Raw genomic sequence first — 109,578 nt, 5'->3', positions numbered from 1 at the left:
GAGGGAGGGAGGAAGATGAGAGAGAGAGAGAAACCTGTTAATAGCTGGTGCCAATTTAAAGAGAGAAGGAAAGGGCTTATTATATACGTATATGCTAATATGATTCTTAAAGCCAATTCTGATCAATCCTTCGGGAAAGAAAGAGATGCAGCCATCTGTTAATGTGGCTTCAGCTTCTTTGTTTTCAAATGTTACAGCTGTCACCAGACCAGCCATTCCACTTGGGGCGAGGCCAGAGGGTTAGAGGGGGAACATCTGTCCACTAAGGACACCACTAAACAGCAACAAAATCTTGGGGCGACCCCTCTCTCTTTCCTCGAGTGCTTTCGCTAGCCGGTCCTACTTCCCCACTCCTTTGGGAGTTTCCTGTTCCATTACGTAAGCAAGAGGGCGAGAGGTCCCAGCTTTCCTAATTGTGAGTGGTTTGGCTGGGTGTGTACGTGCGAGTAACTGTGTGTGTGTGTGGGGGGGAAGTGGAGCTCGGCTACAAGGGGCTTAGAAAAACTAGTCGCCAATTTAAAATATTTTCGGAGTGTTTGAATGATATCTTAAGAGCTAATCCCACTCTGAAATTCAGCGAAATGAACAATACAGATAAGGAAGATGAAGAGGGTGGAAAACCCACACAGCGGAATGGAGCCGTCCATGCCGCGGGAGTGACAGGGGAGCGCTCAGAGGAAAGACGCTCTGCAGGGAAAGTCACTCTGGCTCTTCTCTCTCGGTCCACCAGCCGGCGACGCTTCTTCTGTAAAAGCATTCCTAGAAAATAACCCTACAACCGGGAAGGGTAGCGATCGTTGAGCGCAGTTTCCAGGAGCCGGTGTCCGCAGCCGGGAGAGGCCCCTCTCCCCCCGCGGCTGGCGCGGAATGTGGCGATCCGGCCAGGGGCGGGGGATGACTTCCGGCGGCCGGAGCTCAGCGCCGGGAGCAGGTGCTGCAGCTGGCAGGTGGGGTGGGGGCCGGCCGAGCTGACCACACACAGACCCGGCGCGGCGGCACTGCGGCCCCGGGGCAGCCGGCGCCGGGGACATGCGCTGATTCGATCCCTCCGGAGAAGGTAAGCAGCCCGGCTATTATTAGCCTCGGCCACACTGTGCGGTGCTTTCTGCTTGGTTAGTAATGGGGTTTGTAATACAGAGGGAAGAAGGGGAATATCCCTGCCGCCTTCTGCAATGGGAAAAGGAGCAACAACTGAAATTGAAATGTTAATCAGCCAAGTGCTTGAGATTATTGGAGGAGCGGTGTTACTGGGCAAACAAAGAAGGCGGTCAGCCTCTGTAATCTTAAGATAATCAACCATTGCTGTGCTACACTCGCTTAGATATTGAAGAGGATTCCGAATGTAAAATAATTTGAGTTGCACTTTTACGTTGCTACCTTCAACCTTCGCTTGGTTAATTTGTGGTTTGCGAGCAGCAGGTTCTTGTCAGCAGCCTGGAGAAGTAATCGGAAATGTTCCTTCTCCTTTTGCGTTCCTCAGCCTCCTCCCTTTCCAGTTATCAGAATGGGTCTGCACATTTCAACGTCAAACATCCACTTCAATACTGAACCTTTAGAAAGAATCTCAAATTAGAGGAGAAATTTACCTCCTGGAGTTCAGCTTGGGTTGAGCAGCACTTGTCCCCACTTCTCCCTTCATTTACCATCTTCTCTTGTCAATCATTTCATTGATTCCCCCCCCCCCCGCCGGGGATGCTGTGCTCATTAACAAACCAGCTCTTGTCAGCTCCTGTCCACCACCTGTGTTCCGTGACTGATTTTTTCAAGGACCCAGAAAGGGCATTGCTTTATACCACGTTTGGACTGTTATCTGTGTCCTTCCCCAAAATGCATGGCATGAAAAATCCTTTAAGCCCAGTACCAATATGGTTTCCGATAACTCCCTTCATTGTAGTCACTGCAGCTACCAGATGGGTTTCAAGGACAGCAGAATCTATTGGGGTGTGAGAAAGAGGGCTCTACCTACATATTTTGTGCATAAGAATAGGTGGAAGTAGAAATGCAAATGTCAGTCTATCCCGTTTTTCTTGAAGGTTTTTTAGTCCAGCTAGGTTGTGAGACAGCTAGCTGGGTAGGGTATGGGGCAAGTCCTCCTGCAAAAGCAAGCAGTGTGTTTGTCCTAGGATTCCCCCAATAACCTCAAAAGAGTTTCCAGAGAGACTTTTCCCCCAGGCAGTCAGAAAGCCAGGGGAGGTGGCCAAGGTAAACCTCAGGTTATTTGGGCATCCTCAAGTTAGTCTCCCCTTTTAGGGGTTCTGACCTAGGATTTCCCCACAAACGCTTTGCTCCTGAGCTCAAGTGCCCATTCTTGTTGCTCACCTAGGGATGTACAATTGAATGATATTCTGTGAAATGGTGAAGATTGCTATGGTGGGGATTGCAAATGTGCCACTTCACCAACAGAGAACAGTTGTAATAAGCCAGACTGTGTGGTGTCTGTGTGCCAATATTCCATTTAAAAAGAGGCTTGTTATCTTTAAATCTGAAATTAAAGAGACGGTTTGACTCAAAAGGCCATGGATTTTATTTTAACAAATTAAAATAGGAGATCAATAAAAAAGAGGGCCAGGGTTTATAGCTAACCTTCTTAGGTTTTTTTTTTTTGTTTTTTTTTTTTTTCGGTATGCGGGCCTCTCCCTGTTGTGGCCTCTCCCGTTGCGGAGCACAGGCTCCGGACGCGCAGGCTCAGCGGCCATGGCTCACGGGCCCAGTCGCTCCGCGGCATGTGGGATTTCCCCGGACTGGGGCCCGAACCCGTGTCCCCTGCATCGGCAGACGGACTCTCAACCACTGCGCCACCAGGGAAGCCCCTTACCTTCTTTTTTAAATATTGCTTTAGAACAAGATACTGGTTCTGAAGAATCATGTTACTTCTATTATATATCGTTATTGTTTTTCTGATTACAAATTCTCTATTTATAAATACACTTTGGAAAGACTTGAGTTGGTTTCTTTGTCTCTATCTTCAGTATATGAGGCAGAAGGAGTGGAGGCGGGTGGGCAAATCCCACTCCAAATGGCCCACTCAGAGAACTGTTCCCCGGACCATGCAAAGCTCTGGATCGAAATTGTTTTGGCTGGTTGTTATTATTACCTTTAAATTTGGTTTGGGTTTGAAAGATTAAATTTTCAATATTCTAAAATTTTGACTCAGGCACACCAAGTAGAAGAGAGAACAAAGAACAAGAATAGCAAAACTATTTTCCACCTTTCTTACCTAATTGTAAAATATTTAATTATATGAATAATTATTCTGAATAATAAGTGAAAAACATATTAAAATAATAATTCATTTTTAAGAAAGTAGCCCAAGGTTTATGAAATACAGGTTAGTGCAATTGATCTTAAGTACAGTAAAAATTTCTGTAATTTTAAAAGGTGTTTTTATGTTGAGTATTAGTACATGAAAATACGCTAATGATGGTTAGAAATTGAAATGTCTGTTACTTGGTTTCTGAAGAAACTGAATTCTTTGGCAAGAAATGGGTCAGGATTAGGGGACTGGAGCCGCCAAAGCCGGCATCATACCTGCCAGTGATTTTATAGGTGAGATGAATGCATTAAGTTATGGATTAGGGTTGGAGAAGCCTTCTGGGGAAGAAAGAAAACAAGACAGAAAATAGAATTTGTTATTTGAGTGCAACTAAGATAATTAAATTTAAGTTATTTCTGAGTTTGGACTTTGTTATATTTCAACAATTTCTGAGGAAAGTTTCTAAATTCAAAGCCCTAGGTAGAAATAGTTGTATGATTTCCTATCCGAAACTGATTTATGACTCTATTTCCTTTGTTAAAAACGTTTCCCAGAGAAAGGCAAAATTAATTGCCCGGTGTTAAGGAGGAGGAGTAATACCAAATAGAAGGATGTACGCTATTAGTTGCTAAATGAACTGTGGGAACTTTTTTGTAGATTTGACAAGATAGAATTGAAATCAATCTGTTGCTTTCCAATCACGTAAAAAAAAACCATTTAGTCTGGTGGGTGGTCAGTGTTATCAGTAATTTAAGACTTGAGTACCGATTTAGGATTCAAAGTTGCTTCTCCTTACAAAAGGCATTTTCTGGTGCTGCATTACTGCCATTAGCTACAATTGAAATAGACTTATCCTGAGATTTTGAAAAACAGAAAAAGAGATAGTAGGATTAATAAGGCTTTGCCTCCACTGAGAATGGGTAGAAAAAGTGCTATTTTGAAAGTTATCAATGGCCTCTTAATTGCCAGATTTCTGCGCTGTTTCAACCTGCTCTTTATGTCTTTATTTTTAAGTTCTCTTCTAAGTTCTTTTTTAAAAATTTTACTGCTTAGTGTTTTATTCACTAAAATAGCATTTTTAATGGAAGTAGAGTTGATGTGTAATATTATATAAGTTACAGGTGTAAAATATAGTGACTCACAATGTTTAAAGGTTATACTCCATTTATAGTTATTCTAAAATATTGGCTATATTTTCTGTGCTATGCAATATATCCTTATAGCTCATTTTATAATAATAGTTTGTACCTCCTAATCTCCTATCCCTATATTGTTCTTTTTTTAAAATTAAATACTTGTGTTCAAAAGTATTGTTAATAAGTAATATATAAAGAGATATCTCTTTATCTAGTTTCTCAGTAATCCCCTTAAATTACCTCATGACCAGCCTAAAACAAGTGCTGTTTATTTCTAGTTTGTGCCTCATGATATCACGACTATATGTCTTCATTTGTTCCTTTCACTCACCCTGCTACACGTTGCAACCTTGCTCACAGCATACACTGCCTCTTCCATGAACCCTTCCGCATACCCACCTTCCTTCTCATTTCAGATGTGTTTCTCCCTTGTCTAAATTCCTATGGCACTTCCTATTTTGGTCTATCCTTTAGTTTGAACATGATTTGCTGTTGTAAAATAACCCTAGAGAGCAGAGTCTTTGACTAACGACTTTTTATTACCTGCAACTCATAATACAGTGCCTAGCTATGTATATGCAAAGTAGATGTTCAGCAGTTTGATGTTAGTGAAGAAATTAGCTATTATTTTCCAGGGGTGTATATCCACCTACTCTGATATCCAAGTTAGGCTCTAAGTAATGTGTGCAAGTACATTTTAGTTTAAAATCCCTATATAATAATATAGTGAAAGTACATTCAAACAGTTATATTCAACAAAAGTTATTGTGAGCTTACATGCCCTTAAGTGGATATTGGCTCATCCGTATCAAAAAGCATAGTAAGCATTACAAAAGAAAACTTCAAAGAAGACATTGTACCAGCTTTCAGTATGCTTTCATTCTACTGAAAACCAGTAAGCAGGGGAAGATGTCTTGCATAAGTAAGTACTAGTCTTAAAGCGCTCTGCTAGGTACTTTCATCTATGGTGTATAATTTCATCCTGCTACTATATGCTAATTTTACGCTGAGACTCAGAGATCTTACCTAAATGGCAGAGATTCTTTCCACATTCACGTGCTGTTCTTTGAAGTGTTAACGAGTGAAGGAAAACTATAAAACATAATCAGAGTAGTTTAAAATGGTTTTGTGATCAGGCTTTCCAGTGCTTTTTAAACTTTTGGGTCTTAACATCCCCTTTAATAATTCAATAAAGGCTATGCCTCCACTCCCCAAGTACATACACAACACACACACACAGAATTTTGCCTGTAATTGCAGGTGTTTGCGGACCTAATAAAGCCCTCCTTTGCAAATGCTTTAAGGACATCTACGCTGGGCTCAGTTTTTCTTTTTGCTTGTTCTATGCTTAACATTTATTTTTGTACCTATTAAAATTAAACAAATTATTATCTGTTATAGTTGAGGTATAAACCTAAGCAGCTTCGTACTTTACAACTTTTCTTTTTGCATTTTTGTATTCTGTCCTCTCTCACACAAACACACACGTTTATATAAATGAGATCAAATAATACTTTTCTGTGAAGAGAATGCTTAGAATTTATTCTTAACGATTTTTCTATATATCACACGTCAGTGTTAGCTATAGTCATCATGTTGTACATTATGTCCATAGTATGTATTTATCTTACAATTGGAAGCTTGTACCTTTGACCGTCTTCCTCCAACTTCCCCTCCCCTGACCCTCTGTCTCCTGTAACCACAGGTCTGATCTCTTTTTCTATGATTGTTTTCTTTTTTTTTAGGTTCCACACATAAGTGAGATCATATAGTGTTTGCCTTTCTTTCTCTGACTTATTTAACTTAGCATAAAGCCTTCAAGGTCCATTTCTGTTGTCTCAAATGGTAGCATTTCTTTGGTTTCTTACAGATGAATAATATTTCAGTGTGTGTGTGTGTGTGTGTATACCTATAATATGTATATACCTATAAATATATAAAACAACCTCTTTACCCATTTGTCCATCAATGGGCACTTAGATTGTTTCCATGTCTTGGCTATTATAAATAATGCTGCTATGAACATGGGGGTGCAGATATCTTTTTTGAGTTAGTGTTTTCATTTTCTTTGGATATATTCCTAGAAGTGGAGTTGCTAGATATATGTAGTTCTAGTGTTAATTTTTGAGGCTCCTCCATACTGTTTTCCATACTGGCTTTACCAATCTACAATCCCACCAACAGCACAAGGCTTCCCTTTTCTCCACATCCTCACGAGCATTTGTTATCTCTTGACATTTTTGAGGATGACCGTTCTAACAGGTGTGAAGTAATATCTCAATGTGGTTTTAATGTGCATTTCCCTAATGACTAGTGGTATTGAGCATCTTTTCATGTACCTGTTGGCTTTTCGTGTGTCTTCTTTGGAGGAATGTCTATTCGGGTCCTTTGCTCATTTTTTTAATTGGGTAATTTTTTTTTTTTTTTGCTATTGATTTGTATGAATTTTTAATTTATTTTGGATATTAACCATTATCAGATATATGGTTTACAAATACGTTTTTCCCATTCTATAGGTTGTCTTTTCAATCAGTTTGTTGATTTGTTTTTGTTTTTGCTTGCTGTGCAGAAGCTTTTTAGTTTGATGTAGTTCCATTTGTTTATTTTTTATTTTGTCGTTTGTGTTTTCAGTGTCATATCCAAAAAGTCATTACCAAACCCATGTAATGAGCTTTATTCCTATGTTTTCTTCTGGCAGTTGCATAGTTTCAGGTCTTACATTTGAGTCTTTAATCCAATTCAAGTTAGTTTTGTGAGTGGTATAAGATATTGGTCCAATTTCATTCTTTTACATGTGAATATCCAATTATCCCAGGGTTCCCTCGTATGTAACTTCTCTCTTTTCTCTTGCTGGTCTTAAAATTCTTTCTTTGTTTTTGACTTTTGGTGATTTAATTGCAATGTGTCTCAGAGTAGCCCTATTTGAGTTCAACCTGTTTGGGCTTGTTTGGGCTTCATGGATATGGATGTCCATTTCTCATCCTAGGTTTGGGAAGGTTTCATCCATTATTGCTTTAAATATACTTTTTTTCCCTTTCTCTCTCTCTTTTCTTTTTCTGGAATTCCCATAACATGAACATTGTTTACTTTGTTGTGTCCCATAATTTCCATAGGCTTTCTTCACTCTTTTTATTCTTTTCCTTTTTGTTCCTTTCACTGGGTAATTTCTAAAGTTCTATCCTCCAGTTTGCTGATTCTTTCTTCTGCATGGTCGAATCTACCTTTGAAACTTTTTATTGAATTCTTCAGTTCAGTTATTGTATTTTTAAAATCTAGTGCTCCTGTTTTTTTGATGTTGCTATTTCCTTGTCAAACTTCTTGTCTTGTTCATGCATTGTTTTCCTAATTTCACTTAGCTGTCTGTGCTTTCTTGTAGTTCACTAAACTTCCTTAGGAGGATTATTCTGAATTCTTTGCCAGTTCATAGATATTCTTTTTTTTTTTTTTTTTTTTTTTTTGCGGTGTGTGGGCCTCTCACTGTTGTGGCCTCTCCCGTTGCGGAGCACAGGCTCCGGACGTGCAGGCTCAGCGGCCATGGCTCACGGGTCCAGCCCGCTCTGTGGCATGTGGGATCCTCCCGGACCGGGGCACGAACCCGCGTCCCCTGCATCGGCAAGCAGACTCTCAACCACTGCGCCACCAGGGAAGCCCAGATCTTTATTTTTTTAAGGTCAGTTATTGGAGTTTTATTAGTTTCCTTTGGTGGTGTCATATTTGCCTAATTTTTGTGATCCTTGATTCCTTACTTTGGTATCTGCATATCTGAGTAATTGGGCTCTTCCTCCAGACTTTACTGGGTATTATATTCAGTAGTAGTAGTAGATGGGGCTATGAATTAGTTTCCTGGCAGAGAATCAGAGCTTGTATAGGACCTGGCTCTGGACAGGACCCAGAGCCTGTATAGTTCATTGTTTGGGAACCCAAATCAGGCCAGAGTGTGCACTTAATTCCCTGGTCAGGTGAGGGCACTGGTTTTGCCCTGCAGATGGGGGAGGCCACAGGCTGTGCTGTCTGTTCAAGTGCCACTGTATCTAGGGCTGTTTAATGGGCTGTACAGCTTCCCATGTTCTCTGGCTAGGTTCCCCAGTTGGACATGCTGAAGGCTGTATTCAGTGATGTGTAGGGCTATGAATTAGATTTCCTGCCTGGGTGCAGCAGGAGAAGCAGCTCTAAAGCCAGTAAAGCTCTTTGTTGTCTTAACTCAAGCTGATCCACACTCCACGTTCTGTGGCTGAACAAGGCCACTGGCTTTGCTTTGCAGACTATCAGCTCTGCCTACTCTTCTCTAGGCTTGAGCACTGCTGGGCCGCACAGTTTCTAGGAGTTGTCACCAATCCTTCTAGTCAGATGGGCCAGGAAGACACTCTCCACAGCAGATGGGATGGGGCTAGTCCCAGTTCCTTTGCCTGGGTGGGATGAGGAGGGGCCGCTCCAGGCTACTCTTAATTTCTCAAACAGGCTCCCCAGTTGGGAGGAGCTGGGAGCTCCTCTCAGCCTTGGATAAGAATTAATCTCCGTGCCTGTGCATGGTACCGGATCCCTCCACACCTGATACTGGCTCTGCTTTGTACCAGAGCCAGTGATGAGCTCTGGCTGCCTGCCTCTTGGCTGGAGCACGACTGGGCCAAATAGCTTCCAGGATTTATTGCCAGCCCTTTTGGTCAGATGGCCAGAAGACACTGTCCACAGTGGGTGGGCTGTGACTCTGCTCTTTCCCTGGCTATGGGCAAACCAGGTTCAAGGGCCAGATGCGTATCAGGTGGATCTGTAGCCTGAGTTCCCTGGTTGTAGTGCCCCGCCAACCTGGCTCTGTAGATAAGCAAAGATGCCCGTTGTGATCCCCACTTGGGCACTGCAGGTATGAATTCCATCGGTCACAATCCACGTGCTGGCTGCTGCATGCCCCTTCCCCCTTCATCACAGCCCGACTTGTAGTGGTCAAGCCCTGCAGACTCCCCTGCAGTCCCAGTGGAGCAGGTTAGAGCAGCGGCTCCCACAAAGCAGCCCCGATGCTAGTGGTGGAGCTTGCCGTCCCCCAGTTCTCTTCTCCTACTGGAGGAGCCAGAGGTTCACGGGAGGCCTCACCCATGGTGCTCCACTGGCCTGGGGGAGGGGCAGCGTGGTCAACGTGTAGCTCCTTCTCTCACCCTTCGAATGCAGTCTGTCTTGGTCTCTGTGGTGCACGGGGGTGCTTCAGCCTCACCTCCACGTTCTAGGATTCTCTCAACTAGTATCCTGTTTCCAAATAATTGTTAGTTGTTCCTCCTGGGGGGGGGACGCGGAGCCAGGAATGACCTTGGTGATGTCACCCCACTCTGGGCTTACCTTGACAATATGTGTGTTCTTTATAGCCCAGACATTTCTGGTACTTGAAATGAGGTTCTCCTTTTATTGTTCTCCCTGCTTTAGGACCTAAAATGGGAGCTCTTCCTTAGCACTGGCACAAAGGCTGCTGAGATGACTAGGAAGCAAGTGCCAAGGAGGATAGTGAATCAAAGAACCTTGATTCATGGAAAAGGAATCCCAGAAGGAGCTCTAAACGTTACACATTCCAAAGGATTTATTCAGGGTTTTCCAATCAAAATCATTTTTACAAAAAAGAAACAGTTCTCAGACTTAGAGTAGTATACTGCCAAGTATGTGGAAGAACATTGCCAGCAGTTGAGTGGTGTGGTCTGCTTTGAAATATATTCAGTTTTCTTAGGATGGACATATGTCTACTTCAAAGTTACTATTTCTTTCTAGTAATGCTGTCTACAGTAATATATTTGCTTTTGCCAAGTTAAGAAAACAATGACATCCCTCCCAGGTTCTAAAACAATTACCAGCATAAAAATACATTAAAATTTTTAGCTGATACTTAAGGAAACCAGTACTAGCTAGCATTCCTACTGATGCTGGTATTCAAAGAGAGGTGTGACAAAACCATTAATCTGGAAAACACCGGGTTGGAAAGATGGAGAGAAAGAACTCAAGAGGACTACTTAAGCTGTTGCTTTCTTTACATGTCCCCAAATATGATAATAACCGTATAAGCTCCTAAAATAAGTGCAATTTTATGCAAACTTCATAGTATGCCTAGTAGGAGGTAAATTTTGACTTTACTTTATAGTATATTTTTATTTTGGTAAAATGTCCCATAATGTAAAATTTACCATTTTAACCATTTTTAAGTGTATCATTTATTGGTATTAAGTACATTCACAATGTTGAGCAACCATGACCATTATCCATTATAAGACCTTTCTTATTATCCCCAACAGAAACTGTACTCACTAAACAATAACCCCTTATTTCTCCCCTCCCCTTAGCCTCTGGTTAACTCTATTCTGTTTTCTGGGTTTATAATTTGCCTATTCTAACTACCTCATATAAGTGGAATCATACAATAGTTGTCCTTTTGTGTCTGGCTTCTTTCACTTAACATAGTGTTTTCAAAGTGTATCCATGTTATAGCATGTAGCAGCATTTCATTCCTTTTTAAAGCCATACAATGTATAGTGATTTTTAGTTGCAAAACACTTTTAGTACATTGTGTTTCTATTATATTAATGATATCTAGCATATATCACTACCATATTACCTTTAGTAGATGCCCAGTAATGTGTACTATGAGTGAGCCATAATTTCATTCAGTCAAAACCCATTGATAAACATTTATTAAGTTCCAAACAGTTTTATGATTTCAAGAAATGTGGTAATGGACATAGAGGTTCATGTCTTTATGTGCTGGAGCTTTTACTTTTGACGGAAGAATCCTTGGAGTGGCATGGAATGGTATTGTTAGGTCAGAGATTATGCAGAAACATTTATCATTTGAATACATACATTTACTATAAAAAACATCAACTTCTTCAACAGATAATATTCCTGTAATTTATGTAACCATTTATGACCATCTTAAAAATGAATGCAAGTAATATAAGGGAATCCACTTCATGTGATTTGAGCAAGGAAACATTCTCACTTTTTTCATTTCTAGTTCATGGAAGAAAATTCCTATACCCAAGTATTGAAATATTTCAAGTCTCTGGATCACACATTTCATCATTTCAAAAATATTACGGAGTACATCACGGATGTCAGTCAAGTCTTGTAACAACAGTGTAGAAAACTAGTAACATTTATAGCTAGTTTTTTTTTAAGCTTCAGCAATGGATCATTTCTATCCAGCCTAATCTGAAATTTTAATTAGATTAATTTTTAAAATAAAAAAGATTAATTTTTAATCTAAAACTATTTTAGTTCATATTTATGTACCTGCATTATGGTAAATCTTTTATCTTGTTGTGTTTTTTTCTTAGTTTCTCTTTAGAGTATCTTTTAAAATTTATTTTTAAACAGAATAATTAAAGCCCAAAGATGAGAATGTCTCATTTAAGCTAAACTAAAGAATGTTGGAATAGCTGAAGTAGGAACACAATTGGCACAACTTTTCACTACCCTCCATAGAAGAAGACTGTTTTGATTTGCATGGTCCAAGAAAGGAGAAACAGATAACTTGCTGGGGATTGCATCCTGCTTTACTTAAATTAGACATTAACAGGCTAAAAGGGCAAGGATGAAGCAACATGTTTATAACATAGTTTTGCAAAGCTACTTAAAGGTGAAGGGTTGCAAGAACACAGACAGACACACCCTCGACATTTCACAACAATATTTTAAGGTAGGCCTTTTCTTTGGTTGATAGGGATGGAGGGACCTATTAATAAACATTTCTCCTATTTACTTTTGTCTTTATTGCTGTCTCATCAAACCCTCATTAAAAAACAGACATATGGGCCTCCCTGGTGGCGCAGTGGTTGAGAGTCCGCCTGCCGATGCAGGGGATACGGGTTCGTGCCCCGGTCTGGGAGGATCCCATATGCCGCGGAGCGGCTGGGCCCGTGAGCCATGGCCGCTGGGCCTGCGCATCCGGAGCCTGTGCTCCGCAACGGGGGAGGCCACAACAGTGAGAGGCCCGCATACCGCAAAAAAAAAAAAAAAAAAAAAAACAGACATAAAACAAATAAGCATTCTGACTTTTGCCGAATAAGCACCAACAAGCTCACATCTTAAACAATGGACTGCAATGGCGATGAGACTGAGGATGCTTGGTCATTGCAACAGTGGCAGCAACACGACCTGCTTTGTTCCCTCTGTTGTGCACTGCGGAGTCTGAGTATAGAGAGAAGCCAGTGATACCATTAGGCCATTCCTTACACTCCTCTCCATGCTCTTTCACACTCAGGTTCTCTGGTCATCTCAGGGTAGTGAAAGACCACCAGGATGCTAATACCCTCTATCCACTCACACAACTTAATGCTTCTGACACTTGCAGAAATAACGTCGAATCTGAATTGGTGGTACCCAATAGAGTCACTAAGAATAATCCGTCAGACTCACCAAATCCAAATTCAGATTTAAAGGCCATCAAATTTTAAAGATAATGAAGATTTTAAGATTTCAATATTTATTATATATGGTCATATGTAAAAATTTAGAAATGTAAAATTACATGTTTAGCTTTTTAATTATAAGCTATATTCACTGGAGAATTAATGCATTTTTAAAAGAATTCATTCTGAAAAGATTACATTAGCACTTTTTTTAAACCACTACCCTCAAAAATAAATTGTCATTGTTCACCCAAGTTTATCTATCTCTCATCTCAAGGAAGTGAGTTGTTCTTGGGGAAATTGCTTTCATCTAATTTGTGCTTTTCTGCAGTGGATCAAGCTGAAATGAAATGGGGCTGACATTCTTAACTATTATTACGCGCCCACATTTACCAGAATTACCTAATGATCAGTACCGAAGAGTTTTATAATAAATAAATATGTAGGTACTGAGAGTCTCCACTGATAAAAGTTAGTTGAGACATGGCTGGTGATCCCGTAGAAGAGATATCTAGCTTATATTTCTTACATCATCTCCCTAGGAGAAAGCAATCCAGGATTGCAAAGCAAGGCATGAGACAGTAGCATTTGGTGTATTCTATAAACGTTTAGATTTCTCAGGAGCTCATTGGTATTATATACTGTGGTGAGCACTCAAATGTAAACTGTGACTTTAAAATAGTAAACTATCAAGACCGTAAAAATTCCTGCAACTTAAATGGTCAGTTTGGTATTTGGCTTTATTATAGGCATTTGCAAGATATTTATTAAACAACCAAATGAACCAATACCAGTTAATTTTGAAAACTGCCTTCCTAATACAAAAGAATTGCTATTCTGCACAAGTTCCTTGTGACTATTTTTGTAAGTGTGGTGGGAATGAATTATGGATGGCACTACCCTTTCTCCTGTTTCTTGTCTGAGGTTTTGGTAAGGTGCAAGTTAGAGGTGATGGACCTTAAAGTTTGAGCAGTTCAAGACACTCAACCAGTAAGTCAGAAAGAGAAAGACAAATACCGTACGCTAACACATATATATGTAATCTAAGAAAAAAAAATGTCATGAAGAACTTAGGGGTAAGACGGGAATAAAGACACAGACCTACTAGAGAATGGCCTTGAGGATATGGAGAGGGAGAAGGGTAAGCTGTGACAAAGTGAGAGAGTGGCATGGACATATATACCAAACGTAAAATAGAAGCTAGTGGGAAGCAGCCGCATAGCACAGGGAGATCAGCTCAGTGCTTTGTGACCACCTAGAGGCGTCGGAAAAGGAGGGTGGGAGGGAGGGAGATGCAAGAGGGAAGAGATATGGGAACATATGTATAACTGATTCATTTTGTTATAAACCAGAAACTAACACACCATTGTAAAGCAATTGTATTCCAACAAAGATGAAAGAAAAAAAAAAACAGTGAGTAGAATTCAAATAAGTACTAGTAGATATAAAAATAATAAAAAATAAATTTTGGCAATAAAATAAATAAATAAATAAACACACTCAACCAAGCACAGTCCATTTTCCCAGGACAAGAAAACATATGACATTACTCTTCTTTTTTCAACCACAATGGATTTGAACTTTTAGAAAATTGAAAATGCAAGATACAGATTTTATTGTTTTTAAGTAATTTATTTATTTATTTATTCCTGGTGGTGTTGGTTCTTCGTTGCTGTGCATGGGCTTTGTCTAGTTGTGGGGAGCTGGGGCTACTCTTCATTGCGGCGCGGGCTTCACATTGCGGTGGCTTCTCTTGTTGCAGAGCACGGGCTCTAGGGCACACCGGCTGCAGTAGTTGCGACGCACGGTCTCAGTAGTTGTGGCTTGCGGGCTCTAGAGCACAGGGTCAGTAGTTGTGGCGCATGGGCTTAGTTGCTTTGCGGCATGTGGGATCTTCCCAGACCAGGGTTCGAACCCATGTCTCCTGCATTGGCAGGTAGATTCTTAACCACTGCGCCACCAGGGAAGCCCAAGATACAGATTTTCATAAGAAAATATTAGTCAACAGTTCTCTTATCTCTATGTCTTTTTCTATCTCATTGATTGTGAAGAATACACTCATAGAGAAAGCAAAATCTACATCAGTTGAAAATTTTTTCCACCTGCATGCATGTTATAGTGGATGTGTAACATCTTCACAGGGTTTGTGAAATCACTATTTCACCACAAAAATTAAATATGACCCTAAAATGATCTGACACTAATTAGTCCATTGAATAAGGGGAGGAGGATTGGCATCTTGGTCATTGTTTAGAAGAAAAAAAAAATCATTAACCTGTTAGGCAAAATACTTGTCTTTAAAATATCCCTTAATAAATATAATAGAAAATGAAATAAAATGGCAGTACAGTGTTATGCAAGGAAAGCAATTGGGTTGATCTCAAAGTGAGTATAAAAATCAATGTTTTTTGTTTAGTTTGTTAATAATTTTATTCTTAGAGCTCTCAGGCAGCTAGCTTTTGGTCATTTTTAAGATCAATCGAAAAGTCTAAACATTATTTTTAAGGTATGCAGCTCACAAGGCCCTCCTCCCCTCCTTTCTCTCTTTCTTTTAATCTTTTAGTTTATTTTGGGGAGTTTTGGCTACCATTTATGTTCTAATCATGTTTTTCAGGAAGTGAATTTGAACTTTGAACCTCACCTAGTTTGAATCCTACCTCTATTGTTTTCTATCTCTATGACTTAGGGTAAGTTACTTAACCACTGTGAATTGTTTCTGGATATTTAAAACAGGAAAATCACAGGGTTGTTGCGAAGATTAAAGAAGATAACATAAAAGGGAACTTATTGCAGTGTTTGAGACATAGTAAGGGTTAGTAAACATTTCCAGTTTTTACCTTTCTAATTCTCGTGAGCAGTTTACAATGAGATCTCATTACCACAGATTTTCCCTAAAATTATGAACCTTTTCCCACCCCTCTCCATTTTAAAGCAAACCTTGAAATGACTGAACCTCATAGGAAGATGTCTCAATGCAGGTAATCCCAGTAGCAGGAGAGGTTGAAGCTACCACAATGCAAAGTTGTCAGGCTCTGATCTGGCAGTAGCTGTGGGAATTAGTCTTAGCTTCTATTTTTAACTCTGCCAGGAGTTGATTGGATGACCTGGGAGAACTCACGTGGCATCTTATTTTCTTTCTGAATTTCTTTCTGCATCTTATTTTCTTTCTGAATTGTACCATTTGTCTAATCACTCTTTTCACTGACTCATTATCAGAAATGATATCAAGGTTGTTGAATAAGGGTGTTGATTTCAGAAGTAATGTTATAGAAAATGGGAATTGTTCCCTTTCTTAAAAGCAATAGTTGACAATTTTATTTTATTTTTTTCTGATACAGTATTGAAGTTCCTGGGAGAGGGCAACTTTAATTTATAAAGAGTTGTTAACATTCACTTCCTCTAACAAAAGCCTTTAAAGGTAATACTACTAATTATCTGCCTTGTACCCCAGTCTTTTTTTTTTAAATATGTAACTGTTGAAGTTTTTTAATGTTAATCAGTATCATTAAGTTGTCCAGAAAGGAAAATTAATCTGTTACTCCATTGTACGTCATATACAAAGGAATCTTCTTGGTATATGATATCTTTCTATTTGACTGAATCTCAATGAATTTAGAGAGTACATGTAAGAATTTTAATATTCAGAGTCTTATTCATAACCGTGCGCTACTGAGTAGATTCAATCACTAGCAACACCTTTAAACTGAAATCAAAAATAGAGCCTCAGTTAACGTGAAAACTTTAGTACCAGGAACACCTGCCTATGAAAACTGCACTGTTAGCACACAGATGAGCTTTAGTATGAGAACAGTTTTGGGGCCTCCCTGGTGGCGCAGTGGTTGAGAGTCCGCCTGCCGATGCAGGGGACGCGGGTTCGTGCCCCTGTCCGGGAGGATCCCACATGCCGCGGAGCGGCTGGGCCCGTGAGCCATGGCCGCTGGGCCTGCGCGTCCGGAGCCTGTGCTCCGCAACGGGAGAGGCCACAACAGTGAGAGGCCCACGTAACGCAAAAAAAAAAAACAAAAAACAATTTTGTTGGGCTTGAAAAGCACATAATTTTACATTTTTTTCTTATTTGGCTTTTTATCATTATGTGGACCATTTAGGTCTAAGGAAACAAGTACAAAAACTGCCTAAAGCCTTCCATTTAATATGTAAGCCATAGTTGTCCACAAGAGAGAATTTTGTGGTGATCAACAACTCTAGCCAAATCGGCAATAATTTATTTCAGTTGGTAGAGTCTAATCATGTGTACCTAACTATGTTCTTTTAAGTAAAAAGTGTAAAACCTTTTTAGTAGTAAGTTTGTCCTGAATTTCCAAGTCAATATTTTTAATCCCTGTTTGAATACTGAATTCATTAGGTATTCACCAAAGGCTTGAGGCATAGATTTCGGGCATAGTCTGCTTCTAAGAAGAGATGTAGCAAACAGTCTAAATTCCTGTTTGAAATATACATGTGCATACACATATATTATACAAAAATTTATAGACAGACATTTCCCGAATTACAATGGTTCGACTTACCGATTTTTCAACTTTACCATGGTGTGAAAGTGATACTCGTTGAGTAGAAACTATAGTTTGAATTTTTTCATTTTTTCAAAGTCTACTTTGAATTTAGAGTAGAAACTATACTTTTCCCAGACTACTGATATGCAGCATGATGTTCTCTTGTGATGCTGGGCAGCAGCAGCAAGCCACTCCTCCCACTCAGCGACTCGATCACAACTGACACACTTACAACCGTTCTGGTTTTCACCTTCAGTACAGTATTCAATAAAACAAATGAGATATTCAACAGATTATTATAAAATAGGCTTTGTGTTAGATGATTTTGCCCAACTTTAGGCTAATGTGAGTGTTCTGAGCACATTTAAGGTAGACTAGGCTAAACTATGACGGTTGGTAGATTGGGTGTACTATAAGCATTTACAATTTATGATATTTTCAATTGATGATGGGTTTATCAGGATACAATGCCATAGTAAGTTAAGGAAGATGTGTGTTTTATGTGTATTATATATATTAATTATATTATCTAATTATGTGTATAAATATATATATGCATATATGTGCATGTATATATGTCTGCTTTCATGAACATTTGCCTTCTATTTCACATATTTGATTATATTTTTTATTTTTTTATTTGGTTATATTTAAAATAAAGAGACAAGTTCTTGGAGAAGCATTTGAAGAATCTTTGTTTCCAGAGTCAAGTTTTGCAAAGAAAACTTATTTTTTCACTAGCTGTTTATTTTTCAATAGTTAAAAAAATATTTTTAAATTTCAAAGTGATTCTTTAATATATGAATACGAATATGTATTTACTTCAGGTGCTATATATGTTATTTATACATATGTGTATTTATATATATTTAAATGTTTTTAAACCTGATCTTACTGGGTTATGTCTACTATCCAATTATGTGAGAATAGTGATATTGTTGCCTTTCAGCTTGGAACACGCTTCTGTTTCATTTGATTATATTTTATCCATTAAGTGCTCTGGCCTTCCATTAGCTCTTTTGCTTTGAGGAATACATTTTATAGTGCATTAGAAATATTCTTCTATTTTTCATGCCATAATTTTCCAGTGTCTCGCAAAATCGTAATTTGGAATGTTCTGACTTGAATAGTGTTTCAGAATAGAGACTTGTCCCTTTTGGAATCATCAGATCTGTTGGTTAGGTACAGTATTTCTTATTTTTTCTGTTGGGGAAAGGGAGGAAGGAAACTGCACTATGGAATGTTCCAGTTTTGTTTTTTTTTTTTTCTTACGCTTATACCAAAAAAATGCACTCTTCTAGTAAAACTAGAAACATGAGAGTGGCAGTTACATAGTTCCAAATTAGGACAACCTAATATACTGTAATTTTTTCAAGTAAGAGAATAACCCAGGTAGTATACTATTAACTAGATTTTTAAAAATAGCCATTTGTTGATGAAGAATTCTCTTCTTTTTCCATTCTTAGTTTCATAACATTTTTACACAAAGGTTTATATTAACAAATGCCATCAGTTGTATTGTTGGTTTCCTCCTGCTTTCTGATTAGTTCTATAATTTAAAAATGCTTAAAGTCCAGACTTCTCAACTAGAAAACATAAGCACAGTAAAAGCAGTGTTTTTAAAATTAATTCTGGAATATATTTCTCTTGATGGTAAAGACATATGAGATTACAGATGTATATGTTTGGATGCTTTATAAATAAAAGTAATATGATTAATAATAATAATCATGTATTAATTTATACTACCAGAAATTCCCTCTAAATACTTTCTAGGACACAAACATTTATGACATTTCTATATTGTTCTCATTTTATTATTTTAATGAAATATTATACAGGTAGTATTTCATAAAAACATTGCATCAATTGTAATACAAGTTTAGGAATTTTAATTTGTATGTAAATATACTAACTTCCGTTGAAATTGCTATAGCTTAGGGTCAAAATTAATTTGAAGGTTATTACTGTTATTATTCTGGTTTTTATTAGCTGCTGTCTCAAATTAATTATAAAGACAAAAATATCCCTGGCTTCGAGTTTCTGCACTATTAATGACATACCGAGATGTCTCTTGGGTATCAGTAAATGATATATTTTAGAGCATAACTTACTAAATGACTTGCCAGTTGGCAGACCACCTTTGACAATAAAATATATTTGATAGTCTACCTTTGCAAATTCATTGTACCACACAGATGTGATCTTGGTAATTGACATATGACTATTAAGCTTCAATCATTCTCCATAATATTCCTATTACCAATTATTAACAGAATAAAGGGGAGATAACAATTCTATAGTATTTATTCAGATTTTTATTTAAAGTCAAGTATAATCTATATTTCTATAGTGCTTTTTTAATCTAACACCTCACTTAAGTAGAAGGAAGTGTTCTAGAGGTTTGTTATTAGCTTTTAAATGAAGTAATCTTTAACTGTCTTTTATTTAAAAATACTAAAAAAAAGTTTCATGGTCTTTAATTAAATATAAATATTGGAATTGTCTATGAAACTTTTGAAATGGTCAATCACATTAAAAACATAGGGATATCCTTTAAAGCAGGGGTCCCCAACCCCCTGGCTGTGTTAGGAACTGGGCCGCACAGCAGGAGGTGGGCGGCGGGCGAGCGAGCGAAGTTTCATCTGCTGCTCCCCATGGCTCGCCATCGCTCCCATTACAGCCTGAACCAACTATCCTCCCCCGCCCACCCTGTTGGTGGAAAAATTGTCTTCCACGAAACCAGTCCCTAGCTCCAAAACAGTTGGGGATCACTGCTTTAAAGCATATGAATTTCTAATATATTTATTTAGGTTATATATGCTGAACTTTTTTTTACATAATAGCTCATAGGTAACCTTCACTATTAAGTATTTTATGATGCTTAGAATCGGAAACAATACAGAAACTAACAAATTAAAATTGTTTTTTGTAAAATGTCAAGTGAGAAGAGAAGAATGTTAAATAATAAATATAGCATATTCACAACTTGGTTTTGAATATCACACACATAGAGCAAAAAGACCCAAAGAAAATTTAAAAATTATTTATCAATGGTTAACTCAAGAAATAAGAGAGTCAGGGTGACCTTTACTTCCTCCCGTTCTCATTCTGTATTTCCAAATTCATTGCAATATATATGTATTACTTTTAGAACCGTTTAAGAAGAAATGTCCCAGTTTGGATAATTTTTTTTAACATCTAAACATTGCCGAGTATTGTTAAAATGTTCAGTTTTTATGTAGCTTTCTGGAAGATCTAGCTGGCCATAAAAAACTGAATATATTAGAGGAGGGGGAGTTTTCCCTCATCTTGAAATAATAATGATAAATAATATTTTTAAAGCATTAAATAATTTTCAAAGCACTTTTATGTACATTTTCTCCTCAGACCATCCTAACTCTCTAGAGTTGGTAGCAAAAGGATTAGACTCATTTTGCCCAGGGTGGGGGTTGGAGGGTGGGAATTGAAATTCATGAAGTTTAGCAAATTGCCCATTTAAGCCGTACACAGTTATTAAGTGGCAGGGCCAGAATTCTAACCTGTTTCATGCCATGGCCAATCTAGTGCTTTCCTCTATGCTCTAGGAACTGGACATATTTAAGACGTAAGCACAAAAATGGAAATAGGTCTGAATCTTGCTCTAGTTGCAAATTTGCCTATAGACCTCACTGGAGCCTGAACCAGGAAAATCTATATGAATTTCTTTCTTCAACCCAAACAAATGGCCATGTTAAATAATTCCTAGGTTTAATTTAAAAAAATCTATACTGTGTGTTTTTTCACCATATTCCAGTTTGTGTATCTTGTGTCTATCAACTTCTCCAAAGAACCATGCTTCCTACCTAAAGGATTGCATTGCTTAATAAACAAACATTGACAATTCTGATGCTAACCTGAATTAAATAATATACCAATCATTTATGAGATCCGCCTTAGTATTTTTTTTTTTTTTTTTTTTTTCTTTTTGCGGTATGCGGGCCTCTCACTGTTGTGGCCTCTCCCGTTGCGGAGCACAGGCTCCGGACGCGCAGGCCCAGCGGCCATGGCTCACGGGCCCAGCCGCTCCGCGGCATATGGGATCCTCCCAGACCGGGGCACGAACCCGTATCCCCTGCATCGGCAGGCGGACTCTCAACCACTGCGCCACCAGGGAGGCCCCCGCCTTAGTATTTTTACACTCCTGAAATATCATCTCTATAACCTGCTTTTTAAAATAGTCTGACACCTACCAAGTACTCTTTCACTTCCTACAAGAAATCAAGAAAAAGAAAGCATTTGTGTTTTTAATTTTAGTGAAGGGTTCTTGATTTAAGACTTAGTCATTTAGTGTCATTTGAATTTCAAGTGTGCCTCAAGTACTTGAGGTTCTCTCTGTATGACTTCTCCAGAGTTTCCACATATATATCATCATTAATTTCATCTTTCACTTGGGATTAACACAAGAAAAGTTTTATTTACTACTATTTCTTAGTTTTCTTCATTTCAAATATTCAGTGCCTTGTCAAAAATAATATTATAGTCTTATACTGTTCATTGATAACAGATAATAACAAGAAATTGTGATTCTGGTTTTCAGTTAAAAAAACAAAACGAGAAACTAAAGAAATAATTACTATAACAATGTTTTTCTCCATTTAGCTAATCAGATATTCACATCAGTGAGTGTTAGATTTTTTTTTTTTTTTTTTTTTTTTTTTTTCCGTACGCGGGCCTCTCACTGTTGTGGCCTCTCCCGTTGCGGAGCACAGGCTCCGGATGCTCAGGCCCAGCGGCCATGGCTCACGGGCCCAGCCGCTCCGCGGCATATGGGATCCTCCCAGACCGGGGCACGAACCCGCATCCCCTGCATCGGCAGGCGGACTCTCAACCACTGCGCCACCAGGGAGGCCCGAGTGTTAGATTTTGAGACTATGAATCCCAATACTAAATGTTATATATTCAGAGAAGTGAAAAATAATAATTATTATGCTTCCTCTGTGCTAAATACTATTTTAAAACCAGTTGGAATCCCCCCTCACAACAATCCTAAGAGGTAGGTACTGTTTGCACCTATTTTACAGCCAGACAAACTGAGGCACAGAATGATTAAATTATTCATGGTCACACAGCTAGTAAGGCACAGATACAGTATTTAAAATCAAGTCTGGGGCTTCCCTGGTGGCACAGTGGTTGAGAATCTGCCTGCCAATGCAGGGGACATGGGTTCGAGCCCTGGTCTGGGAAGATCCCACATGCCACGGAGCAACTAGGCCCGTGAGCCACAACTACTGAGCCTGCGCATCTGGAGCCTGTGCTCCGCAACGAGAGGCCGCGACAGTGAGAGGCCCGCGCACTGCGATGAAGAGTAGCCCCTGCTCCCCGCAACTAGAGAAAGCCCTCGCACAGAAACGAAGATCCAACACACCCAAAAATAAATAAATAAATACATTTATTAAAAAAAAAAAAAATCAAGTCTGTTTTTGTGAGAGTCCACATTCCCAAGCCCTGTGATGAAAGCGTGTGATCCCTACTATTTGCTATATACCCATTTCCTTGCTTTGTGGAAAGAAAGGGAGTGAGGGAAGAGGAGGGAGAGGGAGGGAGGGAAAGAGGAAAAGCAGGCGGAATGGAGGGAGGCAGGAGAATTGTCAAAATTCTGCCAGCGTGTTGATACTGTGTGTTATTTCTTATAATAAGGTTGAAATTAAGGACTTGTAGAGATTTACATAGAATAAATAATTTTAAATTTCCTTAAGGGAAGTCTCTGGTAATATTATCAGATGGTGACAGCAAGTGAATTTCTGTTTAATTCTATTCCTAATTAAAATGCTACAGCAGGCTCATATTTGGAACAAACACAGTTCTGGTAATTCTCATAGTAATAATTCTACATTTTCTTAAATTTGTTATCATTTTTTTCACCCTCAACACTCTCAGCTTATTTAATTTTAGTACCTACTCTTTTTCAAAAGTCCATACATTTTAGTTAGGCTTAAATGATAGGAAAATTGAAGAAAGTTTAGAGCTTGTAACAGAAGGAAACCACCCCCTTCCCACCCCGAGCCCAGCTCTGTCCATTTCTATCAGAGCTACTCCACCAAGAATGGAGGAATTATTCTAATTGGTCAGATTTAGGACACATTCTATTACATAGGGTGACTGTATTTGTTTAGAGGTACACAGCAACAGTTGCACATTTCTTCTTGTCCGTTGCCTGGTCCTGTGAAAGCAGGTAAGTGGAGTGAAGATCCTCAAAGCCTAGACCTCAGTCTCTTGTTTCTGTTCCATTCCGTTCCACCAGGGTGAGCTTAATCCAGCAGAAGAGTGAGCTCTTCTGTGTTTCGCCGGATGGTTCCATGCAGATGAGTCAAGTTCCATTTTGAGCCTGGAAAATCTTGCATGCTCTCTCATCAACTTCTTCCTTTTCTGAGTGTGTACTCAGAAAATGGTAACATGCCCCCAGTAAGCCTTTACCACAGCTCTGACTCAGGGTTATTAGGAAGTAATTCCAAATCTCAGACATGTTCTGTATTTTAATCAACAGATAATTTGTACTTATAGTTAACATTTTCTCTGGATTATTCACGTGTTCTTATGCAGTTGGAACCTATTTCTGTCTTCATGTGCTTAAAGCTAGGATGAGTATGGATTTTAATCAAGATAATTTAGAAATTTTATTAAGTGTTTCTTATGTGGCAGGCACTGTTCTAGGTACTGGTGATAGAGTGTTAAACAGAGCGGTTACAATCCACACTCTAAGCAAGGGTACTTAACATGAAAATTCCAATAGGAAAGATGTACAGAAATCATACGCAAAAAACAAGAGTCAGTTTAATATGCATGGTTGGCATCTTGGGGATAGAAGAAATCTAACACAAGGAGTTTTACAAGACTGATGATATTATAGTCACTTCAGTTGAACTTTGTTTTATTTAAAACAAGCAACCTTTTTTCAAACCAAGTAAAAAAATGGACAGTAATTGTGCAACTTTATAGCTCCTTATTTAGTAAAGAGAGGGTGCTTTGACTTGTGATATGAGGCAATTTCAGTATTTTGATAAACTAACCTTCAGCATTTTAGAAATTAAGCTTTTTCATTGATGGAAATTCTAATATTTGCCCATCAGTTTTTATTTCATGCCTCCGAAACTAGATTAAATTTTCCAATTTTAAGTGGAAAACTGGCATATTATCTGTTGACACTACAGTTCCAAGTTTTATCCTAAGAAAAGGTGGGTGAGAGGAATCCCCAGCTCAAAATCCTATCCAATTTTGAATTCTGAAAGTCTTTTTTTTGATTGATTAGTAGATGTTGGTATCACATTATTTGCAATGACAGAGGACATTGTCAAGTTGTTATTAGCATTCACTGCAGCACCGGCTTCTGAGAATGTAGTCGTTTTTTTGGTTTTTGTGGGTTTTTTTGCGGTACGCGAGCCTCTCACTGTTGTGGCCCCTCCCGTTGCGGAGCACAGGCTCCGGACGCGCAGGCCCAGCGGCCATGGCTCACGGGCCCAGCCACTCGGCGGCACGTGGGATCCTCCCGTACCGGGGCACGAACCCGCGTCCCCTTCATCGACAGGCGGACTCTCAACCACTGTGCCACCAGGGAAGCCCTGTAGTAGTTTCTTTTAAACCACGTTTTCTCCTCTTGATCCATGACTCCAACTCTAAAAATATCTTGACTCATTCCTACATCATACATTCAAGAAATAATTACTGATCGCATATACTATTCCACATACCAGGCTGGTCACTAGGGAGTCAAAATGACTAAGGCACAGGCTTGGCTGTCAAGGAGACCCCAATGTAGTGAACCTTTGCTTCTTTCTCTTCAAGTGGCATTGATCCTGTGTAATCAGAAGTAATAGGGAATTAAGTAGCATTCATATTGTAATTCAATGTAGATTGAGCCAGATGATTTTCCCAAATCAGGGTTAATCAGAGATAGGGCAAGAGTGTTCTTAGTGATTTTTCCTTGATGAGCATTGTTAACTATCCTTGAGATGCAATAATAGAAGTCAGTGAGTAATTTATCAATTTGGTTTCCTGTGGGAACCAAGATGAAGGACGTTTTCTCCTTTAGTGATTGACTTCCTACAGAGATAGCAAAGGCGCTTCAACTTTCCCAGACAAGCAATCACCAGTAAACAGCAGTGATGGTAGATGTGGGTTATTTACTACCATGGGGTTGAGAATATTAGTGAGCTGCATTTTGACCACTTGTCAAACATTTTGACATCTTGGAACAGAAAGTGTTATTTAAATATAAAAAGCATTTTCTGATGAATTGCTGTTAGTCATCCCTATGAGGAAATGACCTAGTAAGTAATAGATCGGGAATAAGATTGATTTCTGCTAAAGAGTCCTTAAAGTAGCTACATGTTTCAATTTGTGGGGTTTTTTCAACCATTTGTGAGTTACCACAGTAAAAACCCCCTATAAAAAGCTCTCTGAATTTACTTTCCAGCATTCTTTCCTGGGCTTTCTCTCTCTTTCCCCCTCTCCCTCTCTCTCAGATCAGAAGGAGAGCAAGGGGTCTCAAGCTTTAGTGAGAATCAGAAGGCTTGTCAAAACAATGATTTCCGGAGCCTCAGCTGGGAATTTGCATTTCTAACAAGTTTCTAGGAGAAACTTCTGCTGCTGTTACATATTTGATGAACCACTGCTCAAGTAAACGGAATGGGAATTTAGGAAGTAGAAAGATGGAGAGCTATGAAAAGCTGAAGTCAGCTTCTGATCTTCTTCACCAAGCTGCCCACGCTATTGGGAAGATAATCACTACTGCCCCAGGGAAGCGTATTGAAAGTCACACCAATTAGAATGGGCATCATCAGAAAATCTACAAGCAACAAATGCTGGAGAGGGTGTGGAGAAAAGGGAATCCTCTTGCACTGTTGGTGGGAATGTAAATTGATACAACCACTATGGAGAACAGTATGGAGGTTCCTTAAAAAACTAGAAATAGAACTACCATATGACCCAGCAATCCCACTACTGCTGGCACATACCCAGAGAAAACCATAATTCAAAAAGACACATGCACCCCAATGTTCACTGCAGCACTATTTACAATAGCCAGGTCATGGAAGCAACCTAAATGCCCATTGACAGACGAATGGATAAAAAAGACGTAGTACATATATAAAATGGAATGAACTTGGGTCATTTGTAGAGATGTGGATGGACCTAGAGACTGTCATACAGAGTGAAGTAAGTCAGAAAGAGAAAAACAAATATCGTAAATTAACACATATATGTAGAATCTAGAAAAATGGTACAGATGAACCGGTTTGCAAGGCAGAAATAGAGACATAGATGTAGAGAAAAAACGTATGGACACCACGGGGGGAAAGCGGGGCAAGGGTGGTGGTGGTGGGATGAATTGGGAGATTGGGATTGACATGTATACACTAATATGTATAAAATAGATAACTAATAAGAACTTGCTGTATAAATAAATTAATTTAATTTAATTAAAAAAATAATAATTGGCCTTCCTCTGAGTAAGTGATTGGCCGAGGGCATCATGTAGAATACTCTTGACTGTCCTACTCTTAAGCCCAGGTTTGCCGTGAATGAGCCATTTAATCTCTCTTTACCCCAGTCTTTGTCAGATTCAAAATAGTAATGGTAATTTCCCTTCCCTCTTGTTAAAAAACAAGACAAAACAAAAACTATGCAAATCCTGATGGTGCTTTTCCTTTGTGGAAAATTCTTTGGATTTATCCATCTATTACTCTGATGTAGTAAAGAAGAAATTTAGCAAAATTTCTCTCTGTCCATAAAGATTTTAGGCTTTTAAGCTTAACTCTTTAGCAAAAACTACCAAATGCCTATTCTCCACTGCCTGGGGCTAGACATTTCCTTGATTCTGTCTAAGAGGTGGGGAGCCACACGGGAACAAGTACTTAAAGAGACTGTAAAAAGCCCTATCTTTTCTGCACCCCCTTCACCACCACCGGCTCTCCAGTTTATCCACTGCTCTTCTCACTCTTGCCACACCAGGAACACCAGCCTCTTAGTTTGTACTTTCAACACTCAACGTTCTCCCATCCAAAGGCCCTTGCATTTACGATTTCATCTTCTGGAAATGTTCTAGAAAAGTAATCCATACACATATAAATAGAATATGATACTAGAGGTTATGATAATAGATAGGATATGACTACCTTCAAGTCTCTGGTCAGATGTCACCACATCAGGGAGACCTTGATCATCCTATAAAAAACAGCTGTTGTGCATCCCCATGCAGGTGCACACATTAACCTACACATGCTCCATTCCATCTCTGATATTGTTTTCTCCATATGTTTGTTCCCGTCTGCCAAACAATATATCAATATTTGGGTATTGGTTTATTTTCGGTCTCTTCCCTAGGTAGAATGCAAATTCTGTGCAGGTAGAGTCATGATTTTTTTCACTGCAGAACCTACAACAATCATTGGCACATAAGAGTCACTCAGTAAATATTTCTAGAGTGAAAAAAAGAAAGGTGATATATCCTGACCTTAGATTATCCACTGCAAATTTTGGTATCTTTTGCATTACTTGCTCAAATGATCTTATACTCCAGTCATACGTACCTATTGGCAGTTCTTTAGGACCACCATTGCTCTGTATGCCCTCGTGTCTTTTTTAAAATTTTATTTTATTTTTTAACATCTTTATTGGAGTATAATTGCTTTACAATGGTGTGTTAGTTTCTGCTTTATAACAAAGTGAATCAGCTATACATATACATATATCCCCATATCTCTTCCCTCTTGCGTCTCCCTCCCACCCTCCTTATCCCACCCCTCTAGGTGGTCACAGGACATATATGCGCTCACTACCAAATGTGAAATAGATAGCTAGTGGGAAGCAGCCGCATAGCACAGGGAGATCAGCTCTGTGGTTTGTGCCCTCTTGCTTTTTAAATCTTGCTGTAGCCTCTGCCTAGGATGTTCATTTCTGAAACTTTTTTGTTGTCTTTCACACTTCTACATTTCCTTCAAAACACAAATCAGGTGTCCTGTTCTTCAAAAATATTTCATGATAAACTTGTTCTTTCTCTGTGTCTTCCTTCCCACCCTGGCACCCTGTCCTGGCACTTATCTACTCATTATGTTATACTATTCTGTCCAGTTGAAACTCCTCCCAGCTTTACCAGAGACCACTTGAAAGCAGGGACTGCTTCTGACATCAAAAGCACAATGCGCCAATGCCTGGCATATGACAGCTACTCATAAATGATCAATAAATGAACAACAATCCACCTTATTCTTTTTCTTATCATAAGAAGCTACTCTTCCTTGCTTTAAACTTCTAAAATTGCCCTGAGGGATATAATAGTAATGAGTGTTCCTGAAAATCAAGAGAATGGACACTTGTGATAAGTAGCTTGAAGGTCAGCCAAGTGAAAAGTGGAATAGCTCTCAAACAAGGAAGAGGAGTGAGGCATTCAAGCTCCTTTAGGAGTAGCAAGTAGCAGTGATGCTGGTGTTCACACTGCCATGGAGAAAACCACTGCCATGTGAAGCTCCTAACACGAGTAAATATGTAGTATCTCTGAGGTATGTGATAGTATGTGAGAGTAGATCGTGACAGAACTCTTCAGCAACCTTGTTTCTGGATTTTACCTCATCCAGCATCACTTGGTGTATGCTGAGGTAATGCTCAAATTTTACTAGGTAATTAGTCTAGGAATTACTCCTCTAGGGTAGAAAGATGCGACCTTACTCCAGTCGTGTTGCTATAACAAAATACCACCAACTGGGTAGATTATAACAACAGCAATTATTGCTCACAGTCCTGGAGGCTGGGAAGTCCAAGACTAGCGTGTTTGCCTCCTGGTGAGGACCTTCCTCCTGGTTCATAAGCTGACACCACCTCCCTGTGTCCTCACATGGTAGGAAGGGCAGGGGATCTCTCTGGAGCCTCTTATAAGGCATTAATTTCATTCATGATGGCTCCACTGTTACGACTCAAGCACTTCCCAAAGGTCCACCTACTAATACTATCACATTGGGCATTAGGGTTTCAACATAGGAATTTCAACATAGGAATTCAATGTATAAAACATTCAGACCATAGCAGATACTTGGGAGTCGAAGCTTGTTCTAAACTTTATAGCTGGGAAGACTCTGTGAAGCTAGTATGTGTGGCTGAGTCATGAATGTTTGAAGATGATAAAAGACCCATCCCAGCAGAAAAATCCTACACACAACTGAGAAACCACTGGGCATTGTGAATGAGTGTATGCCTTGGCAGAAAGATGTTACAGCTGTTCCTCCTCACATCTGTGAGTGAATTGTGCATGATATTGCAAGAGGACTTTTTAAATATGAGCAATTTGGAGCAAAAATGACAGAAAAGAGAAGTGCAAAGAAACAAGGTGAGTGAGTATTGAAAGGCAGAAGTGGTATATCGGTAGGCCTGGAAATCAACTGTCAGTAATTTAAATTGATTAAATGTAGCATAGAAAATGTACAAGAAAAGGTTGAGGGGATCAAATTAACAGGCAAAAGAAACAATTTTCTCAACAGTAACATTTTTGCTGTATCAAAGTGAAAGCAATCCTTAAGAGATTGAGAAAATGAGTATATTTTCTCATTCCTTTGTCATGTGACAAAGGAATAAAATAATTCCTTTGTCACATGACTAGATCTAAAGTGAAAATTAGAACTTTATCTCAATATAAGGAGGCAGTCATTCTTAGGAAATAACATTTAAATTGAGCAAGAAAAAGGAGATCAGAGGCATGAACCAAGAGATAAGACCTTGTCTCACTTATTCGTAGACTATGGGGCCCAACTGTCGAACAATAATCAGTATCGAGGCTGCAGAGAACAAAGTTTTATTTGGGGTCTTGATAATTGCAATCCTGGAGACACAGATTCAGGTAAAACCCAGAGATGCTCTGTGGAAGAGAAAGAGTCAGGGACTTATAAAGATAAAAGGTACAAGGTTGTTAAAGCTGTCTGTCAGGGATTATGATTGACTGTGACGCAGGAAAGGAAATATTTGTCCTTAAGGGATTCTCTGTCACAAGTTATTTTAGGGTAAGAGTCCGGTAAGTATCTTGAGTTTCTGGAACGTGGACAGATGCTCTGGATGCCTGTATCAAAGCAATAGGTAGTCAAAGTTCAGATTCCATCTCGGCTGAGATGTGCCTAAGTCACACTTCCTCAGTGGCTTCCTCAGAGGCTCCATGTGAGAGAGCTCTCCCTACCAGTAATGACTCCATTTCTATTTTCCTTTCACACAACTTACCTTCACTCCTCAGATGTGTTGGGAACTGATAAGCATATTCTCACCGTAGTACTTGTTGTCGCTCACTTGCATTAAAGTGGACCATAGCCAACATGAATAACTGATTATTGAGTTTTGTTGTATTTTTCTCAAATTCAGAGTTATTTATTTTAAAGCATCAGTAAGCAAACTATGGCCTAAAGGTGAAATCTCTTCTTGAGCTAAGAATGGTTATTACATTTTGAAAAGGTTGTAAGAAAAGAACAAGAAAAAAGGAAAAAAAGAAAGAATATGTGTTACAGACCTATGTAGCTCATAAAGACAAAAATATTTATTACCTGGAGGGCTTAAATTTAAGGGGATAAAGTTGATATTCACATTCATTATATATATATATGAATATAATAAATATATTATGAATAACAACTGAATATAATAAATGTATATAATGAATGCGAAGGTTTATATATACACAGTTAAGTATAAGAGAACAATTTTGTCTTACACATTGTAGGATTTCACGCCCTAAAGGGTGGATTTCTCGATAAGAGAAAGAGAAGATATATATTTACCAGTTCATAGTTTATTGAGGACAAGAAGGAAGAGGACTGAGGCAAGTTCACTTCATTTTTGCAATGACAACATTACAGAGGAAAATGAAGTAAAAAATGTGAAACAGAAGCCTGATTGTGGAAGATGCATGAAGGGAATGAATAAGGCAATGAAAGGGGATAAACTACTTTGAGAGCTCTGATGCCAGGAGGAAAGTGGAAAGTAGTCATGTATGTCCATGCAGGTATTTGTAGGTTGTCTTCCACTCTGAAATTCCTCTGCTGCTGCCCCTCCCCTAAACAAGTGTCAGAGAGGATTGGAGCTCTGTCTTCACAGCGCTTGCTGACTTTTCAAGAGAAACATTGTACAGATAGACCCACAGACATACTGAAGTAGATATCCACAGCTCTGCTGGATGTGTAGTATTTAGCTTCTTCAGTCTGTGTGTGAAACACTTCTAACCTGTTTCCCCTACTCCAGTGCCCACAGGGCCACCAGCTTTCAACCTGTTTTCTCTGTCCTGTTAAACACACCTCTTTTTCTAGCAGCTGAATAGGAAGGAGGACCCCCGTTTCAGTTGTTATCTTCCTCGAAACTGTTCATTCTAAACGAATTCTCACATTTCCCTTCAGAATCTATCTACCATCTCCCTCTATGTCCAAACTCCTCCTGATAGACAAATTTATTGAACGCTTAAATGTATACCAATTACCGTTTGTCAGTGGCATTTAACCCTCACAAATATTATCCACATTACACAGTTAAATACTGAGACTTAGAGAAAGTTAGAAACTTGCCAAAAGTTGCAAACTTAACAAGTGACATGTCTAGGATTCAGGCACAAAAGATTTGAGCCCAGAGGCCATGCTCTTAACCATGAAGTTAAACCCTCTAGGAAGAAGTTAACACCTGTTCAAGGGAAATGGAGGGTCCATACTAGCTCCCTTATTTATACCAGCCTCCAGAGGGGAAAGTTTAACAGAAAAGTGCTCCCATTTAATTTTTCTATTTCTTTAACCACTGAATTAAACAATAACACATCCTCCTTAAATGTAATCTCTCTTTGATTCAAGCTTTCTGATTATTTCAGAAACTTCAGTGAATAGTTGATATCTTCATAATTTTTTTCTTTAATTTCAGAACTTTGTGAGAAGGATAATGCTATTTTCTTTTAAGTGATTAGATAATTTTGTAATTTTCTATGCTAAAAAGTATACTTACAGTATATATAAAATTCGATGTATTTAACGTGTACTTTTGTTAAAGCATTGTAAAATAACAACTGAATTGTACTCAAATAAATACATCGTTTTCCTCAACATTGACTTAATGTGCACTATAGTTCATATTTTTTTCTGATTAGTTCAGAATTATCAAATTAGAGAATTATCATTTTGAGACTGGTTTTTACTAACTCTAACTTCCATGTTCCTAATGAATAAACTAAGCTTTATTTATCCTTAATATTTTCTGACCTCTTCACTTCAATTGAAATCTGGATTGTTTCAAATGATTCCCCTACCATCTCCACCACAAATTTACCTTTCTCTTTCTCTAGTATAAGAAGAGCCAGACTGCTTCTTACATTTATGCCACTTTCTGATTATTATTCTATGATCTCTGCATTCCCCTAATTTTAACTTACTGTTAGGAAGTAAAGTTGGCCCCCTCTCTATGCAAACCACTCCTGTATCCTCCAGAACCAGTGCCCACTTCTACTTTCCTGAACGAGGTCAACTACAGTTCACCAAGCTTACCATTTTTTAATTTTAATTAATTAATTAAAATAAATTAATTTTATTGAAGTAGAGTTGATTTACAGTGTGTTAGTTTTAGGTGTACAGCAAAGTGATTCAGTTATACATATACATATATCTATTCTTTTTCAGATTCTTTGCTCATATAGGTTCTCATAGACCAAGCTTACCAATTTTATAGTTTCATTGCCTGTCTGCATCTATGCCATGACCTCATTTCTCATTCACGTCTCAAAATTAAACTTTCAGAACTCTACTGCAACAACGATCAGTGGTCTAATGAACTTGTATAAGATGACCAGAAGTTGAAGTATTGTAAGCATTAGTAATATAAAAGTCCAACTACTGTCTGTTCTGCAAATGAATATATGTTTAATACTAAAAGTTTCACCATGGTAGTGTGAGTCTTTCCAAAATTTATTACATTCCTATTATATGCCAAGCACTGACTTACTCTTTGATTTCATTTTTCCCCCAATTTTGTTTTCCAAACACAGAATGACAACTTGGTGAAAAAAACCCTGCGGCATATACCAAATACCAAGATGTGCATCCTCTGCCCATCCTCATTTCTGTATTCCCACTCATCCCATCGTAATTAGATTCTGCCACTTTTCTCCTGAGCCCTATAATAGTCTCATGTCTACTCACTTCCCATCTCTTCCCCGTCTTTTAATCTCAAATGCCGTTCATACATACAGAACGTCACCTGAATGATGTTCATAACTGATGGCTGCTTGCTTTCTTAAGAATGCTTAAAAGATGCAGTGTTGGAAGAGAAAGCTGTCACCACCTGCTGACTTGTGCCCAAAGTCTCCGAGGCTGAAACTTCTGCTTTCATAAATGGGGAGGCCCAGCACAGAAGTGAAATGAAGAAGTGCCATAAAAGAGCTTATGAGCCTTTTAAAGACTTCCCAGGAGATATACACACACACATACATGTACACAAGATGTTCACTGTGACTTCAGAGAAATTCTCAGAGACCTCATATGTCTCGAACACTGGGTAAGACCTCTGCTTCCAGACGTTCTAAAATTTACTTTTGAATAATGCAACCCAGACAGCGGTGTACTTGGACCAAATTACTTACATCCCTTATAGTATTATTTCTGGCAAATTACCCCATCTGCTTTTGGCTTGCATAACAGACAATTGCAAGAATTTCTTTTCTATCTATTGGTAGAGGTCCTCTTCCATGACATCCTTTATACAAAGACTATATAAATGCACATAATGTCTTACATATTATTTCATAGGTTTAAGAGATACTTGGTGTCCAATGTAGAATAACATGGACTATGGGCTAACAATGTTCTCTAAAGAATAAAGTAGTTCTTTGTAAACTAGACTGTTTATATATTTCATACACCCTCTGTTTCCCAGTTATTCTCTCTTATCACTTAATAAATTCTTTTGATGTCTTTTCTATATCATTTGTACTAAAGTGAAACAAAGCGAGATGTTTTTGATTGCTCCATACCTGGACAAAAGTGTTAGAATGGAAGCCTAGAGGCTGCTGTGGTGGTAGCAGTCATAATGAAAATGAGAGAACCCCTAAATGGATGTGGTTTTCCTGCTTCAATTACCTGGAGATTGTTTTCCAGTGCTGACACCAGGATGTTCTGAATTTTGCTTTAGTGAAAGGAATTAGTGTTTCCTCTACAGTTTTAATTATAATTTTGTTTCCTCCAAAATTGCTATGTAATTTCATTGACCATTGAGTTAATACAAAGTGAACTCCTTGGCCTGGCCCTCCAGGCACTCCAACTGTTCTAACCTATCCCTGCTGCTCCATCACCTCCCCTTCTCCTACACATGGGCCTGTGCTGCCATCAAACTGCACAAACCTCTCTTCTCTCAAGTGCTGGGGAGTTTTCTAATCTCTGTCACTTTTCATTCTGCTGATTATGTCAGGAATTGGATTTTCTTAGATGTGATGCATATTAAATCTACTTTACATGTATAACATGTTTATATAGTTAATAAATTTGACAAAAAATTATTAAGTGATGCCTAATGATGACTACGTTACAAAATCATATATATATATGCCTTTTCATATATATCCATGTCTTTCAACACTAACCTCACCCTCTACATTCTCATAATACTTAAAATATGCTTGCCTTATGTTTTCCAGGCCATTGCATGTGGTGCTCTCTTTGCCTGGAGTTCTCTCCTTCCTCTGTTCTTCTACTTGCCACCACTTCCCCATGTAATGACCCGATTTGGAGAAGACTTGTTTCTGCCCCTCTTATGGGTTCCCTTAGTACCCTATTCTAAGTTCTATTAATTCAGACTGCATTGTAACTCCCTGTTCATTGTCTTCATCATTGTGTCCCCAATGCGTATACAGCACCTAAGGTTTGGAAAGTACTCAAATAAATGAAAGTTGGTGACATTGAAATACATGTATAACTGGTTTAGAAGAGTTAAATGATCATTGTTATTGAAAGGCATAAAGATACTTACGCCTTTGACCCAGTAATCCAGGAGTCAAAAATTCACATGCTTTCAGGGTCAAGCAAGTAATCTAAATGTGCCATGTTGGCCTGGGGGGGAAGGCAATAGGAATACAGGTTACTGTACTTGCCTCACCTAAACACATTCAGATTTACACTTTTATAAATACTGTCGATACAAGCCAAACAACCATAACCCCTGTCTCATTCAAAGAAACAATTCTGTAGAGGAAAAAAATATTAATAATAATGTTATTTGTGAATCTATCTGTAATAAGGAAAAAATGAAGACAAACGGCTAGTAATAGGAATCTGATTAAATTAAATATAGATTGTATCCATTAAATATCATGTATTCTTTAACATTAAAATAATCCCCCAATTGTAATATATGAAAAATGCTTTAGTTATTGGAAATAGTGAAGGAATAACACAAAACCCTGTGTTTGCTGTAATTGCAACCATGTAAAAATGTACATCCTTGTTTAAAAAAAAGGATTAATCAAAATGAAGATAACTATGTTAGGGTGCTGAAAATAGAAATGATTTTTGTAAAGTGCAGCATTTAATAATGCCGTCATTTTTCCAATCCCAGTCTCTGGAGAAAACTTTGGCAATATCTCTTGGAGACTTAGAAGATGATACCTAGCAAGCAGAACCAGGTTACTTTGGGTAAAAGCTGAAGAATATGAATTGTGGGCTGAGCTACAAATAACATTGTCATAGCAACCTCCAAAGATTTCATAGAAAAGGCATGACTTGGATCTCTTTTTTTTTTTTTTTAAGGAAAATGACTAACAAGATCCCTTTTGAAACAGTTCTGATACAGTGAGGGATAAGATACAATAAGTTTGATAAAGAGTTTTGTTGAGAACTTGGGATAAACTGGCATAACCTTGAGATCAGAAGTGAGACTCCCTAGTGTAGCCTTAGCACATTATTTTGTGTGTGTGTATTGATTAGTTTTCAGTGCCGTAACACGTATGTGATGCCAATCTGCCTTCCATGCAGATAATATTTATTTAATAATAAAATATTAAGAACAATATAATAATTCTATAATGATAATAATGGTTATTATAAGTAAAAAAGTTCAATTCTCCTTGTTAAGAGACATTTAATATATTTCTCTGATTCTTTATAATGAAGGCTTGATTATCTGTTCTCAGGGTTCTTCTGTGATACTATATATAACCTCCTGGAAACAGGACTGTGGAAATACTGATAGTATCAACGGAAATCATTGTAACTTCTTCCTTGGAAAGGGCGTATTCCATCAGTCTCATTGCCTCATTTGTTAAGCTGAATCGCCATCCTCAGTGAGAGATCATTTCAGTGTCCAGACTTCCTGCAAGGATTTATGTATTAAGCCCATTCTGTTTGAGTTGAGACCAGGAGTGTCCCTTAGGTTATTTTATGAACCCAGGTTTCCTGTAGTTTGCAAAAGCTGGCCCAGCCCACTGGCAGAAAATCTGCTTCTGATGGCATAGTCCTGTGGTAACAACTTTGGTATCTTGCACAGATAAGCAGCCTTGATATAGGTCCACGTGGTTAAGGAGGAGGACATTGTCAGTAATTACCTTTACGGGGGATATTCTAGTTAGCAATTTTTTTCCAGTTCGAGGTAAACATGTAAGTCTGGGCTTATCATAAGTAGCAATATACCCAAAGTATCATTCTCAGACTACACACACATTTTTGACTCTAGCTTTCTGTGTAACGTTAGAGAAACAAACAAACAAAAAAGCATAGTCAGATCACCTGTTACCTCAAAGTAAGGAGCTGTGTGGCAGCATCAGGAGGCATAATGAGTGAAGCCAGAATTCACAAGCAGCGGGCGGAGTGGGAAACCCCTGCGGTTCAGGCCTGACCATTGAAACTGGCACCTGATTGCCCTTACAAGTACTACCTGTTCGCTCAGTTATTGAAACAATCAAATATGTACCGTAAATATCATGGTTCTGCTAACACCTTTTGTATGTTTTCTGAAGCCACTGGTAGAACTAACCTTTTTAACCATCTGCTGAGAACAGAAGTCACGTTATAAGTCAAGTGGAACTTTGAGTTCGATTTCCATTTCTAAACATTTGACCACAAAATTAAACCTCAGATTCTTAAAGAAGAATTCAGTCTTCTGGGTAAGTGGGTTAAAAGATGTTTGAGGAGATTACTGTCTCGTTAGCCATCCAACTAATCCTCACTCATGCTGAAGTTTTGAATCAGAAAAAAAAAAGAGTTGAACCAATATTTGTTAAATTTTGCACACAAATAGCCCTAGGGAGCACAGAAGGGAAGAGTTTTTCCATTGAAAAAATGTATGACTTTTCTGAATAAATTAATATGTATCTTAATCATGTATGTTTCAAATGAGGAAAAGATTAATTTAATAGAATCATTCTGTAAAACCACTACTGCTTTGAATCCTATGAAAACTTGTTGCTAATTTGAGGCTTTCAAATTTAAAGTCATAAGATAAGTTGAGCAATCAATAACCTTGAAATTTAGGAAAGTGACTGACATGGACTAGCCAGAACGTGTTTTGCAGTAATTTGATATCTAAATCTGCCCTAATCACTCTTAAAAATCAGCTAGACAGTAAAAAGTTCTCTACCTTCAAACCTCTTGATGAAGTTTTGCAGATTAATCTGAATGGGTTTAAAATTTGATGAAAGGATGGAGAGCATCTAAATTTAGTTTTTCTGGATAGCCACGTGCAAAAGAATGAGATTAGACCACTATCTTATACCATACATAGATATCAACTCAAAATGGATTAGAGACTCCAATGTAAGATCTGAAACAATAAAACTCCTGGAAGAAAACATAGGCAGTATTCGCTTTGACTTTGGTTTTAGCAATATCTTTCTGCATATGCCTCCTCAGGCAAGGAGACAAAAGCATAACTAAACAAATGGGACTGTTATCAAACTAAAAAGCTTCTGTACAACAAAGGAAACATCAACAAAATGAAAACCTACCAAATGGGAGAAGATATTTGCAAATCATGTATCTAATATCCAAAATAGATAAAGAATTCATGCAACTCAACAACAAAAAAGCTAACAATCCAATTAAAAAATGAGCAGAGAAACTGAATAGATATTTTTCCAAAGAAGGTATATAGATGGCCAACAAGCATGTGAAAAATGTTCAACATCACTAATTATCAGGGAAATGTAAATCAAAACCACAGGGAGATATCACTTCACACCCATTAGAATGGCTATTATCAAAAAGACAAGAAATAAGTGCTGGAGAGGAAGTGAAGAAAAGGGAACCCTTGTGCACTTTTGGTGGGAATGTAAATTAGTGCAGCCACTATGGTAAATCACATGGAGATTCCTCAAAAAATTAAGAATAGAACTATCATGTGATGTAGCTATTCCGCTTGTGGGTGTTTATCCAAGGAATACAAAAACACTAATCTGAAAAGATATATGCACCCCTGTGTTCATCACAGCATTATTTAGAATAGACAAGATATGGAGACAACCTAAGTGTCCACTGATGGATGAATGGATAAAGAAGATACACACACACTTACAATGGAATAATAGCCATAAAAAGATGAAATCTTGGCATTTGGGACAACATGGATGGACCATGTGGGTATTACGTTAAGTGAAATAAACCAGATGGAGAAAGACCAATACCATATGATTTAACTCATATGTGGCATATAAAAACAAGCAAAACAAAATGAATGAAGAAACCAAACTGAAACAAGTAGATACAGAGAACAGAGTAGTGGTTAGCAGAGGAGAAGGGGGTGGAGGGAGGGCAAGATGGGTAAAGGGGGTCAACAATATGATGACAGTTGACAACCTTTTGGTGGTGAGCACACTGTAGTTTATATAAATGTCAAAATATAATATTATACACTTGAACCTTATGTGTTATAAACCCATGAAACTATAAATAAATAAAAATTTAATAAATAAATTTACTTTCATTAACTTATGAAACAGCAACATACTTTGCCCAATTTACTTAGCTTCAGAATTTTCATTTGTACAGTTTGAACCAGAAGAAGTACCTTTATTGGTTTATTTTTTTTTCTAAAATTCTAAGACTAAATTGTTATTACAATGTCTTCAAAAAATTATTAATAGAATGCTTTCATAATTATCTCACGTAAATATTTAGGTAAATAGCTATGTAATAGCTGAATTTTCTCAAACTGTTAAAATATTATTTCTAAAGGTATATTTCAGGTTAAGAAGGATTAAGCTGCAGAGATATAACGTTTAATGATATTTCTCAAGTGATAAGAACTTACGATCAGAAGCAGGTAATATATTAGTACCCTCATTATGAAGTTCAGATTCTCCAGCAGAAAATGCTCAGGGCATATGTGAGTGATGATAATTTTTTTTCTATGCCTATATTCCTATAGCATTTCTTATCATGATGTCATTGTGTAACTGCATTTAAAGTGGGCTCTTAGGGACTTCCCTGGTGGCTCAGTGGTTAAGAATCCGCCTGTCAATGCAGGGGACACAGGTTCGAGCCCTGGTCCGGGAGGATCCCACATGCCGTGGAGCAACTAAGCCCATGCGCCACAACTACTGATGCCCACGTGCCTAGAGCCCGTGCTCTGCAACAAGAGAGGCACCGCAATGAGAAGCCCGCGCACCACAACGAAGAGTAGCCCCCACTCCCCGCAACTAGAGAAAGTGCACGTGCAGCAAGCAACGAAGATCCAACACAGCCAAAAATAAATAAATTTAAAAAAAAGATGATTCTTTAATAAATCAATCAATCAATAAATAAAGTGTGCTCTTAAGCATTTGCCAGTTAAAGAAACTCAACATAAAGACCCAAAGACCCCATCTGAGTTTGCTAAGTGATGCAGTGTTAATAAAACTGTGGCTCATTGGAATCTAGTGTGTTACAGGATTTTTTGCACACTTAGCTCTTCAACTGATTTGGTTTGGATTCTAGTCAAATTACTTGGTACCTTGGTTAAGTGGGCTTGTGAAAAATGCTGATGTATACGACCAATTCCTATGGAGCTAATAGCTATGTGTTTGCTAAGTATTTTGTGAGAAGAAAAGATCAGAGAGCAAAGAAAGCTGGATTTCCTTAAAAGCACTGAACTAACTGTAACATGTATGTAAAGACTGGGTAATTACTGGGCAGAAAGAGGCCTGCCAGTAAAAGCCAACTATATGCAGCTCCCTTCTTTTGCTGAAAATCTGTCCTAGTTTCATGTTAAATTATATATTAAAAGAATACTACATTTTTCTATAATGATGTTTTTATAATATAGAGGGTATGTTTCTGACCAAAGACTCTACATCCACAATATATGATAAAAGCAAAGGTATAATGATAAAATATCATACTCAACTCATTTAAGTAGTGAAGTATATTCTAAACCTCATAATGGACAAATATAGTCACTGTGAGGTGGTTCTATAAGTCTCTAATATATTTTAAAAAGGTATATATCATATTCAAACGAATTTCTACTATATCTTAAATTATAACTATATAAAATGAACACATTAACTTTAATGACCACTTATTTACACTAATATAAGTCTGTTCCCCAACAAGAAAGATGTACATATGTATATGGGTGTTTGTATGAGTTAGGTAACTGGCATCTTTTAAAAAAACTGTTCAAGAAAGTTTGAAGTAATGAATTTTCATGTAGCATGAGGAGGTAATCAAAATCATTCTCCCATATTTCCTTAATTCTAAGGTACCATATGTTGTATATGTCCTTAAGTTAGGGAAACTTTTTTTGGAAATAAAAAGCAAGTACACCAAATGTGCACATTAGAAGGAAAATTCTGGTTTTATAAATTTTATAATGAAAAAAGAAAATGGAATACATATTTTTATTTACCTTAGAATGAAATTTGAATTTAAGCTTAATTTCTACAGTAACCTTTAGAAATTTTTATTATGCAGTCTTTCTTGATGATAATTTGTAATTTGCTATGATTGATTTAGAATTTCCAAATTTCCATCCATTTTTAGAATTCAAAATTTTGGCTAAAACCATCAATTATTTGAAATCCTCTCTCAATCTAGACTGTGCCTGAGGCCAGTACCTGAGCTGATCCTCTAGAGAGCTTCATGGAGAGTATAATAAGGGGAGCCCTTGTTGAGTAATTTATACTTGATTAACATCCTCACGAATTGCTCCCAACTTTATTCATGATTCTGAACACTTGAGATAATTGAAATACCAAAAGAATGAGTATAAAGCTATTAGGACGAGTGGATACTTGAGCCTGCTCAGAGTCTCTTTGAGGCAGAGACTCATTTTGTGCATAAGTGTAAAGCAATATATTTTTGGAAAAATAATTCTAGTTCCAGTTAGAAGATGGTGAACTCAGAGATTTCATTTATCACTGCTCAAAGTGTTTAGAGCCATTGAAAACATTTCCCCCTAGACATTGACATGATGGACTTATTTTAATCAGCAATTCAAAAGTTGACCAAGTGCCAGGCATCAGTGAGTAGATTATTGGGCAAAAATCCATTTTTTCCCCTTGTACACAACCTGGATGCATCCTGTCCAAGGACAGACTTAAACAGGCAAGGGAAAGTTGATTGAAAACTATTGCAGTTGGAGAGAGAGATTGGACTAAACTCTGCTGAAACAAAAGGTGGGACAGTTTATCAATTCTGGAGTGAGCTAGTGGACTGGTACTGGAGGACATTAGGAGGAGACTGGTTAATGTGATTAGGCCATCTGTGTTTGGTAATCAGCACTTATTGAAGTTAGACTCTTGCCCTCCCACAGAGAATGCGGTGCTATCTTTCTTGATGATTACATTTCGAAAAATGGCTCCCATGTCCATGAGAAAGACATTCCTGGGTTGTAAATCTGGCAAGATTACTAGAAGAAGATTTACGTGTCACAGGGGTGAAAAAAGAATTTGCATGTTTTTTAGAGTAAATGTTCTAAATAAGGGGAGGTCAAGGGCCTATAAGTCAGGAAGAAACCTGTCTAAAGTTTTATTAAGCTGAAAGGAATGTTAAGGCTGTCTTGGTCAATCTAAACCTTGAACACAGGTACAGATGTTTGCCAACTCTAGAGAAAAGCCTACAGGTACGACCAGCTCCTTTACCTTTAATTTCCCATCCTCCCTAATCTGATTTAGGTCTTTCACTTGTGTTGTCACAGGCTTACCAATATCACAGAATTTATCGGGTCAAATTGCAATTTTTTGTCTGTTTACTACTCTTGACACTAGACTGTAAGGTACCTGAGAACAGGGATCCTGTTTACATTTGTAACCATAGGACCTACTGTAATTCCCCTTACCTCAATTAATGCCTGCTAAAATAAACTGAATTCTATAAAATTAACAGAAAAGTAACTGAGATAGGAAATAAGAATGTGGGAATTACAAAAAAATTAAGAGCCTTTAGTTTAGTAAAATGAAGATGGTAAGGGAATATGATCAGAAGCCATATATTCCTAGAAGGTATGAAATTTTCTAGTGAATCCTAGAAAACTAGAAGTTGGCCACACCCAGTGGAGATAGGAAAGAGGGCTCACATTTAATGTACACTATATGGTAGACACTATGTTAGCATATCAAATTGAATCGTTTATCTGTGAAGAAAGCACTGCAAACCCTATTTTATAAGTAAGAAAACTGATTCCTGGAGTGGCCATATACCACCTACAGAACAGTGAACCAAGATTGAAACACTCACCTTTATGGCCCCAAGTCATAAAGCTATTAAACGTGGCTGCCTTAAACGTAAATTATAATAGTTTAAGTTTAGGAGAGAAAAATGATCAATACTTTTAACTTTGCATATGAGATGACATCCCTAGGAAGGGATCACCCTCAAAATATAAATAGAATCAATAAGTATCAGATGTATCTTTAAATACTAGAGACAAGCAAGGGTGTAAAGAAAACGGGTGATATTTGGGGGTACCTTCCAAAACTTTGGAAGGTGGTGTCACCACAAGGAGACTCTGTCTCTTGGTGGCACCATCAGCTCTGCTTCTGGATTGGATGGATATTGAGATGACGTTAGAAGTGCTCTTCTCTTAGAGTTAGGACATTCTCTGATTCTTTAGTAATGAAATACCTTTGATTCTTTGCTTTATCACCAAAAAAGATTGTTTAAAGGAACAACCTTTTTGTTTTTCCAGATACACACTGGGAATGCTATTTACCAACTCTCACTACATGCTAGAGATATGATGGTAGTCCCCTTATATATCCCAGTATACCGTACAGAAAATATTAAGGCTACTGGCATCAGTCCCGTATGGTTAAATAAGCTATTTAAAGGAGGATATTCCTGAACTGGAGAGGGATGTCTGGGACAAGAGCAAGCAGGATGGAGAGGATTTAATCAACAATTTAGTTTTATCTGGAAGCCTGATAAAATTCAAATACCCATGTCTCGCTTACATGGGACTTATTTTTCAACATAATATGGCTTGACAATTTTTCTTAAGAATTTGGGATGAGAAGGAAAAACAATAATTTAATCTAGTCAATAAAAGGAATATTGATGTTCCTCTTATTTCTTTGAAATCCTTTGCTAAATTTCTTGACGTCACCTGACTGACTTTTACCCTTTTCTAGAAAAAAAGCATAACAGGAGGAAGTAAGAGCTAGTGCTTTTTAGTGTATTCTTGGCATTCTTCCACCTCTTCTGGAAAACATCATTCTATCACTTATATTCCTGTACAACTGTAAGTTGAAGTGAAGAACCCTCTTACTCAGCCTCTTACACAAAAGTATCACGATATTCTTTAAAAGACCCTATCCAAACACACATTTTAAATAATTATTAGTTCACCATCATGACCCAACAAGACTGCAAGGTTGCTTAGCAACAGAATCAGGCACTCTTAACAGGAACATGCATGGGAACAATGGTGAAAAGTGATGGAGATCTTACAAAGGCAAATTCTTTGAATTAAATCTTTGTGAAAGGACATCATAGGGAAAATGAGTTTTTTAACCTAAGAATTGTTTCCTGAGATTGATACATTATTTCATAGCTAAACATCAACCACTTTCCATAGGATAGATAGAACAATGGAACTTTTAGTCTTTACATAATTTAGGGCACTTACAAAACATTATTTATCAGTGTTAGCTTGAAAATGAATAATATTTCTGTGTCGTCCCATTATCTTTAAAACTGTATAGATATATAAAGAAAGGAAGTTACTTACAAAAATAAATACTGCAAATGTATTTGATTAACGATGTTCTATTTTTATGTCATACATAAGTAGACTATAAAAATTGTATTCTTTTAAATTTGAGCAAGATATAAGTGTAGGGGCTTCCCTGGTGGCGCAGTGGTTGAGAGTCCGCCTCCCGAGGCAGGGGGCGCGGGTTCGTGCCCCGGTCTGGGGGGATCCCGCGTGCCGCGGAGCGGCTGGGCCCGTGCCATGGCTGCTGAGCCTGCGCGTCCGGAGCCTGTGCTCCGCAGCGGGAGAGGCCGCAGCGGTGAGAGGCCCGCGTACAGCACAAAAAAAAAAAAAAAAAAAAAAAAAAAAAAAAAAAAAAAAAAAGATATAAGTGTATATATATATATATATATATATATATGTATACATACATACACACAAACATGCATTATCTATCTAATTCCCATTTCCAGTGGAAAAAAAAAGAAAAGAAAAGAAAAGAAAAGAAAAGAAAAAGCCTGCAAAGCATTGTCTCTTTGGGACTCCTAGATTGACTAATTTTTGGCTGAATGGGCTGATTTTATACAACAATACCTGTAAAGGCACTAACTTCCTTCTATTAGTAAATGGAAGAAAATCCAGTACATTTGGGCTCTGTTGATGCAATGTGTAAACACCCAGCAAGTTCAAAGAGTAAGCTCAACATCCTGGCAGAAGACCTCAACTTTGACCCTAGTCCCATCTCTGGCTTGGACAATTCACTTAACCACCATAGACCTCATATTCCTCATCTCTAAAAGGAGGCCTCCAAGATTATTTTCAGCTCTAAAATTCCTAAAGTTCATGTCCATCAACTCTTAAGTAGCATCATTCTTTTTTCTCACAGAAGAATTGTTTGTTTGACTGCATTGGTTATTTGACTACTGTCTTTATGTAAATACTAGAAGTAGCAGGCTTGTTCGCCAATACATTCAAGTATCAGGCAGAAAATTTTCAATACTGGGTTTTTGTTTGTTTCTTTCTTTCTTCATGGCTGATTGCATGTTGCAGAGGTGATTTTTAGTTTCTGGAAGTTAAAAACATGCAGGTGTAGATATAATATGCTGCAGGCATTTATATCACCAGCCATAATGTTTTAAAACAACTGGCTTTTTTGCATAGTCTTTAGAAGAGGGTTAGATGAGCACTTCTGTTTTCCTTTCCTTGAGAAGTTTTATAACAACACCGAAAGGTCATCTTTAAAATGTCAGACGATATTAACAACAAAATCTTGGAAGACAGCCAGTCCACCAAGGAAACAAACCCAAAGGACTCTTTACAGATGCAAATCTTAAATAAGCAACAGAACCTGAGAGTGGGGTGAGGGCAGGGGAGAGAAATACTTTGTAGCAAAGAAATACATTCAAGAGATGCCTCATGGCCTTGAACTGTTGGAAAGGAGTAGCAGTAAACAAACCTGGCCCCCAGCAATTGCTAAAGGGCACATTCATTAGGAAGTTGGAAGCAAGAAGTCTAAGATCATGAGTCAGAGAAGCAGAATCATGAGCCACACCCACACTGGGTTCTATATGCTATTGTTAAAACCAAGAGAAGTTGATGTAAATATTTTAATTGCAAGGAATTTGAAAAAGTGGTTTTTAATCTCACTAGTTGATGCCAGGCCAGGTTTTTGATTATACAACTGAGGATGTAGCTCTATAGTCCTGACAGCTGAGTAGTAGAGAAGATGCAGTTTTCTTCCCACAAAAATACCACTTCTACTAACAATTCTAAAGGGAGAGAAAGCCTTTAACAGAGAACACATTAAAGGAGAGTCACCGTTATTTAAAACCAGAAACTTAAATATTGATGGAAGAAGCAAGTAGGTTTAGGAAGAGAGCAAGCTACAGACACTGATAAAAGCTTTGCACTTTTAGTTGAAATTTTTAAAATTATAAACAAAAATGGAGAATTCTCTGCAATTTGTATTTTATCCAGTATTCAACTAAGTGGCCTATTAGTTTAGTAGGATGAAAAGTATCTTGCTGGCAAATGTGGAAACTAATACTGAAACAAAAATAGAAGGCAGAGACATATTTTTGTAGCAGAGGATTTCACCAGCTTTGTCAAGGTTGACACAAGAATCATATTATAGTTATACTTAATATAAATGTTAGATTATGTAATACATAAATGTATATTCAGTAGAAATAGTCAATAAATTGTACATAATGTACTACAGTAGTAAATGTTAGGTTCTTTTCAATGAATACTTTATAGTGTTTTTGCGATCTTTATAAAGAGCCTAGTTTTTAAATAAATACTATTTCAAATTTGGGGAATGAGAAGTTTAAAATAAGATGAACCAGATTTCTACAATCCATTTTCTGGTGCTCAAAGTGGGCAGACTACAAAATGGAGCATGGCTGAGGCCATGTGGTAATCTGTGTGTTCCTTGCACTGTTTGAATTATATTATACATCCGTAATATGCAGGGGCACAAATCACTCATAGGTTCTGCTTTTTAGGCAAACTTTTACACACGAATAACAACTAATTAGAATAGACCTTAGCAAAACCGTGATGTTTGCTTGTTTCATCAAGCTCCACTTTCTGAGTTTCCCCTGTGAGTCTATTTATTGCTCCGTCTTCTCTATTCCCTGATACCCTCTGCAGAACACTTCTGCCCTCAAGTTCTCTTCCCTCTTGCACATCATCAAAACTTGCTTTTGGATCATTCAGGCTGAGGTAGAAATGACTACGATCTTAAAGCACAACCAGTATTTGAATTTTAATGGGAAAAAAAGATTTAAGCTAAAGGGATGAGATTCCGAGATAAAGGGATGAGAGTTGAGTGCCAACCATCAGTTAGTAGATGAGAAGACATTTTTAGGCATCAAAACTTTTCTGCATCTCTAGTCATAATACTAATTCTGCAAGCTGTATAGTTGGAGAGATGCAACCATACGAAAGGCTCAAGATATCAGAAAACAGAAACCAAAACTACTTCCTCTTAGTTCATAAATAGGGTGTAGGTTTACTAAAGAGGACATTAAAATTACTCCCTGTTTCCTGAACCCAATCCAACCAGCAAGGGAAAGGAGTTGAATGATGTGGCATTTGAGTTGGTTAATGGCAGGGAGAATTCCGAGTGGAATTACAGATGTAAAATGGATATGAGGATGTTATTTGTGTGTATGTGTCCGTTGTGTATGTGTATAGAAGCCACCTCTGTCATCTAGGAAAAGACGTTTAAATCTTCCAGAGTTATAAATTCACTGAGAAGAAACGATAAACTTCAGCATCATTTTGTTGCTCAATTGGGTCCTATTTGAGGGATGAATCAATAACAATGATTTCCTTGAACGGTCTCTCAAGGCTATTGTTGTTTTTTTTTTTTTTTTTTTTTTTGTGGTACGCGGGCCTCTCACTGCCGCGGCCTCTCCCGTTGCGGAGCACAGGCTCCGCACGCGCAGGCTCAGCGGCCATGGCTCACGGGCCCAGCCGCTCCGCGGCATGTGGGATCTTCCCGGACCGGGGCACGAACCCGTGTCCCCTGCATCGGCAGGCGGACTGTCAACCACTGTGCCACCAGGGAAGCCCAAGGCTATTGTTTTTTTATGGCCCTGGTATGCAAGGGGGTTGTTCTGAAAGGACACAAACAGGTAATTCTCTCTTTCAAGGATTTTGGTCGTAGTAGTTGAGCAAAAACTACAGTATGATAGAAAGCAGTTCGTTTTCTTTGTCTCATATACAGAGTTAAAATTAAAAAGTGAAAAGACCCTACGTTTTATCATTTTATATTCAACACTTATCTACATAAGTGTTAAAACAAATTGATCTTACTACCCATTATGATTATTAAGGTACCAAAACAAATTCACTTTGAAAACGATTCCTGAATATGGATACATTTTGTATTCAGAATCACATGGAAAAAGAAGCCTCTTAATTTACATGGGCCAGTGTCCCATAGTTATTGATCATTATTCATGGGAAATAAATTAATTTTCTAACATTCCATCATTTGCTATTTTTTTTAACAAAAGAGGGATTTTATTGTTCAGCACAGGGAAATATAGCCATCATTTTATAATAATTAAATGTAGTATAATCTATAAAAATATTGAATCACTATGTTGTACACCTGAAACTAATATAATATCGTAAATCATTTATACATCAATAAAAAGAGGTATTTTAGTTTTCTTATCAGCTGTTCTGTTCTTTGTTAAGAAGTGAGGAAAAAAACACTTACTGATTCTAAGGAAGTCAGATCCTTGATTTGCCTGATGATTATGAATATGAAAAAAGTGTTCTCTACAGAACAGTAGCTCTTAATCAAAAAAAGGCCGGCTCTAACATATTCTACAAAGAAGAGTGTGCCAAGATATAGCAATCCTTTTTGATTCTTTTGAAGTTTAAACAAATAGTGTACTCCGCATGAATTTTATCTTTCAACTAAATCATTCTACTGTGGAATTTATGATGCTATACTACTAGTTTACGAAGCAAGTGTAGTAGGCTTCACGTATCTCCATATCTTATATTGATGGCATTTAAATTCTAATACCAAACTGTTATTGTTTCATAAACTAGGAGAAAATTACGCTTATAACAAGCAGGAGAAGCTGGCAGAAACAACAGATTTTCCATTCTTTGCTTTCTATTGTTTGTAAGCCTAGTTACCCTAGTTGACCAGTTAATGACAACACATGATGAAATTTTCCTGACTGCTAATTAATTAGCTCTAATTTCACGAGCTTTGTTACTGCTAAGGCTTCCACTAATTCTATGTGTGAATGTCTTCTTACCCTACTCCTCCTACTTTCCTCTTTGAACTTCCTCATATGTAGAGAACCCATTTGATTGACTTAAGCATCAGAAGATACTTATAATCAGAGAAAAAGCAAAAAAGAATGACTATAATGCCAATTAGTATAACTATTAATTAGAAATTATGTCTTGAGTATGTACAGACAGAAGAGGAGTAGAAATGATAATAGTTTAGTTTTAGGAAAGCTGTGGTACACAAATAGAACCCCAAATCACACCACAGAGAATTTTGCAGGAAGTTAATATATCTGATATACACTCAATTTGTGCCCATGAATGGTGAGCAACTAGAAGTAAAGGAGAATCACATAGTTACATTTCTGGACAAATCAGGTTATCAGAATGATGTAATAATGGCAGTTTACCTCAATCACTTCTTAGGCTTTCTTATTTACTATGCTAAATGTTAAATGAGATTTCTGAGTAAAAGCATTACAATGACTTCAGCATTGTGGGACATGAAACACAGTGAGAACTCAGAGCAAGGAAGGAAATAAGGCAGGTAAGAAGGAAAAAGAATTGAAAGAGCTGAAAGATGTATTACTTGGCTGTCAGGTGTTAGGAGAGTTTATTTGTGCTTTTTCTTAATCTTCATAATGCTCTTGTCAGAATGGTAGTAACATACCCATTTTTTTTTTTAGATGAGCGACCTTTAACTGTAGGTTGCACTTGATTGTCTGCCAGGTTTGCAAGTCTGTGATGGGGACAGTAATGTCAGAAATTTCAATCCCAGTCAAATCAAGACCTGGTAGAAACACCATTATGGAAGTGCATAGTTTTGACCCAAATTTGACCCCATTAAAATGTTGTTCTTTCTTCTCCAGGATGATAGTCTGTATTTCAAGAAGAATTCTAATTCTTGCCCCATAACAATTTCTCTGAGTTCTTTGTGCCAACTAAAGCCTTTGATTAATTTTCATATTAGCAAAGCCCTGGAATTATATGCAAAATGCTATGAATAGTTAGCAAATAGCAAAAGGATGCAGAGCTGTTATCAGATTCTCAAAACTCAATCAGATTATCTAAGAGTTTACATTAAATGAGGTAATGAATGCCCTTTCTGGATCCAAACATTGTAATATTTTTAATCCTTACCGTGGTCCCTGAAATGTCTATTATCTCTAATTATCAGTAAGGGAACTGAGGCGTTGTAAAGTCTAAGTAAGTGAGAGGTCTGGAATTCAAATCCAGGTCAGTTTCAGTCTTGAACACCACTAATTCTATAGCCTACACTGCATTCTATACTCTCACTGTAGATAATCAATAAATGTTCATTTATTTCCTTTACCCCAGTTGGGGACAAAGAACATGGGTGTGTGAAAGAAAGTACAGGTTAGTTTTAATGGAAATGATATAATAATAATGCTGGTCAGCAGTTACGGAATATTCATATTGTGCTAGGAGTTGGGCATTAAGTACTTTACAGGCATTCTTTTATTTAAAATCTCATGTATATAATACCTACCTTAGGAAGTAGGTAATATAAACGTGCCAAGGTGATTGAAATAACGTGGTCACGTACAGGCAATGAAACTGGGAAGGAGTTTTCTGGGCTGATGGTTGAATTTTGGCCAAGACATTAAGGGGAGAAGGGATGAGCACTGGTGGGGAGACTGAAAACTTAGTCATCATAGGGAGAAAGCACTGGTGGAAGCATTGTGCTGCTTGCTTAAGAACTGTTACCCTCATAACCCAAAAACTGAGGTTTTGCTGAAAGCTGAAGGCAGATTTCTTGCAGTGTGAAAAAGAACTTACTGATATCTCTTCATGTTTGAACATGACTGTTTTGCAGATTTGTTGAAATGACTCAAGTTCTCTTTCAGATCTGGACTAAATGTCTGTATCATAGCATTAGGGCCCATGAAGCAGCATTTGCAAGCCCATACTCACCTCCCCCCTTTTTAGTGTTTTGCACTCTGGAAAAGCAAACAACAGCAACAACAATATCTTATTTCCTTTTATCTATAGTTATTATTAATCTTGTCAAGAAACCCATTTGATATATTTATGCTAAACTATAAATGAGATTTTTCCAGTTTTATTGAGATTGAATTGATATATAATATTGTATCTGTCCAAGGTGTACAATGTGATGATTGATATATATATATATATATATATAGTGTGAAATGACTACCACAATAAGTTCAGTTAACCTTAATTCACATAATTACAAATTTTATTTTTGTGATGAGAACTTTCAAGATCTACTCTCTTAGCAACTTTCAAACATAAAATACGGTATTGTTAACTGTAGCGACCAAGCTGTACATGACATCACGATTACTCACTTATCTTATAACGAGAAGTTTTTATCTTTTGATCATCTTCACTCATTTTCCTCACCTCCAACCCCCAGCTCTGGCAACCATCATTCCATTCTTTCTATCATGAGTTCAGTATTTTAGATTTCACATATGAGATCCTAAAGTATTTCTCTTTCTCTGTCTGACATTTCATTTAGCATAATGCCCCCCAAATCCACCCATGTGGTCACAAATAGCCAGATTTCCTTCTTTATCACGGCTGAATAATAGTAGGTTGTATGCACCCCATTTTCTTCATCCATTCATCCACAAAAATCACTGAGGTTGTTTCCATGTCTTGGCTACTGTATTGGGTTGGCCACAAAGTTCATACAGTTAATGAATACACTGTTCAGTAAAACTTGGTGAAAATGAAAAATGCGTCTTTCATTTTTACTTAAAGTAAATCTTTGACAAAGCCAGCTAGGCATCCCTTTGAGTAATGACTTATATCTCATTGAAATATTTTAAACATATGAACAGTAATAGCTTAAATGACAAATGTTACTAATATTGACACAATTGATCAAGGAGAATATGTTAGAATATGTTAAAATGCAGATGGACAGTGAAAGAACAAATATAACTTTTAACTAAATATTGTCTTGATATTTAGACCATTGGTTAAGAACATGATAACAGGTTTCATCCATCTCAAGAAAGCAGAATATTTGCAGATCACTTAACATTTACTAGGTATGTTCTCAGTCTGGAAGGGTATATTTCATTTACATGTGTCATTTAATTTAACCACATCCCTCTGTAATAGATAGTGTTATCCCTATTTGCAGATAGGAAACAGGTTCAGAAAGATTAAGAATGTTACCTAATTCTAGTAAGTAGCCAAGCCTAAACTGATCTAATTCCAGGGCAAAGCTCTTTCTGACACATCAGTGTGGGTCTTTATCTCTTTGAGAATTGTTGAACATTAAAAGCCTTCTTCCAGGTAAATGCATAAAGAAACAACATGAGCAATGGTATAACCATATAAGTCTCACTAAATAATTGGTGTGTTTGGCCTTGCTTTTGCTGATAGATCTTTTGCAAAATTGCTTTTCTCTGAGATAGTGGACTTTAAATATTTTCTTTGAAGACTTTCCTAAATTATACCTATCAGAAAGCTACTTTGCTTTAAGGCTAAAGAAAAATGAAAGCTTACTTAACTACACTTAGGTGCCAGGGTCATACTATGAACTCTACACCTGCCAGGATTCACGCTAAGATAGGGTGGCTCTGCAAACTGTCCATAGTACTGTGATTTCTTTCTGATATTTTGAAGTAGAAATAATTTAATAACTATTCACAAAAGAGAAAAACACTGTTTCTTCGTCCTCAATATCATACTGCTGTAGGCTAATTCTTTTTCTCTTCTGTTGCCCCTTAGTATAGAGAGTGTGTTTTGGGGACCCTCCTTCACGATCTTCTCCATTCCAAGAGCATCTTACATAAATCCAGGACTTCTCAAGCAGCCAGTTTTGCCAGATGGTCTTAGGGTTGGTTGTACCCATATATGTATAATCCTGAACTTCTCAAGTAAGGTCCTTATAGAGCATAATGGCTAAGAGAATTGGTGCTGATACCAGACCTGAGTTCAAATCCTGCCTATGCCCCTAACTAGCTGTGTAACCTTGGAGAAGTAACTGAATCCTTAAAGGGATTAGATTTCTCACCCGGAAAATGGTATAATAAATGCATCTACCCCATATGGTTAGTGTGTAAATTAATGTAACTTGAGATGGTGCATGTTAAGCATTAGCACAGTGCCTGTCTCTTGTTAGTAATACCTGCTTTTATTATTAATTATTCTCTTTATATTCTCAGTTTCAGCTAGGTGCCTAACATATAATAGTTGTTCAGCAAATATTTACTGGATTGAACTAGCTCTGAAATTTAAGCATTGGGTCAACAGCAAAGTAGTCACCCCATCAATATTTCTCCCACAGAAAGGGAGAATAGATGGAAGCCAGCCATCATACTTTCTTTTCTTATTCTAAACTTCCCATCCAGGCCCAGCAATAAAATAATCTTCCTGAACCCCAACAATTTTGAGAATTTTTCAAATCACACTATTTGAAAATAGTTGGGTTTCCCTAATCTAATATGTCCCAGGGCCCCTAGGTCACCAAGCTTATATTAATGAAGTCTAGTTAAGATAAATGATTACACTTAGTAAACCAACTGCTTATGAGCTCATTGGGCTTTTTAAAATTTACTATCTGCACTTCATAGAGACACAAGTATTTTGCTTTTGTAGGACACTCAACAGTCAAAGTAGTCTTTCAAAAAGCACAAATCAGATGCTATTATCGCACTGCTTCTGACCTCTAAAGGCTGTCTATTGTAAAGAGGTTAAATTTTCAGCTACTTAGCCAGGCTCACAGGGACCATGGGCTCTGGTCACTTACTACATCTTTCCCTGACCTTCATGGGGTTCGAGGCACAGTTGTCTTTTTCAGTCCCTCAGATGCAACAAGCTCTACTTCTTGCTCTCCCAGCTTTAGATTGGCTAATCCTTCTACCCAGACCAATTTCCCTCTGATCATTAAGGTCTCGGTTCAAACGCCACCACTACTATCTTGACCAAAGAGACCTGCCTCCTCACTGCCTCTCCGTCCCATTGTCCAGTCGTATTTCTGTCGCTGTACAAAATTTATTTACATGTTTACTCTGTCTTCCTCCACCACTGGACATTTGCTTAAGAGCAAGGACTTTGTAATTTTTTGCTCACCACTGAATCTTCCAAGGCTTGCAGCAGACACTGGCACATAGAAGGTGTGTAGGAAATGTGTGTCTAATAAATGAATAAATATGTGAATGAAAAAAAACTGAAACACTAACACAAGAATATTCTCCTTTCAAAAGAATAATGAAAAATAATTTCATTCAATAAGAGTCATTCTTAGTTACTGATACATGACTTAGTAGTTCCCAATCAATTTAAAATGTTCCATTATTTTCTGATACTTCACAAGTCATTAATTAAATGTTGCTCACATTTAAGGCCAATCTGTGAGACATTATGAACTTGTCTACTCTAAAGTTCCAGCATTAACTCAGGCGGGGCTTCACCAAGTACTGATCCTGTGACCTTGGCCTCTCATTGCCTCAGTTTTCTCATTTGTAACATGGGTATAATAATAGGCTTATTTCATAGGCCTATGAGGAAACCCTCATATATATGTGTGTGTGTGTGTGTCTATATATACGGATTTAAACGGTGTCTTAGGATAGTGTCTGGCACGTGATAAGCATCACAGAGTGTTGACTGCTGCTACTAGAACCGTTATTATGAGAACTACCTGTTGAGAATAATCCTTCATATACTGGTTTATTCCACTGGAGATAAAGGAAACTAATAGAATGTTAGAAATCAGATGAAACACAGAAAGCCAATAAAATATACCAAGACAGAAGATGATGAGAGTGTAAAAGCATAGAAGAAAAAAGTGGTTTTTGTGTTTCTTATTCTTTTTCTTTTTTAAAGAAGGAAAGAGCCTAGAAATAGGACAAAAACTATTCATTGGCTATACTGACATGGGGATCGCTGGTGACCTTCATAAGTAAAATTTCAGGACAGTGGGCAGTGAGGTTACGGTGAGAGAAGTCAGATGGATGTAAATTATAGAGTAAATGGGACGTGAGGACATGGAAACAATATATGAAGATAACAATTTTGAAAAGTTCAGACATGAATTGGCTAAAGAAGATATGCAGGGATTAGGGGAGGAGGGAGGCTTTCATGTTACACGTATAGTTTTTAACATTTTAAGGTGGAGTTACTAGTCTAGAATGAGGTTGAACTTTGGCAAGAATACTTCCTAAGGAGTAGATGGGCTGTAGAAGATGCAGGGCTGTGAAGTACTTGAGAAGATGAGGGAGAATGAAATGCTCTCTGTAGTGCACACGGCCTTGTAACTTTCACTCCTGTAGTAAAAGGGAATACAAAGGTCAACGCAAATGCTAATGAATTAATGGATTTGGCAGTGGACTATTTACTGACATCTGTGTTCTTAATGAGCTATGAAGCACCTCACCAGCTCAGAGTGAAGGAAGTAGAGAGGATGGAGGTTAAGTAAAGCTTCTAAGAAAATAGTCCTTAAGGAGAATTAGAAAGAGCTTACTGTAAGTCAGAGCAATATTTCCAGTCTTGAAAATCCATTTGAAGCTGGTGATTATTAATTTATTGGAATACCAATTTGCCCTGCCACATGATTTTTCTCCAGCTACCTGGATATAAGTTACACAGAGGCAGAAGAGAGTGAGAGATAACAATGGAGGGAAAATACAATTAGTATTTTTTTTTGACCTTTTTCCACTTCCCCGCTCCAACTCTGGGGAGCCTTCATGGACATGGCTGCCCTCCCATCCTCCAGCAACACTCTGTTATCAAAGAATTCAAAGAAATGGAACATAGGTTTCCAACTTATTAATTTAGCAAAATCAAAAATTATATATAATGTCTTCCATTGGCAAAGATTTTTGCAATATAATTTGGTTCCATCTTTTGACAAGTAATTTGGCAATGTCTAGCAAGATAAAAATGTTAATAGCTTTTACACATTAATTCTAATTCTGGAAGCTTATGCCAATAAATAATTTATAATCCAGAAAATTATTATATAAAGATGCTCATTGTCATGTCATTTGTAATAACAAAAAATTGGAAACACCTTTAATTGTTAACAATAGGAAAACAGTTTAGGAAATATCCACTTAGTAGAAAGTTACACAGTTACTGTATTATAATTACAAGATGATGGAGCAAAATAGAATAATGCTTAATAAAGAAAGAATGAAGAAAGTTGACCTACAATTGTGTCTTCCTTATGTCAGTAATTATGTAAACATATAAATATTTATTAAAACTTAAAACCAAAATAAAGTTTTAAAAGCTCTGTACCAGTAATGGGGATTTTATGTTTGTTTCAAAATATTTTTTAACATAACTCTTATAATTTTGTTTTTTCTACTCCTTTTCTTAAGAATTTCTGATTATTACCTCATTTTTCATTCCATAGTTTCAAATAAAGTCAGCAATTTTATCATCAGAGAAGATTAGACTTATTTGACAGTTCATAATTCCAAGTTATTTGGTATAAAAAGACCATATACACTTGTAGGTGCTTTCAAAATAATATTTCGAGAATTTTTTTTTTTTTTTTGCTTAGTCTTTCCTAGTATGGAGATTCAGCAAACTACCTAAAATTGCTAGCCATTCTTTTTTCATTTTTCTCATTTTATTCATTTATCTTGCCCTTCACAGAAATGATAACAAATGAGTCTTCAGTTGCATCTGCCAATTTCTTAAATCCTCTATTATCCACATTATGAAATCATACTTATATGAATGCTTCCAGTATTTTCAGAGCTCTTTAGTTATTATACTTGAGCATTCTGTATGAAGTATCTTATGTAAGTGTAAAATTTAGACTCAACTTCTGGAAGCTTTTGATTTCTTAGTTCAAAAGTGAGAGATCCTTAGTTCAGCCATATGATTAACAATTACTTGTATAGTAAGAAGCTCCTAAATTATTGTTTTATGGATACCTGGCAGTTTTCTTGCCATTTCTCAGAGGTTCTCTATTAAACACATTCTCTCTCTTTCTCTCTCTCTCTCTCTCTCTCTCTCACACACACACACACACATTGTGATTAAAAGCACAGACTTTGGCATTATGAAGTCTAAGGTTCAATTTCCAGTTCTGTAGTTTCTGGGCCACTTCACTTTAGGCAAGTAACCTAATGTCTCTGAACCTTGTTATTTTCATCTGTAAAATGGAGATTACAATTATATCATCAGAACATCCGTAATGATTTTAGAGTTTCAGAGTCAGGTACAAGCAGGCACTCAGTAAATGGCTAGTGCTTTTATTACTTTATTATTATTTAGGTCTTGGTTTTCCTTGAGTCTGTGAGTCCCCATAATGAAATGTAATTTCCAGTAGATTGAGTAATACCTATTTTCACCAAAAATTTTAACTGAGTTCATTACTTCCTGTGCAACCCAGATTAGTTTTCTGCCTTTTTTTCTGTGCCGTCTGTAGGTGTTCAATAGATTTATTTAATAAATGTATGAATGCATGAACGCATAGATGAATTTTTAAATGCTTCTTTTTGAGAAGGTAGAACAAATGTGACACAGTAGAACAGATAAGAAAATAGTCCATGGAAAAAATGGCAAAGTCACATATGTGCCCAGGGCCAGCCTAAGGAGAATTGCTTTTTTTTTTTTTTTTAAGGAAAAATGTGTTGAATAGCTTATTTTAATTATTTTTAAAAGTTAAGTACAGGGACTTCCCTGGCGGTCCAGTGGTTAAGACTTCACCTTCCAATGCAGGGGGTGTGGGTTCAATCCCTAGTCGGGGAGCTATGGTCCCACATGCCTCACAGCCAAGAAACCAAAACATAAAACAGAAGCAGTATTGTAACAAATTCAATAAAGACTTTAAAAAGTGGTCCACATCCAAAAAAAAAAAAGTTAAGTACAAAAATTTGCTGATGATTTACATATTTAGCACCACTAAAATAATGTGAGATTAGCTGTACTAAAACAGAATGTTGAGCTACATTCACATTAAGTGACATTATATAGTCTAAATTTATGGAAAACTTCTGAAATGGCTGATAAAAAGTAAGATGGTGAGTGACCTTTGAGCAGAAAAAGACAGAAAGAGAAATGGCCTTTTCTACATTCTATTGTGCCTCTAAGTAAAATGCTTGGTAATCTAGCTACAAAGCAATATGTCATTTGGCTTTAGGCACCTACTGTGATTTACCTTGTGAGGATCAGATTTTGCCATGGAGAGGATTTGTAAAAGTATCACACATTCCAGTACCATTGGCAACCACAGCTACCAAAAACTCCAATTTAAATTGATGAACCTAATGTCAGATGATAGCATCATTTCCTTGTGGGTGTCTTGGGAAAAGATGGGTAGGAAATGTATAAAAGTGAATACTTCATTGACTGAAATAACAATTCATCATTTTGAAAACATAAAATACATTAAAGTTGTTATAGCATCATGCATTAATATTTCACTGTACTTTAGACATCGCCTACAATCAATGTTTTCTGCCCTTTGAAACAGAATCTTGCTTGTGGTATGCATTAATCATATAAAAGATTAAACACTGAAAAGAAATTCAGCCTTTAAAGACAATTTGCTTTGATTTATTCAGTGGGTTCTTCCAAAAAGTTAATACAAGAATTATTGCTTGTTGAACTGGAGTTACAAATTCTTTCAGAGTTACTTAGTATTTTCTGTAATATCAGTATCAAGGAAGGTAAAGCAAATTGACATATTCATTAGGAAATACAGGCACATAATCATAAAACAAGAAAACACAGCGTTTTTATAGACTTTATTTTTTAGAAGTGTTTTAATTTCACAGAAAAATTGAGAAGATAGTGTAAAGTGTTTCCATATACACTACACCCATTTCCCTCTATGATGATCCACTTATATTAGTGTGTTACATTGTTACAATCAGTTAACAAAGACTGATACATTATCATTTACTATAGTCCATACATTAGTCCAGTTCCTTAGTTTTTACCTAATGTCCTTTTTCTATTCCAGGATTTCATCCAAAACATCACATTACATTTAGTTGCCATGTTTCCTTAGGCTCCTCTTGGGTTTGATAGCTTCTCAGATTTTCCTTGGATGACCTTGACAATTTTGAGTAGTTAGGGTTTTGTAGGATGCCCACTACTAGAATTTGTTTGATGCATTTTTCATGATAATATTGGGATTATGTGTTTTGGGGAGGAAGACCACAGAGTAGAAGGGTTATTTTGTCAGATCACATCAAGTGTACAAAGTATGAATATGCATTATGAATGCTGAGGTCGACTTTGATCACCAGGCTGAGGTAGTGTTTTTCAGGTTTCTCCATCGTAAGATTACTGTCTTCCCTTTTTCATACTGTACTTTTTTGGAAGGAAGTCAATATGCTCAGCCCACAACTAAGGAATAGGGAGTTATGCTTAAGATGGAGTACTACATAAGCTATTTGGAATTCCTTTGCACTGGAGATTTATCTATTCTCCTGCATTTATGTATCCAATTATATATTTATATCAGAAGAACTCATGGATTTTTATTTTATACTTTGGGTTATAATCTAATTCTACTTTAGTTACTTTATTCCTCAAATTGCTCTAGTCCTGACCCTTGTGAACTCTTTTCAGTTGGCTCTTGTGCCACTCTGAGGTATCCCCATCCTGTATTTTTTTTTTTTTGGAACTTCCTTACTTTCTGACACTATAAGATGGTCTTGTATATAAATCTTGTATATTTACTGCCCTAGTCCTAGAATCAGCTATTTCTTCAAAGATAACTAGGTCTTTTTAGTGGAGAACGGTATTAGACAGCAGGATCTGGGTGTGGGGTGTGCTAATTGCTGCTCGGATGTCATTGCTTCTAGATCTTCTCAGCTGACAGAGCAAAGAGATAATATGTGTGTACATTACCCATGTATACTCACATATCTATAAGTATCTCTCTACATAGCCATGTGTATTAAGGTAATATGAAGCAATATTAAGCTAAACATGAATGTATATTGATGTTTCCAACTTTAATCTGTTACCACATAGATCATCTTAGCCTCATCTCTTGCTTATCTTTAAATTTCAACTCCAGCAAAACACTTGGCTTTTAGAAGTATGAAAATCAAATTGTAGCAACTTTGGGAAGCCACATCATCTAGTAGAATAATTCTTAAAGGGCAAAGTGTATATCATCAAATTTTAATTTACAGTCAGCAGTACTTTTTAACATCAAAAGGCCTCCAGACCTCTGCTTCCAAGAAGATGAAGTAGCCCATTTCTCCCAGGTTCTCCCACTTAAAACTAAAACCCTGAACATAACAACAAACAAACATAGGAAGACGCTGAAAGGTGGAAATGAGAAGGCAGACTTAACTAGGGACTTTGGGACTTGAGGAATAACATGGTGATGAGTCCCCTGTGTTTCCTGTTGCTTCCCATACATCCTGGAGAGGGTATTACAGGCACCCCCAATCAATAACCACCAACGGAACAACAGACAAAAAGGCTTCAGAAAAAAACACAAAACCCTGTTCCCCCTAGCCAAAGTATGAGGAAAGGGGTTGCTAAAGACAGAAGACCATTTGGGCAATAATATACACACTACTCGAGCCAAGTGCCAGTGGAATATGCACACTACTCGAGCCAAGTGCCAGTGGAATATTGCACCCATCCCCTATGTCCTGTCGTTTCAGTTGGGCCAAGGTAGGATTTGATCTTCCACACCACCCCACTCCTGCCCTCCAGAAGAGCCAGCGCTCTGATTCCCCACCAGGGTTGTTTCAGTGTGGTCCAGTGGTGAGCTGAGCCTCCACCCCTTTCCATTAGCAAACAGACTTTAAAAGGTGGTGCCTGGGCTTCCCTGGTGGCGCAGTGGTTGAGAATCTGCCTGCCAATGCAGAGGACACAGGTTCGAGCCCTGGTCTGGGAAGATCCCACATGCCGCGGAGCAGCTGGGCCCGTGAGCCACAGCTACTGAGCCTGCGCTCCGCAACAAGAGAGGCCGCAACAGTGAGAGGCCCGCGCACCATGATGAAGAGTGGCACCCACTCGCCGCAACTAGAGAAAGCCCTTGCACAGAAATGAAGATCCAACACAGCCAAATAAATAAATAAATTTACTTATTAAAAAAAAAAAAAAAAGTGGTGCCTGACAGGCTTGTTAACACTGGGCTGCCCTCACACAGTCGTGGGGTCCAATGGTGGGACTTAGCGTCCATCTCTCCCGGACATCAATAAGAATAGGATGTTACAGGTTGGCGGGAGTAGGCGCCCCACTAACCCCCAACACATGGTGTCAGTGAGACCCAATGGGGTGCTGAATCCCCAGAACCACCCTGAGGCAACAAGACAGAATGAGACGGCACGAGCAGGGCGAGTCGTCAGTTCTCTTCCTCTCACCCTGGCGTCAGTGGGGCCAGCAGGGAGCTGACCCTCTACCCACACCCGGCATCAACAAGAAGGAATGGAGTGGGAGGAAGGAGAGCAAACACTTCACTTCTCCCCTCCCCTGTGTCAAGAAATCTACTGGGGAGATGAACTTCCACTCCTACTAAAAGGCAACACAGTGATATTAATGTTCCCACTTTTGGGGGGAAGGTGTCAGAAGGGCCAATAGGATAGCTGAACTTCTACTTGACCTGTCTGCAGTGAGACAATGTAAGTGCCCACTTTTGCTGGGGTATTGTCAGTAGGGCCCAATGGAAATCTGTACGTAACCCGCCAGTCCTCATACTACGCCTCAAATAGGATGACTTCCTTCTAAAAAGCAATAATAAAATTAAATGTGTTACAGAGTCATATAATAACTCACAATGTTTAGAATACAATGGCAAAATACTCATGACACCAAGAACCAGGAAATCACAGAATAAATGAGAAAAGACAATAAACATACACCAACACTGAGATAAAACATCTATTGAAATGATCAGACAAGGATTTTAAATAAGCTGTCACATAAATGCTTCAATTAGCAATTATGTGTTCCTTGACAGAAATGGGAAAAATAGAAAATGTAAACAAAGAACTAGAAGCTATAACAATAAAAACAAATGAGAACAGTAGAACTGAAAAATACAACAATCAAACAACATTGCTCAAGAATAGAGTGGAGGGCTTCCCTGGTGGCGCTGTGGTTGAGAGTCTGCCTGCGGATGCAGGGGACACGGGTTCGTGCCCCGGTCCGGGAGGATCCCACATGCCGCGGAGCGGCTGGGCTTGTGAGCCATGGCCGCTGAGCCTGCGTGTCCGGAGCCTGTGCTCCGCAATGGGAGAGGCCACAACAGTGAGAGGCCCGCGTACCGCAAAAAAAAAAAAAAAAAAAAGAATAGAGTGGAGATTACAAAGCATAGAATCATGAACTTAGAAGAGATCAATACAATGTACCAAATGTACAGAGAAAAATAGACTGAGGGTTAAAGATGGGAGAAAGAACAGGATTTCAAGAACCTGTGAACAGTAACAAAAGCACTAACATTCATATCATCAAAGTTCCAGAATGAAAAAAGAGAGCAAGTAGGACTGACAAAGTATTCAAAGAAATCATGGCTAAAAAGTTCCCAATTTTTTAGAAGACATAAACACAAATTCAAGAATCTGAACAAACCCAAAGAGGAAAAACGCAAAGATATCCTTACCAAGACGTGTCATAACTAAACTTCTGAAAAGTAGAGACAAAAAAAATCTCGAAAGTGGACAGGAAGAAACGATGCATTGCTTACTGAGAAACACCAATTCCAATGACAGCATATTTCTTGTCTAAAACTCTGGAGTCAGAAGCATTGACGTAACATTTTTCAAGTGCTAAAAGAAAAGAACTCTCAGCCACAAATTCACACTTTTTATATCCACTTTCTTGTTTGACTTACGTTAATGGAGTACTAACTCATCTTTCTATATCCGGGACTGCCATCACCCTTCTCCAAAAATCTAGTCACAGTATTTCCAGAGTGATCGTTCTGAAAATGAAACAAATGTTTCTTATAAAAATACCTGATTGTGTTATGAAACTTTTCTCTCTTCTAAGTTACCAGTTAAAATCCTTCAATGGATTCCCATCTTTCTTGGAGTAAAATCTCACATCCCAACTCTCTTTGTCCTTTTGGGCTGCTGTAAGATTATACTGCAGGTTGGGTGGCTCATAAACAGCAGGAATTTTTTTCTCACAGTTCTGGAGGCTGCAAGTTCAAGAATAGGGTGCCAGTATGGTCAGATGAGGGCCCTCTTCTGAGTCACAGACTTCTCATTGTAACCTCACATGGCAGAAGAGCTTAGGGAGCTCTGTGGGGTCTCTTTTATAAGAGCACTAATACCTTTATCATTTCCCAAAGGCCCCACCTACTACTACGATCACCTCCGGAAATTAAGATTTCAACGTATAAATTTGGAGGGGAACACAAAGACTAGACCATAGCACTTAGTATACATACATGGACCATTCATGGTCTGGCTTCTACCACCCTCTCCATTGTCTTCTTTTCTTACACTCCAGTGAGCATTTCTTTTTTTTTTTTTTTTTTTTTTTTTTGTGGTACGCGGGCCTCTCACTGCTGTGGCCTCTCCCGTTGTGGAGCACAGGCTCCGGACGTGCAGGCTCAGTGGCCATGGCTCACGGGCCCAGCCGCTACGCAGCATGTGGGATCTTCCTGGACCGGGGCACGAACCTGTGTCCCCTGCATCGGCAGGCGGACTCTCAACCACCGCGCCACCAGGGAGGCCCCAGTGACATTTCTTATACTGATTATGAATGGAACTCCTTTCTGGACTGATCCTTAACCATTCATTTTCTGGCAAACATGAATTTATCTTCTCTTTTCCTCAAAAATTCACCCTTCCTTCATGTTACATATCCATTTCAATTGCCTTCTACAGGAAGCCCTACTGATATCCCCCATATACTACTGTCCACAGCATGAATTAAGGTCTTACCGTGTCTTCCTATATCACTCTGTAATAATTTTTACGGTAACTATGGATTTTCTTATTTGAGTGTCACAATACATTGACTTCTAGGTGGCACGATAATGATTTTAGTAACAGTAACACTGGTGCCTAGTTTAACCCATGGCATACTTTAGGTGTTCAATAAATGTTTGTTGAATGAGTGAATGAATGAATGAATGGATGGTCAGTTTGAAATCTTAATCATGTTACTTTTCAAAAATCTGTTAAAAAGATACCCACAGTTTTCCAGAAGATTAGGGACTTAGGATCTTCAACTTGATTTAATAGAGGAAATTTTTACTCATACATCATGCTTAAATACCTCAAAGTAAAACCACTAACGCAGGAATTTAAGGTTACCCATTTGGACTTGCAAGCCAATAATTAATATCTCCTGCCCCGACTGTATTAGATGGTTTCAATGCTCCACTCATATCTCCCCAGCACTCATCATTCCAGTATATGCTGATAGACTCATGTTACCACCTGCAATTATACACCTTAGGGCAGGCCAGAAATGTACAGGAGTTAATGTATCTGGGTGTAGCTTTCAACCAAGGACAGAGGGGACTGGAAGATAAGTACTTCAAGTTTCTCACCAATTCTTGGGATAACTCTGAGACATGTTCTATAGAGTTTCACAGAACTCCCCTGAAGTACTGGCAGCAGTTCCCTGCAGGAGTAATTTATTCAGTAATGCACCTCTGTTGGCTTCCTTCCATGCCTCCATTCTCAATTCCCACTCCACTTCTGAGTCTTCTGGAAGCACCTCCCAGATGAACAGTTTGCATTCAAATTATTGCCTCAGGTTCTGCTTCTAGGGGAATTCAATTTATAGCCTCCTAACAATCCAGTGCTCCTTACAGAGCCATCACTGGTACAAGTACCAAGGCATGGCACATTATGTATCACTCCTCCTAAATCCTAATATTTTTAAACCGATAGGAAAGAGCATGACCTTGAGGAGAAAAATCATTTATATGAGAATAGCCAATGGATAAAGGGAAGGAGAGACAGTGCCATTTGTTTTCCATTAATGATAGTGTGAAATTTATGGGCAGATGGTCTAACAGGTGTGACTATAATTTGAGGAGCCTGCTCCCTTGGTTACAGAAGACTGCTATTGTTATTATTATGGAAGCACAACCTCATGACTTTATTGCTTCACTTGATGTAGCCTTTTCCTTTACCCTTAAATCTTTCTACATCACTGAATTGCAGCCAATAGATTTATTTTCTCCCTATGGCTCCATCACAAAAAAAAGACACACATGTGTGCACACACACACACACACACACACACAGAGTTTTGTGTATGCCAGTGCTAGAAAAGACAAGCTCATGGTGCATGTATGCAATGGATATTGTACATTACAGGTCTCTGTGAAATAGTCTTCTGCAGGTTCCTATGTTTATTTTATGAATAATTAACTTTAATAAAGTTAATTTCCTGAAGATCTTGATGAAGACTGAAGAAAGGAAGTAAATTTTAAAGAAAAAGACTTAGAAACTTGCCCTTTTTGCCCTTTCTTTGTGTCTTAATGAACAAAGGATAACTGGGACTTCTTTGAAGTCTCTGCTTGAGTTGAAGACACAAAATGCAACCTGTACTCTTATCATAATATGTTCAGTTTATGAGTACACAAACGTATAAACTGTGAATTTCCCTAAAGTTATTATACCATTTAGAAGATGTTTGCTGGGACGTTTACTTAAAACCAAACAATTGAGGTCTGTATGTCCAAATAATTTCCTTCTCTCTTTCTGTCTCCATTTCAGTTTCCTGAGTTTCTGGGAAGGCCTGGTTTCCCCAAAGGAACGATTTCTGGTAGAAGTCTGAAGGTCTGACCCAAGAAAAATAATCCAGTATAGCCAATGAATTGAGGACAAGAAGTTTTCCAATCAGGTAGGAACATTTAATCTCATACATTACAATCACCTTAAGTAAGGTGTGCTGATAGCTGGATATGATTTAACTTCTTGGAAAATGATGCATATATAACCTACCCCACAAGGAAGCTGTTCTCAATTCCCTTAGTGGTTGTGGTGTTTATCAGAGAGTGCCTTGGGGGAAGATGAATACAATAACAGTATGATGCTTTTTTTTTCATTTTTAGCTCATTGTTGCCAAGTACCCTTGGTGACCTTGGTGCCTGTGGTTTAATCCCAGGAGGTTAGACATGTGGAACAGCACATTAACCCTTTTTAGTATTTTCTCCCAAGACAAATCATTTTTATAGGTTGTCTCCATGGTCTTCTAGTTGCTTATCAAACTTAAGCATCAAGTCTTCTAAGTGAGCAATAGCCCCTGTGAGTGTGAGGAAATCAGCTTGGTTCTTATTGGGGCACATCTTGGTCTTGGCACAAAGTGAGTTCACATAGGGAGTTAGAAGGAGGAGAATGGGGCATGCGAAAGGGGAGTTCTGTGTTCTCATTTACCTATGCATGTTGAAACTCCACTAACAGTTTTATTTTCATTAGCAATTTGTGATAAAAACTTAGGGTAGGGCTTCCCTGGTGGCGCAGTGGTTGAGAGTCTGCCTGCCGATGCAGGGGACACGGGTTCGTGCCCCCGTCTGGGACGATCCCACATACCATGGAGCGGCTGGGCCCATGAGCCATGGCCGCTGAGCCTGCGCATCCAGAGCCTGTGCTCCGCAACGGGAGAGGCCACAACAGTGAGAGGCCCGCGTACCGCAAAAAAAACAAAACTTACGGTAAAGGGAATAATGAAGCTGTCCCACTATATGGCACAACAAAAGATAGTAGTGACATCAAAATCAGGGCCTATCCATCTCATTTGCAGTTATATACTCAGTGTTTAGCATAGCATTTGATCCCTCATCAGTATTCAATAAGAAGATGCGTGTTGAATGACTTAAGGATGAATTAATGAATGAAAAAAGTTAATATGGTAGAAAATGTGTTTTATCCTTGTATTTTCGTGTGTTGACTTCTGTATTTCAAGACCCAGCACTGTAACTGACACATAGAATATAAGCAGTAAAATTTGTTGAAAGAATGAATGAGTCCCCACAATTCTAAGAATAATTTTAAGACCAACACAGACCCCATATCTGCCAAGGTCTATGACAGAAGTATCCAGAGAAGAAAGCCTGATCTCAGCTAGTGGTAGAGCTGACAGAATTTATCTAGTTTTAATAATTTACAGCTCATCCCATTACATTTAGGCATAGTACCTACATGAGCCATACAATTAAATGTTGACTGAAAAAAAATGCACAACCTAAAAGTTGAGAATTATGTTTTATTTGGAGGACATACTGAGGACAAGTCAGGAGACAGCCTCTCAGATAGCTCTGAGGGACTGTTCTGAAGAGGTAAGGGAGGGCCCAGGATATCTAGGGGTTTTTGCAAAAAAAAAAAAACCCGGTAGTTGGATCATCAACATCTAGCTCCCCCAAGGTAGACTGCAGTGTGTTACCCTTCCCTCGGCCTACCCTGGGGCACCCTGAAGGGCCTACGGGTCTGAGTGTGGCCCAGCAAGCCCAGGGGAGCCGGCGGGTCCTCAGAGTTCTTGTCCTGAAACTGGTGCTGACGCGACGGGGCCACGAGTCTCTAGACACTTACTGCCGTTAAACGAATGCAGAACTGCGACTAAGGCCTCAGGGAACCTGCTTCACGCCTACCCTTCTGGATGCCAAATCAAGACCTTACGTCGAGGCTAGGGCCCCCGTTGAGATTCCCCTTAGCTCTAGAGCAGGGCAGGAAGAGCTCCTACCCAGGACCTGGAAGTACCCTCTTTCTTTCGAGAAAACTCTTTTTTTTCTCAGAGCCATGCCTGCAGGGACTAGAAACACGGCAACAACAGTGTTTTTCAGGTTTTTTCCGGCTGCAAGAATGGAGCTTTCAAAATGGGAAAACCAGGCTTTTCGCTATAGACGCCATGTGTAGATTGACACGCAGCCTAAATACGTGTGTTTTCTAACAAGTAAAAGAGACACAAGCTACCCACTGTGCCCTAAACTGAATCAACTTTTTAAAGCAGGGTGTCCTGCAACTAGCGAACGGCCTCAATGAAGGGATGCCTTCGGTCGGCCGAGGGGCCTGTGTATCTTCCAATATCCGGCAGTGTTACACGAAGAACTGTTCTTTAGTTGAAGTTGCAGTGCAAGCTGAATTTCCCCTTGAGGTATGGTGACCTCAGGTATGAGGTCCGGGGAAGAATTGCCTTCCTCCCCTTTGAAGTCCCAAACCACTACACCCAACATGTTTGTCTTTAGTTGAAAGTGGTATTTAAGGTGAGGATTTCAGCCATTTGGGAGATTTACTGAGTTCTCCTGGGTCTCTTCCATGTATACATATTATTAAATTTTGTTTGATTTTCTCCTGCTAATCTTAATCTGTTTCATGTCAATTTAATTCCTAGACTAACCAGAAAAATCTAGAAGGGTACAGGAAACTTTCTTCCTGCCCAACAGGCATTATAGTGCAGGGCACATTGCCTGCCTTTGAAAGCATCTGAACTTCTACACATTGAGAACCCTCTCCTTTCCATGCCCCTTTACCATAGGCATAAAGATTTCTGTGCACATCGAGGCTGAGAAGAACTCCTGAGTCCATCATTGTTTCTCCAGGCAGTCATGAAGACTGTCAGAGAGGAAGAACTTTTCCTCTGCCCTTCTGTAGGCAAATGGAGCAGGGGGTCCCCAAAGAAAAAGAATCAAATATAACTTTTTGACATAAGAGAAGCCATTTTAAGCCTAAATCATTTGTGATCTCAGCCTGGTCATGATGCTTGCTCTTGAACAGGTCTCAGTAATTAATGATCTTGTGAAATAAAATTGTCCCTTACCATCTGGTTCTATAAGAATGAAGTCACTAGCCACTGTAGTCTCTGACCTTGACAAAAAAGTAATCACTTGATCGAAAAGAGAACTGGAAATTTTTCTTTGAGCCAAACTTGAGGATTATAACCTGGGAAGAGCATCTCAGAAAACTCTGAAAGCTGTTCTGCCCATTAGAAACCCAGGGAGGTGTATAAGTTTTTTTTGAGACCGAGGGCTGTACATCAAATGACATGTTATTGAACGTTTACATAATTCAGATCTAAGTGCCATCCTGCTGGTCATGTAACCCCTTACAAGGTCAAGAAGAAATGTTATCTCTTAAGGAGGGAGTTGTCTTGTTGATGTTAGGAGAATGTTGCTCTTTATGGTTGAGCAAGTGTCCCTGCCTATGGGGGAGGTTTGGTCAATGTATAATGCAGATGCACAATGCACAGTGTGGGGAGAGAGGAGACCAAAGGGCAGAGAAGAATTTATGTTTAAATTTCTCTTGTCTTGCCATAAAATATAAATTTTGTTTCACAACCTTCAACACACCCTGAATGAAATTCAGGACAGAGATCAGGAATGAGGCAGTCTATGCTCTGGGAAAACCCGGCAGAACAGGCCTTCAGATAGTTAGATATTTTCAGAAGATTTTATGAGCCCAGTTTCTTTTATCTTCTCATATCTAGAAAAGCACTAAAATCATTAATGGAGACATCTGCTCCTTGTGACTAGCAGCCACCATTTCGTGACTAGCAGCAAATTTCTGCCAAAATGTGTCCCTTATTCCATGTGTCCCCCTTCACCAAAATCACATACATGCTGACCTTCCCCCTAACTCTTTCGAGCAGTTCCTCAGAGCTATCTGAGAGGCTGTTTCCTTGGCTATAGTCCTCATTTTGCCCCAAATAAAACTTAACTCACAACTCTCAGTTTGTGCTTTTTTTTTTTTTCAGTTGACAGTTTAAAACTTTCCCAATTTGGCTGTTCAAGGAGCCACCATTTTGGGAAAATCCCTGGTGTTCTCCTTACTTGCTGCAAGTAATAAAGCCTTCCTTCTCCTGCCCTTTGGCTTGGTTGTGTCTTTTGGCTCAACAAAAGAAGTGTTTCAGGTAACACTTTTAGCTGGTCTAAGAATTAAATTGACGTGAGACTGATTAACAGGAGAAAATAAAACAAAAGTTTAATAATATGTATATCTAGGAGTCATTTTTGGCCTAAGCCATTTTGCAATGTAAGCCTGGCCAGGATGCTTGCCGTTGAAAGGGTCTCAGTAATTAATGATCTTAAGGGAACAAAATAATGCAGAATCAAAGGACTGTTTTCAGGTAAAAGAAGTAACAATAACAAAGATAATTGTAAAGACTCCCAGTTCTCTTTCAATGGTAAAGATTAGCCTGATCAGCTGGGAACATAAGGAATGATGATATTGACCTTTTCTGACCCTCATGACTTCAGTCCACTAAAGCTTGGACTCTGTGGACCACCCAAACCCCTTCATGAATATGCATATACCCTTAGCTTAAAAATTCCCCAATTTTGCTGTTCAGGAAGACACTGCTTTGGGAAAGACCCCCGGTGTTCTCTTTACTTGCTGCAAGTAACAAATCCTTTCTTCTCCCAATCTTTGTTTTTGTTGTGCCTTTCAGCTTGACACCCACCAAGAGGCAAACCCAGGTTTTTGGGTAACATTAGCTCTTTGGCTGGCAATGAAAATGACATAAGGCAGATTAACAAGAGACAATTAAATTATTATGTGCACATGGGGAATTCACATAAGTATGAAGAATTCCAAAGACAGCAAGACAAGGTGGCATATATATATTCTTGACTAAAGAGAAGTGAAACTGAGCAGGACCCTGTGGGGCTCCTGGGCACTAAAGTCTTTCTGTGTCCCCCATTTCTTGTTTGCAGGGACTAGGCTTCAGCCTCCACAACCTTCCCTGAATTCCAAAGGGTAGGGTCAAATAGTTGCTAATCAGGGAAGGGAGGGGCTGCAGAGACAAGGGAGGAACTGTCAAGAAACAATAGTGCAGCTTTGGGACAAGATCCTGGTTCTGCCTCAAGGGAAACATATACCAATAACTGAGCTCTTCTACAGAACTAAAACCCCCAACAAATGGAAGATGTTAACTACTTGATGGAGTAGAGAGAGAAGGTCACGGTTTGATAACCTTGAGAAGCATAGAAGCTCATCAGGAGACCACCTGAGGCCAGCTTAAAGGATTGCAGGCCCTGAACACACCATAATCCTTATCAGCAACCCTGACCTTGAACCATTGCTATAAAACTCCTCACCAAATCCCCCCAGGTTGGGACACACAGTTTTGAGGGCATTAGCCTGCTGTGTCCCCCTTTGCCTGGCAACACAATAAACCTATTCTTTTCTACTTCACCCAAACTCTGCCCCCGAATTCGATTCCATACCAGTGCACAGAGGCCAAATTTCGGCATCAGAAGGAGGTATGGGTCTGAAATTTCAAGGGGAAGTAAGGTAATTCACAGGAAGTTAAAAAGAGTTAATGTTTGGTAAACAAATGTTTGCTGATCCATCCAAAGACAATGAGCCACAGAGAGAATTTTTTTTTTGCGGTACGCGTGCCTCTCACTGTTGTGGCCTCTCCCGTTGCGGAGCACAGGCTCCGGACGCACAGGCCCAGCAGCCATGGCTCATGGGCCCAGCTGCTCCGCGGCACGTGGGATCTTCCCGGACCGGGGCACGAACCCGTGTCCCCGGCATCGGCAGGCGGGCTCTCAACCACTGCGCCACCAGGGAAGCCCCACAGAGAGGATTTTGATCAAATGGGCTTTTCAATGTTCCTCCTGTTCTACCACACCTAATATTATACTACATTTATCTCTAGTGATAGCTTCTTCCTGGGACAGGCCTCCTGTCTTAAATTATTTTAGGCAGTAAGGGGGAAGTTCAAAGGCTCTTCCTGAGTCTTTTGGGCCTGATTGTTTTCAGCTCAAAATAATCCACATGCCATAGTGGCACATCCTGTGGTGGCCTGCACTTAGACCCATTGGCTCCCACGTGCAAATGAGAACCATGCAATGACTCAGGGAGAGCCCTGAGCACATTATTCAGATAGACACCAACATGATGCAATTTTTCTTCGGTGTGTTCAGTGAGAGAAAGCAATCCAAGAGGCACTGCCCTTTTACTTTGGGGGAGGTTGAAAGTCCCTTCTTGGAAAGGAAAAAGAAGTACTTTTAGAGCATTTAGAAAACCTAAAACCTGTGAGTCAGTTTTTTTAAGTGCAGAGTTAATTTTACCCAAATGTGTTTTCTTAAAAATTGCAACCAGTCCAGATCAGTCTCTTCGAGGGGTGTACCAGTTGTGATATTTGCTGACTTTACACTGTTCTGAAGTTGAGGACACCTGCCCTCTACTCAGTTAGTGTTTATTTTTATTAACTTTCGAAACTGTTTTAAGTAGGAGATCTTTTACTGGAGCCTGAGGATTGATAACGTTAACCCCTGTGACACTGCTCTGTTACCTCACATCAACCAAAGAATTGTGCAGGAGCTGATCACATACCCTGTGATTCCCCTCTCTCACCTGGTATTTAAAAATGCTTTCATGAAACCCATCAGGAAAGGGGGTTCAGGTGTTTTGAGCACTAGCTGACCTGAACTCCCTGCCTGGCACCTGCAATAAACGCTGTACTTTCCTTCGCCATAACCTGGTGTCAGTAGATTTGCTTTACTGCACGTGGGAGAGCAGACCCACGTTTTTGTCATCAGCATATTTATATATATTATTATATATTGTAGGCAATGGAGATATTTTACTTCTTTCCTATTGTGCTGTTTTATTTTTTAACTGAGTTAACCATGAAAGTCAATTTTTGTTGATAGAGGAGAAAAGGTACAAATTCATGAGCTATAGTTAAAAATTTAAAGCTTTTAAAATGCTTGTTATTTATAATGAGATTTATATAATAGAGAATTAGGAAATAATTCTGTATTTAAGTGGTTCGATTGTGATTGTGGAACATGAAATTGGTAGTCCACAGGACATATACTAAATTTTCACCCTTAGTGATACTGTATTTGTACTGTCCATGTCAAGCTAAAATGTTGTTTTTCAACAATCTTTAGCAAACATATCTTAGTTTTATTATTCAGAGGGAATATAGGAGCTCAATTTGATATAGGGAACTTGAGCATTCCATCAACATGAATTTGAAGAATACACTAAGAATATCTTCTACATTACATTGGAGTAGTGAATTCCTGGTAATTATTTAGGGAATTCTTTTGAAAAATATAGTCACCAGGGGCCAATAATTGAATTCTATTGAAATATAGAGATAGATATTAATAAGAATGGAAAATCATATTTTCATTTTATATTGCCCATATCTTCATTTTATTTGTAGGTTTTGAAAGTTTGCAAGAGAAAGATATCAGAATTTATACTTCATTCAGCAGAATCCCTTGGACCAAATGATCACACACTCAGAATACATAAGTGGAGACATTACTGACTGTGGCCCAGGAGACAAGGACAAGACCTAGAAAAGACACAGTAAATAATGGAGGGAAAGAAAGATTGGAATAGACAGGCATTTCTCTTAATGAAAAATGTTAACAGTAGAATCCTTGAGGGAGAATCTTTGAAAACATTGGATTTCTATAACAATAAAAAATTGAGTCCCAAAGTACAATGAGAAATAACAATAATGAATAAATAGGATAAAGAAATTATATGTTAACTGGCATACATTCCAGGCGATGATCAGACTCCTGCAGAAACCAGGGCTTTCTGGCCTTTAATTCCCCTTGGGCAGAACCGCAGCGCCCCTGTCCCCAGCCCTCAGCCATCACCTCCAGGACTACAGAGGCAGAGTCCTGGCCCTCAAGTCAGGCTGCCTCACTGACTTGAATGCCCATGGAAAAGGGAACATTGATCCTGACCTGAGACACAGCCCTCAGATGTTTGTAAGCTGGAAAGTCTGCATCAGACTTCCTCCTTGCATCTCTCTAGGGTGAACTAGGGAAAACAAAACGTCCCAAAACCCTTTCCCACAGAAGAAGTCTGGGAAAAAACACATGACGATCTTGGCCTTGGTGCCAGGTGAGGCTGATATAACTAGAGCACACCTTCTCCTGGGTTTGGTACCAGAATCCAGGGCCCTGGTGGGAGGACCTGGGCTCTGCCCTGGGTTCCATGGACACAGACAAGCAAGTGTGATCTCAGCAACCTTCAAGGACCCAGATGTGAGAAAGAGGCAATGAAGACACGATGGCTGCTTCAGGGTGGCTTGGTGTCAGCCTAGAACAGCTGGACTTCATAAGGAATAACACACTGTGGAGGGAAATAATAAAGAATTTATAATAGGAACAGAAAATAGTTTTATTTGAGCCAAGCTGAGGGCTATAATCTGGGAGGCAGCCCCTCAAAAGGCTCTAAGGAGCTTCTCCACTGAAGCATGGTAGTCTTATACTTTATCAGAACAAAGAACATACATCCAACATGACAGGGGTCTATTCCTTGAAGATTTCAAAAGAGACAGATTGAGGACATGTGTAGTGAGACAGTAGGATCCTGGCACGTGGGAAAGGAGCCTCGTCTTCGAGAGGGTGTGAACATGGGCATCGTAAGAAGGGAGTCACTTATCCTTCTTTTTGAATCAGACATTTCTTTTCCTTAATGGTTAAAGCAGATGTGCTGTGTGCTTGACAAGCTCTTTCAGTTCACACAGAGTTTACACTGAACCATGTATAAGCCTAAAGGACTTCCCCATACCTCATTACGTGAAAAATTTCTCCCTCAACACTATAATTTGGGGCTTGACTGATCTTGGCGATAAACCAGACACATAATACCCTCAGCTCTCTAGGCCTCTCCACCTGCAGATCCTGCTGTATCCTCCCCCCAGGGCACAGCACCACAAGAGGGTGTCAGGTGAGGGGTTTGGGACTCAGAAAACTGACTCCCGAAAGTGTTTCTGTTTTCCAAGATAAATAACAATACAGTTTGGATTCTAAAAATCATCCAAATAAGTGAAAAAAAAAATGCTAGACCAACAGTGAATCACAGCGTTTTTCATAAGATAAATGAATGTTATATAATGAAAGAGTAAATAGAGCCCAGAGGCTTTACTATGTAAAATTAAAATGGAGTTCAGTAGTGTTTAAAACACATCCAAAGGTCACATTTATGAGCTGCAAGTCCAGCTGTATTCCACAAGAATTTAGGCAAATGCATGAAAGATGAGTTATGAGTAAAGCACTATCCCCAAACTGTGGGTGTGGGGAAACTCATCCTAGCACTTTGTGCAGAACTAATACATGGCAACCATATCTGGTTTCAAAACTGATATTTTCTGCAACTAAAAAGGCAGAAATAAGCTAAATAAGCTACCTATCCCCCCTTTGTCCTTCAGTTATTAATTAAGACTCCTATTTCTTCCTCTCTTATCTATTTTTTAAATTCCAATTTCAAATGCCAAAATATTCAGCTATTATATATGATATTGTTCTCTTAATTTAGTCTCTACACAGCCTGAAATTTCTTTTTAATTTCCCTATTATATAATTAGTTTTATATTCATCAATTATGTGATATTTCCAGCAGGTACTGAGCTTTTATGCTCCAAATGTATGCCCTTCCATACTTTAATGCACATAAATATACTTTATACTTTTACATCAATTTAAAAGGTAATCTATTGAGCGCAAATTCTGTCTTCAGCATTTTGTTGGGGTCAGCAGTGGGGAGAGAAAATGTAGAAGAAGGAAAAGACATGGCTTATTGTTCTCAAAAGAAGTTACAGAGAAACCTCTGACTTCCTTATCAAAAGGAGGCCCATTTCTTTTTCAATGTCTTCTTTTTTTTTAAAATTTATTTATTTATTTATTTATTTATTTATGGCTGCATTGGGTTTTCGTTGCTGCGCGTGGGCTTTCTCTAGTTGCGGCAAGCAGGGGATTCTGTTCGTTGCGGTGTGAGGGCTTCTCATTGTGGTGGCTCCTCTTGTTGCGCAGCACGGGCTCTAGGCTCATGGGCTTCAGTAGTTGCAACATGCGGGCTCAGTAGTTGTGGCTCGCGGACTTAGTTGCTCCACGACATGTGGGATCTTCCTGGACCAGGGCTTGAACCCGTGTCCCCTGCACTGGCAGGCGGATTCTTAACCACTGTGCCACCAGGGAGACCCTCAATGTCTTTTCTATTGACTTCAAATCTATCGGGCTTTAAAATTATTTGTGTGTGTGTGTGCTCATATTCTGACTGTCTCTCACAGCAGATTGTGAGTTCTGTGAAAGTGAGGCAGGAGATAGATGGGCCCCAGGGTAAGCAGCAGGAGTTCATTCCCTCTGGACAGAAACTCCAAAATATCAATAACAGGGCAATCGAGAAAGGAGGCTGTGCCCTGCCCAGATAAGAGATAAAAGACTAGATGTTCCTCATTCTCGTAGTCAAGGAGACCTTCCCAGCGACACATGTGCAGAAGGGTTCCTTGGAGGTCAAAAAGGGAGAGGGCACCACCCCATAGTAAGTGATGTCAACTACCCATAGGCCTCTTCACTAGCATCCATCTTGGCTAAGAGATGCACATGAACACGGGAGGACCCTGAGGTATACCAAATATGGACTCAGAACCAGGCAAAGCAAGATGATTGGTCAAAGGAAACCTGGAAGAAATTCCCCATAAAAGTGATTCAAACTACCCTGCGAGCGCAGCTCTCTCTCTGAGCCCGCCCATGTGTCTATCCACATGTATTCTTTGTCCTCCTAATAAACACTTTACTTGTTTCACTACTTTCCATCTCTGTGGAAATTCATTTCTACACAGCAGACAGGCCAGGACCTTGTCACTGGCCACTAGTCCCTGGTGGTCTAGTGGCTAGGATTTAGTGCTTTCACTGCCCCGGCCTGACTTCAATCTCTGGCCAGGAACCAAAATCCTGCTTCAAGCAGCTGCAGGCTGAGGCCACCTGAGATGAAAACAGGGGCAATGTTTATCTTGTTTAAGGTCATGTCTTGTTAAAAAACAAAATTCAACTGAGTAAATTTGAAAATCTGATTGGCCTTATTTGATGCTTTATGAATTGGGCAGCATCTCATCTAGTAAATAGAAGAGCACTTTGAGAAGTTACACAGAGTGGAAGGTTTTTATAGAAAGGAGGGTGGGCAAGAAAGTCATTAGCAAAAGAAAAAAAGGTTATTTGGGACCAGTACTATCTTCTCTTTGTAGGGAAGGGAAGCCTTGAGTTTTATCTTGCAGATTGCCTCTTCTTCTTGGGTTGGGGGAGATGGAGAGGGCCCCTGTGATAGATTACCACATTGGTGCTGACCAGAAGATTCCAGATTTCAGAATTAAGATAACATTTCTGGTGAAGGTTGAAATTGCAAGTAGGTTAGGTATTAAATATATGCGTGGTATCGTGGGCTTCAGCACAAATGAAACCATTTTGTGTCAGTGGTTTTCCTCCTTAATAGTCCCTAATGCAGAACTGGCAGAAACACAACAAAGATTTGTGAAAAAGTAAATGAGTGCCTAACTCAGTTGGTCAACTGGTGTAAAGAATGTGGCATAAGAATAAAAAGATCTAGAGAGCAGATGAAAGCAGCTTTTGTTTATATTTTTAAAAGGAATGTCTTCTGTGTTTTCAAATTACTGCAAATCTAATCAGCAATGTTGATGTGACTATTAAAAATGATGCTTTTTGAAAGGTTAGAGAAAGGAAAAACAAGAAAAAAATAAGGATGTTTGGCATTCTGGATGTTGGCTAAATGGCAATTTAATCACTAAGAACATGTTTTATTCTATTGTCATGATGTATATGTAATATATGTAAACATATATTTATATGTCATACATAATATATATTTCCTTTTAATCACCCCTACTGGGGTACAATTTACATACAACTGATAGCACTCATGTTAAGTGTATGGCACAGTTAGATAAATTTTGACAAATATATACAGTTGTGTAATCACTACCACAATCATGATACAGAAAATTTCCATTACCCAGAAAGTTTCCTTAGGCTCCTTTGTGGTCAATCCTCACCTTCCTACAAAAGTGATATGATGATTTGCTTTCAGTGACTATAGTTTTCCCATTCTCAAATTTACATAAATAGAATCTAACAGTGTGTATTTGGTTCCTGTTTTCTTTCACTCAGCATGTTTTGAGATTCATCCATGTTATGTATATTAATATTTCATTCCCCTTTATTGCTGATGTGAATTACTCATTCACTTGATGATGAACATTTGAGCTGTTTACAGTTTGCAGCCTTAACCTTTATGAAACCATCGGGATTTCCATTAGAATTCTTTAATTTCTTACCCAATTCAATGGTATGATTTGAAAGTTATCAGAAACCTGCACTTGTCAGAAAGTCTTTAGTATGAATCTTCCTGAAGATGAAGCATTTTTGCAAAAGCATCTATGAATGATAAAAAAGACTTAAAAAGACACAGTTAAAGAGCTGGTTAAAATGCAATTGACAAAAAAAAATTTGTTTACTTCTGTAACATACAAATTTGACATATTCAAATTTTAGAAATTTTATTTAATTTCATATAACATAAGAATATCTATATTAATGATATTTAGTATAATCTAAATGTATAACCTAAGAAGGTTGGAGATACATTTATCTCTAATCAATTGACAGTGCCTCCCATAACATACCAAATAATCCTAATTAGTTTAATATCTCTCTTTGAGATGACTTAGGGGTCCTCTGAAACATCCCAAAGCTATCTAGAGGTCAAAATATCTTTAATTAGGATTCTATCCTTGAGAAGTTTATCCAAAATGTTAAAAAGTTTCAAGACACTTGGTCAAATAGGATTACAGATCACTGTGAAACAATGCTTATCCATTTAACCAAAGTTACAATGAAATATTTTAAAAGCAAGTACAGAAAGTTATAACAGATTATTTAAAAGGTAAAGAAAATTTACCATCTGTAATCAAAAGCAAATCAATATTCCAAGAAAACTTTTTTCTCTTAACAGAGAGAGAAAAAAATTTAAAGTTTTTGTACCACTTTACTTTTAAGCTTAAAATTCATTTACTCAATTAAATTCATTCTAATCTTAGTGAGTCCTGACAACACATAGAATTTCTTTCTAAAGATTACTTTTTCCCCAGAAATCTACAACTTTCTATATTCATATTAACTTGCCCTTTATTTTATTTCCTATTTAGAAATAACCAGCTTTAAGACAAAATTACTTCCTTTTTCTTTTACAAAATAAATTCCTATTCTTCATACCTTCTTTTAATGAAAACACACATCCTATTACCCTGTATACTAAAATGTTCTCATTATTTCTAGTGGCTTTAATTACATATTTAATTAGAATTCTCAAGTCTTAAAAACCTAAATTCCTAGTGAAAATTAAGAAGTAAGCAATTATGAGCTGTTCTTTACATTAGCATTCTGTAGATTGGCAAATTTATAAATAAATGCTATTTATAATTTCTAAAAATATGTGCTTTCTTATGGAAAATGACTCAGTGTGACACCAAACATATTTATTAATAGTCTTAAATATCTTTACTTTCTCTGTAAAAGGAAGCCAATGTTTAGTAATTAATATTTCAGTATATTATTTTATTTGGAAAAGACCTCAATATTCAATGAATTCTCATCATTTAGCTTAATTTAGTTAAACTCTAAAATTTCAAGTTACTAAAACGTCCAGAAAAGCTATTTTTAAGTAGACATTCCTAAAACATAATTATTCCCAGAGTTCACCTAAAAACTCTTGTCTCATTTACCTCTATTTTATTCACTTGTTCTCAAAAATTATGTTTAGATTACCCAAGAAAACTTTATGAGACATTAGACCAAGTCAGCCATTATCCCAAATTTAATATTGAATATTTTTCAGATCACATGAATCTGAAATTCTTTCAAGTTAGTTTCTTTTATATTTCTGAGAATTTCTGTAAGTGCTTAATTTCCTTTAAGTCAATTAAATAGAGCTCATTTACAAACTAACTTTGATAATACCATCCAAAGGAAAAGAGATATATTTATAATGTACACATGGACATACATACATTCCAGACAAACAGAGATCTCACAGTTTTCCTGCCTGAGTTTAAAAAGGACTCTTCTCCCTTTTTTTCCCCCCTCAGTCTCAGGAATTGGCGATGGTATAGACAAGAGTGAGTGAGAGTACATTAGAGCCCAGGGTAGAACATTTACATTTCAAAGGCACAGGGGGAAAAATGTAAGTTCCTCCTAGTAAGATTTGTTTCCTTCTGGTCAGAATAGTGAAGAGATACTTTTAACAAGCCAGCTTTTTCATTCGCAAAAACAAGTTTTAGAATGTCAAAAAGTGCCCCATCTGGGTCATTATTCTCCAGAGCCTAAAGAATACCGTGACCACATGATTTTAGAAAAATATCACCTTCTCCTTTTCATGGGTACGAGCCCATGAAACTAAGAGCTAAGAATTTCCCGATTCTGCAAAATACACCGTAGGGAATATAAGATGAAACAGAGCTCTGATTACCCATTCTCAGTTGTTTATGGCTGGTAATCTTAAAATCTCAAACAAACAAACAAATGTAGTCTCTCAGGGTTTCAAACTCCTCAGCCCAAAAGGGAAAATCCCACCAAATGGTTAGCCACTGACAGACCCAAATGGCTAAGAGAATGAATACCCTGGTATTATCACACACAAGTTCCACTACTTACTAGAGAAATCTCAACCAGCAAAGCATGTGTCTTTTTCCCTTTACCACAGAAATCAAAAGTGCCATGGGCCAATGATGCCTGGTCAGTGGCAAGTGTTCAGGGGCATCTCTGAGACAAAGGTGCTCAAGCAGCTGCTGAGTAGTATCCATGAGCTGCCACTGGTCAGGGGCCAGTGTGCTATGGCTGAGATGCCCACTAGGGATGGTGGCCCCTTCATGGTTGCCCAAATTATTGCCAAACCAAACACAGATTCACTCACCCAATGCAGAGCAAAGCCAATCTACTGATACCAGTTGTGGTGAAGGAAAGTACAGTGTTTATTTGCAGGATGCGAAGCAAGGATAACAAGCAGCTAATGCTCAAAAGACCCAAACTCCCTGAAGACTTTTGGGCAAGTGTTTCTAAAGACAACATTAGGAGTGAGGGTCTCAGGGTGAATTATCAGTTCATGGACATTCTTTTGATTAGTTGGTGGAGAGGTGACAGGGTGATATTTTGGGAACCTTAATCATCAGCCTTCTTGTTCCCACCAATCTGGGACCTACATGCTTGTGATCAGCATGTAGTCAAATCCTCCATCAGGTGGAGAGCCTTAGTGTCTACAAAAAACGCTCAAGTGTCGTGGTCCATACGTGGGTTGGAAAAGAATTTCCAGGCACAAGGCAGAATGTAAAGAAGATAGAATTTATTAGAGGAAAGTGTCTCTGCCAGAACAGCAGGCTGACTTCCTAGTAGTCTGGGGGAGTGGACGCCAAACATGTGCTATTGATCAGTTTTTATAGCCAGAAAACAAAGGAATGCTCCAAGGTGAAAATTTCGTTTACTAATTGGTCGAGGCACATATACTTTCCTTCTATAGGGTGGCAGTGGGACAGGGAAGATGCCTTTTCTTATTTGGGACAGGTCTCATGGCCCAGCTGGGCTCAGGAATTTCATAAGCATCACAACATGGTGGGGAGGGCAATTAAGGGTCTGATAAGGGGTGTAACGCTGACACTTTTTCAGAGAGGGTTGTCCTTTGTCCTTGAAGCACCATTGTCCTTGGAGCACCACATCAAGGATATGTGTCAGACTGTTATCTATATCCCTTGAGGAGAAAGGGATATAGACAACACTGTTTTTCAATCTATTGTTACTTTTCTTGCTTGACTGCTTTTCCTTTGTTTCTGAATTTTGTCAGTTCTGTAATCATTAACTGCTCTCTGGAAATCAAGGGAGGCCTAGGAGACTAAAGCTTTGTTCTACAAACAAGAAGCAGGGAACACTGGGAGTCTGTCACTGGGAAGGCCCCACAGGATCCTACTCAGTTTCACAATCATGAATAAAGTTGTTTCTATGAATGTTCATGTACAAATTTTGTGTGGACATATTTTTCTAACTTAAATTCCTAGGGGGTGAAATTAGGGGGTTGTATTAATGCCGAACTGTTTTCCAAAGTAGTACATCATTTCACATCTTCTTCAGGAATGTATGAGACTTCTGGTTGTTCTCCATCCTTACTAACATTTGATGCTATCAATCTTTTTAATTTTAGTCATTCTAGTAGATGTGAAGTTATTTGCATTGTGGTTTTAATTTTTCTTTGATGACTGATAATGCTGAACATTTTTAAATGTTGCTTATTTACCATTCCTGTATCTTCTTTGGTTAAGTGTCTTATTAAATTTTTTGCCCAATTTAAATTAAATTGTTTGTCTACTAAGTAGTGTTTTAGTAAAAGCTGGAGAAGAAGCAAGTTTGGCTGGATTACAGAAAACAAGGGGGAGAGTGGTAGGAATGAGGCCAAGAGAGACATGGGAGAAGGGGAGAACAGATCAAAAAGGACTTTGAGGCCTTGGTGAGAACTTTGGATTTATTGTAATTAAATTGAATTCACTGGATGATTTTGAGTATAGAGTGGCACAATCAGGCTTAAATTTTAAGGGACCACTTTGGCAGCTCTGTGAACAGGCCAGAGGAATGGGAGTAAACACAGGATAGACCAGGAGGTTATTGCAGCAGTCAGAAAGAGAGAAACTGGTTAGTTGCAGTTCTGAATGACCTTTCCCCTCACTCTTGTTCCTGACATTCCAAACTGCATAATTTCAGATGTGGAAGACTGAGAAATGTCCTGGATTTTCTCAACAGAATAGTGACTTACTCAAGGCCTTTATTGGAACACACTCTACTGAGGGTTGAGAGAAAGCTGACAATAGTGGCTTGCTTAGCTTAACTCAGTGGTTATGGTTTTTAGTTGTGGTTGCAATATTATGGTTGTGTGACTCTTTGGTTAGTATTCACTTTCTCCATCTTGGAATATACGTTTGATGAGGATGGAAAAATTATCTCTGTTTTTAACTCACCACTGTAGCCTCAGTTTGAGCACAGTGCCTGCCAATTATCATTTAGTCAATGGGTTTTTTTGTAGGGGAGTGAATGTGTGTATGTGTGAGGGAGAGAGAGAAGAGGGGCAGAAACAGAGAGGGGAAGAGACAGACATAGGGACAGGGGAACAAGTGCATATTGCAAAAGAACAGGACAATATTTTCTGTGAGTAGAATGCTCAGAGCCTGTGTACTGTGTTCGTTTCTACTTTCTCAGGTTAGATTTATCACTTCATAAATTTTCTTTATCTTATCCAAAATGAATCTACATTTTTTTTTCTTATAAGTATAAAGAAAAAGATTTTTGGGGGGGGGAATTTTTAATGTCTCACTACAATTCAAGTGCCATACATGTCTCTTTCTATTATTTGTATATCTTGAAAATATACCAGCATTATTGTCTAACACAAAGGAGGCACTAAATAAAATTTTTTCTTTGAAACATTGGTACTATAAATTATAAGAGACGGGAGCCATGTTTTCACAGCTCTGTTTCTTGAGCACCCAGCCCAATGGTATTGTGGAGATGGAATAACAATCACCATGAGCACAGGTCAGTGCTGACAAAGGGACTTGCTTTCTCTCTAAACCATTTGACTTTGTTGGTGCCCAGGGCAGGATGCTCCAAAATATGCCTCAGTGGAATATTACTTTGAATTAAAGTTACTGAAGAAATGACTGATGCAAGAGAGACACACTGACCTTCCTATCTGTCTCCATGAAAGCAGGAAATTAGTATCTCATGTGAATGGTGCCCTCCCTGTACCAGGAGGTAGAAAGACATCATTAGCACCAGAGATAGGGAATGCAGGGTCAAGAAGGCTGTATAAACCTTGTTACTTCTTTAACTCAAGAAGGTTGGCAGGGACATTTCTTCCTCCTCAACAGCTGACAAGACAACCAGGAGGCTGGCTAAACCCTGCTTCCCACCACAAGACTGCTGCAGCTGAGAGATCCTAGGACACATGACAAAGGCCAGCAGAAGGTAAAATTTCTTCTCTCCTCAACTTCCCAGGCCTGTAAGGTCTGGTGGGAGGGAAAGTGCTTAAGAGTCTCCTTTTCTCTATCTCTAAATTTAGATTAGCAGAAGAAAATACTTATGGAGCAAGATCCTTGTGACATAGAAAATCTGGTTTTTGGAAACGAGTAATCTCGTCTCAGTTTTTCTTAATCCTTTCCTCCCAGAGACAGTCACTGTTTTTCTTTGTCTCTGTCTCCTGAGTCGTGTTTCATAAGAAGAAAGAACCATAGGGCAGAATACAGGCATAGGCCCTATAAGCCTGCTGTTTGAGACAGCCTCACAGACTGGTGAGTTACCAGTTCTCTCCAGTCCAGTGCCTATTAAGACAAACTTTGCTGTCAGTTCTCTATATAAAAACTGGATGAGATTTTTCCTTCTGTATTTTTCTGTGTCCTGAGAGTTTGGCTTTTTGTCCAGTGAGAATATTCTCTCTGGTCTCCACCATCTGGATGGTGTATTTACTGGGGTGCATCTGGTAACCAGTTGAATTGACTGGGGTTCTGAGACACAAAGTCATAAACAGCACACTCTAGTCTTGTTGTGCCAGCTGTCAGAGGAGTTTGTCCTAAGGGGACCCAGTCCATAAGGGGCCTTTGTTGTTTCAACCTTCATTGCCTTGTTAGTGTTGGAAAAGTCCCATTCCAGCAGCATGTGCCTGATGTCACAGATTAGTAGGTTTGGGATCAGAGGTGCCTCAACTTCCCAGGAGAGACCAGGGACACAGTTTGCATTATACCACCCTTACTGCCTGTGCAATGAAGGCCTTTGCTTTCTTAGATTATCCTTGGAAATGAATTTTCACATTATAGGGGCTATATCATCCGTGCCCTCTCCATCTGAAAGTGTGCTTATTTCATCCATGGTAAGGATTTATTCTAAGCCTGAAAAGTTACCTCTGGGTCGTTCCATAAAAAGGCTTACTGATTTGAGTCACTATTTGAAATTAATGAAAGGTCTTACTCCTCAATGGCCAGATGATGGATCCTTTAAATTTGCTGTATTTAAAAGATTCCCTTCTTGAGAGCTCTCATCATAAACAGCTGTCATATTGGTATTTATGGAAGGATCAAATTGAAAGGAAAAATCATGTATAACAGCTAGCCTTAGGGAATCGCTATTAAGATGAAATAACAGAAATTAAAGATCCAACATGAATTCCCCTTTTTAAGAAAAATTTTAAAAATTGCCCCATCTCCTCAGCAATTCCTTAGGCCCTCCTACAAATAATTAGGAAAAGATCAGTTGGAAGCCAATATTCAAGAGCTAATAGAAACAATCATCTTTGTCTTCCAAATCTCTACAAAACCAGAAATGCAACTTAGGAACAAGTCAAGGCCCATTTATCTTCACCAACCCTGAAACCTATTCCTCTCAAATTCTTGTAGATATTATAAAAGTTGAGGATAATTGGAGCAAAATTGTCCTGTACTTAAGAAGAAAAAGTTTTTAAAATAATAATTACCCTGAAACTTATGATAATAGAAAAATACACTCCAAAACTCACAGAAGAAAATTTACACTTTTTTCTCTGTCCCTTAAAGTTATAAATCTTACCATGTCTTTGAAATGTAAACACAGCCACATTGCCTGAGACTGAGCCCAGATTATCTCAATTGTTAGAACCTGAAACTAAAAGTCAAAGAAAAAAAAGGAAAGAGGTTTTTTTTTTTAAACAAAAACCACCAGAAAAACCCTCTCTTGCTCAAACTCTAAATCACAGTCTCCTTAAAATTGTTTATCAAGGGCAAGTACACTTAAAGGGCAAGAAGACTTAAAAGTCTTCTCCGTAAATAATAAAAGACTGTAGCTATCTGAGTGAGTAAACTTAATTTATTCCAACAAGCAATATAAAAATTCTCAAAAATATAACAAAAACGAATACAAATATTTTTCAAATTCACATGATCTAGGATAATTTTTGGTAAGTAAAATCTAGTTCAGGTTTAATGGTTTAATTAATACAGACATATCTTAAGAGTTATCAGCATTAAGTATAATAGCTTTATGCTATGTAGTTTTACTAAAAGTCAAATAAGCTCATGTTATCTCTTTTACAGAATTTCTCAGAAAAAAGTAATAATAATAATAATTTAAGATGATGGCTAACACTACTTTAACATCTTATGAAATTGTCATGAGTAATCTGAGTGATTGTTAAGAACAAATTAATTAAATAGACATAAGATAAGAATTCTTTTAGGTAAACTTTTTTTAGCAATAATTGTTTTTGCTATGTCAACTTAAATAGTTTTCTAAATGTCTTTGATAAATTGTACCCTTAGAGTTTTGCTAAGTTAAATTAAATGAATTGAATGTCTAGATCATTTCCAACTAAGACAAAATACTGAAATATTAATTGCTGAACGAGTCTTAAGTTTACCTACTTTTGACCTCTTATTACACACTAAATATGTTTGGTTCTATTAGTAAACATGTCTTGTGCTTCATTAAAAGCTTGTACTATGAAGTAGAATATGTTTCTAGAAATTATGAAATGTATTTATAAGTTTGCCAAGCCACAAAATACTTACACAGTTCATAATTTTTAACTTTATCTTTACAAAAAAATTAAAGCTTCAAAGGATTAAGAATTGTAAATAATAGATGTGGTTAAAGCTACTAGGAATTATAAGGAAATTAGAATATATTTTGGGGTAAGAAAAAGTGTAAGGTATGGAGATGTTTTTGTTAATGTAAAAACTTTGTTAAGTGATTTTTGTCCTAAAGCTGATAACTTCTAAATGGGAAAGAGAACAAGGGACAAATCCAAATGGACAGAGAAAGTTGTAAGAGGTTTGTTAAAAAGGAATCTTTAGAAAGGAATTTTATGTGTAGTCAGATCTAAAATTGGAATGAATTTAATAAAGTGATTGAGTTTTAATATCCAAAGTAAGCTGGTAGAAAATTAAAATTTGCTTTTTCCTCTCTTTTTGCAAAATTTTCTTAATTATTGGTCTGCTCTTAATGAGAAATTGTAAACAAAGACTTTTTTTTACATTCAATGTAATCTGTCTAGCAAAACAAATATTGTACATTTCGTCTTTATGAATCTTTGATAATTTTGAAGAAAAACTGAGTGCTTTCAATATTAAAAGAGCTAAGTCTTTTTACACTATTTAACTATCTGTATTTACATGTGAATCTTTGTCACTTTGATTAAATTGATAACTAAATATTAATTCACAGTGACATATGATCATATTTGACAAAGTGTTTTAAAACATTTTTATTTTTGAAAAAGTAGATTCTCCCCCAAGTCAAATTCTAAATGAAGTTTTATTGACCTGGAAATAACGTTCAGGTTTTCCAGAGGCCCCTTGGAACACCTTAAAAGATTTGTTTTATCTTATTAGAAAAGAGAGCTATGAAACTCATTAGGCTTATTTGGTATGTTACTTACATGGGAAGCATTGCTAAATAAATGATCATAAACTCTAGGTTATATCATAAGGGTGAATGTTATTAATATAAATGTTCTCGAAAGTATATGAAATTCCTAAAATTGGATATGTCCTAGTATAATGTTATCAGTCATAATTCTAGTTATTATCTTAAATGTTTTGTGTCACAGAGATAAATTTTCTTGTCAATTCCATTAGAATGAATCAAATTTTTAGTAATGGATATTTGTCTTTTATTACTTAGACAATGGTTTTACTCAGATGCTTTTACAAAAGCTTCCTGGAAATGTGTTTCATGTTCAGAGAAATTCATGGAAAAGGATCTAACAAGTATTCTAGAACACAAGTTTCTGATGAATTTCAAATCATTACACTGAACTGAGTAAGAATTTACAAAACCCTAATGGAGAAATTGATGGTTTCATAAAACTTCTAACAAAAGATCAAACAAAACAAGAATTAATTACATGGGACTAAGTAAACTGAAGAAGATGGTTATGATATTTTATGGTTTTAAAAATAAATTTATTTATTTTATTTATTTTTGGCTGCATTGGGTCTTTGTTGCTGTGTGTGGGCTTTCTCTAGTTGCGGCGAATGGCAGCTACTCTTTGTTGTGGTGCGTGGGCTTCTCATTGCAGTGGCTTCTCTTGTTGTAGAGCATGGGTTCTAGGTGCATGGGCTTCAGTAGTTGTGGCTCGTGGGCTTTAGTAGTTGTGGCTCAATGGCTCTAGAACGCAGGCTCAGTAGTTGTGGCACGTGGGCTTAGTTGCTCTGCGGCATGTGGGATCTTCCTGGACCAGGGCTTGAACCCATGTCCCCTGCACTGGCAGGCAGATTCTTAAACACTGTGCCACCAGGAAAGCCCCATTTTATGATTTTTTTTTCGTGGTACGCGGGCCTCTCACTGTTGTGGCCTCTCCCGTTGCGGAGCACAGGCTCCGGACGCGCAGGCTCAGCGGCCATGGCTCACAGGCTCATATCAATCAGTGTGATACACCACATCGATGAATTCAGTAAAGTCACAGAATACAAAATTAATACACAGGGCCTCCCTGGTGGCGCAGTGGTTGAGAGTCCGCCTGCCGATGCAGGGGATGCAGGTTCGTGCCCCGGTCTGGGAGGATCCCATATGCCACGGAGCGGCTGGGCCCGTGAGCCATGGCCGCTGGGCCTGCGCGTCCGGAGCCTGTGCTCCGCAACGGGAGAGGCCACAACAGTGAGAGGCCCGCATACCGCAAAAAGAAAAAAAAAAAAAAATTAATACACAGAAATCTCCTTCATTCCTATACACTAAAAACAAAAGATCAGAAAGAGAAATTATGGAAGGAATCCCATTTACCATCACATCAAAAAGAAAAAATACCTATGAATAAATCTATCTAAGGAGACAAAAGACCTGTACTCTGAAAACTCTAAGATGCTGATGAAAGAAATCGAAAGTGACACAAACAGATGGAGAGATATACCATGTGCTTGGATTGGAAGAATCAATACTGTCAAAATGACTATACTACTTAAGGCAATCTACAGATTCAATGCAATCCCTATTAAATTACCAGTGGAATTTTTATTTTAAGATTTTTTTCATGTGGACCATTTTTAAAGTCTTTATTGAATTTGTTACAATATTGCTTCTGTTTTATGTTTTTGTTTTTGTTATTTTGGTTTTTTTTTTTTTTTTTTTTTGGTTGCATTGCATGTGGGATCCCAACTCCCTGACCAGGGATAGAACCTGCATCCTCCTCATTGGAAGGTGAAGTCCCAACCACCGGACCGCCAGGGAAGCCCCCACCAATGGCATTTTTCACAGAACTGGAACAGAAAATTTTTTTTTTTTTTTTTTTTTTTTGCTGTACGCGGGCCTCTCACTGCTGTGGCCTCTCCCGTTGCGGAGCACAGGCTCCGGACACACAGGCTCCGCGGCCATGGCTCGCGGGCCCAGCCGCTGCGCGGCATGTGGGATCTTCCGGGATAGGGGCACGAACCCGTGTCCCCTGCATCGGCAGGTGGACTCTCAACCACTGCGCCACCAGGGAAGCCCCAGAAAATTTTAAAATTTGTACAGAAACACAAACCCCCAAATAGCCAAAGCATACTATGAAAGCAAAAATGGAGTTGGAGGAATCAGGCTCACTGTCTTCAGACTATATTACAAAGCTACAGTAATCAGTATGGTACTTGCACAAAAACAGAAATATAGATCAATGGAACAGAATAGAAAGCCCAGAAATAAACCCACACAACTATGGTCAATTAATCTATGACAAAGGAGGCAGGACTATACAATGGAGAAAAGACAGTCTCTTCAATAAGTGGTACTGGGAAAACTGGACAGCTACATGTAAAAAAATGAAATTAGAACAATTTTCTAACACCACAGACAAAAATAAACTCAAAATGCATTAAAGACCTAAATGTAAGACTGGATATTATAAAACTCTTAGAGGAAAATCCAGGCAGAACACTCTTTCACAGCAGCAATATCCTTTTGGATCCACCTCCTAGAGGAAAGAAAACAAAAACTAAAATAAACAAATGGGACCTAATAAAACTTAAAAGCTTTTGCACAGCAAAGGAAACCATAAACAAAACAAAAAGACAACCTACAGAATGGGAGAAAATATTTGCAAATGATGAGACTGACAATGGAATAATCTCCAAAGTATACAAATAGCTCATGCAGCTCAATATCAAAAAAGTAAACAACCCAATCAAAAAATGGACAGAAGATCTAAACAGACATTTCTCCAAAGAAGACATACTGATGGGCAAAAAGCACATGAAAATCTGCTCAACCTCGCTAATTATTAGAGAAATGCAAATCAAAACTACAATGAGGTATCACCTCACACCAGTCAGAGTAACCATCATCAAAACGTCTACAAACTGTAGACTACAAAAATGTTGGAGAGGGTGTGGAGAAAAGGAGTCCTCCTACACTGTTGGTGGGAATGTAAATTGGTTCAACCACTATGGAGAATATTATGGGATTCCTTAAAAAACTAAAAATAGAACTACCATATGATCCAGCAATCCTACTCTTAGGCATGTATCTGGAGAAAATTATACTTCCAAAAGATACATGCACCCCAGTGTTCAGTGCAGCACTATTCACAATAACCAGGATATGAAAGCAATTTAAATGTCCATTGACAGATGAATGGATAAAGAAGATGTGGTACATATATACAATGGAATATTACTCAGCCATAAAAATGAATGAAATAATGCCATTTGCAGTAACATGAATTGACATAGAGATTATCATACTAAGTGAAGTCATTCAGAGCAAGACAAATATCATATGATATCACTTATCTGTGGAATCTGAAAAAATGATACAAATGAACTTAATTACAAAAGAGAAACAGACTCACAGACTTAAAAAACAAACTTATGGTTACTAAAGGGAAAAGGTATGGGGAGGGATAAATTAGGAGTTTGGATTCACATATACACACTACTATATATAAAATAGATAATCAACAAGACCCTACTGTATAGCAAAGGGAACTCTACTCAATATTCTGTAATAACCTATATGGCAAAAGAATCTGAAAAAGAATGGATATATGTATATGTATAACTGAATCATTTTGCTGTACACCTGAAACTAATTCAACATTGTAAATCAACTATACTTCAATATAAAATTAAAATTAAATTTAAAAAAAGAGATTAAAAAAAGAAGTGTCTTCCAATGCAAGGATCAGATCAAAGAACATGAATGGAATATTCCTACTGGGACGATTAGGAGGATAACACATCCTTGGTAGGTGCAGAGCCTGTTCACTTACCCTCTGACTTTCCTTGTTCCCTTTCTCTACTACATCCAATTAAGCAGATAAAAACTTTGAGAAAGCTGCCTCTTCCTTCACCAGTGCCAAGCAGGACAAACTCAAAGAGCCATTTGTCTGTCTGTCTTCCTCTGATGTTGCTTCTTCATGTCTGAGCTATTGGGAGGAGAGAGAGGCAATAAATTCTCTTAATAAAAGCAAAAAATAAAAATAAAAAATAAGCCTATATGGTCAGTCACAATCCTTGCTATACTTATATAAATAAGACCAAGTTTTTTGAATCTAGACTTATTTTGCAAACAAATTTGTCTTAATTTGGCTATCTTTGATAGAAATGAGGGTGATTTTAGAGAGAAAAATTATCTTTCGATAGAAACCAAAATACATATTGTGGATATTAGATTCTAGTGCTATTAATTTTCCTTGAAGTTTTGTTAATTACCTGAAAACTGGACTATATCCTGAATTTTTCTAGTTTCCTCCACTACCTGACTACAACTCTCCAAACTAGTGTTTCCAAATTTTCTCCCACCCTTTTGACTTGGAATAATTGAAACTAAAACTGCCTTTTTTTCTGAAGTCCTGCATACTGAAGGTAGATATCTTAATATAAACTTCAGAGAAATCTCCACAGCAGCTCATGTTTAGACAGTCTTCTTCGTTCCTGTTGCTATATGGACCACTCAGAAAGTTTACCTGAACATCTGATGGACATTCAAACTACAAAAGATGCTTTAACCCTGACATTTAGAGATCTTCTCAACTGTCTACCCTCAGAACTCAAAAACTGATATGAAATTTGCCTCAATTATTAACCTTTTTTTTTTTGTCTCCATAGCAATGCCTCTTATTAAATACCTGATTGCTTGTACAGTAAGCTTAACTTCTACTTGGAAATACTGCTTTGGAAGAGAAAATTAAGGTAAAATGATCATATGGATGGACTCTAATCCAATATGACTTGTATCTTTATAAGGGGGGAATATTAGAACACAGACATGCACAGACTGAGGGGCAACCATGTGAGGACACAGCGAGAAGGTAGCCATCAAAGGAGAGAGACCTCAAAGAAACTAAACTTGATACTTTGATCTTGGACTTCTAGCCTCTAGATCTATGAGAAAATATATTTTTGTTGTTTAAGCCACCGAGTAGCCAGTGTGGTCTTTTGTTATGGCAGCCCTAGCAAACAAATACAATCACTATTAGGGAAAAAAAATCATGTGCTTTGTTATTCCAGTAGAATGATTTTAACACTGATTACTTCTTACCTTGAGATTATAAAAGACAGTGATAAACATTACTGTAGAGTATATATGAGTTGTGTCCTATGAAACAAAGGTAGTTAACAAATACCTCTCAGCTGTAGATGATGCCATGTGTTCATCTGATCAGCAAGAGGACATGAGTGGAAGGGAGAACCTTTTCTGCTTCAGACAAGCAACTTCCTGGGTTACCCTGAGTATGACAAAGAGGGCCATTGCTTGGGGACCAGGTCTCCAAGCAGTCACAACAGGCCTCAGGAACCCACAAGAAAATTGTGAAGGAAGAATATTACTAGCCAGGCCCATATGAATCTTTTCCTCCCATCACTGCTCTTTTGTGAAAAATTCTTCCAAATACACATTTTTGTCCCAAAATATCATGTTGGACGCTCGCTACTAGGAGCAAATTTTTCTAGCATCTCTGTTGGATGAATTTTCACACTTGCAAAATCACTCAGAAAAGAGTTCATCCTCCCAACACCTCCCCTGCACCAGTGTCCCCCTAAACAGCATCTGACCACAATATGAAGGAACTTACCTCCCAGGTAAACAGGTGCTTGAATGTGATTTAATTATCTCTGCATCCTCTCCCTGGTCTCCCTGTGAAATCCAGTCACCTCTTTGCATTAAAGCATTTCTGTGAGAAGCCCTGTAAGGTGCTGGCTATTCTCAATTCTGTCCTGCTGGTTTCTCTGAAGTGCCTAGAAGCTGTCCTCTCCACACACAAACTGTTCTGACAAACTTCATTTGAATGATTCGGATTTTAATTCTCAATTTGCTTCTGTTCCTAAGCCTTAAGGCTTTTTTTTTTTTTTTTTTTTTTTTAACCAATTCAGAAAAAAGCATCATTAAAAAAAAGACAAGGTTGGGCTTCCCTGGTGGCGCAGTGGTTGAGAGTCCGCCTGCCGATGCAGGGGACACGGGTTCGTGCCCCGGTCCGGGAAGATCCCACATGCCTCGGAGCGGCTGGAGCCGTGAGCCATGACCGCTGAGCCTGCGTGTCCGGAGCCTGTGCTCTGCAACAGGAGAGGCCACAACAGTGAGAGGTCTGCGTACCGAAAAAAAAAAAAAAAGACAAGGCTACTCGCAGATCTAACATGCTAAGCTTTAACTTAGTACGTTCTTAGGACTGATGTTTTCCAAGGAACAAACTTTCTTGTTTCCTGTGTACAAAAAGTGAGAAAAAATAAAAATAGTGGTATCTTCACAGTTGAGTTCTTAACATATTTTCTGATATATGTAAAAAGAGAAAAATTGGCAAAATGAGTACCAACATTTTTAAAAATAATAATTAAGCCTAAATCCCTGGACTTACCAATTTTATAAAATAAGAAAGTAACATTTTATAAAATACAATTTTATGAAATATGATTTTATAAAATTTGTTTAGCTAAGTAACAAATGATTTGCCCAAAAAACAGATTTAGCAGGTGGAGTCCAGGGGGCACATTCTACAAAATAAATTTATTGACACAGTAAAGGGTTACTAGCATAAAATTGTGGTGGGAATGAAAAGGGCAGTGACCTTCGTCCTGAAGTTTAGGAGTGATCCCTGAATTGAGAGATATCTGAGTTGAAGTGGTCACTGGAAACAAATGGTAGAGACAAATCACAGAGAGCAGACTGTATCAATTCCAGCTTCTGGACTCAGAGAAGGAAGGAAGAGCTTCAGATTTCACTGCAGAGAATGAGGCTGAGAAACGTTAAAATCAGATGCTTTTTCCCAGATCCAGGGGGCCAGCTAATGCACAAAAATGCTTAAAGCCACATAGGTATGTCACCTTTATTTCCTAGAGAAGATGTTAGCATTTTCTGAATCCTCATCTACCGTGCCTGGCATGCATTATTTTATAGCTTTCTGGAAGTTTCATGAGCACCACTGGTATATCTGTAGTACGATGTGTGTGTGGAGAGTACAGAATGCAGGTCCGGGCTGGGGGCAACGGACTCTTCTAGCTACCACAGTGAGTGGTGCCCCTGCAAACCTGAGTAAGGAAGACAACTTGCCTTTGGGTGGGTAGTGTTACAATCTGCATGTCTCGGGGCACAAATGTAAAGACCGACCCTGTTCTGGGAATGATTATGATTCTGACTGACCTCAAAGGGGTAATTATGAAACCCCTGGATCATCAGGATCTGGATGTTCCCTACTTTTTCCATGGTGTGATCATGACCGAAAGTGTGGCTGTAGATATCTGGGAACATTTCCAGAAATGTCCTCCTGTAGGAGTTAATTATAAAGTCAATGTGTATAAAAGAGAAAATAATATTGAAACCTATCAAGGGGAGTAGATCTTAAGGGTTAATATTGTAGATGGACTACTTTGGAAAAAATCTTTTTCCCTTGGAGTATTAAGAAGTCATCTCATAATTGCCATCTCTCCACATTTTGTTCTAGAGTGCCTGGTTTATTGATATCAGTGTGAGACCTGTTTTAAATAAAAATCTATTTGTAAAAATCCGGATCTGTAATATGTTCTAAATATCATTATAGTGTCTTTTAACTATAGATTAAAAATCACTTCATTTTCAACAAAATATTTTGATGTAAACATCAAATGTTTTGAAAACAAAGGGGATCTGTTTTTGTTGTTTTCTCTTTTATCTAATTTTTGTATCCATTTTGTCTGCGCATATTAAATGGTAAAAATATTTATAAGATTTGCACTAGGTGAATCTTCTTAAAAAAAAAATACTGAAGGCCACAGAGTCTGGGAATATTAATATCTTTTTAATAGATTGATCCCCCTTGATTTCTTATTCTGGAGTAAAGGTACAAGTTTTTCCATGAAAATTAGACACACAAATTATCTGACAGAATGTATGACAGATGGAAAATGATTGATGGGAATTTTGCTTTAATGCACATTGTTCGTTGTAATTTTGCCCAGCTTAATGAACTGTGAATTAATAATGAGGAGCAACACATTCAATGTATTATAGTAATAAAGTGCTTTTATGGACATTTTTCATGTTTCCAGACTTTCTTGGCCACCCTGAACAATTTTAACTCAAAGGATTAAAAAATAATCGCTTATTTAACTGTGTTAAAATAGTCAACTTTGAAAAGGATATTTTCCTGTATGAACTTTTTCCTAATTGATTCCATTTTGTTCTGATCAGTAAACTTACCTGAGTAAGCTGCACTATTTAAAAAAAAGTGATCTGATAGAGTATTAGATGACATACATGACCATAGTCCATTGTTTTCTGATTCAACGACATAAGGGAGTAAAGTGAAAAATTAATAATTATACATTTTTTAATTAGGAGAATAGAAAAACTAAATTTCTTGTAGAAATAAGCCCAAAGAGTCCTCGTGTCAGCCCTGCTCCTCTTAAAAGACCGTGACGCTGTAATACCAATGGATAATCTGGGAGAGAACCAGCTGTCATTAAAATAGATTTTACCAAGGCAAGGACAATAGGTTGCTTATTAGCAGTGAGAAATCAGTAGTCTTTTAGAAGTGTACCCTTTGGAAAGTGTGAGCTATATAATAAATGAAAGCCTTTCATTATTCATTGTTATAAGCCAAATGTAGATTAAATGTACACTACCTTCAATTCAGATATTAAGATATCCTTCCCTCAGTAATTTTATGAGATAACATGTATAATGTCAAGCATAGGCTAAGTCATATATTTTATAATCTTTCAAAAATTTTTAAAGCAATGTGTTAACCCTATAATGAATATAAAATGGATCCTAACTGCATGTCTTAGAAAATGTGCATTTCATAGAATTATTGAAGAATGAATCCTTAATAGCCCATCTTTTTAAGTATGTTAGCTGAACGTTATGATTGTGTAATATCATTTTAGGGCATTACCACATTTTAAGAAATAAAATAATATTCAGAAGCATACTTTTGCCAGAATGTAAAATTTAAAACCAGAAATTTGACTTGTGAAAAATCCTCACATGATTATTGGCCTGTTAAAAACTAAAGCAAACCCCACAAACCTGATGCAAGCTATTATGTGCAAAATAACGTGCTAGTTACACAGCCCTCTGGGAAGTGAATGTGAGTCCGGATGCTTCTTTCTTGGTTTATTTCATTCCTAGAGTACCTTTGTTGCAGGTTTTTCTTATGTTTCCAAAGGAAACAAGTAAGCCATCTCAAGTTTAAGTTCTGTCCTCAATAAAGGAAAAAATGTGCCAGATACCATTTGACTGGATGATAACTAAACTGGACAAATATTTTCTCTCACTGGAGACTGACAGTGTTTTAGTTGTGCTTAAAATTTGTGATTCTCCTAAAAAAAGAGTACAAATGAAAACTTATAGTTACCAGGAGATAAGGGGGAAGGATAAATTGGGAGATTGGGATTGACATATACACACTACTATATACAAAATAGGTAATAATAACCTACTGTATAGCACGGGGAGCTCTACTCAATACTCTGTAATGGCCTCTATGGGAAAAGAATCTTTAAAAACAGTGGACATATGTACATGTATAACTGGCTCCCTTTGCTGTACACCTGAAACTAACACAAATTTGTAACTCAACTATACTCCAATAAAAATCTTTTAAAATAAAAAAATAGAGTACTACATGCATTTCTAAGAAATAAACATTATTTTCTTCATTCTTCTAAAATAAATAAAAATAAAATAATGTAATATGTGATCTTCAAGCTAATGAACACCTAAGAATGAAATTTGAAAATCTACATTTGGAATGTATAATTCTTTTGTTCAGAGGCAGTGACATTCCAAAAGAACAAAACTTCTCCAACATTTCCCCATTTAGAGTAATGCTGACAGTGAGTGTCTGGTGGATCTCAGAGGGGCACAACTGATAATATATTTATCATGCTGCCAGTTTGCTAAGTGGTTTCATATTCACTAAGAAAGACTTGTCAATGGATACTGAAGAATAGATGTGAGGTCTCTGTGTGTTGTCTCTGGGTGAGATCTCTGTGTGAAGTCTCTGTATGAGGTCCCTTTGGAAGGTATCTCTGGGAAATCTGTTAAATCTGTGCTAGGTTTCTGTCTGAGGGTCTGTGAAGCAACACGAGGTCCCTGTGTGAGGTCTCAGTATGTGATCTCTGAGAAAGGTGTTTGCGTGAGAAGTCTCTCGAGAGGTGTGTCCGTGAAGTCTTTGTGTATTGTCTCTGGGTCTCTCCATTTCTTTTTTTCTTTTGGTCTCTCAATTTCTTGTCTTACTGTACCTTATGGAAGACGGAGCAGCAAGAGAAGGGCAAAGGGACTTGCTTCTTTCTGTTTTCTTGCTGTTCCATCAGCATCACCTGTCTGTGGCACTCTCCCAGCAGGAGCCAAGGGGGTCCAAGTCCAGCTTCCCCATATTCCCAGAACTCACTTCTGGGTGCCCCTGAGAGGACCCAGCAGCAGCCAGGCTCAGGTCCCAGCCCTGTCAACTCTCTCCTCTGGGTACCGACCCCTCCCACAAGTCCTGGCTTCACTCTCACTGCTCTGCCCATTCTGGAGGCTGCCTTGGGAATCGGGGCCCAGAGGTAGGGCCTGGCTCCAGGGAGAAACCAGGGGTGTGAGCAGTCCTGTGCTCACTCTGCCCCCTCCACCCCAGGTCACAGCATTTCCACGTGTTGAGGGGCCTGACAGGTATGGGGGATGGGGTCCATTTCTGTTGTCATCTGGATCAGGGGCATCAGCTGGAACCGAAATCTCCACAATGAGAAAGACACCACCTGGAGCTGTGTCCACCATGCGCCCTGCACATGGCAGAAAACACCAAATCACTCTAGAGAAATTCTTCCTCATCTCCCTGCTTTTCCATATGGATGGGGGTCAGGAGACAAGAAAAGCTGTGCCAGAAGCAGATCAGTGGAACACTCCTGCATTGCACCCTGCCCCATCCACTTTGCACAGGTCACCTCCACACCACCACGAATCCTGTCTGATTGCTTCTTCACCTGCCAGGCTCTGGGGTGATCAAGGACTGGGAGACAGGCAAGGCTTACTACACAATCACAAGCCAGTCCCCACCTCTCCCCTGGAGCAGTCCTTGGGCCATGTGTTTATGTGAAGGTCACCAGACTAGGAGTCACATCCCAAGTTCCCTAGTCCTGGCTTTTACACCTATTGTTAAGTTATCCTTTCTAAAAGTCAAGAGGTGATGATGTGTAAGCTTATTAAATATAGTATTAAGAGATTCACCTTCCCTGATTTGCTTTACTTCTCTAAGTTTGACCTTCTGTTTTGACCTAAAGGTGGTTTCTCTAGGTCTGTGATCTTAGAGTTGGAATAGGGTAGAGACCCTGGCGTGGGGCCATGGTGAGCTACTGGACCCTTAACTTTTCCTCCCCTTTAGGCCTTTAGATGGTGGTTGTATGTCAGGGGGCTGTTCTTTCAGAACTGCAATTTATGGGAGTCTGGTACCACTTTGCCTCCTTCCTTGGATCCAAGGATTTTTCTACACCTACATCCCACCCTAAATTCACAGTGTTTGACCATCAGATAGTTACTACCCACAGTCACACCCCTATTCCATTCATCCAAAACTCCTTCTCTGGGGTTAACATAGAGTGGAAGGTAGGTGACCCATGAACGCAGCCATTCATTTATATGGGACTGGACTCAACACAGCCCTCAGCAGCCTCCCTGATACTCCCCCCACCTACACACACAGAGCTGGAAATGCCATCCTTGCTGCTGCTCTAAAGTGTAGGAAAAACAGAGGTGGGGGAGGGTGATGCTGTACATTTTATTATGGCTAAGCTAAAAGGGGTTCATAGGGCATACCTCAATCCCAACCTTCATCAGAAAGAGAAGGAACTCTTAAGAGCAGATGTTGTATATTCCCTACCAAGAGATCCAGGGGCAAGATTTCTCCTGTTTCTGAACTCAGAGCCCATACTCTATTCCCCCCAAACTTCCATCCACTTGGCTCTGACACTTCCTGGAGCCTGAATTGGAATGTCCGGCCCTATCGTGTAAACCTATCCACTACAGTTGCATAAAGTTCAAAGTAGCATAGAAGGAGGAGAAAGACTGGTTGAACCAGATCCTTGGGTGTGGGTTTCATAGGTTTTTCCCATCTCATTGCTAGAGTAATTTTGGTCTGTGTAATGACAGTATCATAAGGTGCAATGAAGGGACACGAGACAAGGAGCAAGCTTGTGATGCTACCGTCCACCTCCCTCCATGCCCCTCCCTTCTAGAAGACAAAGTGCACGGCACAGACAGCAGCCATTACACTATGCTTTTATTAGAAAAAAAAAAAAAAATATATATATATATATACATGTATTGGGGAACATTAAATACCTTGGACGTGCTAAGGAGAAAATCATTTTCTCTACATGGACTGAATTTTTACTTGGAGACATGTCTTCCTTCTAAAGGGAAGACTAAAGAAGGATTTTACTGTCGACCAGGCAAGACACCTCCCCAAAGATGACAATGCCTTGGACAGTGTTGATGGCGGGCTGGGGCACCTGGAATCCTTGGCCCATACTGGCAGGTACTAACTGGAAACAAACTCTTCTTGGGGGGCAAGGATGGGAGGCACCTTAGGCCCAGCTGCTCATCGTCGAACCTTACACTTTTCAAACTATGTTGGTGTCTGACTTCCCTTTCCCTGAAAGAACAACTCTGGCCCTTGGAGGTGGCTTTATGACTGCAGGCTGTATAACCCATCATTCTCCGTTGCTCTGGGTAGGAGGTAAGCCTATGGCAGCAGAAACACCCACATACTGGGACTTGGAATTCCAGTTTGTGTTCATTTAACTTTGTGGCATGAAGTCCATGGTGAATTGCTCTTTTTTCTTCTGGGATCTGTCCAACAGCTGTCATGAGTGCCTGACCCTCAGCAGTCTCACTCTTCAAGATTGATCTGCTTTTGACTGATCCGTGACTCTGGGCAGTGGCTGATATGGGCTTGAATTTTTGCAGAGCATCTCGACCATTGACTTTTTTATTGGGGAAAATCCACTTTAAAAATAGCCTCATCCTTTTTCTGAAGAGGCTTTCTGGAGGGCTATGTTTCTTCTCTGGCATGAGCTGGAGACATCTGCTCCCAATAGAGTCTGTTATTCCCCTGACCTGGGCAGGGTGGCTCATACTTCCAGCTTGAGAGGTCCCTAATTCTTTAAACCTTTCTTCATGCTCTCCTGGTTTATGCCTCCTACAGTCCTCTCTTTTGTAAGTAGGGGCAATCATCTTGCTCTGGCTCTTCCATGAGTCTTGGAGTTTTGAAGTTTTGGGCTCCTGCTGCCCTAGGTTGCTCCTTTGGGCTTCCATAAGGCCACTTGGCTCCTGGGAAGCTAACCTGTCTCTGGTGGGGACTCTCTGGGGATGGCACTGAGGCACCTGAGAAGCCAAGTTGTCTGCAGCAAGGAACATGTGTTTGGGAAAGTCCTGAAGCTGGTTGTCTGACTGTACCTTTACTTTGGAGTTAAACTCACTGGCAACCCCCATGTTAAGGCATGGCTCACCTGGATGTTGGAAAACAGACATTCTAGGTAGTAGGAAACGTTTACTGGCCCCTGGCACCTCTAAACTCCTCATATGTACATTTGTGGTTTGGGATTTTGTCAACACTTTGGTTTCCAAGATAACACTAGACTGTGGTTGAAGAGCAGGAGACTCCTTGGCCTCCACAGCCTCCCTGGCCTCTTCACCTCTCAAAGATTGGGATCCTAAGTTCACCTCCATCACTGTTACCCTATGGCAGGGGTCTCCTGAGGCCTGACCACCACTCTCCTCCGTTGGCTCATTCCTGACCATTGCTGAACTTGGACCTGGCTCTAGGCTGTCCCTCTTGACCCATTCCACAGTCTCACTCTTCCAGGTTCTGCCCACAAGGCTGAGTGTGAGGGACTGAGAAGGTGGCCTGCCCTCCTGTCCAGTCAGAGAAGCCTTTGAGGGCCCATGGTAGTCAGCAGATGGAATCGCTCCCAGGGCACTCTGGATTTCCTTACACACAGTTGAGGGGACAAGGAGAGGCCTCTTCAGGGTAGGAACTGACTCTTCTGTTATCACCTTCTCTCCTGAATGAGCCTGAGGAGGTTTCTCCAGGAACTCAGCACACTTGACTGTTGAGTGGGACCCAGACACACAGGTGGCTGAAGGGGAAGAGGCAAACTGCAGAACGGTGGAGGGTTGGAGCTTTTTCCGCTTCAAGAGATTTATGGGCTTGAGGACCTTGAGGGGGAGGGTCCACCTGTGCTTTACCCAAAACCTTCTAATGTGTGCTTCCAGCACCTCTCGAGTGTCTGGATCAAGGAAGGAAACCCTACAGGAGGTGTTCATGCAGGGTTCCCAACCCTTCAAGCAGTATCTTCCACAGGCTCCAGCAGGCACTGCTTTGCACGTCTCACCAGGAGGGTCTTGACATGAGAGCTGATGAAAGTTGCCCTTGCCAGGAAGCCTCCCCAGGCAGCTGTAGGAGAGCAGATGGGGCCAGGATGGCTGGACAGGACAGGCAGGGGTGGGCACCTGCAGCCCAAGAACCCTCCTCTGCCCCGACACTGACTTCATAATGCTCCTGCTCTCCCTCACCCTAGGGCTTTAGCCACGCCCTCCCATGGCTCCCCCTCCCAGGGCTGGGGTCACATTATAGGCTCTGGGAGGAAGGACGACCCAGGAGAGAAGGGGAAAGATTCTTTACCTTTGCAGAAGTGAAACCAGGTTGTGAGTCCCCTCCAGTTCTTCCAGGCAATCTCTGCAAGCTGGAAATCAGGAGACTGGGTCATGGTGGTGAAGGCAGAGGCCTAAGAGTCTTTCAGGAGGCTGAGTGCAATGGCCCTTTAAGGGAAATCTTTGGAGGATTAGACTCTGGAGCCCAAGTATCAGTGTCCAAGGCCACATGTCCCTGACAGTGATGCTAAGTCTCACTTGAAAAGGGTTTGTCCTTTGCAAAGTGCCTTCACGTTAATTAACCCCTGTAGCCCTTACAACTGCCGTGTAGGGGAGAAAGGTCAGTGGTCATCACACAGAGGAATCTGAGCAAAGTTAAACAACTTGTCCACAGTTGGACTTGGAGGTCCCACTTCCCAACCCAGGCACCAATGGTCCACCACAGTCCACACACCCCATTTCTAGGTCCTCATGGCTTCATTCTAAGCACAAATTTCTGGGAAGTATCTGGGCTCTGATCTCCTTCCAACGAGCCTTCCCAAGGCTCTGTTTCCTGAAGAATAAGCTCTGCCACTGGCATCCTCAGAGACCGTGAAGCTGGGCCCTCAGGATTAGGAGAGATGGAAGCTAACTCTCGGGGGCACACAGGACTGAATGGCAAAGGCTTACCTTTCAAAGATCCACTTTTCTTCCTACTCCTGCTCCTCCCCTTCAGCTCTACTTGATGCTGAGAGAGAAGAAGAAATGAGGGGCTAACACCCAACTCTCACTGTCATCTATCTAGGCAAGCTGTGTTCATGAACAACATGACTTTCTACATTTAACTAAAACTCTGTGGGGTTTTTTCCCCTTTTACTTATTTGTAAAGTGGATAAAAATATTTTCAGTTTTTCTTCTTTGAAGAGTGCAAAGAAGGATTTTTTTTTTTTTTTTTTTTTTTTTTTTTGCGGTACGCGGGCCTCTCACTGTTGTGGCCTCTCCCGTTGCGGAGCACAGGCTCCGGACGCACAGGCCCAGCGGCCATGGCTCATGGGCCCAGCCGCGCCGCGGCATGTGGGATCCTCCCGGACTGGGGCACGAACCCACGTCCCCTGCATTGGCAGGCGGACTCTCAACCACTGCACCACCAGGGTAGCCCAAGAAGGATTTTTTAAGTTTTAATCACCATAGATTTCTTCTGTCACTGTTCCTCTGATCAAGAAACACACACATTCTCAGACCTAAATGCCCACGTGAGCTTTGTCAGATAGGATTCTGCTTCCCAAGGCCAGACCTCCACTCCAGCCTCTTCTCTCAGGCTCTCAGGGGCTCAGCATTGCCCTTAGATCAGCCCCAACACAGAGGAAGGTCTCCCTTGAGACACCCGCTGTGGGAAGGTGGCTGGTGAACCAGGGCTCAGGGGTCAGCCTTCCTGCAGAGATTGAACTCTTAGTAATCCAGTCCTTAACCATTAGTCACTGCATTGGGGACTTGCCCTGGAGCCCTCTACCATACCTGAACTCCTGGTCTACGATCTTAGGCTAGAAATCCTCATGCCCACTCTAACCCCTCTCTGGCCTGGCTTTTCCCTAGAAGGATGATGTTCTCTACTTTTCTGAGAGTTCCCATCTCAGGAGTCTCTCTAGGTGGTTTAGAAAAGTGGAAATAAGAATAAGAAAAAAAGAGATAATCTCTGCTGGGATTAAGCCAAAGGTTTCTTACCTTCCTGATGTTTCTATGTTTCCTAGGTGGTGCTAAGAATGGATTACTCTGGAAGCAGGGGAGTAACATTAGGAAGAGCCCCAGTCCACACAGGAACCCAAGGATGATATCAATCACCCAGGAAGTTGGGCTGGATCTCAGCCAGATAACAACCGTGTTTTTCAAAGAAAAGAGATTCTCCATCTTCTGAACTGCATTGCTGCCCTCAGGCAACAGAGCACTGGGAGTTCACTTGATGGCAGAACCCCAGGCCTGCATCACAGAGCTGTGGCCTTGTCACAAAGGGCTCCTGAGTGTGGGGGAGGGGCAATAAGAGAAAGAGGCTGAATCACTGCCCTTCCTTCCCATCCAGACCCACAGACACCTGCACCCTCCTGGGGCTTCCAGATCCCTCCTTCCAACTACTCTCATCCTGTCAGAGAGACCTTAGTCAATTTTCTGTTCATTCCATCTGGAACCTGGTTCCTTCATCCATTAGAGACCTTTACTTGAGGCCCACCAACTTGATAACTCTTGAACATCTTAAGCTGACCCTGGAAGACTGGCTGTTTCACAGACATTTTTACTCAGGATTTCCTTTGTCCTCAGCTCCAACTTTCCCACGTCATGTTTGTGTCTTGTGTACACCCAGGGATAGAACTTGAATTTCTTTTACACTTATTTAGTTTTGTGAATTTTGAATAGTGTATGTTTTGCCTCATTTTCTATCAGAGGGAACTACACACAAAAATTAAAATAATTTATTTTTCAAAATTCATAAGTATGAAAGAATTATAAATAGTTATATAATAGGGAAGAACAAATCTGACTCCACATCAGATCTTTTTTACTTTAATCTTTATGCTTTGTTGCCTGAGCTAACTCTGTCCATCCCTGTGACCCAGGCTGGCTCTGCACTTTTTGTAAAACAATGTTGCCTAGAGCCTGAAATATACAGGATAGCCTATTTCTAAGGCTCTGACTTTTAAGAGCCCATTCCTGGAGATAAAAAGTTGCAGAACAGAAAATAATAATTGTTTTGTTGGAGGTTTACAGGAACACGTGACCTGACCAGGATCTGACCCATCTGGCCAGCTGCTAGAACAAAGGATCCAACACCAAGATATTTGCAACAATTAGCCATGCCCCTCCCTCACCTTGCCTTTAAAAAGGCTTTGCTGAAAGCCTTCAGGGAGTTTGGGGTTTTTCCTGGGCATGAGCCACGTGTCTTCTTGCATGGCACTGTGTAAACCTTTCTCTGCTCCAAACTCTGATGTTTCAGTATTTAGCCTCACTGTGCATCAGGCACACAGACTTGCATCTGGTAACAGTTAAACCTTCAAATGATATTTTTGTAAGTTTGTAGTGTTTATAACTCTGGAGTTAGTAAATCTTTAAACTGCACAAAAACTTTTGGGACACACTGCAAACACGCACACACACACGTACTCATTTTCCTTAACCAATCTAGTACTTTCAAATCCAATAATCCATAATTTTCTACTTAAAAAAATCTTTCATATGTTGTCTCAACCCAACTTCTTAGTTTGCAACGATAAGACAGTCCCCACTCTCCAGATAAATTTTGAATCCATTAGGGCTGCTATAACAATATACCATAGACTGGGTAGATTAAAGACAACAGACATTTATTATCACAGTTCTGGAGGCTGGGAAGCCCAAGATCAAGTCACCAGTATGGCCACCTCATAGTGAGAGCTCTCTTCTTGGTTCACAGCTGGAGCCTTCTCTCTGTATCCTCATATGATGGGAGGAGGCTAGAGATATCTCTGGAGTCTCTTTTATAAGGCACTAATCCCATTCATGAAAGCTCATAAGCACTTTTGCATGGCCCGGCCTCCTATCTTTAAGAGGTAGGATTTCAACATGTAAATTTTGAGAGAACACTAACATTCAGATATGTGCACTCATTCTATACCCGGAAGCTAGGAATGGGTTAGGGTGAGCCAAGGTCCTGACCCTAAAGGGCTGTAGGGTGAAGAGTAGGACTAGGGGTCAAACCCTTGGGGCTGAGCCAGGTCTTGAGCAGCCTCTTCAGATATCCCTAGTGTGTTATGTATGTATTCTCTTTTCTGAGTGTGCCTTGCCTTTCCTGCCCCATCCTCCCAGGCCCCTGAAGCTTCAAGTCCAGCCTGAACCATATAGAAAGGGAGCTTTGAGTCTTACACAAAACTCCCTTATGACACCACTTCCTACCCCTTAGCAGTAACACAAGATTCACTGAAGGATTCACATGGTAAATATGTCTTAATGCCCCATGAGGGCTTTAAAATAATGTGTATTCTCTGCTTGTTGGTCATAATTTTATACAGTTTTAGTGGGAACGTGGGCATGTGAGTTTATTTGGCTATATTGCCATGAATGTGCACTTTCACAAACATATCTCCTACATCTACTATTTTTCCTACAGTCTTTTCCTCCCATATGATAGTCTCACCTTAATTCCACCTTTTATCAAAATTTAGACTTAGGTCTGTCACCATGTGGACATGCTTTGTAACAAAATAGCTTCAACCGAGGAGGTCAGTGGAAGGCCTGGACCAGCTATCTTGGTTCCATGATAGTAAGCAAAGGATCGCAAACTCCCATGTTAAGCTTAAGCAGAAAGCAAAGTTTAGTTAAGCATAGGTACACTCTCAGAGAGGGAGAGAGAGAAGGAGAGAGAAAGAGCAGGCTGTTTCTGAGAACAGGCTATTTCAGCGAAGTGAAGCAAGCCCAAAGCAAAGTATATCGAAGCAAAGGTACACTCTCGGGGTGGGGGGGGATGGGTGTACTGTTTCTGCAAATTGAAAGCAGCATTCCTATAAAGGCTTACGAGCGCTTTTAAGGAGCATTTTGCAGAGAGGTGGGGGTGAGTGACAAGGATCATTATTTGATTGACAGTCCTGAGCTATGGAACAAGTTTTCTGCTGTGCATGCTCTCATCCTTGAATCCCCAAGAAATGCCTACTGGGTGGGGGGAGGGGCAAAACCACATGTAATTTATTGTAATTATGGTATAATGAGTTTGGATTTACTGTAGGTTATACGCCTGTCTGGTCTGGGCATGCACAGCCTGGAGAAGTCCCCTTGTGTTACTGTGCCTCTTTTTAACAGGATAAGCTGCCCACCACCCGACCATAGTTTCTCCCGTTCTGGGTGGAGTCAAGGGAGAGTCCCCAGATGGCTGGGTGTGACTCAATTTCTTCTTGTCTTTCTCACCACTGTCACCTCCTTGCTGCTAATGTCTGACTAACTACCTAACAGGTCTTCCTTGCATTCATATTTGCTCTCTAAATTTTCTGTATTACTTTATTTTCAATATGTTTTGTTTGATGGGGTTTTTTTTTTTGAAATTTAAAAATCTTATGATAACATTTACCTTGATTTATTTAATTATTGTTCTACTGTTATTGATTTCTGCCATCTTATTTTATGCTTTATTTTCTACATTTTCTTTATTGTTTCTTTTTTTCCCTTCTTTGGCATCTTCCATTTTACAGGTCAAGGGTACTTATGTTTGTTTGACATTTGGGAATTTTTAGTATTGTAATGGTTTTATATCTTGAATTATGTTAATTTTCTCAATTTCTTACCCGTGGATGAAAAATGTTCCCTGCCATATCAGTAGACAAAGGATGTTGCAGTCATCAAGTCAGACGTCAAAGCGGGAACCCTCAACTGTGCACCTTGAGGGGATTCGGGATGGAGAAAAACAGGGTACTGGTTCTAGAGTTAAGGTGCATATCAAAGGAATGATTTCACGGAGCCCAGATTCTTTCATCTTCTCATACATAGAAAAATGCTAAAGTCCTTAACTTGAGAGGTCTAGTTTTCTTTAATTAATAGTAATCTTTTGATGTTCTGACTACCTGGTTTTTCTTGACTGCTCCCTTAGGTCTTCTGAGCAGTTCCTCAGAGTGATCTGACAGGCTGTGTTCTGGGCTTAAGTCCTCAGAAAATCTGCCAAATAAAACATAATTCTCCTTTTGGGTTGTGCATATTTTTCAGTCAGCAGTCTTGGCAACCAATGAAGGGGCCCAGAGCAGACTTTTCTTCTTTGCCTGAACTCTATGAGGATCCAGAGTCCTGGCACCAGCAGAGGCTTCTTGGGCCTGTCCGCTTTCTCCGAGAGTCCAGACGAATTTGGGTGAGTATCTCCTGGTTCTTGGATCTCCAGTTTTGGTTGATGATCCTAAGTTTTATTCAGTGGTGTTAAACTCTTCTCTTGAGTAGTAGGTTATCCTTGAAACTTGGTTTCAAGAAGAAGTACCTGGGTCATCCTCAGTGAAAGACACTGGGAAGATTTTTACTCAGTTTAAACACTGAGAGTTTAACCTCGGTAGAAAAACACTGGGAAGACTTTTGCTCAAGTGGGTTAGCCTCACTTAAAAGACACTGGGAAGATCTTGCTCAGTTTAGACACTGCGTGGTTTATCCTCAGTTGAAAGACTCTGAGGTGAAAGGTGCTCAGGTGAAAGACACTGAGTAAAAGTTGGACTGGGTAATTAGGTGGAAGACTAACCTGTCTTCCTTGAATTGGCTACATTAATAGAGTTTGTCAAAATAAAAGTGATCTTCACAAATTGAACTCAGAATGGGGAACTTAGCTTTCAATACAAAAGGAAAAGGAACAACAACAGATTTCCAGCTTCCAACGGATATCCTGGCCAGGTTTATGTACATACAAAATTTACATTTACAAGTGCTTACTTTCTTGGGACTTAAAGAAAATCTTGCCCTAAAAATGACTAAGATAGGACTCTTTTATTGCATATGCAGTTAAGTTATAAAAAGCTGGCTTGATAAAAACATCTTTTCAGAATTCTGACTTCAAAAAAACAAAAGGCTTTCTAGGGGAAACTTGCATTTCTCTTCCTGTGTCTTTGAAACGTTAAGTGTTCTGATATTCTTCAGTGTGTGTGTGTGTGTGTGTGTGTGTGTGTGTGTGTGTGTCTTGAGAACTTGGTCACTACCATCCAAAAGTACTTATATGGTGTACATTTGCCAATTTCCTCACATCCATTGTGAAAGGAGTTCCCTATTCCTAAGAAAACGGACCTATGTCCAACTGACACAGAAGATGGAGATTTATCCCAGTGCATTTATATATGTATATCTATTAAATTTATGTATATATATATAATGCCTAATGGAAACATCTCAGATGTTCTATTTGGTATTTTTCTTTAATTTTACTTATAAAATTGTGACCATTTTTTAACTCAAAAAAGGAGAACCTTAAAAATTAATTAAGAAGACATCCTCAGTAGTCTAAGGTTCAGAGTGACTTGGCAGAGAAAATTGCTGAATGGTTAGATAATAGTGCTGGTATGCTTGGCTATTGTAACACTTTACATTTGAGTTTCTCTTCCTTGAAATTACAAGAACTATATGACTCTAGAGAAAGATTGATAATTAGGAATATTCTGCTTGCTTTATTTTATTTATTTTTTTGTTGTTGTTGTTGCGGTACGCGGGCCTCTCACTGCTGCGGCCTCTCCCGTTGCGGAGCACAGGCTCCGGACGCGCAGGCCCAGCGGCCATGGCCCACGGACCCAGCCGCTCCGCGGCATGTGGGATCCTCCCGGACCGGGGCACGAACCCGTGTCCCCTGCATCGGCAGGCGGACTCCCAACCACTGTGCCACCAGGGAAGCCCCTCTGCTTGCTTTTCATAGAGCCTGTTGAAGAACATTTTAATTATTTGCAGGTCATAGGAAGGAACCTTCATGATCTAAGTTTTGAACAAGTAGTGTGGCAACACAAAGCTATGACTTAAAAAGGAAATTTGAAATGACCTATTTCTTTTGGCATCTCAATCCAGATATCTGTCAGTAAAATGAGTCACTTTTCAGTCAAATGGGTGGTCAGCAATATAATTTTTTATTGGGAAGCTGAAAGACACCATTGCCAAGCAGAGCACCTGCCGTGTTCACATCTATATTTGAGCATCTTTCGTTCTCCCAAGGGGT

The 109,578-nt window shown here is 38.8% G+C and overlaps 1 protein-coding gene and 1 long non-coding RNA gene across 3 annotated transcripts; one reads left to right on the top strand and one right to left on the bottom strand.

The window, feature by feature from the left end:
• The first annotated feature begins 917 nt into the window (after window positions 1-917).
• LOC309808704 lies at window positions 918-92,192 on the top strand. Of its 2 annotated transcripts, XR_014294780.1 has the most exons (4): window positions 918-1,057; window positions 65,806-65,932; window positions 83,759-83,855; window positions 91,931-92,192. It is a non-coding gene; the product is annotated as an uncharacterized lncRNA (long non-coding RNA). The 2 variants fall into 2 exon arrangements; XR_014294781.1 differs by lacking the exons at window positions 83,759-83,855; window positions 91,931-92,192 and adding an exon at window positions 70,469-70,553.
• A 7,515-nt stretch (window positions 92,193-99,707) lies between these two features.
• On the bottom strand, window positions 99,708-101,667 carry LOC309808837 (spermatogenesis-associated protein 31A6-like; the record flags this gene model as incomplete). The annotated part of the gene is made up of 1 exon (XM_082629410.1): window positions 99,708-101,667. Exon 1 carries the CDS (start codon window positions 101,595-101,597, stop codon window positions 99,708-99,710), a length of 1,890 nt encoding a protein of 629 aa, XP_082485536.1. The 5' UTR covers window positions 101,598-101,667.
• Between the last annotated feature and the right edge of the window lie 7,911 nt (window positions 101,668-109,578).

Source organism: Mesoplodon mirus (assembly GCF_964341445.2).
Source record: "Mesoplodon mirus genome assembly, chromosome: 7".
NCBI lineage: Eukaryota > Metazoa > Chordata > Mammalia > Artiodactyla > Ziphiidae > Mesoplodon > Mesoplodon mirus.
This window is presented reverse-complemented; position numbering and strand designations above follow the sequence as displayed.